The 131,224-nt window shown below is 50.5% G+C and overlaps 1 protein-coding gene across 3 annotated transcripts; it reads right to left on the bottom strand.

Moving 5' to 3' along the window:
- Positions 1-7,695: 7,695 nt before the first annotated feature.
- On the bottom strand, positions 7,696-112,473 carry IQSEC3 (IQ motif and Sec7 domain ArfGEF 3). Of its 3 annotated transcripts, none has more exons than XM_057303207.1 (15): positions 111,835-112,473; positions 102,989-103,045; positions 78,213-78,296; positions 57,243-57,522; positions 44,835-45,961; positions 42,819-42,980; positions 28,315-28,437; positions 27,692-27,858; positions 23,753-23,892; positions 22,513-22,638; positions 20,406-20,505; positions 20,068-20,229; positions 17,107-17,199; positions 14,751-14,800; positions 7,696-11,359 (listed from the first exon to the last, which is right to left on the bottom strand). In XM_057303207.1, exons 1-15 carry the CDS (start codon positions 112,389-112,391, stop codon positions 11,282-11,284), a joined length of 3,306 nt encoding a protein of 1,101 aa, XP_057159190.1. In that variant the 5' UTR covers positions 112,392-112,473; the 3' UTR covers positions 7,696-11,281. The 3 variants fall into 3 exon arrangements, with proteins under 3 accessions (XP_057159190.1, XP_026358474.1, XP_044241240.1); XM_044385305.2 differs by lacking the exon at positions 7,696-11,359 and adding an exon at positions 14,090-14,664; XM_026502689.4 differs by lacking the exon at positions 102,989-103,045 and having other exon boundaries at positions 7,696-11,376.
- Positions 112,474-131,224: the final 18,751 nt, after the last annotated feature.

Consider the following 131,224-nt stretch of genomic DNA (forward strand, 5'->3'; position numbering starts at 1 on the left):
TGGGTTATGGGTTATAACTTGGGGTCTGTTTTCATCTCATCAAGGCTGTTTAAGTTTTAAACTGGTGGCCTGATCTGGCCACCATGATTCGTTTGGCCACTGTGATATTTAAAGAACACATGTTTTCAAGGTGGACGCCTCCAGGCACTCTCCAGTTTGCTGCAGACTCCCCTGGTCCCTATTATTCACACCTGACCTTGTACACATTCTCGCGTGGATGCGTAACTGATGCCCGAGCCCAAGAACGGAGAACCCTGTGCAAGGGAGGGCACCGGGACCCTTGCTGGAGCAGGATGGGGACCCAAACGCCAATGGTCTCAGGAGTCCCGGCGCCTCTGAAGGGGGCGGTTCATGGCTTGCTCACGAACTTCCCATTCTGTAGACCCTCTGAGGCAGTTTCTTAATCCTGGGTCAGCTCGCCCTCCCACCTGGGCTCTTCCTTTGCCCAGAGAAGGGGGGTGGCTAAGTTTAATTGCAAAGCTAGACCTAAAGTGTCAGGGCACAGTAGACCCCGTGGCAGAGTGGACTCCAAAGCCAAAAAGAACGTGGCTCCGCTCTCTGAAATTTGGGATCTCTTCTGCCTCCCAACCCCACCAGTGCAACCAGAGGTGCTTCAAAATCATCCTCCCCTTTCCTTTATTTTAGGCTAAAGCATTTTTATCTGACTGGCACTCCTCCGCGCTGTGAGGCTAAGACTGTCCCTGCTCTCCCCTCCCCACCCCCAGGCTGGGCTTCCAGGGGAGCCTACCCTCCAAAGCTAGGGTTTGCTGTCCCCGGCTGCTCACTTTGGCTTCCCTGTATGTCCCCCTTACTTGGTCGGGCCTTGGCGCTGGCCTGGGCTTGGCCTCTCCCCTCCCGTCTCCGCTGAGGGTCCAGGATGCTGCCCTGTGCAGGAGCTGAGGAGGGGGCTCAGGCGTGCTCAGCCCCCTGCACCCCATCCCCCTGAGCTGGGAGAGCTCTGGGAGCTGAGAAGGGTCTTGAACTCTGCTGACACTGGAGCCTCTGACCTCTGGGGAGTGGACTTCCCATTTGCAGGCTGTGGTCTGTGTGTGTTAGGCCGGAAGGTGCCTGACCAGGGGAAACTGCTCCCCTACCTAGCCTGGCTTCCTCCTTTTACAGCTTCCCCCACCCTGTTCCATGCAGAGCCCCAGAAGAGGGTAACTGGCTCTGGTCTGGGGCCTCCAGCAGTTGTCTGGGCTCTACCTCCAATTCGCCTCCCAAATCTACCCTTCGGATGCAGGCCATCTTGTGGCAGACCCTTGACTTCCGGTTGGGTCTCTTGTCTCTGCTGTCGCTGTCAACAAGAAGCACAGCTGTGCCCTTCTGCTCCATCCCGGCGCTGCCCAGGGCCTCAGCTCAGAACGCCCACCCCCAACCGACTCGGTCATAGAGAGAGAAAGAGAGACTGAATGTAAGCTCCCCAGCCTGTCGGCCTTGTAAGCTTTTAGCTGTGGAGGGGAGGGGACAGGGTTATGGGAATGGGGTTTAGGTCAGGAGAAAGAAGCAGAATCAGGTGGCGGGGAAGTGGAGTGGGGCAAAGGGACATAGACGACAAGCCCTGGAGGAGAGCCAAATGAGGTTTTGGAGGAAGGAGCCAGGACTGGGGTTTGTGGGGAGATATAATCACAAGGCTTGAGCTCAGCTCACTGAAAGGCCAGCACCTTGTCTCAAAATACCCAGGGGCACAGAAGGAGCTCCCTGGATTAAACTTTCAGTCCACCTCCTACCTCCTTCTCCACTAGGGACCCTGGTAGCCAGCATCCAAGATAGCCCTCAGTGATCCCCCGTCCTGGCACCCACGCCCTTGGTCCACAGTGTGTGTGATGGAAGGGCGGCAAGTGACTTCTTCTGCCTTGACCTCGTGGCTCATGCCCTCTGGGGGAAGCCGGTCGCCATGCCATGTGGATCTTCAACCACCCAATAGAGAGGCCCGAGTGGATGGAACCAAGGCCTCCAGCCAAGGGCCATCGCTGACATGTCAGCACGTGAATGAGCCACCATGGAAATGGATCCTTCGGATGACGGCAGGCCTGGCTGACACTGACTGTAACCTCACAAGGGGCCCTGAGCCAGGAGGGTCCGGCCGGGTGCGCCCTGAATTTGGAGCAGTTTGTCACTCAGCAGCAGGTTACCAACATGGGCCTGTGGCTTCCCCGCATACCAGAATCCCCCTGTTTGAGGGTCAAGTGTGGCCTCTCATCAGAGGAGGCCTCGCTGGCATCCTCCTGTCTGGGCCCTTTGCCTTTCTCCCTCATCCTCACGACCTCTGGCCCTCCAAAGTCCTCCCCGGACCCTGGGCCTTGCCCTCCTGTCCCGGCTCTGTGGCAGGTGAGGCCTGCCTGCCACCTGGCCCTCACGTGTCCACTCCCCGATGGCCCCGTGTGCATGGCTTCCCTGCGGGTTAAGCTGCTCAGGAAAGGGACGCGGGCTGATCAGATCTGACAGGGAGGAAAAGCTTGTTAGCCACCCAGCGGTACAGAGAGGCCAGGAGGACAGCAGAGGGCTGCTGAGGGCCAGGTCCGGAGGTCACTTGGGGCTGAGGTGGGCTGGGGCTCTGGGCGCTGGCGTCCTGCATTCCAGCACTCGCTGTTTCCAGTGCGACCCCCAGCCTGGGCGGGTTGCTTGCTCGTGTGGTCGGAGGAGGCGAGCGCGGGTGATGCCGCAGTCGGGGAGGAGAGCTCGCTCTCTGCCGAGGCCAAGACTGAGCCCCTCACGGCCTGGTCGCTCTGCAGGGTGAACGCCCGACCCCACTGATGGAACAAGAATCCAGCCCAAACTCCTGATGTGATCCCGTTCTGAGGCTCTCTGTCCACACCGCCTCACCGACCTGCTGAGGGCAACTACAGTGGAGGCGAAGGGCCTGGTCCTGAGGCCAGGACTCCCACGGTCCACAGCAGTGGTGCAGTTAGGGACAGTGGCAAGAACCCCCCTTCCCCCCCACCCCCAGCAAAACTCAGTGCCCTCATCCCCACTCCCAGCCCACCGGAGTACGTGAGGTAGCCTGCATGCGCCCAGCCCGTCCTCAGCAAGCGCAGTTGGAATGGGCTCTGGTGATGAAAGGACAGTCCCCATGAGACAGGCTGTAAGGCTATGACTGTTCATCTGTCCCAAGGTTGCTGTTCTTCAAAAATCTAGACCTTTGACTTGGTGGTAGGACCTTTGTTTTCTGTAAGGGTGATTGAAGCATGACTTTTTGTGCAAGTTAGATTGCTCGATTATTTCTTTGGAGCAAGAGGGTCTACCTTTCTCTCCACGATGGACAATTGTATAGTCCTTTACAGTTTTAGGAAATAAACAAAAAAGGAGAAGATGTTGAGTTCTAGCGATTGGTTTTCCTGCATTGATAGAAAAGATCATATCGTTTTTCTCCTTTAATCTGTAATGTGGTGAATTATATTAATGGACTTTTTCCTAATTTTTAACCGTCTTTACTTCCTGGGACCCATCGAACTTGGTGGCGGTTTATCATACTTTCGTTATTCGCCACCAGACTCAGTGCGTTAATATTTCGCTCGGAATTGTTATATTCATGCTCAGGAGCAAGAGTGGCCCCTGGTTTCCCCTTCTTATATTGCCTTGTCGAATTTAGTTTTATTTTTAAGATGACTCTAGCCTCGTGAAAAGCAGTTTGGGAATTTTTTTTCCTTTTCCCCTCTCTGAAGGAGATTGGGGCTATCTGTTCCTTCAATGTATGGTAGGATGGTGTAGAATCATTTGGCCTGGTTTTGTGTAGTCGTTTTCTTGGAGGGAGGCGGCAGAGAGATGCTTAACCATGTTCGAATTTCTTTAATGACCATTCATCTCAAATGTCCTGTTTGTACTCGCGTGAGTTGGGTAAGGTGTTTCTCTAAGATGGCGGTCATCCTGTGACTTTCCAAACGTGGCGCTGTAAGGCGTGTAGTTTATTTACAGTGGATTTGTAGTATTCTCTCTGGATAAAAACATTCCTGCAGTACTGCTGGCTCTGTGCCCCTTGTTGCCTCAACTTACTCATGCACACCGAATCTCGGTTTCGCGATCCGTCTAATTGAAGCTTTGTCAGTTTGATTCATCACTTCTGAGAACTAACTTCCGGTTCTGTTCATCCTTTCTGTTGTGTATGTCTTCTTTTCTATTTCACTGTTGCTACTCTTGTCTTTATTATTTCCTTTCTCCTACTGCCTGTAGGATTATTCTGTTGTTCTTCTTGAGGCTTTAATTTAACTTCTTGAAGGAAACAGTCCCCTCACCTGTAAGAGGAAGTGGTTGGACTGACTAAGGTGTCTGCTTCCAGGCTGACATGTGGGGACCCCGTGCCTCCCTCTGATGGTGGACAAGGCTCCCTCAAGTCTTGGGGGTTGCGGGGGAGGCCACTTCCAAGCCCGGATGTCTTAGAAGGAGAAAGGATTGGGGGCTCTGGGGGGAGGGAAGTTGGGAATGTGGGAATAGGAGCCAGCTCCCCTGGTGGCTTCCTGCCTCCCCGCAGCTAGTTCCCACAACTTTTCCACAGCCTGCTTTGAGGTTCTTTAGGGTCATGGAAGCAGGAAACACAGAGGTGCTCAGGGCTAGCAAGTGGGGCTAGGGCGCCTGGTTCTCTAGGGAAAGGAGCCACCCAGACCTGCAGGAGGGATGGGGGCACAGGGTGAGGAAAGAGTTTCCATCCGTCCTCCTCATCTCCTGAGCCGAGTTCCCTCATCCTCCAGCCTCTTCCAGAATGGAATTTTCCCAGTAGGACCAGTTCTGACTCCAGGCTGGGACAACATAGGGCCTCTCCCTGGACGTGGCTCCTTCCTGGGAAGGGGAGAGGAGCAGAAAAGAGTTCAGCCTGCATTCCAGGCCATGGGGCTCTGGCGGAGCCCCATGTTCTGGAGGGAACACGTCCCCCACCCTGTGAAGTGTCTCTCAGGCCAGACACGCCCGGTGGTGGCCTCTGCGGGCCATGCTTTGCCCTGGGACGGAGAGCTCTCCTGAGGTCCCTCTCCCCAGGCACTCCCCATCTGTGGCCCTGGCTGCTCTCTTGTACCTCAGGGGCTCACTCCATGGGTCGGAGGAGAGAGGGAGCCAATGGCAGGTGACGAGAGCAGGTGAGGGGGCCTCCTGGGCCGGCTGTCGGCAAGGTGCCGGAGCAGCGTGGAGCCCTAAGGGAAAGCATCCCTGAGCTTCGGACTGGCAGAGCATTGGGGAGCTACGGAACAGTGAGGCATCCTTCCGAGCCGGTTTTCACAAGCCATCTGACAATAGTGGCCACAAGTGTCTGCCGCCAGGCTTCCTCCCTGGGCCGGGTCCCTCAGCCCACAGGGTCTGTGGCCTCCATCCCACATGGCTTCCTTCAGCATGGCTCAGTAAGACACCCGGGTGGGTAGCAGCTTGTTTTCATCCTGGGGCCAACGTTCGTTGACTGATGGTGACTCCCGGAAAGCAGTGGTCAATTAGCCACATCCGTCAAGGCTGGGGGAAAGAAGGCAGGCGTGCCAAGGCCCGTGGGATGAGAGAGCGACCCTACCATGGTTTTGTGTAATTCGGGCTGAGGTCAGAAAAGTTGCCAACCCCAGGGTCTTGCGGCTAATAGGCCATGGAATCCATCCCGTTATTATTTTAAATGGCAAATCTGAGTTTCCTTGGTGTGGTGTGACAGGGAGGCCATGGACAGAGGGCTCCCTTCAGGCCCACTTGGGCCCCGGGGTGGGCTTCTCTGCACCAGGAGTCAGAGCCATACAAGAGCCCTTGCTCAGGACCGTAGCCGCCAGCGCCCCCCCCCGCCGGCTGGCCCCCAGAACTGCCGAAGGCCTGCGTTCAAGCCACCTCCTTTCCCACTGAGGATGATGCCCATCGTCCGCAGTTTTCCAGAAGAAGCCTAATTTTACTACTTCCTCGGTCAGGGTGGTTCTTTAAATGCGTTTCAGTAAGATACAGTCAGACTTGTCACGTAAGGACGTTCACAGACGAGGGAACAGTCCTGTGGCAGAGTGTCTCGGTTTCTGCCTCCAAATGCCATGGTCGTTCCACTGTGAGGACGTGGTCTCTGAGCTGCTCCCCTGCCCTCGGACGTGACCTTGACCTTGTTGGAGTTGCCACCGGGCAGAGGTCTTCCTTGACTGTTGACCCCCTCCCCATCATGTCACCATTCGCTCTGTGAAAACAGCTGGTCCATGTGTGTGTTTGGGACGGCACCACTCAGTGCGAGCTCCGGGACGGCAGAAGCCTTGTCCCATTCACTGGGTGCCCCCCCGCACCCACCCCAGTGCCGGGGGCTTCATAACCTTGCTGACTGCTCCCTGAATTCTCACACCGGTGTCCTGTTCTGGCCCATTGCTCTCAGGTCCCCCTTATCGGAAACGTTCTAAATCAATGGCTGGGGAGTTTCCCCTGCTAAAGGGTCACCACCAGGGAGAGGCGCTGGCCGACGGACTCAGGGGGCTTCTGTTAGAGCACCATGGGCTCCCTCTCTCACTGGAGAAAGGGCCGTTCCTTCCAGACGACCTCAGGGGCCAGAAGGCTTGGAGGATGGCGGCGGCGCCCTGCGTTCCCACACAGCAGCAGCCCTTTTGGCCTTCGGCTCTCTCCCAGGCTTGGGCTGAGCTGGGTCCCCTCAGGGGTGCTCTCCAGGGGCCCGTCCTCAGATTCCTGGGTCAGAGAGTTCCCAGGATGGGACAGGTCATAGCTGGCCCCAGACTTCTCCTGGAATTTCCCGTTTCCTGGAAGGAGGGTGAGGTCACGTTCCTTTTCCCTTCAACTGGGGATAAAGGGCCCCAGCCTGGGGAGCTGTCTGGATTTCTGGGTGTTCAGAGTTCTGGTCACCAGGAGAGTGGGTCATCCTCTTTGCAGGTGTCCCCAAACTGGCCGCCACTTTTCTCCCACGGTGCAGTGTCTCTGAGGCCTCGGCTTTGCTAGAAGGTTCTGTCCTCTCCCCCCGCAAGCTTGTCTGTGAAGCCCCTGTCCATAGCAGTCCATGCTCGCCCAAGCCCCTTGTCTCTCTCCCCAGCCCTGATGTTATTGTTCTCTCCTGCAGCATCTGGGCACCCCTCTGCCACCCACAGAAGTCTGCCCCACCGCACCAGGTGGTTCCATGCACCTTCCTTGATGATGTTCCTTGCACTTGGGCCTGTTGCCCCTCCTCCTCAGGAAGGGGCCCCCCCCAGGCTTGTCAATCCAGACCCATGCTTAGAAGGTCAGGCTTTGGGAGCTGATGATCAAATGTGGTCAGTGGGACCCTGGGCCCCCAACTGGCCCCAGCTCTCCATGGCAGGAGGCCAAGCAGGGCAGATGGAGTCCTGACCCCTCATCTCCCCTTTCGCCGGGATGCACACTGGCAGTCATGGGGGCTTCTTCCCTCTAACGTGGCCCCAGGCTCCACGGTTAGCGGTTCTCTTACCTGGCTAAAAGGTGCGCGCGTGTGCATGTGGTGGGGGGGGGGTTAGCTCCCTGGCCCTGCGCCCCCAGCTCTGAGCCATCCGGTGACCCCCCCACACCCAAGTCTCCTTTATTTCAGAGGGGGCTTCTTCACCATGTCCCGTGGTGGCACGGGGGCACCTCATCCAGGGGTGACACCACTGCGGTCAGAGGAGAGCGGCCTGGCAGTCCCGCTGCCCCTCAAAGCCCTCAGGGCTGAGGGCCGCCCAACATCCTCTGGCTTCGGACTCGGGCCGAGCAGACGCTCGGATTCAAGGTAGGACCTCCCTCTGAGACAATGAAAGAAACAGAACAGACGCAGTTTGCTCAAGTGACATATTTCAATATAATCTCTAAAACTCTATGAATTGAACAGATAAAATACCTCTGGGCTATTTTGTTACAAAATATTTGCCATTTGGATTTGTCGCTGGGTGCAGCCACCCTGCCTTTCCCTAGAGAGGCTTCTCTCCAACGGGATGAAGGGGCAGATGCGGGGGGCAGGGGGTGCAGCAAGAAGGTCTGTACAGCAGGACACAGGGACAGATGGACAGATGGCTACCAGGGAAGCCTATTGGACACAAAGAGACATTCTGGCAGGCTGTGGGGGCACAGGTGCGGTGCGGGTCAGGGGCCCAGGGCTGATCAACAGGCATGCCTTCAGAGGCAGGCAGGCTTCCAGCACGCTCCGTGGGCGGGGGCTTGCTCCAGCTCTCGCGGGGGACTTGGCCAAAGCCGTGTGGGAAAGCTAGTCATCGTTCCCACTCCCGGTTCTGAGTAGAGGCCAGATGGAGACCATTGAGAAGAGGGCCCACGTCCCCTAAAGTAAGGCCTATGAAGCTGATCCAGTGGGCCCACCCTGCAGTCACGGGGCGTGTACCCAGGATGCTGTGTCTGGGGGCCCAGTCAGCATTCCACCACCCCCACTGCCTTGGGGAGCAGGGAGCCAAGGGCACCTCCAGCTGGGCCCTCTGGGAGGGCTGGGCCCTGACGCAGCAGCCGCCACTGGGAGGAGGATGAGGCTTGTCCCAGGTCACTGGGGATGAGGCTCTGGGGACAGGGACAGAGGTGGGTCCCAACCTTAGCCTGTTGGCTGATCAGAGGACAGCAGTTAGAGACAGTGGGAACTCTGGCTTTCCCGACAGTGAGGGGGGCCATCAGGGATTAAAAACCCCTCATAGCTCAGGCTTGGCTCCATGTGCTGCCGAGCCCAGGCTGGTGTTCCTCCTAGGCCAGGCCTCCCCATGCTGCCAGTGGGGCCCAGGGAAGCCATCCCAGTGACAGGGGGGGTAAGCCCCTACCTGGGGAAGGGACCCTGAAACGTCTGAGCGTCTGGGTCCTCAGAGAGAGGCTCCAGGCAGTGCGGGCCCTAAGACCGCTGCTGGGCCATATCTGGAAAGTCAGGGCTGCGGCGGGGCAGGGCGGGGGAGGGCAGGCTGGCGTGCCCATCAACAGGGAGGAGGGCACTTTCCAACCAGATGCACTGCATGAGCAGGTGACAGGGGCCCGGCGGTTGGGACTGTGAGCCTTCTCAGTGGCCCCTGGCACTCACAGTCCCCACCCGGTGAACACACGTCACCATCTCAGAGCTCCTGTTCCTTAGCCTCCCTGTCGCCCAGGGTAACTACCGCTCTCTTCCGGGGTGGCGGAAGAGACCCTCATTCGAGGGTCATCCAGTCCCCTCTGAGCACCCCCCACACCTGCTGTCTAGGCCTACACTTTTTAAGGATGATCCCTGCCTTGGCCAAGGGCATCAGAGGTGACCGAGTCCGCGTGCTCCATCTGTCAGCCACTCTGCTCCTAACGGCTGTGACCGAAGCCACCTGTTACAGGGAAGGCACAGGGGAGGGGCCAGGGCAACAAGGACAGGAGATCAGCTGGGCAGCCACCATGGGAGAAGGCGGCAAATTGGCCACACGTTATGGAAACCGGGCTGACAAAGACAGAGCCAGAAATAGACTCACTGGGTGACATCATATGACGTCTGGGTGACTGCACACACACATTCGAAACTAGGTCATCTGGAACCTCTGAGAGTGGGGGAGGACTCCGCGCCTCTGAGCCAGCTCCGGGCACTCCCTCTGGGGCACGGGGTAGACGTCGGGGAGAAGCAGATTCACTTTAGACCTGGCCACTATTCACTTGCATCTCTTGGCAGCCTTTGATAATGGGCTCCAAGTGGGAGGGGACCCTAACAAAGGACAACAATGAACTCTTGGCACAGGACCGGAGCGTCTGGCCTGTTTGGGACAGACACTTCCGAAAGGCCTGGGATGGGGGCAGGCCGCGGTAGTGCCCGAGGACTTGGAGGCCGGGCTGCCTGTGCTCCGTGGGGCCTCACAAAAGTGGACGCTCTGTTTCTGGTGGGCCCTGGGGAGATCAGTGAGCCCTGCTTGGCACTCCTGTGCAACTGTGAGGGTGTAGGGGCTCTTTCAGCCATGCCTACTGGAGGCAGGTCTGGCACCTTCCTGGAGGAGGCGTGGGGAGGGGGACTTAAAGGCTGACGGGCTAGTTGGGGAAGGCAGAAGGGATGCCAGTGCCTTTGGAGCACCTGCTTTTCTCACCTGCTTCTGTCTCCAAACCTCTCATGGAGGCCACGGAAGTCATTCAAGAGGGAGCCCTGACTTGGGTCCGAACCCTACCTCTGCTGGCTGTATCCGTTCCTGGGCAGACCCCCGCCGCTTCTCCCTGGGTCTGCTTCCACGTGGGCAGAACGCGGTTTGTATGTGTGTGCTGAAGTCTACATCCCGTGCACCTCGCATTGGCTGGGGAATATCTGGGGCTAGAGAACTAAGAAACTCTTTTAAAAGGTGCATTTTGTGGATATATGACCTCATGATTCCATAGCTCTGCTGACTTGATCTTGAGAGAGCTGGGAGTGGTCCCCCCTTCCCTCTTAACTTTCTCAGAACTTTCCTGAAGTCTGAGAACCCTGCACAGGCAGGGCACAGGTCCTGAGAAAGCAGGAGAAGGCCCTGGGAGGAGGGGGAGGATGTGGCCAGGACAGCCAACTTCCCTGGGGGTGGAGGACCAGCCTCCTGAGGCGGCTGGGCTCGGGGGCTGCAGCCGAGAAAGCCTCCCACCCATCGCGCTCCCTACGCAGCCTGAGGTCTGGGGCCTGACAGACTCAGGGCCAGGAAGCTGGTTAGGCCCTCAGCTCCTGCTTTCTTCAGTCCGTGGTCCTAGTGGCCAGAGTGGTAGCAGGAGGAAGAGGAGGCCTGCACGTGCCTTGCCGTGTCGGGCCCCAGGAGAGTGAGGTGCTATGTCCAGATTTGGGGCAGGGGTGCTCAGCGGCCTAAGGGAAGCATGATGGGGCGGGGCAAACCCAGGTGCCCGGGATTGGGATGCTCTTTCCAAAACGATGGTGATCAGTGACCAGCAGTGCCTCGTGCCAGGGCATGGGGAGCAGCGAGCGAGGGGGCGGTTGGGGTTGCTGGGTGCAGCTGCTCCACACCCCCCCAGCCAGCCCTCCTGGGACAGCAGCGGCGGGGTGGGGGGGGGGGCGGGGAACAGAGTCTACACCAGGCTCCTGGAGGGGAGAGCAGCAGGGGTGAGGGGTGGGGACAGAGTCTACACCAGACTCCTGGAGCCACTGGAGTAGCGGCGCCGGTGCAGCAGGGAACCGGGTGGGCAGTACTGGTGGGGGTGGTTGTAGGGGGGTGGGGGCGGGGGCAACGGAGGCTGGTGGATGACCTTGACTGGGGAGCCTGGGCCACCCAGGGGTGTGGAGCCACAGGAGTCGGAGGAGGACGAGGCGTAGCAGGAGAGGGCCTGGCTCAGCAGGGGCTCCATGCGGGCCAGGCAGGGCTTGTCCAGGACAATGACCTTGACAATCTGCTGGCACTGCACCAGGGTCCCAGGGGGTGTGGGTGGCAGCGGCGGCAGCAGCGGTGGGGGCTGCTCCCTCAAGGGGCTAGGCTGCGGGTCTGGCGGTGGCGCCGGCGCTCGCCTCTCGGCCCCCAGCCCGGGGTTGTGCTGAGACGTTTGAAGCCTGTTGTGAATTGACACCTAGTTTAGAAACAGCCAGAGAAGCATGAAATGTTACAAGACTAATTCCCAGCTGCTAGGACTGGCTACCCTGAGCCTCCCTTCCCAGCCCTTTCTCATCTCCTGTGCCCCTCGGCTGCTCCCTGCCCTCACCTTGAGCCGCTGGCCACCTCCCCACGCGCCTGGAGGAACCCTGGCTGCCGAACAGAAGTGCTGCCCTGGATGTGGCCAGGGGAGCCTTGGCTCTCAGGCCTGGCTCCTCACCTGAGAGATGGACACCTGCATCAGTGGTCCCTAGGGCTCTGCAGGGCTCTGCAGTCACATCTCACGGGGAAACCTCTCTCCACTTCCCTCTCCACTAACCTCTGAGCTTAGAAAACAGGGTAATGGTCTTCGCCCTCTCCCTGCCTTCCAGGGCTGTGGTGAGGACAAAGGGAGACCGGACACAGGGACAGTCAATCATCTTTGAGCCTCTTAAGCCCCCTCCTCCCTTTGTTAAAGGAGAAGCTTCACCGGCTCTGTCGGGTCACAAAGGCGGCCAAACCCAGAATGCCAGGGACCCCTGAAGGGACAATCTGGACCTACCCTGTCCTCCTAGATTTCCCCAAGGCTAAAACCATGAATCTGAAAGCAGCCCAGACAGCCAGGGCCAGAGCTCAGTCCCCAGCTGCCTTTCTGGGCCAGCCTGTGTCCTGGTTAAATTTGTCCCACTGTAGGAGGGGTACCCAGAAAGGACTCTAATCTTTATGCCCTCCCTCAACCCATGGAGGTCACTGTGAACCAGGCCGGCCTCCTCTTGCTAGCAGGGGGAGGTTGAGGAAATGGGAGGAAGGGAGCTAGAGCCTTTTGGGCGGTGGGGGGGGGGGTCAGTTCCTCACCCTCTAGCCCCCCAGGCTGCACGTATGACATGCCACAATCCCCTTCTAACACCTGGCCCTCTGTGGTGACTGAGACCTTTCGCTCTGAGGATGCATGCTACTGTCCGTGGATACCACCACCCAGGACCGGCTGCTCAGAGCACAGAGGGGGACATGGAGGCTGCTGGGGAGGGGTCTCGATTGCCAGGCTGAGACCAAGATGCCCAGCTGAAAACTATCTTGGAGCCCTACACTAGGGGACCCTAACCCTATTCATTGGCAGAAGGTGGGACCCCCCCCTTCTGGGCCTGTGCACTCCCCATGGGCTGCTTCCCTCTCCACAGTCCCCCAAGCCCCGGCTCTGTCTGCCCTTCAGGGTCCACAAACCCTATGTGCTCGGCACATCGAAGGCTTTCCTCTTCGCTCTCAACCTCCAGCCTTGGCAGCATTTTCTAGGCTGAGATCCACCGCCCGCCCCAAGCAAATGAAGGAGCTCCCAAGTCCCTCAGTGCCCTGCCGAGACACAGGGCAGGCAGAGGGCATAGCTGGGGCCCACCTTCCTCTTGGGGAGCCCTCTGTGGTCCCCACTCTGGCAGAAGACCTCTGCCCCCCACTGCTGCAGGGAACTGGCTCCTTTGCCCAGTTATTCCCCAGGAGAAAAGTGGCCTAGACAGTGGGGACAGGCCTTCTATGCTCCTGCTCCCCCAGATTTTATAACTAACATCTAGCTGCCTTGGTCCAGACCCACTGAATTTCCTTTTCCTCCTGCCCACCTGCACCCCTCCCCCACGCAGCCCACAGCTCTTGGCTCATCTTCACCTCTTCATCACCTCTTGCCTTCTGATCCCCCCTCCACTGTCTGCACTTCCCCCCTCTCCACCCCAGCCTGGATCCCTTGACTTAATGGTCAGTAAGTGAGAAGCAGGAAGTGACAGCAAAACATTCATTCTGACCCCCTTCTTACCTCCCTGCTAATGAAAGAACGGAGAGAGGGAGAGAAGGGGGGAAGAGAGAGAGAGAGAGAGAGAGAGAGGATGGCTCATGAGTAGCAGGTCAGAACAGCTCAGAGAAGATGGAGAAGCACCGGCCAGAGGGGCTTGGCCAGGCAGTGACAGAGACAGGGCAGAGGACGAGAGAGCTTGGGGTCCAGCTGAGACGCTGGGGGCAGCGAGGCTGCTCTCTGTGCAGGGGAGCAGAGGCTGGCAGGGCCCCGGGGCTAGCTGGGGGTGGCAGCCTTGCAGATAGCCACATGGCCCTCTGGCAGCATGGGAGGGGAGAACGGGCCAAAGACGGCTTGTGCTCGCCAGGTAGGCCGGGCTAAGGCAGAGCTGGGAGAACACACCGGAGGGCTGGGGGCTTTGTGTGTTTATCTGCAAGGCTAGAGGATGGGCAGCCGCAGGAAGATGGGGGGAAGAGGGGCAGGGGATGGAATACCCACCCTGGGGGCTTGTCAGCTGCTGGGGCGGGAAGCTCCTCCGTGTAAAGGTGCCTCCTCCAGACACAGGTGTGTGGGGGGTGGGGGCCAAGGGCAAAGAGGGGAGAAACTGGGCTCCCCTGGGGTATCCTGGTGGGCAGGCGCCTCCCTCCCTCTAAGTGGGGGCTCCTCCAGCTTGAGGGGAGCTGGGAAAGGAGGTGTCTATGTGAGAAGCTAGTCGTCCCTGGAGGCCTGCCAGAGGAGCGAGGGGGGTTCACTGGCATGGGAGGGGAGCAGTGGGGGAGGATTGGGGCCCAGTGAAGCTTATAGGGGCCACTGAATGCCCTTCCCCCAGGTGACATTTGGGGGCTTGGCAAGGACTAACTGCAGTAGCGACCTCCCCAGCCTCTCCCTATGTGGCTTGAGGGGGGCATCCCCCTCCCCCATGGACAGTCTTCAGTTATGTCGGCTCTCCTCCCAGGGAAAACCCGACGGTGACCCAACCCTGCTCTGCCTCACTGGCTCCCGCGCACAACCCTCCACCGTGGCCAGCTTTCCGAACAGACCAGCTGGTCCAGGGAGGAGCTCTTGCCTCTCAGCTGCCCCTGTCTCAGTTCTCTAACTGCCCCAAGAGGCAGTTGGGAGGGCAGGCTTTGTGCCTGAAGCAGTCCCTGGGGCTGGATTTGAGGGGGGAGTCTCTGGAGGGGTCCAGACTCCTGTGGAGGACAGACGCACCAGGGAGAAGGGGATGGCAGCTTCCCTGATAGAGCGTGTGTTGGGGGACCAGTGAGCAGTCTGCTGGGGAAGTGGGCGGGGGGCTACGGGCGGAGTCGCTATGGAGATCGTCATGGGCATCATCTGCAGGTGTCAGTCTGGGAGCTCGGCCTCGGAGGGCACACGGCTGGGGAATGGGCAGAAAGTGCTGTGGCTTAATTAGGCGCTGGAACAGTGGCGTTACCCATGCTAGCAGTAACTTTTAATTGTATCTCTTGAAATTGGTAAAATGGTGAGTCGGGCTGGGGAGGCATTGATTAATACCTGAGAAGAGAAACAACAGAGACAGTGAGAAGAAGGACAAGCAGGGGCTCGGAATCACTCACCTGGGCAACCAGGCCTCCACTTACCTCCACCGTGCTCTCCACTGGCTTCTCCCCGAGCGCAGCTTCCCTTTTGGCTTTGAATGCAAAGAGCACAGGGCTCACTCTCTACCCGGCCAAATACAAATCCCTGACTCTCCCAAACACCGCCCCCCTGCTTTGCCCCCCGATACCAAGCATCCTTGCAGTTAGCTGGTGTGGATGGAAGACTGGGTGCCATGCCACTCCTGACTGAGACGCAGCCCCCAGGGAGGTGGACCAGAAGGCGGAGCCCAGTTCTGCCCCTTGGTCGCTGTGTGACCTTGGGCATGCAGACTAGAAGATCTCTGAGGGTTTTTAAGTGAGCATTACTGAGTCTCGTTTACCCACAAAGTCACCCTCATAGGGACAGTGAAAGTTGGCTTTGAGGTGCCCTTGGTTCTTGGGTCTCAGAAACACAAGGATCCTCTGCTGTTAACCTGTCCCTTTCAGCCACAGGCCCCTTGAGGGAGGGGCCGTGTTCTTTGTGTGCTCCTATCCCTGCCACTTAGCTCAGCGGTGGGCAGTCAATGAGCGGAGGCCCGTACAGCACTCACCACAGGGCCTGACATGGGAAGCGTGGCTGATGCCAGCTGGGAGATCGCTATGGGGCATTCTGACTGGCTCCGCACAGCACCAGGGACCCCGCCGACCTCCAGGGACGGTGTGGTGGCTTTCTCGGGCTCGGTCACTCCAGGCTGCCACCCCCACCCTCAGCAGGCCTCCCAGAGGCCCTCTGCTGGAGCCCCTCTGACTGGTCACACACTGTGGGCACCTGTGTGCGTGTGCGTGTGTGTGTGCGTGTGTGCATGTGCGGGCGTGTGTGCACGTGTGTGCACTCACATGTGCACAGGTTCCCTCGCTGTGCTCATCACTCTGCTTTCTGCAGCACAAGAGGGAGCTATGCCATTGCTTGGGACCAGGGAGAACCCCACCGGGGAGGTGACTCATGGACCAGGCCCTGGAGACACGCATTCTGGCTTGACCAGGGGCTACAGCTTCCAAAAAAGGCAGGCAGGGCTGCAGAGTGGGGTGGGATGTCAACTAATTAATCACAGCTGAGGTTTGGCTCCGGAGTTTACACAGCTGTGCAAACAAGCAGCGACCCGTGTACCATGACCTTACAGAAATGAAGGGGCCAACTGAAAAATCAGGCAGGGTGGAGAATTATGAATGCATGATGACAGGTCAAACCCACACGCAGAAGATGATATCAGAGTGAGAACCTCCGTGCAGCTAAGGGAGCCCCAGGTCTTGCTTGGAAAAGGAATCGTGACTCCCAGCTGAGTGACTGAGTGCTGTGATGCCGTCTGTCCCTGCATCATGGTGTCATGGCTGTCACCGAGGGCTGGGGGCCAGCATGAAATCCACCAGAGTGTCTCGGCTCAAGCAGCTGCCTTGCTGGAACCCTGGTCTTCTAGTGCTTAGCAGGGGGCACACAGCAGGGACTCGATAAGTGTTTGTTAAATGTAAGAATAAATGGCTGAATTAATCAGTGAACTGCTCTGGGTGGTTTACTGGGAGTCTGTTGGGATGGGAGTTAATTCTCATGCCATCTCTCTCTCTCTGATTTTTATTTGGAACTGTAGGATGGGGGTGGACGGGACTCTTCCCATGCTCCCTGGGGGCGGTGGGTGGGGGTGGGGGTGGTAAGGTGAGGGCCAAGAGGTAGAAAATAGGAAGATGTCAGTGGGAGAAAGGAAGCAGGTCTGGAGAACATGGCTAAAGGTGATACAAAAATCTGAAGTTGACTTGCTTCGTCTGGAGTGAATAAGTCAATTTGAAGAAACCATTTGGGAAAGTGGGTTTGAAGGTTTATCTGGATTTTGGGGTGGGCTGACTCTGGCCTGGAGCACCTGTGGCTCATTAGGGAAAGGAACTGACTGGCAGATCAAGATTTCCAGACCCCTCTGGCCACCCTCCTTACCGGGCTCCCATCCGTAGGCAGCAGTTTTTCTCATGCTGTTTCTCTTTGCTATACCTCTCACCCCTGAGTGAACCCCAGCAGTCCCCGGGGAGCCTGGGTGTGGGGTGAGTGGGTGGGAGGCTCCCCCACTGGGACAAGGTTTGTCTGGGCTCTTGGCCTAACTCCTCCTGGGAGGACAATGACATTCCACAGGGACCCAGGGCCTTACGGCTGTGTGTAAATGGACATGTTCCTCTCTCGCCGTCCTCCTCACTCCCACTACTAAGGCCCGTGAGATTAGCCTGGAGCTCCGAGCAGAAGGAAACGACCATGGGAATGAGCACTTCCCTCACCCCAATTCCCCAGGAACCCAAGGCTGGGGGCAGAAAGTGGCCTCTGTGTGGGCCCAGGGCCATCCCAGGCCTGGGTCTGGGACTCTGGAGCAGAACCAGGGCTCACCTGTAGGCGATCCGTGCTTTGACTGCGGGTCCACCTGTGCCCCACTGGACTTGAAGGAGAGCGTCTTTGCTCCCTGCTGCTTCTCCAGCTCCCCTAGAGGGCAGAGAGGAAGCCAGCCTCAACCATGGTGAGGTGGGAGAGGAGTGAGGAGAGAGCAGGAAGGGGGGGGGCTCCCTGACACGTGCTCTAACATGTGGCCTGAGCCTGGCACCCCACTTCACGGCAAGTAAGAGACCCACTAGAACCTCAGTTTCTTCATCTGTCTGTGGGGATGCTAACAGCTGCTCCTCCGAGAAGCAGCAGAAGAGGCGAAGAAGAGGGCGGCGGAGGGCCTGTGTTTGAGTCCTGGTTCTGGGATTTCTTAGCTGTGTGGCTTTGGGCAAGTTACTTAATCTCCCCATGCCTCACCCGAGGGGACAGCAGTGCTGGCTTCTAAGTGTTGTTAAGAGGATTGCAAGAGGGAATGCACCAAAACCCTTTAGAACGAGGCCCAGCTCGTGGCAAGCGCTCAGTAAATACTGGCTTTTATGACAACATGGATGAATCACCTGGCACAGCGGACCTCGGTGACGGCTGGTGACGGCGGGTGACGGCCAGCGGGCCCACCTTGACCCGGGCAGGACAGAGCCCACCCAGCTGGCTTAGCCCCCCCAGGGAGGAGATTTCCCACCTGAGGATGTCGGTGCTGCCCAGCCCGCAAGGCCAGGGCATCCGTCTTGTCCTCAACCTTGATTCCTCTCACTAGACGGGAAGCCTGTTCCAGTCATGATTAAAGCACTCCTTCAGTGTCTCTTTTCCAGGAGACACAACTCAGGTTCCTTTTATTAAAACCGCTCTCCTGGGTCCCATTTTCTGTGTCTCTAGTCGTCTATAATCCAGGGACACTGGCCAGCAAACCTCCAAACCAGCACGATTTGTCCTGACTGCCTGAGTCACACCATCAGTCAGTACTTCACACGCTTCCTGAGCGGAGGGCTGTCCCTCCCTGGAGAGGGGCGGTCTTGGCTTTGGAGAAATTAGCATCGTAATTACAAGCAAGGGCTCCGAGGAACTTGGTGCAAATCCTGTTTTGTCACTGACTGTGTGAACTCGGACAACCTCCTTCAGCTGTTAGACTCACTTTCCTTATTTGTAAAATGAGGACAATCCTACCGCCTCATGGAAAGTTGTGGCAAGGATTAGATAATAGAAGAGGTCCGGCACGCAGCCTGGGGCTGGGCATGGAATAAATGGGAGCTCTGCTCTTTTCATTTCCCTTTTTCTACTTCCTTCCCTCCCTGCCTCCCTGGCCTGTGCTTCATCTTTTCTTAGCTGTTGCTTCCCCTTCTCTCCATCTGAAGAGTAAGAGCCAGATGTGAGCCTCTCCCCCTGCTCCCCTGCCCTCTGGACAGCAGGGGAGGACATTCACTCTTGACAGACTGATTCTGGCACTATCTACGCCTTTGTACTTTGGGAGGGATGGGTACGCTGCTCCCAGGCGGAAAGGGGGCCTCTTTCGGCAATGCTCGTGCCCGTTGGGGCACTGCGTCTCCCCAGCGCGGGGCAAAGCCGTCTGTAACATTCTGACAATGACAGAAGTGACCTTTCAGGGTATGTCCTTGAGAATGTTCAAGATCGGCCGCTAGGGTGGCATCTCTGAGCCTCTGGTCCCGCCACCGAGCTCAAGCATGCCAGCAGAGCGCAGCAGGTGGACTTACACCCCCTCCCCCCGAAGCCGTGACCGAACCCCACAGTCTGCTCTGGTGGGCTTCTCTTTTGACCGGATTGAGCTGTTTCCTTTCACTGTTCTAATCGGAAGCTCTTTTGTCAACGTCAGGGTAGAAAGCAGATGAACCCCAGAAGCAGATCTAAATGCAAGCAGCACGTGGCAGCTCACCCGCTTCTAAGATGCATGATGTTAAATACATCCCTTAACTTCCCTGAGGCTGGTCTGTAAACTGGGGACAAGCACCACCCTGCAGGATCGCTGTGAGCGCTATAGACAAACTGCCTGGCACATAGTAGGTGCTCCAGAAACGCGGATTAAAAAGCACCACCCTGTCCTCTTGGCGCCCTGCCCCGAAAGTCCCCCGGCCTTTCCTATTGCCTAATGGGTTTATATTAATTTAGAAGCACTTTTCGACTAAGTGACGGCAGACCTGAAATCTGTTTTGCTCTTTTAGTTTCTGAATCCACTGTTCTTTAATTTCGCATGAAAGGCAATCTGAAGCCACGGGGGATGCGAAAGCAGGGAAAGCTTGCGAGTGGGCACAGCTTGGGGCCATCACTGCTCTTTTCCCCAACCACAAAGTTAACTGGCAAACCACCTGCCCCTCCAAAGAGGCCCACATCGTTTCTCAATGCCTGATTCGGAACAATGAAGAATCCAGGCATTCCTTAGAGGAACCAAAAGAGGACTCCTAGATGAAGAGTAGTCAGGAAACCGGGCTGGACTCGTCAAAAAGACCACATCATAAAAAAACAAAGTGGGGGACGATTCGAGATGAAAAGAGATGAACGAAATGAAGCAGCCAGGTGTAAGGTGTGAGTCTGACGGGATCCAGGGGGAGGGGCTGAGAGGTGGGAAGAGGAGCGCTGGACGCACAGACTTGAGGTTGGCATGCCTGCTTTGGTCGGCTGGCTCAGCTGCGCTGGCCAGACACCGCGGAGTCCTCTGCTCCCAGGGGCGCAAGCACAGCCCCACAGCCTGGCTGGGTGTGCCCACAGGTGTGCGTGCTCTTGCGCGCCGCCCCCCCCCCCCTTTAATTGCGAAGAAACTCGAACAGCAGCGGCACCCACCTGGGCCGTGATGGTGCGCCGGGGCTGGAGGAGGGCTTGGGATGGCAGGAGGGGCCTCGGCTCACTCCCCACTCACTCCAGAGTGGGGCAAGGAGTCGGACTCACGCCACAAGCAGCCCCCGTTCCCTGCTGCAGGGGAGCACCCCCTCCCCGCCCCTGCCGTGCAGCACACCGCGGCCTTACACTCTATCCGGATCTGTTCCAGCTCCGTCACCTCAGCGATGGACTCCTTCAGATCCTCCACAAACTTCTGCATCTCGTCCGAGCCCAGGGCACAGAAATGCAGCACCTGCTTCTTCTCAGAGCCCGAAAGTGGGGTCACCAGGGTGATGCCGTGAGAGTAATCTGGAAAGCAGACCCCAGGCCCCCGTGGCCGTGAGCAGCAGCCGGTGAGGCTGGAGGCAGCGCAGTGGGGAGAGTGGCCGGGGCCTTGGCGGTGCTTATCCCCTCCACCATCCCTCCAGCCTGCAACGTTCACCCAAACCGCCTCGGCCACATGTCTGGGTCCGAGGGAGACTTACACTCATTCTCAAAGAGATGGAACTGCATGCCCAGCAGGCCCACCGACTTGCAGAAGGTGTATGTGGAGGAGCTCTTCTTCTTCGGGCAAAGTTTCAGAATCTGTTCAAGAGAGGGAGAGGGACACGCACTGATGGTGCACACGTGTGTGCGTGCACTAGGATGCATGAACACGCAGGGACACTGGGGAACACACAAGTACATACAAAGAAACGTGAGCACACTTGCACAGTTGTATACTTAGGATACATTCACACACATATACACGTTTATATGTACACACACATACACACATTGATATATGTGTCTGCACCCATACGCACACATGTATACACATGCAAATACATACTATATCAAAATATGGGGTTTTTTTAACTACATAAAACACCTCTGTGGCTATTCCCACCGCAATTAGAAGAAGCCAGTCCACACTTCCTGCCTCTCCCCATCTGGTCCATGCCTCACTCTGGCTTTATGCCTGAGCCCTGCTGTCCTCCTTTCTGTGGCCTGAATAGGACGAGCTCAGTCCCCCTGCAGGACCTTTGCACATGCTATCCCCCCGTCCACAACCCTCCCTGCAGCTTTTTGCATGGCTGGGATATTCTCACTACTTAGATCTCAACTCAGATGCTGCCTCCTTAGAGATCCCCTCCCTGAGCAGCCCAAGTAAAAAATAGAAACAAACCAAACCAAATCCTCCCCCATCCCAGCCCCTCCCAATCCTGACACTCACTTTCAGGCCACCTTCTTCCCAATTTGATAGTATCTTGTTTATTTGTTTTCTTAATTATTTTCTATCTGCCTCCCCAACTAAAATGGAAACTTAGCCAGGTGCTCAATACACAAATGCACCTTTTCCTAGCTGGGCCCTGGGGGCCCTGGAGGCCCTGGGGGCACTGGAGTGGGGGAGGGGGAGCAAGAGAGAGAGAGAGAGAGAGAGTGCCCTGCCCTCAGGGTACTTAACACTGCTCCAGAGGAAACCCCTCAGGGGTATAAACCAATGCCACAAAGCATAATAAGCAGAGAAAAACCAATGTGAAGGAAGAGGTGAATAAGGTAATTCTAGACCCTGGTGAGTGTTTTGAAGAAAATGAAATAGGGTAAAGAAGAGAAGGTGACTGGGCAGGCTACTTTCCGAGGTGCACAGGGAGGGCCTCTGGGAGGAGGTGATGTTTGAACTGAGACCTGGATAAAGAGAGGGAGGTGGCCGGGCAAAGTCTGGGGGAGCAGCAAGAACAAAGGTCTGAGATGGAAGGAGCCTGGACCGTGGGAGGCAGCCTGTGGGGTCAGGGTGCCCTCGCAGCCAAGCAGAGGAGCGGAGGTCAGGGATCCAGGAGGCCCCGGGTCGGCGAGTGTGGACTTCCTTTGCCTGTCATGGGAAGCGTGGCAGACACGTGGCCTGAGATGCACTCTAGAAGGGTCACTCTGCTGCTCTGTGGAAGGTGGACCTCAGAGGTGGGTCATTAGATGTGGGATAATTTTAGAGGAAGCGCAACATGACTCATGGATAGAGAGGATGTGGGATACGAGGGAAAGACAGAAACCCAGTCTTGTCCACCACTGTTTCCCCACACTTACAAAAATGCCTAGTACACAGTTGACACTCATTAAATATTGTGCAGTGGATACCTATTTCAAAGAGCAAAGAGCGAGTACCCCCCAACCCTGCCACACACTTGCTCACACAACACACGTGCACACACACACACACATGTGCACACAGTCCCCGGGCAGCGCACGCCCCACTCGGGCTCACTGTCCCTCCCTGGCTGTGGGGCGTGAAGCACACCCTATCCTCTTCCTGCCCCGGGTTTTCCGTAACGTGGGAGAGGCACATGATCTGGGATCCGGTTCATTCCCATCGTGACCGTGGAACCATAAACAAACCATTTAGTTCCTCCGAGCCTCAGCATCATAACTTATGAAGTAGAAATGATCATATCTGCAACCCCGCCCCCCCCCCCCCCCCCATGATGTGAGAGTGCCATGGAAAGAGGTAAATAACTATAGCATTCTGAAGGAGGTCTCTGAGGCCCTCGCCGCCTCTCTCCGGTCAGGGCTAAGGCTGAGCACAGCAGCAGGTGGCCCCGGCCTGGCCAGTCCACTCACCACCAGCAGGTCGTTGAAGAGGAACACCTCCCTCTGATGTGCGGCCTGTTTCTGCAGCTTGTTCACATCCGTCACCTCGAAGAGCCGGCTGCAGCAGACCAGGCGGCGGTGGGGCACCGACAGCACCTGGAGCAGGGGCATGGCAGTCGAAAAGAGCTTCCAGATTGTTCAAATATGGCTGCCGCCAACCCCTTTTCCTCCAAGAACTGGAGCCCCCCCCCCCCGCAACCACGACCCAGGCTGCGGCCTGCAGGGTGGCACCTCTGTCCCTTTCTCTCCTGCACACCCAAATGCGAGTGTGGCAGAGGGAGGGGATGGCGAGGATGCCTCGGGTCTGCTGTGTGTAGAAAAATCTACTGCAGACCAGACAGATGCTGAGACGTCGGCAAGCGGGGCACCCAGGGTGCTCAGTCAGTTATCTTCTGCCTTCGGCTCTGGTCATGATCCTGGGGTGGGTCCTGAGATCGAGTACCGCATCGGGCTCCCTGCTCCGTGGGAAGCCTGCTTCTCCCTCTCCTGCTCCCTCTGCTTGTGCTCTCTCTCTCTCACAAATAAATAAAATCTTAAAAAAAAAAAAAAAGACCTCAGCAATCAAGGCTCTGGGCAGAAAAGGGCCATCCCCGCACAGAGGAGCCCAGTGCAGAGCCCACGCTGCTTCTTGGGTCAGCAATTTAGGGAGGAGAAACTGGAAACAAATACCAGAACCCACCCTACATCCTTTATATTTATGGCACGAAGAGCCTCTGCTGACGTATGAGTAGTAAACTATAGATCATTGCCAACTTGGACCATACAGCCTGCGGCATAGGTCACAACTGAAGGGCGGCCCAATGGTTGGGACACCACAGTCTAGAAGGCTCTTTAGCCTCTTTCCTGTCTTCTATTCAGTAGGACCATCCAGGAAAGCCCAGTATCCAGCCCATCCTTAGTCTCCCCATCTGACCATCCCGATGCTTCAACCCTAGACCACTGGGCAGTCTTTCCCGACACCTCACTTCAGGCTCTCCTGCTGTGGTGGCTGGTAGCCACCAGGAAAGAGGCAAGGGGAAACAGAGCGTGTGGTGGATGGCACATAGTGAGGACTCAATCACTATGAAGTGAGCAAATAATGGAAAAGTGTTTCTGAAAGGGAAGGAGGAGAATGGGAGGAGATGTCACATGGGAGACAAAAGGAGGTGCAAGGTGGGGGCTTGGCAGCGATGGAAGAGGAAGTGAGTGCTGTTCTGTGGTGGGCACTTACTGTCTTCATGCCCACGATGGACTTCTCCACCTTGGTGACATACGTGACGTGGTCCTCATTGGACTTGAGCTCCTTTTGCTGTATCCTTTCGTAGATGCCTACCACCAGTTCCCTGGGAATGTCGGCACCATCATCCACACCTACCAGCATGGAGTGGGAAGGGGAGGCCAGGGAGGCGGGGGAAGGAGGGAGGCAGGTGTTAGAGGCCTGGAGACAGAGAAGGGAAGCCCCCACCAGACTGAGGCTCCTCAAGGGTGGCCTTGATTTTGCCCTGTCCCTGTTCCAACACCTTCAATGACTGGATTAAGGACAGACTCCTTAGCCAGGCACCAGAACTACTATAATATGGCCCCAACACACATTCGCAGCCTCATCTCCTGCTGTTCCATAATCAGAACCTCCACTCCCCCCTCCCACCTCTTTCCTCATCCCCAAATACAGCCTCCATGCTCCTGCTCAGTAACTTGCTTCTGTAGTTCTCTTGTCCTCTGTGTATTTGTCTATCCGCCCCCGCCGCCCGCTCCCTGCCCCCCCATCCCATGAGAGTCTCTTGAAAGCTGATGTTCCGTCTTGTTCTCTCTTGGATCTCCTCCCTCTTGGACCCTCTGCACCTCTCCATGAGGAAGCATGGTGCTCAATGATTAGTTGCTGAATGTATGACAAGATTCTTCCCTCACTGGGAGCGTGGCAGGAAGCGGGGTGCTGGTTAGACATTAGATGAAGAGGAGACGGACAGCCCCCTGTGGCAATGCAGGTAAGCAGAACTTACTCCCTTCTCCTACTTCATAGTCCTAACACTCTGGTAACAAAAAATACTATCAGGAAGTTGACCAACAAGGAAACAAATTTCTTTGGGAGGTAGAAAGAGAGGCAATAAAAAAATTTCTTCTTTCTACATTTTCTAAATCTTTTTTTTTTAAGTAGCTATATGCTTCTCTTATAAGAGAGAAAAATGGAAAATAAAGCAACTTTGGCAAGTGTCCTCAAAGGAGATTTCCTAACTGGTGAGAGGACATTATATCTTCTATGAGCAACTCTTTGTATCAACCCTGTTTCTTCCACATCTGATCTTGGTTGTTCAAGTCAGGCATATTAACCATGCAGCACCCCTGGGGGCCTAAAAGACATCAGGCTGGGGGCAAGAAAGAGCAGAACTGAACACACAGAGGCTGAACACACAGAGGCTCCCAGCTGAAGATGGCAGGTCACACACCTCTGGTCAAAGGGAGTTTTTTAAAGAAAGCAGACCCCTGGGGGCCTAAAAGACATCAGGCTGGGGGCAAGAAAGAGCAGGACTGAACACACAGGACTGAACACACAGAGGCTCCCAGCTGAAGAAGGCAGGTCACACACCTCTGGTCAAAGGGAGTTTTTTAAAGAAAGCAGAGAAGAAACAATGGCACCATGTGACCTGGGAAGGGGACAAATGAGCAGATGGATTGGCAAACTAGAGAGAATGGAACCTGAAGCCAGCAGAGAGGTTACAAGCCACTCAACACACCACAGAACCACCAAAGGCTCTGGAATGGGTGGCAACAGGAATCCCCGAAAGTGGACGTAACGTCGGGCTGGACACAGGAAAATAGGTTGATCATCAATCTAAAAAGCGTTTAGATCTCCCTGTCCCTTCCTCCACTCCAGCAGCAGGCTGAGGGTTAGTCCTCTGGAAGAGGTGAGCCGGGAAATCTGGGGTGGGGGACCCCAAGCCCAGCCAAAGTTGGGAGTCTGCTGAAAACTGAGGCATGGAGTTGATGTCTATGTATTAAGAGATCCTCTCAGTCCTATTGACCCAGATGATCTTAGAACGTTGGCAGCCAGACTTACACCCTCTGGGCAATAGATCGGACATTTCTCTTCTGGGCAATCAACAGACAGAAGAGAAAAATCTAAAGATGCTGTAGTAGGGATCCCTCAGTGAAACAGCTCAACTAAATCACTCTATGAGAAAGCCCACTGGTCAGCGCCTCCTGCCCATACTCACAGTTTTTAATCAGCCTTTTAGCTTACTCTTAAATATGAGAAAACAACCAAGTTTCATCATATATATATATATGGAAAGTCTATAACACAAAAGAGAAAGAAGTATGGGGAAGCAGGAAAAGGAAGCCAGAAGAAATAGAGACAAGCAGGGAGAAACTGAAATAAATAAATACCATCAGAGATGTGTAAGAAGATACCACATCTACAACATAAGACTAAAATGCTATAAAAGAGGGGAACATCTCAAGAACAAAACCTTCTTGAAAATGAAAAATATGACAGCAGAAATGAAAATCTTAAGAAACTTGCAAGACATCTTCAAGAAAATCCAACAAGAAGACAAAGATGGCAAATAGAAAGCTGTAAAAATTAGAAGATCAAACTAGGAGATCTAACATCCGAATAATAAGGGTTTCAGAAAGTACAGAGAAAACGAAGGGGGGAGATGATCAAATACAATATTTAAGAAAACTTCCCACAATCGGAAGACATGTTTCTAGACTGAAGGATCAAGTTAGTGCTAGCACAAGAGATAAAAAAAAAAAACAAACATAAAGAAACTTACCAGTTTGAAAAGATATCTGCACCCCCATGTCCACTGACCAACCATTACTTACAACAGCCAAAATGTGGAAGAAGTGAAAGATGAATAGATGAAGAAGATATGACATATATAAAAAATGGAATATTAGTCATAAAAGAAAATGAAATCTTGCCATTTACGACAGCATCGGTGGACCTAGAGGGTACTGGGCTAAGTGAAATAAGTCAGAAAGAGAAAGAAAAACACCATAAGATTTCACTTTTATGTGGACTCTAAATACAAAACAGATGAATGGACAAAACAAAAAATAGAAACAGACCCATAAATACAGAGAACAAACCGTTGGTTGCCAGAGGGGATGTGGGTTGGGGGTGGGCAAAATAGGTGAAAGGGATTAGGAGGTACAAACTTCCAGTTACAAAATAAATTAAATCATGGGGATGCAATTTACAGCATAGAAAAAAGAGTCAATAACATTGCAGTAACTTTGTATGGTGACAGATGGTAACTAGACATATCGTAGGGATCGCTTGCTGGTGTATAAAAATCACTCTGTTGTACACCCGAAACTAACAGGATGTCAGCTATACTTCAATTAAAAGAAAAGAACCAGAACGAGGTGGAGCATCATGAAAATTTAAAACACAAAGGACAAAGAGAAGAGCCGGGAAATTTTCAGAGCGAGCGAGAGAAATAATAATATGCAAAAGGTGAGGAATTGGAACAGCAGAGCACCACCACCCGTTAAAAGACGCCGTCAGAATTCTGAGTTCCCTGTTCCAATATGGAATTCTCTTCCCAGCCAAACTCCCGATCAAGAGTGAGGGTAGAAAATGCCATATTCAGATACACAGGTTCTCAGAAAGTTTGCCGCGAGGGTACCTTTCCTACGTAAGTGAACTAAGAATGAGCAAGCCATGAAATCTCGGATATAGGGAGCGAAGGGGGCCCCCAGATGATGGGGGAGGGATCCCGTCCAGACTGGAGCAGAGCTAGAGTATATCTCATGATATACTTCAAGACTCAGCTTTGGACCATGGTTATGTCTTAATAACATAAACATGGTGTCGTTCTAGCAGGGGTGGGCTGGGGAAGGTGGATGAAAGAGAGCTAATCCTTATATTCTACAATGCGAAATTGCTGTGGTCTGAATGTGTGTGTCCCCCTCCCCCAAGCATATGCTGACATCCTAACCCCCAAAACGGATGGTATGAGGAGGTGGGGCCTTTAGAACGTGTCTAAGTCATAAAGAGCAAGCAGCCTTCCCACACTGCCGTGCATGACCAGGACCAGACAGCAGCGTCCTGTGCCCTTGGCTGCCAGGGTGACATCTACGATAGCTCAGGCTCACAGAATTAACGCTGAGCAGCAGGGGCCCGAGCTGTGGCCCGGCCCCTCCTCCCTCGCCTCCTCACCTCGCAGGTTTCGGATGAAGTCCTCCAGCATCATCTTGCGGTCAGGCTTGATGTTGGGGCTGTACATGTCAGTGTTGAGGAGAATGATGGCAAAGGCGAGGATGAAGATGGTGTCGGGGTTGTGGAACTGTTGCACCACCTCGGGGTTGCACATGCAGTAGCGCTGGCTGTGGTGGGACACGGAGGGGGGTGCCGAGTGAGGCCCTCTCCCCCTCCCTAAGCTCCAGAGACCGGGGGCTGTTGGGCCCTGTATGCTGGTTCTCCGAGGGCATCGGGTCCCTAACGACGGCTGTCTGCCCTGTAGCCTGGTCCTCTTCCCCGCTGAGGGGACAGGGCAGGTGTCGCACACCCGTGGAGCCCTCACCTTGCACGGATGCACGATGAGTGAGAAGCCTTTCGTCCACTTGGATTGCCCGGCGCTGCTCCAGCTTAGTGAGCTAAAGGGCTCCTCTTCCCTTTTATTTCCTTCCCTCCTTTCCACCCAGTCCACCACCCCTGCTGCCCCACCAGGAGGACTTCTCCCCAGCCCCGGACTGCCCCCCCAGCATCTCTGGTCCCCCGTGCTTCAGGCGTGTGTTCTGAGGGCTGGGTGAGGGGAGGGGGGCTACAGAAGGGGGCCCTACCTGAAGGCCTCTATGAGCCGCTCCACCTTCTGGGCCTCCCCCTGCACGCGGATGTGAGCCTGGAACTTCCGCAGGGCCTCGTCCAGCTCCATGCTGGAGAAGTCCATCTCGTCCACTACGCAGCTGGGGGCGGGGGCAGAGGGGTCTTGAGGAGAGGTCGGCCCCTGAGTCTCCCTTAGCCCGAGGCAGCGGAGGGATAGGGCTCAAAGTGGGGGAGGGACTTGGGTCCCTGTGACCAACCAGGAGGGGACTGACTCAGGCCTCCTAGACCAAATCTTCCCTGGGGCTCTCCCTTGAATAACCCCAGAGGACCCTCCCTCACCGTCCTTCCCCTAACACAATAGCCCCATGAGGCAGACGGCCGGCTGCATCTCCACTGCACAGCTAAGAACCTGAGGCCCAGAGAGGCCGGGGGGCTGCCCGGGGCTGCACAGCCAGAAGGCGGCTGGTCTTCCACCTCCACACCCAGGTCCTTTCCTCTCAGCCTCAGAAGGTCTCAAAGTCAGACAGAGGTTTGACATAGGAATGAGAATGATACACTCTTCTGGTCTTGCTAGGAGCCTGTCCGTCTCCCTAGTTTCTCGTTCCCACTTGGGCTTCCAGGTGACTGAAACTTCCTCCGGCACCAGCCCTGGGTTCTGCCTGAGGCAGGATGGGAGAGGAGCGGGCTCACCCTAAGCTCCCTTGCACCAAGGAGCCCTGAGCCTGGAGCAGCGCCGGGCAATCAGCTTCACGTGGGAGGGGACCCGTGACGAACACGGCCGGACTCTGAGCCCAGTCCCACCGCAGCATTTTTGGTGACTTGCGCTCAAGACTCATCTTTTAGAGCCTCAGTTTCTTTCTCTGAGAAGGATCCAGAATCCTGCTCCCCAAGGGCCCTTCTACCTCTGAAATGTCACCTCTAGCCCTGGAGAGTATGCATCTCAGTGTCCCCCTGCAGTGCGTGGGGGGAGGTCAGGGTGGGGACATGTGTTCTGGTCACCCCCACGAGGCAGTGTTGTTCCTCTGGCCCTGCTCAAGGGACCCCTTTTTTTCATGGGTTCTGGGGCCAGGCCCCCCCTACCGCATGCTGCCTCACCGTCCTCGGGGGTGCCCTGTCGCTAGGGCGTGAGCCGTGGGCAGGAACCCAGGCTGGCCAAGCAGCAGACCTGAGTGGCTGAGAAGGGCAGAATCTCACATGTGCCGACAGGCTCTCCCAGCTGATTTCCCCCCTTTCTGCACCCGTGCTGTTGTCCAGTCTCCTCTCTCCTGGTCCATTTATAGCCAGCCTCACAGGGCCCACTGCGGGAGCAGCCCTCTGCCTCCACAGCCCTCTGCCTCCACAGCCCCTGCTGATGCTGCCACGGGGTCACAACCCTGGGCAGCAGAGGACTGGGCTGCCTGCCTCCCAAAAAGGCAAGGGGAGCTCCAGGCTCGAGCCCAGCGTGCAGCTCAGTGCCCAGCACACTGGGGGACTCAGGGAACATTTGCCCAGTAACCGCGTGCACGGAGGGACCAGCCCAGGACAGGACCCACTCCCTCCCCGAGGCTGGCTCCTGTGCAGGGTCCACAGGCCGGAGACTCAGAGATCCAGACACAACCCTGGCTCTGGTGTGGATGTTTAGGCGAAAGCACGGGGACACCGCCGCACAGCCGTGGTCAGGGCCTGTGGCCTGTGGGCTCTCCCTCCCCCACTCCTTTCAGGGGGAACAGGGAAGAGAGGGCATCACTGAGACTTCTAGGAAGGGGAGGCTGGGAGCCCGCCTCAGCTCGGAGGGACACGGGAGATGGCTGTCTCCCATCCGAGGCTTGGTCAAACACAGCCTTCTATCAGGCTGGTCTGCCTGGATAGTGAGTGAGACGGCAAAGCCGGGGGGTAGGGGGGTGCTGAGGCAAGAATGTGGCCCAATAATGACAACTAGTAGTAGCAGCCTCCAGGGCTAGCCTGGGGAAAGGCCGCTCTGATTTCCCAGCAGCGTGTCGCCTCCTCCCTAGGCCTTCCCCAGCTGGAAGGTAAGCCTGGGAGCAGCATCGTGGGGCCTGCATCCACGTGTCCCCTAGCCCAGTCCCGTCAGGAGTTATGAATCGTGCATGACTGGGCCAGACAGTGAGGCCAGTCGGAAGAGGTGAACCCGTGCAGTACTGCAGTGAGGGGACCACGCACTGGAGCTAGGGAGGCAGGGACAGGGAGAGGACAGAAATGGAGACAGTGAGAGACACAGAGGATAGAGTCAGGTGAGAAAGACAGAGAGGACAAGGACAGAAAGACAGAAAAGGCAAGAGAGACAGAAAAATAGAGGCAGGGAGGTGAACAGGGGAAGAGAGAAAGACCCACAAAACGGGGGAGAGACGGAGACAGAACAAGAGATAGATGGGGGAGAGACAGGGAAAGAAAGAGACAGAAAGACAAAGAGAGGAAAGAGAGGCGAGAGAGGTGGAAAAGGACAGGACATGGAGGTGGAGGAGAACGCCACAGACTGGACTGGGGTGGCCTGGGTGTGGAGCAGAAGGGCTCAACCCCGCCCCCACCTGACACGTCAAGGCCACGGGGGAGGGCGGTGGGCCCTAGCCTGGCCAAACCTGGAGGACCCCAGGCTGGCCCCTGGTGCCCCAACCAGGCATCCAGCTGCTGTCCAGAACTTGCCTCATCAGTCTGCCCATCCCACTGCTATGGGGCCCCTGTATCCCTCAGCAGTCTCGCTCCCAGAGCCTCTGTGCTGTGCCTTCTGCCCCAGTGCTCTGAGGGGGTGGGTGCCTGAGGCCCTGGGCACCATGGTGGGGGGCAGTGGAGCAGCTGGGAGAAAGTGAGATCTGCTCGGCCAAGCACAATGGCCTAGTTTCCAGGCCTTCACTCAGGTGACCTGCAGCCTGCTCACTGGCTTGCTCGGGGATGCAGCTGAAAGCTCCAGTAATGAGCCCAGAGCCTGAGACTCAGCCAGATGGAAATGCTAGCCCGCAGACTGGGGAGTGCTGAGTAGATCAGTCACAGGGCTGCGGGGGGCGGGGGGCAGGAAGGATTTTGTGGGGAGGTCGCCTGGGCTGCGGGGTGGGGAGTCTACACCCCACGTCCTCGAGGGCCCCTTGTAAGAGTTGTGATATGGCTTGGTAAAACACAGGTCCCTGAGCCCCATCCCAGATTGACCTACTAGAATATGTGGGGGCGAGGCCTGGCAATCAGCATTTTTTTGCAAGCTGTCCAGGCGATTCTTAAAACCTGAAAACCAATGGCTGAGCTGAGTGCCAGGGTCGGAGGGGGTCCAGCCCATGTGAAGGCTTCTAGAAAAACATGAATCCAGCAACTCATGGGCCATCAGGCAGCAGCTCCCGGGAGCACGCATGCCCCTATCAGGCTGTCAGGGGCTGCTTTTGCGGGGGGAGTGGTGAGGGAGGGATGGGAGGAGGTGGAGACAGATGCAGTGTCCCCTCCACACACACACACGCACACGCACGCACACACTTATTTCCCGCCTTACTCCCTGCGACTGCCACCATGGGGCATCAGTGTTTGATGGGCTGATGGTGTCCTGGGGCTCTCAGATCCAGGAGGAAGAAATCTCAATGTGTTCTGCCAAACCCCCAGATGGAAGGGAAGAAGCAGGGTTGGGTGGTGGTGGGGCATTACTGTCCCCGAGAAGACAAATGCCTTGCTCTCTGGAGAGCTGGGAACTGGCCCAGGTGACCTCTCAGGACTGCCCCCACTCTCTGAGAAGGACCCAGAAGCAGAGAGGGCCCACAGTCAGCAGGAGACCACAGCATCATTCCTGGCTGGCTTTGGAATACAGCTGGCGATGACTGCTTCCTCTCCCTCACCCCAGGGAACCACCGTGTGCCTTCCTGGGGAGGCCTGTGCCCCCCAGGGCAGCTGGCTGGGCTGAGGCTGTGTTCTCTCCTGACAAGCCTGCCCCAGCGGACCCTCACCTCAGGGGCCTCGGCCATCCTGCAATCACCCAAACCCTTGCCCTTCCACCCGGCGCGATGCTGTGTTCTCTCCCAAAGTGCCAGCTCAACATGCACCGCGACCTCCTTTCTCTCTCCTCTTCTCTCACTCTTTCCCACGGCTTCGCTTATTTCCCTGGGTCTACCAGCGCATAAAATCGCCCCCTCCCCATCCTTCTTTGCCACCGCAGAATCCTTGTGGGGAGCGGATTGTCTGACAGTTTTCCAAATCCATCCCGCCGCCTCCACCCCGGACAGCCCAGGGCTGTCTCTCCTCTTTGACCATCTTTAAGGTCAAAAACATCACACGTTTCTGGGTGGTCTTGTCTGGGGCGTAATCTCCCCGTTTTGCAGGAGGCAAAACTGAGACACAAAGGGGCTTGCCCCATGCTTCCTGCTCTTGTGAGGCCTCTTCCCCCGGAGGGGCCCTCTCCACTCCAACAGGGGTCCAATGCCAGTGGGCCTTGTGTCTTCACAAGCTGTGTCTAGGTGGCCTCACCCATCGCTGTGACTCTGAATGCCCCCTGCCATGACTCGGAAGTGTGTGTATCTCTTACTATGAATTCACCCGTTTCATTTTATTATTCATCACTGACTAGTTAATTTTCTTTTTGGTTGCTCTGTATTGTTAATAGAAGACCATGTAGCTGAGTCCAGAGGGGCAAGTGCACCATCAGCTCTGCGTTTGACTGGAAGTTGACCAGCACACTTCTGAGTTCTGGCTGTTGAATCCATCCGGGTGCTTTGGTCTGAACGGCAGTCAGAGCCGGCCTGGGCACACTCACAAGACCCCAGCTCGTGCTAGCCTCTCTTGCAGGGAGGTCAGGCTACACGCATGCCATGTCTCAGCGGGTATTTAATACTTCAACTTGTTCTAAGTATTTGACAATACCTAGTTTGAGGGATTCTTCAGCTGAAATGTCACTGACCCCAGCATCTCCTTTCCCAAACTGAAAATATACACGTTTATTTGGTATAATTTCACAAATTACCCTAGAGAGCTTGAAGCACACACATACTCATACGCAAAGACTGAGCGTTCTGGATTCTCAGCGGCTCCGGAGTCTGTTCCCTGGACCCGCCCCCCCACCCCGCCTGCCTGGCCACGCCTCCCGGCCCCGCCTACTTCTCCCTCCCGCGGCCCCTGCTCAGGCTAAGGGTCTAGGTATTTCTCGCATTTCTCCCCAGGACTGTGACTGCGATGACCTCCTACCCAGCCTCCCTGCCTCCAAGTCATGTTCCAGAACAATTCTTCTAGGACACCCATTTGGTCCTGTCACTCACTCCTCTGCTTCTATTTTTCCCAAGGCTTCCCACCTCCCTAGCCTGAAGCCCAAGTTTCTGGGCCGAGCAAGCAAGGCCGTGCTAGCCTCCCAGCTTCTCCCACCCCTTCTACATCCTGGCTCCCCCTCCTGCAGTCTGGCTCTCAAGCCTGACACTTTCGCACATGCTGTTCTTTCTTCCTGCCGCCCAACCCCAACCTCAAGGTCCCTGGTGAGTTATCCATCTCTCCAGGAGTCCTCCTGGGCTGCCACGGCCTCCCTCCCAGACACACCTCTGTCTACCGCTACAGTTGTCCCCTGTGCCATAACATTTACCTGCCTGTCTTCCCACCCGGCTCTGCGCTCCTTCCGGCAGAGGCAGTTCTGTTACTCTCTGCATGCCTGGCATGTATATGAATTCAATAACCATTTCTGGGATGAATGAATGCGTGAGTGAGAGACCAGCTGGGCGAATGAATGGGACCCGGAGCATGTGCTCAGCTAGGGAGGGAGCCCAGTGGCCTGAGCCTCTGGGAGCTCTGCCCGGTGGCTCAGGATTGCTAGGCCTGCTTTGCCGAGATCATCTGGAACTGCCCCCGAGACGGGACAGAGCTGCCTAGGAAACAGCGCCGTGGATGCCAGACCGCAGGCAGTGAGGCAGTGTGGCGTGCACAGGCTCCCCACTTCCCTCAGCCGCATGCGCAGGCGAGTGAGTGATGAGAACCCCGGCAAACTGGTGCCCATTAAACCGCTTCCAGCCGAGCGTGTCTGCACCTGCCCAGGGGTGTGCCGCTGATCCTGGAGTGAGTGAATTGGGAGAGCTGTAGCTTCTGCTGGGGCCTTCCTCCCTCTCTTTCCTGTGCAAGCTCCTCACAGGGGCTGGGGAAGCATAAGCACAGATGTTCCCTGCATCTGTATAAACAGGTACAACCCTGAATAAAATTGTTTGTTAATACTGATCTGTGCGTGGAAGCAGCTTGTGTTGCAGGGAAATGAAGCGTCGTACACGACTGTGATCAAAATGAATTTCGTCATCTCAACTTTTTTTTCTTTTACGATAGCAAGACAGCGTCTGGCAGACAAAGGAACTGACTGGAGCTGAAAATAGGTAATGATAGCAGCAGGGATTTTTAATTGGCCAGAGAGACAGCAAAGATCTGGAAGGTGAGGCTCAGAAGAGGTGCGAGGGCAGCGCCGCAGACAGCAGGGGGGGCCCCGTGCTCTAGGTGGGTACTAAGCCCAGGCTCCAGGATTAGGATGGAAAATGAAACCGCCCACTGCCACGGGATGTAGGAACCTTGGTTTTATTTCTGCAGTTCTTGGCTCATACAATTCAATTAAAAATATCCCCATCCGCCAGAGAGTTATTTTTGTTAGGCAGAACTCATAACATGCCCAACAAAGGTCAAGGCTTCTGGAAAAGTGCGACATGGCTCAGAAAATAGAGCAGAGGGAAGCTGACGCAAGAGGACCTGCCAGTGTTCCTGGTGACGACACAGGGACAAAGACAATCTCGTCTGGGAGGGCCTCGGAAGGGATGGCTGCCGGTCACACCTTGAGGACTCAGGAACCGAAAGAACTAAGTGTAAATTACCCCAAAGAATTCGAAGTCAGTGTGGATGCCTGGGGTGACTCTCCCTTCAGTGGGCCTGGCAGGATCCCCGCTTGCCAGGGGTTCTCAAACTTGAGTGTGCATCTGAAACACCTGGCTGGCTTGTGAACCCACCATTGCTGCCCCCAGAGCTCTGACTCAGTGGGTCTGGGGTGGAGTCTGAGGATTGATATCGCTAACAACTTCCCAGGTGATGCTGCTGCTGCTGTTCTGGGGACCACACTTTGAGAACCACTGTTCCAGGGTATTAAGAATGGGCAGAATGAGAAGTCAGGCCTCTGGTGTCAGACACCCTCGAGGCTGAATCTTGTTTCCATCATTGAGCCTTTCAGTTCAGGTCACCTAGACTCTCCATTCCTCACTTTTTCCACCTATAGAATGGGCCGACCCCTATACCATGTAGTGGGCAGGTGGTTCTGAGTTTTAAAACAGACGATGTATGTAAAGCTATATAACAAAGCTTCATAGATGATGGTTTTCATTATGTACCTGGAGACCAAGTCTGAGTTGACATACCTAGTGAATAAGTGAATCTGAAGTTCCTTCTAGCATAGGTATTAAGACCCTTCCCATCATCAACAGTTAACTCTGCCTGAAATTACACCTCTTGATGTTTGTCCATTAACTCTTTAAAATATCCATCTATCAGGGAGAGAGGAACTGGATGTAGGTCAGACCTCTTGAGATGTAAGAATCAGCTTCTCAGTTTCGCTTTCTTCTCCGATGAGCAGAGCAATAAAGGTGGGTCTAGGGACGGAAGAGTACCTGATTTCGTTCAGTTTGCCACTGGCCAAGGGACTAGTCATTTCTTCTCTCTAGGCCTCACTTCCTGCCTGGGTGAAATGAGAGGGCTGGACAAGCAGGCCGTGTCAGGGGTCTTCCAGCACCACATTTCACAACTGGGGTCTGATGAAAACTACAAGGCATTTGGATCACACTTCCCTTGAGATGAGGCACACAGGCAGGATGGTGTTGGGTTATGGGCTCAGGTTGTAGAACCATTCTGCCTCCCTTCAGATCTCAGCCCTTGATTAGCTCTATGACTGTGGGCAAGCTAATTACCCTCTCTGTTCCTCAGTTCCTTCATTTGGCACAGATTAATAGCACTCACCTCACAGAGCTGCTGCGAAGACGGAATGAGATTTTGCATGTATGGGTCTTGGCACAGTGCCTGTTGGCACACAGAGAACGCTTGATATATGTGAGCTGTCGCTGTTATGTCTCACAGCCTGCTCACTCACAGCTGGCCCTTCTACAAACCCCAGGGGAATGTAACTCCCAGGAAGCCCCTTCCCTAGAATCCTACTCCCTAGATATCCCACTTCAAAGCCATAGCCAAGTACCACACAGGGATTGAGAAAGTCCTCCAGAGCTAGGGCCCGAGTTATAAAGGAAAGGACTGGGTGGTAGGTCTTTGTGTGAAAGTCCAATTTATATGCTAATGTGACCAAGCCAAAGGGAGTCTCAACTCTGGACTTGTTCACCCCACACTTAAGGTCCACAGATCTCTACACACAGGAGCAAGAGGGTCTGAAACATTCATGATTCTTTATTATTAAGGAAAATCTCTTGTCTGTCAAGGTGTGTGTACGTGTGTGATGGTGGTGGGGGGGGTCAGGGGAAAGGGCACTGGAGATGCGAGGGGTCAAGGCCATAAACTTAAAGACTTCATTTTTAAAAGAGAACCCCTTCCACAGAGCTGGAACAAATAATCCTAAAATTTATGGAACCAGAAAAGACCCCGAATAGCCAAAGGAATGTTGAAAAAGAAAACCAATGCTGGGGGCATACAAAGCCGGACTTCAAGCTATATTACAAAGCTGTAATCATCAAGACAGCATGGTACTGGCACAAAAACAGACACAAGGCTCAATGGAACAGAATAGCGAGCCCAGAAATGGACCCTCAACTCTGTGGTCAACTAATCTTCGACAAAGCAGGAAAGAATACCCAATGGAAAAAAAAGTCTCTTCAACAAATAGTGTTGGAAAAATTGGACAGTCACATGCAGAAAAATGAAACTGGACCATTTCCTTACAACATACACAAAAATAGACTCAAAATGGGTGAAAGACCTCAATGTGAGATAGGAATCCATCAAAATCCTTGAGAACACAGGCAGTAATATCTGTGACCTCAGTCACAGCAACATCTTGCTAGACACGTTGCCAAAGACAAGCAAAGCAAGGGCAAAAATGAACTACTAGGATTTCATCAAGATAAAAAGCTTTGGCACAGCAAAGGAGGCAGTCAACAAAACCAAAAGACAACCGACAGAATGGAAGAAGATATTTGCAAATGACCTATCAGATAAAGAGCTAGTATCTAAAATCTATAAAGAACTTATCAAGCTCAACACCCAAAGAAAAATAATCCAATCAAGAAATGGGCAGAAGACATGAACAGACATTTCTCCAAAGAAGACATCCAAATGGCCAACAGACACATGAAAAATGCTCCACATCATCTGACATCAAGGAAATAGAAATCAAAACCACAATGAGATACCACCTCACAACGGTCAGATGGCTCACATTAACAAGTCAGGAAATGACAGATGTTGGCGAGGATGTGAAGAAAGGGGAACCCTCTTACACTTGGTGGGAATGCAAGCTGGTGCAGCCGCTCTGGAAAACTGTATGGAGCTTCCTCAAGAAGTTAAAAATAGAGCTACCCTCTGACCCAGCAATTGCACTACTAGGTATTTACCCAAAAGATACAAACATACTGATCCAAAGGGGCACCTGCACCCCAATGTTTATAGCAGCAATGTCCACAATAGCCAGACTATGGAAAGAGCTCAGATGTCCATCGACAGATGAATGGATAAAGAAAATGTGGTATAGACACACACACACACACACACACAATGGAATATTACTCAGCCATCGAAAATGAAGTCTTGTCATTTGCAATGACATGGATGGAACTAGAGGGTTTTATGATAAGCAAAACAAGTCAATCAGAGAAAAAGATTTATCATATTATTTCACTCATATGTGCAATTTAAGAAACAAAATGGAGGATCATTGAGGAAGGGAGGAAAAAATAAAACAAGATGAAATCAGAAGGGAGACAAACCATAAGACACTCTTAACTATAGGAAACAAACTGAGGGTTGCTGGAGGGGAGGTGGGTAGGAGGATGGGGTGACTGGGTGATGGGCATTAAGGAGGGCACGTAATGAAATGAGCACTGGGTGTTACATGCAACTGATGAATCACTGAACTCTACCTCTGAAACTAATAATACACTATATGTTAATTAACTGAATTTAAATAAAATAAAATTAAATTAAATTTAAAAGAAAAAAAGAAGAGACCCTCTCCTTCTATCCCACTGGCTGGTGGCCGTGTCAGGTTTTCAAAGCAGTGGAAATAAGCGCAGAGTCTATCCCTGCCTGCGCCGGGCCTCTTTCCACCCTCCTCCAGACCTAGAAGGGTCTGCGTGGGCCCCAGCCTGCTCTCTCCTTCCTGATGGAATTCCCCAGAAATAAAGTAACTGTTCTGAGGTTACACACAGCACAACGGGCAGGACATTCTCAAATAATTTCTTCCTAGCCATGAAAGGCTAATGCCTCCCAGCCTGTTGGACAGGAAATCTGTCTTCATTTCTGAATGTCCCCTAAGAAGAACAAATTTGTTACACTCTGGCCAACACATTTCCAAGGAAATGAAATAATGCAATCTGACTAAAATGTCAAACTCTTAATACTGAACAAAAAATGGAGTAGACACAGCGAGAGAAGGAACACCCAGGAAATTTTTCTGGCAACTCAACCCAAAAGGTGCCCTCCGTGCCTGTCCATGGAAACGACAGATACCCATGCCCTCCCCACGTATATGATTCTCCTCAGAAAAGATCACCCAGGCCAGAAAAGAGCCTGCTCACAGCCAGCATGGAACGTTTCCCCATCCGCCGGCCTTCAAACTGCTAAGGAGAACATTTCAGAAGGGAAATAGAGCAGAGCCAAATTTCCCAGCCATGTGAAAACTGAGAGGGAAAAGCTTCCAGCACCCAAGGATCCTAACCCCTGCTGATGCCTGGCTCCTCCAGCCAGGCCGCCACCGCCCTTCTCTCCTCAGCACCAGAGAGGATTTCCTCAGAGTGCAAGATGGTCCCCAAATGAGCTCCTCTCCCTTCCCCAGCAAGCTCCAGCAAGTTCTTGCTGTCTGGGGAGTGGACCTGATTTCATACCAGACCTGAGGTGTCTGACGGATTCCCCACTGGGGGATTAGACCCCCACAGGACGTCTAATGTCCTGTGCTTTCAAGTGAGAAAGATAATATTAGAAATAGCTAATATTTGTAAAGAACTGACTAAGCGTCAGTCACTGACGTAAGCACTTTACATGCATTTAAAAATTTTAATTTGTATGACGTGGGTACTATTGTCCCCATTTGACAAGTGAGGAAACAGGCTGGTTTCTCCTTTATAAAAACCAAACCCTTCCCAGGTAAACAGTGGAATGGACGTGGCCTTTTGAGCTCAGTATGCCTTCTGTCATTATTTGATACACCCTGATTAAATACTTTCCTTCTTGGAACGTAACTGCTATGGAATCAGGGCACTAAGGGACGAAGAGATCAGCTTCCCAGAGCACCAAAGGGCAGATTCGGGAGGCGATCCCATGGCATCTGTGGTGCTCAGAAGTAGGCCAGCAGCTGATGTGGATTCTGCTTGGCCCCTTCTCCCTTCCTTTTCTCCACAGGCCCACGGGTGGTCATGGTGGGGGTCCCGCCCCATCCCCTCCTACAGGCTTCCACCCTCTCTCCTTCCTGCCTGGCCACATCTTGAAGAGTGCTGTGGCTGGGGCCGTCTCAGTCTCCAAGGGGATGGGTGATTTATGTCCTTTTATTCAGCAAGCAGCTTTGTACAGAACGGACGCAACATGCTGAATGTCACCAGGCGGGGGCAGGGAAGCTGTGCAGAATCCCAATGAAGCCTTTTCGGCCTGGGCAAAATGGCACCAGCGACTTTGTTATTGTGTGTTTTCTCTGGTGGGCGTAAGGAAGAGGCAGCAGATGCTGGGAGGTTGCAGGATAGCTGGCTTGAGTGGCAGGGAACACCCCCCCCCCCAAGCCCCAGCGTCTGGCTCCCCTGTGAATGCCTGCTCCTTCCGTGCTCTCCATCTCCCGCTGGCACCTCTCAGGAGACAAGCCAGGCAGGCAGCAACGTGGACTTGGGTGAAGAGGGCTCGTTTCTGTGGAGCTGTTACGTGCAGAGGCTGGATGTGCCCAGGCCTCGGCGCCCAGGGCCCGCATGGCCTCAGAATAAACCACAAGGGACCGAGGCACCCACTGGGGCAGATGGGGGCTCAGCTCTGCACTCCACTCTCCTGACGTGGCAAGGCCTGCAGGAGGTTCCTTGGCCCCTTCTCTCCCTTTCCACACTCCTCCGCTCATCTCTCCCATTGACACTTGGGTCTGTAAGTCCCCCCCCCCCTGCCCGCCCCCAGCCACGAGCCCACACCTACTTCTCCCTGCCCCCATCCTGCATTCACTGGGATGCCCAGCTCAGCCCCATTCCTGATCCAGAGCAGGCAGTCCATGTTTGTGGAAGGAAGGGTGAGCTCGCTGGTCTGGAGCCGGCAGGCTGCTCTGGGATGCCCTGGTGGCATGACAAAGCATGGCTTTGACGTTCAGGGCAAACGATTCTGCACCATCCCAGGGTGCTACAAAGACCCTGAGGAATGGGTAAGATGATAGGTTCACAGGAGTTGCAGGGACCTTGGAGATCACACAGCCTGACCCTCAAACTTTCCAGGTGAGGAAACTGAGGCCCAGAGGAGGCCTCCCAGCGCAAGAGGAGCAGAGCCAGGGTTCAGGGCGGGCCCTCTCATGCACAGCACTCTCTTGCCACCACGCTGCCCCCTCATTCCTAGCCTGATCCCCACCTCGGCTGCCAGCCTGTCCCCAGCCAGCGCCCCTCCCGCAGGCTGCAGCGCTGGCCTGTCTCCAGCCCACACACTCAGTCTCCCAGGGAGATGGCAGTTAGTTTCACTGTGCTGCTCGGCGGCACGGGCACCACCGGGGCTGGCTGGAAACTGCATATTCCCCGTGCGCGCCCGGTCACTGTGGGCCTAGCAGGTCAGCATTTCAGGGCCAGGCCACACGGGGACTGCAGAGGACAGAAGAGACAGTCCTTCAGGGCCTGTGAGTGAGGCAGGCACGGCTGCTCCCAGAGCAGAGAGACAAAGCGGGGTCCCCCAGGGGCACGCGGAGCTGGGGAGAGCGAAGTGATGAGGCACGGCACCCCCACCCACCCTCCCATGGAAACGGAGGAACAGAAGGGGACAAAAGCAGATGAAAAGGCCAGAGAGACAAGCCAGATGGAGGGAAATCAGGTGAGGAAGGAGACAGAGAAAACTTATCTTTCTCCTCCTTCTATCATTTCCTCAGGGCCTCCCCTCAGGGCACCCTACCCAGCAGGGGTGGTGTTGAGGAGAAAGGGGAGCCCCAGGGAGAGGGAGAATAAAGGAGGGGGAAAGAAGCACACTTATCAGTTCACTTTCCTCTGGGAGGTACTCAGGGCATCTTAAGCACCAGTGGGGGAGGGGGTCTGATCGTCCAAAAGGGGGGAGCTGGGTTCTGTCAACTAAGGGGCATCCTGGGATTTCAAGGTCCCTCAGATGCGTCCAAGCCCCTGCTCTTCTGACTGTACTCAGTTAGACTGAGTGAATTTAGGAATGTGACAGGGATTCCAGAGGACCACTGGTCTATCGCTCATAATTCAGCCCCTCTGGTCCACAGGACAGAAGCACAGGCCCCGAGGGCAGGGACTTGTCCAAAGACACAGCACCAAGACTGCTGCATAAACAGAGGCCAGGTCTCTGCGCTACCGCTCCAGGCGCAGTGACGAACTTGCCCGGTCAGGCTGCGTGACTCCCATGCTCCCAGACCCTTGGCAGGAGCCCCCGTCCCCCTACAGCAGGCCCTTGCTACTCCAAGAGCAAGTACGACAGAGAAAGTTTCTCTCAGAACCCCAGAGAAACACTTCTGCTGACTTCCCAAGGAGAAAGTGGGGAGAGAGGCGTGGTGACCTTCAAGAAGGGGTTCTGGAGTTGACTTCCTGGGGCCTCACCCTCTCTCTGCCAGGGGAGAGGTGGCTCCAAGGCCCCAAGGAGGCCACCCTGTGCCCCGCGGCTCGAGGGTGGCGAGTGTGAAGAGGCTCTCACCTGCCCACGCCTCCACACGCACAGAGCTGAGCGCTGGCCCCTCATCTTGCCCCATCTGTTGATCTTGGTAAACGTATCTTTATGGAATCACAGTATTTTCTTGCTCTAAAAACCTCAGCCTAACTCCTTTTTTCTCATGTTTGCCTCCACCAATATGAAACTGAGCCCATGTGGGGCGCAAACCAGCCTGAGGGGGTTTGGGGGCGGGGCAGATGGCAGCAAGAGGGTGGACTGAGGGCCTGTTCACCAGGCAGAGATGGCCCCAGGAGAGACATTGTCCTCTTCTTCTCCAGGCTCACTCTCTTGCCCGAGACAGTAGCAAGGAGGGGGGGCCTTTTTGTCTCCTTTGACCATTTCTGTACCCCTGGTGGCTTCAATGGGACCCTGCCCAGAGCACGCGCAGTAAATCTCTGCAGGACTTAGGAGGGGGAAAGAGAGGCTGGTCAAGCTACAGTGATGCGCCAAGACTTCAGGGGTCCTGCTCCCTCCCCTGTGTCCTATGGGACCCTGGGCGCTGGGTGGGGAGGGGGGCACTCACTCCAGCACATCGCGGTTGAACTGCTTCTTGCTGTTGCCCAGGAACTCCCCGATCATCTGCCGGCTGAGGCCCTTGCGCTGGAGCAGGAAGTGGGCCACTCCAATGGGGGTGTCAGGGATGAAGCCTCGAGAGATCAGGAACTGGATGCCTTTGTCTGGGTTTCTAGGGGTGGGAGGCAAGGCGGGGAGAAGGAGTAGAGAGTGAGCCAAGGCTATCCATGACTTCTTTCCTTCCTTTCTTCCAGCCCATGGAACCCACAGAAGTGCCTGGAGGTTTCTGGGAAGAATGTCTCCAAAATGCCAGGATTCCTTCCACTGCAGATGGGCTCTCCATCCCAAGTTCTTCTCCCAGGAGCCTCGTCCTCCTGAGCACCCCCCACCCCAACACACACACAGGAGTGAAGACAGCATGGGGAGGGAAGGAGTTGGGAGAGGTCTGGCCAAACGGACTGAATCCCAGAGCAGGCGGAGAGGTTTCCTTCTGTCTTCCCCGAGGGCCCTGAGGCCTGCCACGAAGGCCCTTCCTCCCTGTCTGTATTCTGATGTTCATACACGGTACCCGCCCTGGAATCGGGAAGGAGGGTGAGACTGGGGAGCAGGGTGAGCTCTCCTACCACACTGTCCATACTGGACAGGATTCCTGCTCTCCACCATTTACTTTCTCAGGCTTGAGTCTCTATGTGTGGGTGTCAGTGCTGCGTCTGTAGGCAAATGTGCTCACGGTGTGGCCTGCAAATCCATGCTGTTCCCTGAACCATATCTTACTGGTTCAGGAGAAGCTAAGTACAGAAATAGAGGGCAAGCATTTAGAACCTCTTATAGCACTTTGACATTTTCAGGATAACCAAGCATGTGATTGTTTTTCTACCAATTCATTTTTATTGCATTTCACAAAAGTATCAGCCCACAACCTATTGGGTAAAAACCCAAACTGGTGCTTTGCTACAGAGAGTTTGAGAACCACTGTCCTGAGGGATCCCAGTATCTGTGTGAGTGTGCAACTTGCCTTACTTGTGTGAGCCTGCTTCTTCTAAGATGGCATGATAAGGCCATCTCTAGATGTTGTTAGGAAGTTTGCAGGTGTTTTATGTAAGGTGAGCCGCAAATGGTAGCTATTCCCCCCTGGAATATAAGCTTCTTGGGACCGGGGGTGTGCCACTCTCATCTTCGTGGTCCACCTGCCTGGCTCTCAATAAGTAACCGTTGAGTGAATAAACAAGCAGACACGTGGGTGGGAGAGATGTTCAATCTCCTGGCTCGGGGCTCTGAAGGAAGGGGTGAAAGGAGGGTGGAGACGAGATTTCCACGGGAGGGGCGTGTGTACACTGTTGGCCCCCTGCTCTCTACATTCTAGTTGTAAGGACAGCTCCGGCTGGGGCTCTGGCTGGAGACTCGCTGAACTCCAGCACGTGTTTGTCTTTCCGCTTTCGTTCTCCTGCCCTCTTTCTGCGCCACCTCTGCTTCCCCGTCTCCCCCTTTTATCCCTGTCCCTCTCCTGCCTTTCACCTGGATTCCTAATGCCAAGTCTCTTCTCTCTCCCCCACCCAGGCCCTCCCTTGCCTTTCCTCATTTTCCCCCTTGCTCTCTTTCCTTGACATCATCCCCATGAATGATGCTGTTTCCCTAACTTCGTGCCCTACCTGAATGATTTCTGCTCAATCCTCATACGACCTGTACTGTTATTTACTTAATACCACATTTTCTTTTCAATTCTCTGGCTTTTCAAGCCCTAGCTTCATCTTAAGCAGTAATAGTGGTGAAAGCATGGGCTTGATGTGTTGTTTTGTCCCCAACCCTGACCATAAATTTGTAACAATTAAAAATAAGAAGTGCATCCCTACACAGCATCTCAAGGAGCAGGTGTGGCACCTATGTCACCTGGGAGGGCCCTGGGATGATGCGGGGAAATTACCGGTCACCCTGCTACCCTGTCACTGTAGCGCCCCCTACCTCCTCCCCCGCCGCCCAATGTCTTCCCAGGACTCCGGAGCTCCAGAGCCAGGGCTCGCTCACTCACATGTTGAAAAGGTTGAGGCCGATGCGGTAGAGCCGTTTGCGCAGAGTGTCGGTGGAGAGCGTGGGCGACTTGCAGCTGGCCGGGTTCTCGCAGTGGTAGCGCGGCAGGCTCAGGATCATGGCCTGCAGGGCCTCCTTGGAGGCTGAGGCCGACACTTCTGAGCCCGACTTGGCCGACTTGGTGGACGTGCTGCTGCTGCTCGGAGGCTCCGAGTTGTCGCCAGCCTCGGCCTCGGTCCCTTTCCCCACCTCCCCTGTCTCCGACTCCGCCGTTTCCGCCTCTGCCTCCGCCCCCGCGGCCCCCTCCACCACCGCCGCCGCAGCCCCAGGCGGGTGGGCGCTCAGGGCTCCGTTGGCTCCGGCCTCTGCGCCGGTGTTTTCCGCAGGCGCGTCCCCCTGCCCCGTGGTTGTGGCCATCTCGGCCTCCTGCCCCGGGGCCTCGGCCTGGTCGGCTTTGCCCACCGCGGGCTCCGCCGGGGCCTGGGTGGTCTGCGCGCCCAGACAGTTGGCCACCGACAGAGCCGTGGCGGAGGAGACAGAGATGTTCTGGTTGGCGATCTGCACGGTGACGTCCCGGAAGGCCATCATGAGGGTACTGCTGTGGCCCTGGGGCAGGCCGGCGGCCTCGGCGGCCTCTTCCCTTGGCGCTGGGCGGGCGCTGTCGAGCTCCCGCATCTCGGCCTCCAGGCCCGGTGGCCCCGCGCCCGCGTGCAGGGCCTGGTGGAGCTGGTAAGCGCCGCTCTCCTGCAGGGAGCACATGGTCTTGAGGCTCCAGGTGCTGAGGGCGTCGTCGATGGACTTGGCCAGGGACTGCACCTGCTCGGTGAAGGAGTCCTCCAGCTCGGTGAGCGTGCCCGCGAAGGTGGGCGGCAGGGAGGGCGAGCGCACCAGCGGCAGCCCCATGAGGCCGTAGCCCTCCATGAGAGCCTTCTCGGCCGCCAGGCTCTCCGCGGTGGGCGCCCGCACTTTGCGCAGGGAGATCCGCCGCGGCAGGCGGCTCTCCAGGAGCGAGTTGCGGATCTTCTCAAAGTTCTTGCTGAGCTGGTACTGGCGGAAGGCGGTTTGGATGGTGCAAGCGGCGCGCCGGGACACGAGGTGGCCCCCGTACTTGTGTTCTAGCATTTCAATCTGCGACAAGAACAGAGGAGCAAGAACGCAGTGAGGCCTGGGGGGTCACCGGCTAAGCTTTGGCGGGGCCCAGGAAGGCACAGCGGGGGGTCCTGAGGGGCCAAAGTCTGAAACTCTAGCATGTCACGGCCTGAGGGACTACATCCTCGTCAAGACTCCTGGAGGTGTAGGATGCAGGACTAGCTTCCGGGAGTTGGCAATTTCCGGGGGCAGGGGGCAGGGGGCTGCATCGGGTAGTCGGATCAGATACTGCTGCTGCGATGGTTATGTTAAAATGTTCATATCAGAGATCTGTATGGAAGTACTTACAGGCGAAATACACGGTATCTTGAGTTTGTATTAAAATACTCCATCAAAAAAAGTGGGACTGTTAGATGAAACAATATTAACAAAAATTGTTGGAACTGGGTGGTAGTTATCTGGAAGTTTACTACACTATTCTTTTTACTTGTGTGTACATTTAAAATAAAAACAAATTAAAAATTAAACAGAAATGCTTTAAAAAATTGCTGCTGGCCCTGTTCACCTGCTTTGTTCCTTATCACTGCATTGCAGAACTTCCTGACCCTGGGATCATCATATGGGTTTTGGGGTTGGGGTTTGATCAACAACGTGTTCCTGGTACCCAGCCCAAGGGCTGGCACATAGTAGATGCTCAATAAATGTGAATTTAATAAAAAGATGGATGGAGGACAGAGGAGTGGTAAATGGATGTGTCAACAGTGGGAGTCCCTCCAGGCTACCAGGCTGCATAATTTGGGCCAGCTCTGTTCTCAACAATGGGGGCTGTACAATCAGGACAGGGCTTGGTGGGTCGGGGAGGGGCATGCTACCACATGTGGACAGTGTGAACCCCAGAAAACTTCTGACAAGGGGCTGGTGTGTCTTCAAGGCCCTTACTCATCTCCTCCCGGCTCCATCCTCCTGCTACGGTCTTTTCTCCTCCTCAGGTGGCGACGCTTTCTCTCAGTCTTTCTCCCTTATCTAAACCTTTTAGGAAAGGACCAGAGAGACTTTCCCCGTGAGATGAGAGTGACCAATAACCTTTACCCATGTTGGCTCACCAGCCATGGCAGGTGGAATGTCTGCCTCTCACGGCCTCAACGATCCCCTGGGTTTCCTCCCTGTGGGTGTCCCCCACCTCCGGACAAACAGAGGCACAGTTCTGGCCCAGGAAATCTCACAGACACAATCCCAACCGCCAGGGAGAATCCCGAGTAAAACAGGATGAACTCAGTCCTGCCTTCAGCGCTTCCATCTCACCATTCAGGGCCCCTCCCATCCCCAAACCTGGTGGCCTTATGCTGTCTGTCTTCCCCAATCCAGCTGTCCTCTCTGAAGATAGTTGGGAAACTTAATCTTATTAAGGTTTGTGTGGCCAATAAGGCGTCCTGTACCATTCCGAGCGTATCAGTTACCTACCCTGCATAACAAATTACCACAAACTTGGCCGCTTAAAACAGCACCCACTTATGTTCTCATAGCTCGGAAGTCAGTGGTCTGGGCATTGCTCCATTGGCTTCTGTGCCGGGGATCTCACTTGGAGGAAGTCAAGGTGTCAGCTGGGACCACAATCTCACACAAGGCTCAAGGTTCTCCTTCAAGCCCATTGTTGTTGGCAGAGTTCAGTTGCTTGAGATTCTAAGCCTGAGGCCCTCAGTTATAGCTGCCTGCCACATGGTGGTTCAGCCCTTTGAGGCCAACAGAAGAATGACTCTGAGGCTTCACCTTCTCTTAAAGGATTCACCTGATTAGGTCAAGCCGCCCAGGGTGGTTTTCCTTTGGATTCACTCAGGTCAACTGAGCGGTAACCTAATCACAGGAGTGATACCCTGTTATGTCCTCTAGTCCCGTGGCACTTCCCATGGAAGGGGATTATACAGGATGTGCGCACCAGGGAGCAGGAACCTCGGGCCTTCAGAATTCTGCCTCCCATAACGATTGTACAGTTGCCTACGGCGTTTTATCATGTACCCAGGATCTTCAGGGAAACATAGAAATTTCTGATATCTCAGAGGCATTTCATTGTTGCTTTAACAGGAATCACGTCAGAGGGGAGAGAGCACTATAGCTCAGCTCAGTGTCTTCAAAGAACTCTGGCAGGCTCCCTGAGGTCTGGAATGGAGACTGGCCTTGACCAGGCAGGAGAGCCCTCTAAGAGGAAATGTACAGAGTGAGGGGAGCTGACCATTTAACTGCCTCCTTCCATCAATTTCTGTCTCCCTCTGACCCTTCCTCTAGTACCAGGAGAAATGGACACCAGGTAGAAATTCATATTTCTTTCCTACCTGGCCTACTCACATTTCAAGGGAAACCCTAGGCCCAAGAGCATTCTCTTCAGGTTATGAGGTGCTATTGACAACAGAGGGAAGGTATGAAATCCCATTGCCTGCAATGTTTCCAGAACGGGAAAGATGTTCACCCCCCTGGCACAGTGTCATCCTACCTGGAGGCAGAAGGCTGGCTAAGCCTAGGAGACTTCTACCAGCCAGTGTTCCAATGTTACCCAAGCAGAGAAGAAAACCAGATTTTAAATATCTTGAATCTGTTCCCATCAAATCCTCCACTAGACTGTAAGCCCCATGAAGGCAGAGACTTCGCCACGTTCATTCCTTTATCCCCAATGCTGGGAGAGTGCCCAGCACACAGTAGGCCTTCAATGACTATTTATTGAATACATTGAAGAATTAATTGCAAAGTTATCTTTGTGGCTCTCAAAAACTTCCCTCATCCAACCTATAACTTTCTTCTCCTGGAACTGATGCATTTCGCTTGCAATTCCAAACTCTATGTGTCACTGGCCCCGTTCCGCCTGCCTACAGACACTCCCAGATCTCCCCAGGCTAAAACATAACTCCTCTCAACTTCCCTGCTCTGGAGCACCAGCCCAATCTCTTTCTTTCTATTTTCCACCAAACCTCTTGGAAGATTAGTCTATACCCTCTGCCTCCTTCCATGAACAAATGCCTAACTGCTGGTCCAACCTTGTATGACCTGACTCCCCAGGATCTGCCTCCTGCTCCCACCAGTCTTCTAAAATGATTCTCACGAAGGTCACAAGAGACCTTTAATTCTGAAACCTGATGGTCCATCTTCCACCCTCCTTCTTCCTCTTTTGCACAGCTCTTGGTATTTTTATCACCTTGAAACTGTCCTCAGCTCTCATGACCCAGTCTACCTTGTTTTGCCTGCTTCCGTACAGGTCTTTAATCCTATATTCTGACCACAAAACCCCTAAGCATGCCAGTTACAAGTCACATGTGGGCCATCTTCCACTCTGCAGACACATCTGAATTATTTTCCTATGCACTTCTGGACATTCTGTGACTTCTATGTCAGACGTCATTAGAGCAGCCTCTGGTAACTGGTAATTAACAACTAATTAAGAGGGACGCTATCTCAGGCAGAGCATTTGTGGCAACTCTACAGTTGTCCTGCAGGCTAGTGTCTTCTCACCTCTTGTGTGAGAAACTTGTCCTCTATCACAACTTCACTCTACTTTAATGGACTGATGAACAAGCCTTAGGGGACATACTCAAGCCCAGATCTGCTTCTTCCCTGCTGGTTGACCTTGGGCAAGTTTCCTAACATCTCTGACTTTGGGCTTTCTTATCTGTTAAATGAAACTAATCCTACTGACTCTGTAGCTTGTTACGAGAATCAAATGGTTTCATATAGCCCTTGGCACATAATAGGTACACAGTAAGTGGTAGCTATTTGATGACAATGATGATTATGTGAATGACTCTCAAATTTCCATTCCTAGACTTGATCCTAGACTTGCATTTCCAACAGCCCATGGATCCCTCTGTTCACCTATACAAAGCCACCATCTTTCCCCACCTCCTTAAACCAGCTCTCCGTGATGACTTTATTTGCCTACAGAGCCTTAACTGCTATGCTTTCCAGGCTGGGAAACTTGCATTTGTCCATGGGTTCTCCTTCACCCCAGCCTCTGCATTTGTCAGCCTCAAAGCCTTTATTCCATGCACCCCTACCCCTAAAACCTTTTGCATCATCATGACCAGCCTGCTGCCATGTGGGGCTGTCTTTGGCTCCCCGCTTGGACCACTCTGGCAGCCTCCCCACTGCCTCCCTGCTTCTTTCTCACACCTACCATCCACCCTACATTATCCTCATCAAGGCTCTTGAAGAGCAGATGTGAACACAGGCCTTCAGCTTCTTGAGATCACTGCCCAAAATAAGTATAAATGCTTCCTTCTGGCCTTACGACCCTGCGCAATCTGGCCTCAGCCTGCCTCCCATCTTCTACTACTACGCCAAGCCAAGCCTGTGTATATACCGGCTGGACTTCTGCTCCTCCCCCAGCCCACACTAGGCCTTCCTGCTCTGAGCATTTGCTCCGCCCTGTCCCTCAGCCTGCGATGTTCTCTCCTTTCTTCAAGACCTGTCTCCGTGAAGCCGTCTCAGTCCCCCGACCAGACGGGGAGCTCCCGCTTCAGGTGCCCGCAGAGAATGTTGTTTCTTACTTCTCTTTGACACTCAGTTCTCTCTGCTAATCTTTGTGATATTTATCTGACCCATCCTTCCTTCTCTCCACCCCACCAACCCCGACTCCAACAGGGCATAAGTTCTTCGAGGTCTCTGATCCATGCCCAGCACCCAGCGCAGAGCCTGGCAAGGAGCAACTGCTCACTGTGGTATTTGAACTCAGTTCTTGGATCTTCTCCATTTGTTCCAGTGCATTTAACACAACCATCTCCCATTCATTCCAGCCTTGTGCTTGCTACAACCCCAGCCTGCACTGTCCCCTACAGTTTCTTTCCACCCTTTGCAGCCCACCCTCAATGTTCTCTGTATTCCCACAGACTGTACCTCACAGGCAGGATGGTATTATGTCTCCACATTCCTGGTGCCCAGCATCGAGCTAGAGCCATGGCTCGGGCTTAATAAATGTTTGTGGACATGAACTAAACTGAACTCTGTCCTATGTCCCAGGGGAAATAAAAATCTAGGGTGTCTTCCGGATCTGGGCTGGGAGTCAAATGTCGCATCCTCGCCTTGCTCCCCCCCCCGCCCCCCCGCCGCTCCCACCCACCAGGGCTCGGGAACTTGGCAGGGTCCCAGTTCAGCTTTGTATACCCAGCCAGGCCTTCCCTACCACCCTAACCCTTTTTTTTCTTAACCAGGGCCAGATCAGAGAGCTAAGAAAGATGGATATGGGGGTGGCAGGTGGCCCCAGGGAGGGAGGGGTCTCTGGGCCCACTGGCCTAAGAGCAGCTCAGCTCACTTCTCTCTAAACCCCATGAATCATGGGTAATTGTAGCCTCGCCTCCTCCCAAGAGAGCAATCTCTCAGCTTCTGCCAGAAGAAGAGGTGGAGAGGAGCTCGGGGGGTCTCTGTCTATCTAATGAGCCTCTCAGTGTTAATTAGAACGTGCTCCCTCTTTTCAGGTTGCCGCGGCAGCTGAGCCTGAGGAGGGCCGCAGAGAGATGGCCGCTAAGTCAGGGTGGGGGAGGAAGAGCAACTAGCTGGGGGGGCGGGTGCAGGGGGACTGGAGTGCTGAGGAAGGAGGGAGCCAGGCTGGGGTGGGGGGTGGCTTTCACACGTGAGCAAGGATTTCCTCTGATCCAAGATTTCCCAGCTGAGAATGTTAAAGCATTACATGGAATGAGCCTGCAGAACTTGGCAAGGGAAGGCTTACATGAGGCTTAGGAGCAGACAGTCTGAGGCGGGGGCCAGGGCGGGGGGAGCGGGGAAGAGGAGCCCAGAGATGCTAAGGGTGGTCCCCAAGGAAAGCTGGCCGGCACTGGGCAGGCTGTGACCCCTGCAACTTCCCAGTGTGCCCACTTCCCTGTCCGCTGTCCAAAATATAGAAAGTGCTCGACACAGCAGGGCACTGAGGCCTGCCTAGGAGCAGGGCTGCTCTTGGGAACCTCTCCTGACTCCAGCCAGTTAGGGGTGGGGGGTACTAATGCCTCAGCTACTCCTAAGTCACAGAGACTATCTCAGGTAGAGCTGCTGCTGTGGGAGCCTGCTTTGAACCCCAGGTTGGGCTCCTTGCTGTCTCCACTGCTCCCACAGTGCCCCATGCGCCGCTTCCTTGGAATCTATCCCTTCACTGTGGTAAGGAGACTGTGGTAGACTCTGGGTAAAATCAAGGACTGTGGAGTCCCAGCCTCGGTTGCACCAGGGATGCACACCTAGGGATGTGTCCTTGGATGAGTTCCTTGACATGGCTAAGCCTCAGTCTCCTCATTCCTAAAATGGGGGTAGCAGTAGTCCCTAACTCACCAGGATAGCATGCAGATCTGAGGAGATAATGCATAGGAAATGCTTAACACCTTGTCCGGCACGGAGTTAGTGCTGTTGACTCGCTAGTACTGGTTACATGTCAGCACCCACCACTGGAATGAGCTCCCTGACGCCTGGGACTATGTCTTTTGTATTGTGGTGGCTCAGGCCTTGCACATAGCAGCTGTGTGATATTGTTCCCTGAAATGGATGCAAGTGGACAGGACTATCTCTGATGAGGGTTGCCTTCACCATCATCCTCTGTAGGCTGGCCCTCTGGTGCCGTCCAGGGCCGTGGTGGGACTTTCTATCTTCGGAGGAGGAAGGAGCCTTAGATACTCTGGTACAATCCTTCACTTCACCAAAGAGGAAACTGAGGCCAGAGAGTTGGAAACATAACTACCCCTTCTCCCCTTGAGAGGTACCCCCGGGTGAGGCTGGACCCTGAGTCTTGGGTAGGGGAGATCAGTTGTAGAAGGGGCTCTGTCCATAAAGAGAGCATGACTTCCACCCAGGACCTGATGTCAGGGGCAAGGCCTGGATGCTACTGACCACAGCTGCATGGCCCCTGGCTTGGACAGCACAGAGAGCTATGCCATTTGGACATCCAACATGAGCTCCAATGGGCTGCTCATCAGCGGTGGCAGAGAACAGGTTACGAACTCCCTCGAGAGCCTGGATGAATTTGGAAATCACTCAGGTGCCCTATGTGTCCTCGCCACACCACTTTCCTCAAGGACCTCTCCCCCCAAAAGGGACCTGCATGCTCCCTCTTTGTTTCCCTAGGTTGTAGCCCCAAAGATCACTGTGAGATGAAGTGTCAGAGCTGAGGGCAGAGAGAACAGAGGATGGGAGAAACTGGACCAGAGGACCTTCCCACTGTGTGTGTATGGGGAGAAGCCGCAGGGGCTGGGTAACAAGGATGCCCAGGGGTGGACCCATTGTTTCTTTTCTTTTCTTTTCTCTTCTTTTCTTTTCTTTTCTTTTTTCTTTTCTTTCCTTTTCTTTTCTTTCTTTCTGTCATGTGTTCCTCCAGCATGGAGCATGTCCTAGGCACCAGGGACTGTGCTGGGTGCAGGGAAGCAAAGGTGGGCAAGAGCAGCATGTCATCTAACACACAACTCTAGGGAATGCTCACTCCTCACACAGACTATGAAGGTGTTCCGTGCACAATCTGCTCAACTCTGTGGCCGCCCTGAGAAGGACATAGTCCTTGCCCTTATGAGTGGGACAGCTCTCAGGTGGTATAGAGTCAGCAGTGAGGCCCTCCTTGAAAGCACACAGCCAGGCTCAGGGATACTGAGCTGAGATGTGGAGTATGAGCAGAGATCTCCCAGGTAAAGTGTGATGGAGGGACAGGTGGGGAGTATTCCCAGCAGAGGAAATAAAATCTGTCAATGCCCAGAGACACAAAATAGCACAGAGATCTGGAGCAAGGCAAATAGGAATGGCTGGAACCCCACATGGGAGCGGGGCAGGAGATGGAGTTGTGTTTGGTGGTAGAAGCACCTGGAGAAGTCTTTGTCCTACACATGGTGAGGAGCCATGGAAGGCTTTCAGACAGCAACATACCATGATCAGATGTGCTCTCTTTCAAGAGGACTCAGCGGCAGAGTGGAGATCAGGTTGGAAGAAGCCCAGCTCTAAGTAGGGGAAACTGTGGGGCTCTGCCAGGGGTTCAGGCAAGAGATGATGGTGGCCTACCCTGGGGTGGGGACAGTAGGGTTGGCAGGAAAGGGTGGGGATTTGGGAAAGAGTGAAGATGTAGCATCAGTGGGGGTTGGGGATGGAGCAGATGTGGAGGAGAGAGGAGCCACAGAAATTGCCTAGGAGTCTGGACTGGCTGATGGAGCAAGACTGGCGGGTTGGTGGACTAGGGAGATACTGATTGTCCAAGATCCTTCCAGTCCAGTCCAGATCCAGTCCAGTTTTTGTACAGGATTTGTGCAACTGGTGGGACTGGCGGCATCAGAATACTAAATCCTAGATCTCAAAGAAACCTAGAGCAGAGTCAAGTCCTGGCCCCAGGCTTCACACAACTCTCCCTCTTCAGCTCACTTAGTATATTCCCCTTTTCATCCTTGACCATCTTCTTCATGTCAGGCACTGCCTCAGGCACTGGGGATATGATGATGAATAATAAGTCATGTGCCCTGCCTTCAAGAAGGGGTCAAGTCAACAGGGAATGAGGATATAGGGCTGAAGGGCTATGACTAGGAACAGTTGGGTGCTAGGGGATCATAGAGAAGGGGCATCCAGCACAGCCTTGGAGGGCAGGGAAAGCTGGCAGGAGGAGGGAGGAGAACCACAATTCTGTCCCAAAGTAAGAGAAGGAGTAAATAAGACCAAGTGCCAAGTGAGTACGGGAGAAGGAACGTTAGTGGTAGAGGCAGAGGGAACAGCGTGTACAAAGCCCCAAAGAAATAGGAGGCAATGGAGGCCCAGAGAAGTTAAGCACCTTGCCTGAGGTCACACAGCTCATTTGCAGAAGAGATAGGAGTTGAGCTCAGTCTCTTAAAAATATGTGCCATATTTTTAATCAGTTTTCTCTAGCCCCTCACTTTTTGCCCTCTTCCTCCCCCACTCCAGCCTATGCTTGGCCAAGAGAGATACTCAAGCCAGGGGAGTTCCCTGAGGCTGGCTTCACTCAGCATGAAGGCCCCTGTCACAACCTCTACCAACCCTCACCCTTCCCACCCCACTCCTGCTGGCCCAACATGCAGACCCGTCTATCAGAATTATGTCCACTATAAAAAGGTCCATGATACCAATCAGAAACCTGTACAACTCTCCATATGACACTGTCACTCAGAATTAAACTAATTCTCCTGCCAAAGCCAAAGCATGGGTTTCCCTCAGTTTTATTGACCAGATACTCCTTAAATTGAACAGCACCCTCTTTGGGGGGCAAGTAGGGACCATTTTTTTCTTCTTGTTACCTCACTCTCTTGTTGCTTTGCACATCATAGTTATTCAAAAATTATGCATTCGGTGAGCTTTTACTATGTCCAAGGCACTCTGCGAGATGCTGGAGGAAGGGTATAAAGATGGATAAGAGATGGTCTCTGTCCTCAAAGAGCATAGTCATGTGGAATTGAGAAGACTTCTTCTCTGGGCCAACTGACCACCCACATCACACTGTAGTGTTCCAGACGCACTGTCTGCCAGCCCCTGCCTGGGCATTCCTGGTAACACAGACACACTACCTCGCAAGCAGGGTGTTCCATATTTTTAACAGCTCTAATTGTTAATTGAGCTAAAAGCTTCCTTTCCTGTAGCTTTCATACGTTAGAACCACTATTTTTGCCTGGAATGATAGAAAATATATCTAATCCTTTTTTCACATGCCAACTCTTCCATATTTAAAACTTGTTTTCATCTACAATTTCTCCATATGACTCCAGCCAATCCTATTTTCCTTCTTAGGAGAAACTTGGAATCCTTGGGATCTTACTTCTCTCTTAAGTGAAGCCCCAAGAATCAAGGATAGGCTCCAGATGGGCCCTCACCAGGAACTCGTGTGGGGCTGCAGCCAGCTGCTCCCTTATCCAAGGGGCTTTATCTACCCTTCTGTGAAGGCTGATGGACTTACTTCTTTGGCAGCTGCTTTACTGGTTATTAACTCCTTTTGAGCTTACAATCAACTGAAGCCCTAAGGTCTTTCTCCCAGGACCAAGCCTGCCCATCTTATACTAATGCTGTGGGCTTTTCAAAGCTAAGAAAACTGTAGATGTTTTTCCCTATTTCATTTAGTCTGTTTCACTTAAATCTTTACGTCCGGTTAAGATTTTTACAAAATCTTGGATTCTATCACCAAGGTATTGGCTGTACCCTTTCAGCTTTGTGTCATCAGAAATTAGTGCCTTGTCAAAAACGGTTGAACAGAACAGGATCAAGGACAGTGCACCACTCAACTCCCCAGGAACTGGCATTGATGAAATTGGCATTGATGGGAAAATCAACGTATTTTTGAGAATTCTGTTTGAAAACAACCCACTTGGCTATACTGTCATCTAATCTACTTCCTATCTTGTCCACATATAGATCATGGGAGATTTTGTTAAATACTTTACCGACAGCTGAATGAATGTTCCACCTACAGCTGGCCTTGATGCTGAGGGAAACTGAGGTTGGTATGGCCTGACTCAATCTTAGTGACCTTTCTACTAGCTTTCCTTCCCAAGACTCACTTTGCCCATTGAGTTAAAGAATGGTTCTTTAGAGCCTACACACTGTAGAGCTAGAAGAGACCTTGGAGATGATTCAAGGTCTAATTCCCGATTTTGCTGATGAAGAAACCAGTGCCCAGAGTGCTTAACTGGCATTCCCAAAGTCAAAAGTTAACTAGAGCAAGACCAAGGATTGGATCCTATGTCTGTGGCTCCAAGTTCAATGCTCTTTCTAAACAATACCTAGTCATGATGTCTTTCTCTAAGCATATGCACATGAGTACACACACACACACACACACACACACACACACATGGGATTTGTTCCCCAACAGGAGAGCTTTGGTTAATCTTGGGAATCCTCAATCTCATTGGAGGAGACCACTGTCTTTGCACCTCATTTGAACCTATGTGTGCCTACACATGGGGCTTGCCCCTCTTGTGGGCATGTAAGTGAGGCTATCTCTTCTAAGCAGCAGGTGGAGGTAGGGGCTTCCCCAGAGAACAGTGGACCACCTGCCTCAAGGTCTGCAGGGGGTGGGGGGAGCAATTTAGGCCTCCTGCGCCTGGCAAGAGGAACAGAGCCCTGAACACACTGCCCAGGGGACTGGCATTGCTAAGGCATGACCCCTGCCGTGGAAAGGCTGGTTCCTGACAAACTGGGCTACAGGGAAGGGCAGAAGACTTAGGACTTAAGAAGACTTAAGACTTCTCTCCATTTGGGAGAACTAGTGGCAAAAGAAGGGTACCTACAGCAGAGGTGGGCCCAAGTGGGGAGATCCCTGGTACCCTGGATAGCCCCCGAAGGCAGGGCCCCTTCACCACCCTCCCCACCCCCCCTTGGAGGCCCTGGGTACCTGTTTATTCTTTAGGTCAAGGGAGAGCTCGTAATCGGAGGCGTTAGGGGCGTGGGAGCAGAGCGCCGTCGCCAGGGCAGGCTGCTGCCGGCCGGGGGAGGCTGCGTGGTGGGAGCCAGCCCTCGGGGAGGCACCCCCCGCCCCCGGCCGCTCCTCCTCCTCCTGCAGCTCCTGGGCTTGAGCCTTCGGGGCATGGGCACTGGGTCTGCCGGCTGCCACCGCCGCCGCTGCCACCACGGAGTCCTCCATGCCCCCACCGGCCTGGGCGCAGGAGCCATCACTGTGAACAGAAGGCAACGGTGCTCGGTTGGGGGAGAGCGGGACGGGGTGCATGTGGGTGCGGGGGGAGGAGAGAGACTGGGCACTCTGGCCTGGCCTTTGGGGCAATGATGGGCCTTTCTAGTGGTGGGGGCTTGTGGGGTTGCCTCCTGCCATCACTTCTAGGGAGGGGCTACCTTGGCAGGGAAGAGCTTCAGGCAAGGAGGAGAGCCTGCCTTTGAGGAGGGTAACGCCGGGCAGAGGGAAGAAGCAGTTGTACTCAGAAGCAGTGTGGTAGAGTGGGGAAGAGTAGGCTGCCCGGGTTGGAATCTGGACTCTGACGTATTAGCTGTGAACAGGCTATTTGACCTCATTCATCTATAAAATGGGCACAGTAATAGTAGCTACCTCATAGGGATGTTGGAAGGCTGGAGTTAGTTAAAGTTCTTAGAACAGAGCCTAGCTCCTGGTCCCTGCTCCATGTAAGTGTTAACGATCATCATTATCAGTCATCCAGCTCCCTGACCAGTGGCTGAGGCAGCTGGAAAGAAGCTGATTTACACTGAACCAGCTCCATATTTACACTGCCCCAGTGACTGTGGGGAAGTAGTGATGCTTACAGGCTTGGCCTGGGCATAAAGCCCCTCCAGGCTGGGTGGTCACCAACTTTTTGGGGCTGAGTCTGTGAAGAGGAGGGTGCTTGCCCTGCAGGGTCTAGGGAAGCATCTGTTCTTGGCTCCTGGCCCCTCCTCCCCTCCCACGGAGCCACCAGCAGACTGAGCCCTAGCTGCTGCCCACCTCCCTACTCTAAGAAGATACCTGCTGGCTGGAGCCCCCACACCCAGCTTGTCCTGGGGAATTAATACACTCAGGTTGTTCCCCTCCCTGGCTAGTCTCCAAGTTCTGCACCCCCCAAGGCCAAGTGCGAAGTCACCTGTCCGTGAAGCCTTTCCGAGTGAGTCCAGCTGTAACTGCTTCTCTGCAAGCACACTAAGAGCCGTGGTTGGAGAGTCCCTTCCTATTTCACAGGAGGAGACGCACTGTGGCTATAGCATGGGCTCAAGTCCAAGTTCTACCCCGATGTGGCTTCAGTTAAGCTGGTTTTTCTCTGAGCTCCACTCTGGTTGTCTCATCTGTATAGTGGAGTACGAATACCTATTTTATGAGGTGATGGTGAGGGGGAAAGGAGTCAGTAGGTGTAAGCTGTTTAGCACACTGCCTGGCACAGGGTAAGTGCTCAATAAGTGTTCATTTTTATTTCTCCATCCATCCCGCCCTAGCAGCCAGGGCCTGTATTCTATTTTTCCCTGCTCTCCACTTCATGCCGGGCAACTGGTGAGTGCTCAGTTAATACTTGAGAAGGATTAATTGCAGGGAGCACAAGGGCTACAGGGATGGCCCCTACAGAAGACAGAGGTAGATAATCAGGACTGGAAGGGACCCTGAGGTCATCTAGTCCAGCCCTCCAATCTCTCTTTTGTACAGATAAGGAGCATGGGCTCAGGAGGTGGGTGGCCCTGGTCAGAGAGCCAGGCAGCATTAGGGCTTTCTTCTCCAAAGGCTTTGCCTCCATGTAAGGTGCCCCAAGTCATGCCAGAGAAGAGACCTCTTCCTGTTGCTTCCACCCAACTTTGGAGCCTCCTGGTACTAGAATAACCACACATGGGTAAATAATTCTTTCACTCCATCTCCATCTCTCCTCCCAGCACTCTTCGGCCTCATCACCTTCATAAAGGAGAGCTCTTTGGCTAGCCCTAGCAACAAGGAGCCTCAAATTCCCTAAGGAAACCCTCCTTATGCATGTTTCTTTGCTCCATCATTTCTTGTATGGCCATTAATCAAGGTGTGTAGTTGACTGAGCTCTAGACATCTGATATGTCTTTTTCACCAATATCACTAAGAGGTTCTTTTTAAGACCTGACTTTAACTCTTGTCATAGGACTTACCTATTCTTTCCACTGGCCACACAGAAATAGCTCTTCCCTTTCCTATCACAACCTACCTCCAGGGAGCACCATTCAGTCTCATCCATCTCTTCTATAGACTATCCTTGGTACTAATGCCCAAGCCTCCTCACCCAAAGAGGTTTTCCAGACTCTTTAGAGAACTGGTGGCTACTTGGGGCTATTCGGAGTTGATGCCCCCAAATAGCAGTACTCAACTGATGGTAATGGAGGCAGGTAGATAAATACCCTGGCTTCCTCGTCCCTTGAGGAATAATCCAAGACCCATTCCACACCATCTCCCAAAGATGCCCAGCAGCCAAAGCAGTGACTTGATCATTAACGAACATGTACTGGCTTCCTTCTCTTAATCTCCCACTCCTACATTGGCACTTCTTGGAGTCACCTTGTCCCAAGTAAACTACTTGTGTTAAACCAAAACAAATGTTAAAAATAGCCTTCTTTGTGGTCCACCCTTCTAGATATAGACAGACTCCAAGGCCGCCTCCTGAACTCATTCATAGGACCTGGGAATTAGGAGACCCCTTACTGTCATCTCCAGCACATACACATGCATGCATACGTAAACACACACACACACACACACACACACACACACACACACACACACACAAACACACACAGATGCATACACAATGCTTCTAACTAGCTCTGTGGCCTTGGGTAATTTGTTCTTCCTTCTGGGTCAGTTTCCTTACTTGTCGTATGATGGGAGCTTACTTATCCCTAAGCTTAGAATTCTGGGAGCTTGGATTCCAGTGCCAAGGCCAGGCCACCAAAGCCCACCAGCCCCAAGGTTCCATGCTCTCTGGCTGGTAGAACCATCTCTGCCTTTGCCCACCTCTACACAAAGGGACTGAGACTGTGGCCCTCCTGAGTATATGATGAAAAGTATTAGGAAGTGGACCTTGTCTTTGCCTTCTCTCCTTAGACTTCTCCACAGTCTTATGTGGTACAAGGTGGCTATTGGAGACCCAGAAATGCTGTCATCAGCATGGCAAAATTAAAGTTATATAGTGGAGGGCAAAGAATATCGGCTTTGGTGTCAGAAAGACTTGGGTTAGAACCCTGGTTCTGCTACTTGCTATGTGACCATGGACAATTTACCTAACCTCTTTGTGGCTCTATTTCCACAAAACGGTCATCCTAATAATTCCTTTGCAAGGCTGCTGTGAGGAATAAATATAGCTTGCAAAGAACTTAGTATAGTACCTGGCACAGAGTAGTCCTTGAGAAGTGGTGACAGCAGTGGTGGCTGTATTCTGAGCTGGAAACCTACAGCATGGAGTCCCAAAGGAATCCCCAGAAAAACAGCATGGAGAATTCCTATGTAGAAACGGTTCTCAACATTTAGCTACCTCAACCTTCACAAAACCAAAACAGTAGGGTTTTCCAATCATATCTCATGGTCTTTCCCAGACGTCTAGACTAACTCTCATGATCTTTAGGGAGAGAAGTGAAGGAGAATTGGTTTCTCAAGGCTCCCTCCCACCTTGTTCTCCACCCACTGGAGCAACAACATAGTGAAGGGCCTTGGTCTTGGATGTCACCAAGTCATGGGATCCATGATCTCGGAATCCATACATATTTACCACCTAGGGGCAGGCCCCTTGGCTGTACCAGCCACAATATGGGGCCTGCCCTAGGCAGACATCTGTCCAATGCTCCTCGTGTGGATTTGTCTTTTAGTCACTTAGGGAGCAATGAAATAAGACCTGAGTACTTAAAACCTCTATGTGATGGCTGAGCATCAAAATAGTGTTCCCAGCCTCTGTTTCCCTCTATACCCCATCTATAAAAATGGTCCAAAGAAAGAGGTTAGAATATTCATCCTAGCTGTCATAGCTTGGAAGGACCATCTACTTCAACTTAGAGACCAACTATTTCAATCCTAGTCTCATATGGAACCGGAAGCCCAATGTTCCAGTGCCCAGAACATCACTCTTCTCAAGACAGGCTGTGACCCTTAAGTGTCCAGAGTTGGCTGGGCTGACCTTACATCATGAAGTTCTATCCCTAGTGGGTCAGATTTCAGGCAGCCTGGGATTTGGGCAGGAATCACGTGAATGGGATTCACTCTGTGACATGCATAGCTTCCTGTAAGGAGAAGGGAAGGAGAGAAGGGAGAGGGATCCTGTGATCTTTAGCTATCTTGGGCTCATTATTCAGCTGTGGAAGCAGATTCCTTGAATGGCAGCCCACTAGCCTGGAGAAACTTAGTGTCGTTGATGGCGTAAAGGAGATGCTAGTCACACAAACATTTCCTGGGTTGGGATGCCCGTTCAAGAAGGTAAAAAGAATGTGGACGGCACCAAAACAAGAGGGTTCTGCGAAGGCTTTGGTTGTGCCCACATGACATTAGGCCAATACACACACAAGGACCCAGGCCATCCACAGGGTTAATTCCACCCATGAGAATACAGGATGTGAGCATGCAAATGAAAGTCTTTGGGAAGCATGGGGGAATAAGTAATAAGTAGTTGCTCAGGGGAATACTACATGTGCCCAGGACCAGAATGACCTGTGTGTTAGAACTGAACGTCACATCAGAGAGGATCGCTCAGAAGCTGACTTGTGCTCAGAGGGATGATAGGGGCTTGCATAGCATGATGTATATATGACTCCCTTGGGGTTCCAATGACCACTCGCTCCTGTCTATCATCCCTGCTACCAGAATTGACTTCTTAAAATGTAGATACTTTAATATCAATCCTTTGCTCAAAATGCATCTGTGACTTCCCAATACTCCTGAGATAAAGTCCACTGGCGTGGACTTATGAGCACTAGTGATCTCACCCCAACCTCCCCTTCCAGCCACATTTCCACTACTCCACTCCAGGCACACTGAAACTCTCCCCAGATCTACCATGCATTCTCAGACCACCATGCCTTTCACGTGACCTCCTTCTGCCTTGCAATGCCTTCTCCTCTTCATGCTCCTACTCTTCTACCCCTCCTTTCTCTGCCTCATCAACTCTTCCAGGACTCATTCATTGCCCCTGTTAAGAGTCAGTCCCACCCTCCAATGTGCTCTAATAATTCTTGGCACTCGCCTCTATTTCAGCGATGATCGCTTTGTGTTCCAATTATTCAATGATGTGTCTCTCTCCACTAGACTACGCCACGTATACCTTTTTATCACCGGTGCTTATCACAGTGGGCTGGCTCATAAGACATGTTTAATAAATGTTAAATGAAAAGATAGATGGCTGGATGGGTAGATGGATGGGCATCATTTAATCTCTCTTACTTTCCCAAGGGCAGAGGTACTAAGGGGGGCTCAGTGATGCACCGCCCAGACCCTCCTTCAAGGAATGACTTGTTGTCCAGCTCTGGCAGTGCTGTTGGAGCCTGCCCTCTGCCATCAGCCCCATCAGTCCAATCAGGGATGGTCTCAGCTGCATGGAGCTCCTTGGCCCAAAATCACATCATTCCTGGGGCAGTCCAAATCCAGTGACTGATTAAGGTGAGGATATAAAGGTTCAGCCATTTTTACCCAATGTGGGGCAAGTTTGATAGGTCATTCTCATTTCAGAGCCCGCCTGGAATTGGCTGGGGCTTCTGTTGGACCCCCATCACTTGGACTTCTCCTTTTGCCCCATGCTGTGTTCCTGCCTTTCCTTCTATGGGTGGTGATCTCAAGTGCATCCTCTAGTAAACATTCGGCACCCTCAGCTCAGACTCTGCTTCCCAGAGAACCCAATCAGTGACAGATAACTAGTTTTCTTTCTTCTTCCTTTTTCTCCTGACAGCCAAAATTACCTGGGTCTGCCTGCCCACTGACCCGTAGAACCTTTCCCGGTTCCCAACGCATTTGAAAGAGCTCTCTTACCACAGAGTTCATGCATGCCAAATTTTACCTCCACATTCAGAGGCTTTAGAGACCCCACAGACCCAGGCTAAAAACACTATTCTGATGAGAAGACTTGGCTTATCTTCCATATGCTGAGGACTGTGCCAAGGGCTATAGGCAGCTCTGGTCATACAGAGAAAGTGTTTGGGTACCACCCGACACAGAGCTTTCAGACACTGCTTATTGTTATCCTAACACGGATGACATCCTCTTTCACAGGTAAGACAGCTGGAGTGGAGTGAGTCCCCTGGTTCTGCAATTTACTAGTTGGCTGACTTGGGCAAGATACCCAACTTTTCTGCACCTCAGTTCCCTCCAGAGAGTGAGAAAGAGAACATGAGCTCATAGGTGGGTATGCTGGCCACAACGGGAAATGCAGCCTTTCTATGAGGACAGAGTACGAAGGAGGGCATGGGATCCTGGCATTTGTGCTCACATAGCCCCTGCCAGGGAGCTGACTCGGGTCAGCTAGTGTCCTCCCTTGTGCCCAGGCAAGGCCATGTTTCCCACTGCCAGGAGCTGGAGGGACAGGAGTAACTGGTGCGCTGCGTGAGGGCTGGGAGAGGGCACTTCAGCCCACGCTGCCCTACCAGAGGCTGGCTTGGGTGGTGGCCCTTGGCAAGAAGGTGACGGAAGGAATGAGGAGGCCCCTGGAGGCCCAGCTTCTGAGGGTCTTGTTGGTGTTGAGGGTGGGGGGCCGCTGGGGGAGGCTGTTTTCCCTCCTGTGTAACAGAACAGTAATTACTAGGCGCCTTGCTAGGAGGGTTTGGAAGGCTGAAGGACTCCTCAGGCAGGAAGGAACCCCAGAAGGCCTGACCGATTGCACCACATTAGCCCAAACTCTGCCAGCCTTTCTTAAAGTGCTTCTGGGACAAAGAACCTAGGCATTTTGCAGACAAAAGCTAAGAACATGCCTCACGTATGAAGATTTTTCAGCCATTACTGAAACACTTCTTTTTCTCCCGTGTTTGAATCAGTAGGGTGGTGTAGATGGTCAGAATAAGGGCACCGAGCAAGGGAAGCCGAACGTCCTCCAGGTCCCAGGTGCCCCTGGGAAAGCTGAGGTGCGCAGAGGGCCGGGGCTGCACACAAAGTGGCCCTGCGCTCATTCTGAGGGCAGGCTAGAAAACGCTACGTGAGGTGGTGGCAAGAGCACTGGGCTGGGAGTCGAGGTCCAACCTCGTCTCTGCCCGCAACATTTGGTATCACCTTAGGCCCACCACTTCTCTCTGGACTTCTGTCTCCTCTCACGAAATGGACAGTTTGAGCAAGCTGCTTTGCCATCTGGAAGGAGGGAGAGGCTCCACTTCCCCTTCCCTCTCTGTGGGCCCCAGGCCCACACTGCACCGTCCCTGCTCAGTGGCTGGGCTCTGGCTCCTCTGCCCTCAACACCCAGGACGCAGCAGAAGCCTCCCCTGGCTTCCCTTACGACATCGATGTAAGCCAGCACCTGCCCCAGCGAGCCCATGGCTCCCTGACCTCCATTATCCAAGCTGGAAGCCAGGTCTCAGAATAGACAGCCCCGGAGCAGGGCAGCTGTGGCTTCCTGGGCTCATTCCCTTGCAGAAGCTGCCCTGACTTCATTGGCTGTGACAGATGCTTCTCCCTCCCCTCTCCCAAGGACCCTGAGAGAGTAAGTTATTCTCTCTCCTGTTGGCTCCTCGGAGACGCCAAGCTTTGGTCTCTCACAGCTGTTCCCAAAAGGTGTTGGCTGGTTTGGTTTGCCGGTAGGGATTTCCTGTCAAAGGAACCACAGTCCTTCCCTGGACTCGCACCTGCCCCATATCCAGGCCCACAACAGCACGGCACTCACTCAAGGTTGGTTGCAGGAGCCGCTCCGGCATACTGTCCCTAGACGTCCACTCTGGATTCCTCCCCTGCCCAGCTCACCCCACAGCGGAACGTCAGCACCTGGGCACGTCAGAGCCCGCAGTCCTCCAGGGAAGCCTCGTGTAGAAGTTTCCTCAGGACACCTCCCTCGTAGGCTCCCAAGCTGGCCACACTGACTAATACCATCTCATTGCCACTGGAATCCTAATAGTCTTGAGCATTTTATTTCCTCACAAATAGACATAGATCTGGAAGCAACAGCAGGCTCTAAGGACATCCTCCCCATTCCCTGTCCCTTCCCCAAGACACAGCACCCAATTTCACAAATGGCATATTTCTCTTAGCCCAAGCACGGAGAACTCGCAGTGTCCCTGAATACACTTCAGATTTCCTCACCTTTTGTGTGTGCTTGTGTTATTACCCCTAAGGGGAGAGGTTTCCCATGCCTGACATCCTCACGGTGCCCAACCCTGCAATGAAGTTCCAGAAACACTGCCTTTAAAACCGTCTCTGAGCACATGGCATATAGTCACCGCAAAGCTGGTGCAGACAGCATTTGATATTTACAGCCTAATAAAACTCTGGGTTTTATTTAATTTTTTCTTTTATTACGAGCCATTGTATATATGCAAATATGAGTAACATATATAAGGTATAAAGAAGAATATTCACTTGTACCCAGCTCGAGAAACGGCACATGAGAAGCCTCCATACCCCGCGTATTCCTCCGGCTTTCCTCAAAGGAATCTTTGTCCGGAATTTCTGTTTATCATTGCCTAGCTTTTCCTTGGGGGCAATTTCTTCCTTGCCTTTACGTAAGCAGTGGTGGCTGCTTGGCGGGAGCACCGCGTCTGCAGAACAAGCTCACGGGGGAGGCTCAGGAACATTCAAGATCCTGCGGGCTCCAAGCAGGTCAGGAAGCCCCTCCAGGGGCCATGGCCCACCACTCCATGCTGGCAGGACAGAAGCAATGGCAGGGATCTGGCCGCAATCCCAGGGATCTGGGAGCTGGGTTGTACCCATTATCTCAGCAAGGAAGACTTTCAGGAAAGAAAACGGGCTTGTTCTTTAAGGAACCCCACCGCCCCCTGGCCCTTGGTGATCTGGATGTGTCATCATCTCCGAATGGACCGTGGCGACGGTTGGGAGCCACACAGGTGATGCTAGGAGAGGTGTACTCAAGAAAGGCACCGGCCTACAAGCTGTCTGGGAGCCGGTCAGGGCTGTGAGTGCCTTTGTGTCCCTGAGAGGAGGGAGTGCCTGAGGCTGCAGGCAGCGTTGGTCAATGCAAATTTGGGGCCGCCGTGCAGCCGGTATCTGTGTGGATTCCGCGCGCCAGACTGCCTGGGTTTGAATGTGGGCTCTGCCTTGACTTGCTGTGTGGCCTTGGGCAAGTTGCTTAAGCTCCCTGGGCCCCACTATTTCTCTGTGAGAGAATTAAGGTAGGAATGTGTGTACAATGCTCGGTAAGCCCTACATAAGGAGCAACTGTCTTCTTCCTTTTTTTAGGATTTCCCACATGCTATTTTGTTCAAATAAAATAAAAGGGAAAGCATCATTCAGTTTCCTTATAATATTACAAAAGAATATGAAAAAGTAGGAAGGATGTGACTTCAGAATAAAGAACCGCCCTTGAACTCGAACTGTCATTCCCTTATGTTCTTCTGCTAGAGTTCTTGAAATGGAGAAGTATTGTTCTTTTCTGTATGGTATAATTTCTGAAGCTCTAAGTCAGAGATGATGCCAAGAGAAGCTCACCAGAGGTATAAGGGGTGGAGGCAGCAGAACATAATGAGCATGAGATTAAGAACCAGACGGACTGACCGTGGTTTAAAATCCAACCACTCACTTGACTTCTCCAAGCCCGTCTCCTCAGGTGTAAGGTGGGGGTACGGACCACACGATTCTGCTGCGAGAGTTAACAGAACAATGTCCACAAAGCCCTGGCACCTACGGGTGCTCGATCAGTGTAGGTTTCCTCCCCTAACCTGGGCGTGTCCTGCTTCCCCAGCTCTGGCTCAAGAGCAGAGAGAGAGCTCACTGTTCCTCTTGGGTCCCCCCGAGAGCCCTAGGAAGGTGACCCACACAAGCTGTGTGTGCACACAGTGCCTCCCAGAGGCTGGGCAAGAGACTGGGCCTGACTGTTTTGTATTCTCATGGCTATAAAGCCCCTTTATTCTGTCCTTCCCATCCCACCCAGATCGGCCCTGCCGCACCCAGCAGAGGGGATATTTCTTTGGTCTTGAGCCATTTCCAGGGAAAGATATTCTACCGGCTTCTCACAGGCTCGGCTTTGCCACATGTCAGGGGAAAGGTCTCTGGTGGCCAAGAGGAGCCTATAGCAGTCAGGCGTGTGCTTGCCAAAAACAGGAACATTAGGACATGAGAGATGGAAATGGCCAAATGGCCAGTAATGTGGGGCACTGCTCTGGGCACCCATCAAACTGCTATGGAACATGATTATTTACCTATTCCCCTACAGTCGCCTTCCTTATCTTTTGCTTTCCTACTTGAAGCTCTTCCTAATGTCTAGCTTCAATCTTTCTTGCTGCAGTAGAAACCACTCACAAGCGTACAGTCTCAGAACGGCCGTGCCATTTTCCACGTGCCTGTGGGCTTTGCATGTCATCTCCGAAAGGGTTTAGGATGAAGGGACGGTGCAGGGCATACTGGCTTTGTGAAGAAGCCTTGGAAATCCCAGCTTGGGGGACCACCCACCCCTCCAGGCAGGGCAGGGGTCAGTGCTGGGCCATAAACCTTTCCCCGAAAGAGTTCTAGTATTTCCTCCTCTTAGGAGGGCAGGCAGTCAAACTGTCAACTGGCAAGAATTTTCTGATAAAATGCCTCCGCTTTTAATCTCATCTTAGCCTGCACTGTGACAGCCTGGTGTTGGGTTAAATCATTTCCTCTCCTGCCCTGATGTCTAGAACAATCTCCTCCCCGGGCCCATTGGTCCTGCCGGATTGGCATTCATCTGGGCCTCTAGCTTCTTTGATGTTTTCCCCAAATTGGTCCCTTAGTTTTCAGAGTCTCTCTCTCTCTCTCTCTGTCTCAGATATTGGGCTCTTTCTAGCCAATACTCCATATGTCCCAGGCTAGGCTTGAATAGAAACATCTGAAAGACTGCCTCCTTCTCTATGCCCATCACCTGCCAGCTGGAGGGGGGGACTAGACCCTCTCTCTGGAGGGCATGGCTCAGTGACTCTGAACAATATCCGGGATAGTGTGTCCCCTCCTACTTGCCATCCCAGGGGCTCTGCCATTAGGCCCTCATCCCCTGAAGTAATCAGCCCATTGTTTCTAAACATTTCGTAGTCGTACTACAGTTTCTAGGACCCTTCTCTGGGACTCCTGGATCTTGACTGATTTCCCCTCTCTGCTCTTGAAAAATCCAGCTTTAAAATAGTTAGCATTTATCGAGGGCTTCCTATGTGCCAAGCACCTTGCCACGCATCTCCTTTAATCCCCTGAAACTCATAAGAGGTAAGTGCTATTGTTACCCCATTTTACAGATAAGTAATAGTAATTGAGGATTAGAAAGTTTTTTAGTTAGAAAGTAATTTAACTGAGGTCACAGAGCTTGTAAGTAGCCAAGTCAGGATTCGAACCTGGATTTGAGTTGCTCTGTCTGCACTCTCAACTGCTGCACACTCTACAACTTTCTTAAAGTTTTCCCGAATTCATCTTTGAGCCCAGGGTCCTAGGTAACTACCTCCCCATGTCTCTCTTCCTTTCCAGCCTAGAAGGGAATCCACAGAAATCCTCTGGTGCTCCTCTCTCTGCGCTTGGAGAAGAAAAGAGACTCTCATATTTTTAAGTTCCTTATCAATCGGTAATTATGAGTAGTATCCTGTTCACCAGTATCATTTCTCATTATGAATTCATAAATTCATACTACTGTTATCGGTCTCTTATAAATTTGTTTCTGGTGAGTTTGTTCCCCTGAAATCCGAGGGCCTCAGGGTAGCCTCATCGCTCCTCCAAACCTGCCAACCTGCAGCCTGGATTAGAAGCCAGGAACCACACCCACATGCCACCAGTCTGTGTGGGTGGTGGCGCCTGGCGTGTGGCCCAGGCAGCACGTTCGAACAGTGACAAGCAGGAAGCAGGGTTAATGTCACCGCTCGCTGCAGCCCCTCTCTTTATACAGGCTCGTCTGATCTCTGCCACCTTCTACCTTTGGAACTTGAACAAGTCACTCCTCTACCCCAAGTATTTCCTCAGCCGTGAAATGGACACAATAGTTTTGCCCCTGTGACCTTGAGCAGGTTTGTGGTGAGAATCAGATGCCTGAAAGGACGGGAAGGGGTTTTATAACTGGAACGCGCTGTAGGCCTGTTAGTTAGGGTTATGACTGAGCTCCTACCTAGGCTTCCTTCATTTTCTATCATTTCTGTCCTCGGAGTGAAGGAAAGTGCATCTGTGGCAGGAGGGAAGCAGGTATCAGGCTCTTCCCTGGGGTATCAGGCGGGAGGGCGGGCACAGCCAAGCACCAGTCTGCGCTGCCCACGATGCAGGGAGGAGGTGGGGAGGGTGGCGAGAGACCAGGGAAAAGGAGAGGAGGTGCTGTGAGAAGGCTGTAGGATTACGAGTGAGGCCAGGCTTTCCTTCTATTGAAGATTTCCTTCGGTGTTTTCACAATACGTAGAATGGAGAAAGACAAAACCCTTGCGGCGGGGCCCCCACGCTTCTCATCTCTTCTCACTTCTTACTGAGGCTCGCACTGGTTCCCATGTTGCTGCTCCCGTCTGCGTCCTGGTCCCCACCTTCTGCTTTGTAAATGCTCCCGGGGAGCTCCGTGTGTACGCCTGTGCCGCCACCCACCCCCCCACCCCCGCCAGGACGGAGCGCCTTCTTACAAAATCCCTGATGCAGGGCCTCAGGGATTAGATGGCTCCCCCCCTCATGTGGTAGCTAAGGAAACTGAGGCATAGAGAAGTCTGGGGGTGGAAAGCACCAGCTCTTCAGGACGCATGAGTTCTAGACCCTGCTCTGCACTTCACCGGCTGTGGGACCTCGGGCCTCCGGTTCCCCCTGTCCTATCTGTGTGGTAACGGGGTGGGGGGGGGGTGGAGCATCCCTGGGGGCTCTTCCAGCCCCACATCCTGTGGTTCAAAAGCAGCAGCCCCCTTCTTTTGCTCCTGCTGGCACGTCTCCCTGTTGGAGACAGCAGCGTATGCCAGTCCTCCTTCACAGACAGCTGTCTTTCCTAGTTTTTTTGTGGGTTTTTTTTGGGGGGGGGTCATTGTCACAAAAGAAATCTCTAAAAATCTCCTTTCTCAAGCCATTCCAAGGCCTCCGTCAAAGGCATTGAAGTCCTTAAGAATGTCTGATCTGATTAAATCACTCTTGCTGCAGAGTGAGATGATTTCCTCTCTTTTGGTGTGATGAAGCAGACTTGAAACACTTTCTGTCATATATCAGAAACGCTTATTGAAATTATAAATTATTTTTATGGTCATGTTATTGGTTGAAAGATAAATGAATGGGGAAAGATGACTTTTCAGAGGCGAAAACAAAACAAAACCAAAAAGCATAAGAGATAGTGAGGTTAGAAAAATCCCTAAGCCTGCAAAGAGAGGTTATTCTTTCTGGGAATGAAAAAAGAATATCCAGAAGACTCAAAACAGAAATTGCTGGTAAACGAAAAAAGAATCTGTTTCCCCAAATTGGACAAAACTCTGCATTAATGAGTACCAACTGAGCAGAGAGTTAGACATTCCTTGTGGTAGCTTTCATTTTGTTGTTCTGGGACTATTATCTTTAGTTATGTTTATTTCTTTAAATAATAAAGCCTAAAGCTCCCCCCCCCCCAAATACTACTCTCTCAGTCATTTCTCTCTTCAGCTCGGTTGCTCTGATGTGTTTACCTAGTGCTGCCTGGAGTGCTCAAACAGCCTCATTTGGAGGGTGGAGGGGCAGGAAGGAAAGGCCAGCCTTCAAGGTCCCTGAACTATAAACCAGGCTCTCTGAGAGAAGCCCCCTAGAAGCAGCCCCCTGGGGAAGTGGGAGCCAGCTGTTCACTCCCCCATCTTGCTTTTACTTCCCATGCTTGAAAACACCTCCCTTCTTTTGTCCTCTGACTCTGGTGGCAGAAACCGTCATAGATGCTTGGTTCAAATCCTGGTTCCACCCTTTACCAGGTATATGGTCCTTGGACAAGTCACTCATCATCTTCAATCCTCACTTTGTCTGTAAACCTAGGACCAATAACAGTTTATGAGCTTTCCGTGGGAATTAAATGAGATAATATCTGCCTAGCACATAGCAAGTGCTCAATGCCTCACAGCCAGTATTCTCTTTCCCTCTCTCATGCATAAGGTACGCAAAATAGAAATAGAGTGAGGAGGAATTCTCTAAACATCTCTAAACACCGTGCTGACAGAAAGTTGTCCGTCTTAACTCGCAGCTCTTTGGAAGTGGACCCAAGCTTGGCCTCCCTCACACTCCACAGCCCCAGCGCAGGCCCGTGGACAGGGAAGCTTCCTAAGTACCGTCTGGTGACAACCTAGATCTCATGGAGAGACTGGTCTTAGAGAGTGACAGGGAGGGAAAAGTACATAAGGAAACTGTCTGGACAAATGATCCACTCCAAACATGAGTTTCACATCGCAACTGAGGAAAACGCTCGGAACAGAAAGTAGAAAATCATGATAAGATAAAGCTTCCCTAATACTCTCTGGAATTGGGGGTGGGTGGTGGGGGAAGACATCCCCTACCAAGCTGTCAAAGTATTTTGACATCTCTTTTGTCTTTTGGGCCTCTGGTGGGGAAGATACGGACGGGACAAATAGCACAGACAGGTGAAGAGACAGGCCATGTGGTTCATGAGGGGACAGATTTCTCTAACTCCAGGACTGAATTCTTCTGCCATTTCCTTGTGGTTTTCCTCAGGTGAAGAGCCCAGCCAAGGTGGATTCTGCTGGAACTACCCAGAGATCCTCAGGAGACTGGTGAGCAAACCTAACCTGCTCAAAAAGCCCAAATATGAAGCAGCCCCTCCCCTGCCCCTGCTGCTCGGCACTTCCCACTGGGTTTGCTGTGTCCCGGGCCAGACTGAGGTCCTCGACAGCCAGGAATCCCACCTGGACCCCAGAGCTGGCAGATGGTCCAGGGCAGGGCATCATGGGAACTACCGCTGCACTGCATTGGGTCGCATGATCCCGACCCTTGCCAAGGCCTCTGGGAACTCACCGCTGGACCCCGAAAGAGACCAGATCTTGCCTGCTGCCCCACTGTCTTCCTGGTGTGCCGAGGCAGAAACCCCAGTGACCCCAGAGAACCCCACCCCTCCTCAGGCCTACCAGGGAAGCCCAGTCTTCTCTGTGTTTCTGCAGGGAGGAGGGGATGCAATTCCACAGCAGCCCCAGAACGAGCCCTTCCCCCTCCACCGCGGGTGGGGCAGGTTCTGGGGCAGCCTGGACCCTGGGAGGTGACAGATGGAGCCCGCACGTGATGCCGAGGCTCCCTAGCCCAGCTGTTTAGAGACTGAACTGTATCGATCGGGAATTTAATTGCTCCGTAATCGCTGAGTAAACACTGGCTGGTCCATTGATCAGGCCCCAGGCCGGCTGGGGACAGCCGAGAGGAGGGACAGAGGCGCCAGCAATGCTCACGAAGGGCTCTCCCTGAGAGCATCCTCGGAAGGAAGTCCCTTCCTCAAGGGTAGCAAGGAGTGCAGCCTCCAGCAGAGCCCACAGCCACTGGCACACACCCACTGGCTGGGCTGGGTGGCAGGTGCAGACCGGGTGCCAGGACAGGGTCGGGCACAGGCCGGGCTGCTCTGGGCAGGAGCTCTCCCGGGACGCAGTATATTAAGTGAGAAGTGCAGGCTACAAAATCTTTTTTTTTTTTTTTTTTAATGAGAGAAAATGTAAAATCCCATGCCTAGAAAAATAAGACCCTGGAAGGTTGCACCCTAATATATTGGCAGTGGTTAATTCTATATAACTGTATTCAATTATTTTCTTCTTTACATTTCTGTATTTTCCACATTTCCAACTACTAGCAGGTATAACTTATCATCAGAGTAAACAGATGTCATTTAAGATCAAAAGAAATACGTGGAAGGATTTCTCCTGTGCTCCTTAAAAAAGAAAAGAAAAAAAAAATCCTAGCAGCAGCTCAGTGAAAGAAGGTTGCATTTTGGAATTAGACCTGAGCTCACCTTCCAGCTGCAGCACTGATTAGCGAGGTCCCTCTATCAAGACACGGGACTTCTCCCAATCCCAGATTCCTTCTCTACAAATGGGAATAACAGCTATCTCACAGAACTGAGAGAAAATATGTTAGTGCAACATCCCTGGTATGTTCAAGAAATACTGTGTTCAAGAAATATTAGTGTCTCTTCCGTCCTGGAGTAAGGGTTGGGTACATGAGGAGGAAGGGCCAAACACCAGGGGCGAGTCAGTTGAGTCTGCTGGGGCCCCTTCAGATCCCACATTCCTCCCCAGGGCTGGGGGTTGTTCTGTTTCCTCCCTAGGCCTCCCCTTCCTGAGCCCCCACGCCCACCCCAACGAGCCTCGTCACATGACTCTAATGGAAGCCAATCTTCCTCAGCTTGGCCCCGTTGCCACCCACAGAGACAAATGGCCTGCCATTCTGCTGGATGCTGGGAGGTGGCTGGCCAGCTCCAGGGTCATTGTTCCACGTGTCACTGAGAGCCTGAGAGGGAGGAGAGCCACGGGATTGAAAGTAGGGCTGCAATTACTAGCCTATTCATTTCCCTAGAATAAAGCCCTTGTCATTAGCTAGCAGCAGGAGGAGGTAGGGAAGGGGGAAGAAAGAGCCTGGCACGCACTTGCTGCCCCTGGCTGGCTGCTCTGGGCTGCACCACCCCCAGCTCTCACCTGAGGGCCTCATTACCCTGGGCAGCGTGGGCGGTTTGCCTAGGGGTTTGCAGCATAGGCACCTTTCTCAGGCACTCCAGCCTCAGAGGCCTCTCCAGCCCCCCAGCTGCTCCATTGCACCCCAGTCCCTGAGGTCCACCCCTTGGCCTCCTTTCTTATGGATACCCGGCTTCCAGACTCGCTGCACTTTGGGTCTTCCCCCTTCTCCACTTCGTGGAGCATCACTGCCTGGCAGGCTCCAGGTCCCAAGAGTTTCTCCTGACCCCGTCCCCCAAAGGCTGCTCTCAAGGTGGCTGGGTGGGTTGTCCCAGCAACGCCCCTCCCCCAGGGCCCGGGCTTGGCTGCCTCTATGGAAGGGGTGAGGATTTCTCCTGGCTGCGTCTCTCCCCTGGACTGATGGTCTGCCTCAGGCCGTGCAGTGCCTGTCCTCAGCTCTGACCGATGGGCTGCAGGTGACCAGCTTACGCAGATCAGCTACCATGCAGCCCCCAGCGGATGAGGAAGGGATTCTTGCTTAGCCGACAGCTTGGGGTTCAGCGGGGAAGCGACAGACACCTCAAACTTGGAAATTGGTGGAGGGAGCCAGCTCTGAGGTCACACACTAAAGGCCCCAGTGACCCTGAGACCTGATTGATTGGTTTCAATTTCTTATTGGGGTCGCCTGTAGAGACCAGTGGACTCATCCCCAGTGAACTCAGAGGAGGCTGATTGGACTAGAGCCTGGCTGAGCCGGTGGGAAGCCAGACTGACAGGAGCTTGGCTTGTCTCAGAGCCCCGCAGCCCAGCCCAGGATCTCCCAGGGTGGCTCAGGGGGCTTTGTGACCCACCCACCCTGCGCTAGCCCTCAGCCCAGTCTCTGAGCCTGGCACATTGTCACAGAGACTTTCCCAGGGAGGTCTGGGCTACACTCTGTGGAGGTGGGACACCTGGTTAAAGGAAAGGGATAAGGGGCTGTGAAGGAGTCAGGATAGGGCTGGGAGCAGGGATGTCAGGGGCTAATGGAAGAAAACTTTCTCAGGATGGACTTCCCCCAGGAAGCCAAGAACAGACAGACTTGACTGACATATACACTGTTGGACTGCCAGAAAACATTCAGAAGACCTCCTCCCAGAGAAGCCCAGAAACTGACATCGGAGACACAGACAGACAGACAGAAATACATTCTAGGAAACTACAAACAGACAGGACAACTTGGAATAACTGGGAACAAAGGCAGACAGCAGCTGAAGGTCTGGACCAACTGGGGCAAGTCTCCTTACCCCACACAGAGGAGGGCTGTGGTGGGCAGTGCTCACAGACCCTCCGTGATCGAATGCTCTCCTACTCTCCTTCCCAGAGCACTTCCGCCCCAACCTCGGCGCCTGCCCCTCCAAAGGGAAACGAAGAGAATAGAGTCCCTACCCTCCTGCCCCAAAGCCTGGAAAAGAAGCCCATTCCCTTGGCGCCCCGGCCCCCATGAGAGGGGAGCCTCCCTCTCTCCCACATGGCATGCCAGCTCCTCCCATCCCTTCTCACCAGAATCCAGAGCCGCAGGGTGGACCCAGCAGGCAGAAGAGTGTGGGCACGTGAAGGAATGGGAAGGATGAGAGTGAGAGGATGAGCATGGAAAACCCTAGGGAGGATTTCCGTTGCTGGTGCCCCCTGGCCCCCAGGACTGAGCCTGAGGCCATCTTGGGATCCATTCTCACCCATGCCTGGTGCTTGGGTTGTGGTCATTAACCATTCCCTGAATTGAGCTGGATTGATGGGGTGGGAGGCAGACTCGAGCTGCCCTCTCTTCCCCCTGCCCTGCCAAGGAGGATATGTGGAAGAAGACTCTGCTGTGTCTGAACGCTGATAGCTCATGGGGAGGGGCCAGGGCCCTCGGTCTCCTTCCTCGCAGATCACCCCGATGACACTCTGCTCTCTCTCCTCTTTCTTTTCTTCTCCCCCATCTCATGCTCCCGTTTCTTTCTCCTTCCAGTCAGTTTCCAGGTGAGCCATTATCCATTTGGGGCATCACAGTGCCCCACGAGTTGGGGAGTTCCTCCAGAATCCAAATGGCTTTCCTCATGCTTCTGTCCCCAGCACAGAACTTGGCCCCCAGGCCACCCAGGGCGCTGGCACAGTGCTTGGTCCTTCCCTTTGCCTTCCATCCTCCAACCTGGTCAGCCTCAGGGACCAACCGTGCCTCCCTCAGCCCTGGATCAGGGTTTGGGCCTAACTCCTCTAGTTACCTTCTTAGAGTCCTGCCTCCTCCCTGACCTTGACTTCCCTTTAAGGAAAAACGAGTTGGTAACGCCTTCCAGGGTAGTACCGCCTTCCAGGGGTGGTTTTATGTGGTTAGCTCTCCTTCTGATTACCAGCTAGTTACTTTCCAAGGAACAAAGGCGGAAAGAAAGATCGTGGAATCACTAAGTCTTAAGCCTGGAAATGCTGGGCAGTAGAAGTCACAGGCCCTCAGGGCGAGTCTGGATACTGGTGCTTTCTGGCTGTGTCATTGCTGGAGAGGCCCTTGAGTGCTCCGAACCTCCCTCTGCTCTCTCAGAAGACAGGGGTAAGAAAACCTGCTGGTCTAACCTCACCGAGCAGCTGAGAAACTCAAGGAGATGTTATGTCCACGTTACTTTCTAGATAGACCACCCTCTTGATTATACAGACGGGGAAACTGAGGCCAAGGGGAACTAAGCAATTTACTCAAATGAGTCCCAACAACAGGAGACTTTAGATGGGGCAAATTTCAGGCTAGAATCTGAGTATCTTGACTCCCAGTGAAGTCAGAAACGAGTAAAGAAAAGAAAATTTGCAGAACTGACAGAAAAATTGGTGGAAAGAGAACAAGGCGTAACGAGGGACCCGGGCTGACAGCGCAGGGATCAAGGTGGGCGAGAGGAGAGGAATCTGGTGTCAGGGAGGAAGTGGAAGGCTGGAGGGACAGATGAAGGTGGAAGAAGGCAGACGACAGCATGAGGAGGAGGGATGGCAAAACAGGAGCCAAGTGGACAGAGGGACAGTGAGTTCAGCTGCTCAGATCGGCTCGTTCCCCTACTCTCGCTGATGAAGTAACTGGCACGGGACAGAAGTATTTGCCTACACTTATATTTCAGGAAAGACTTCAGCTTAAGAAACCCAAAGAAAGAATAAAGGTGTCAGTCCTGAGATGTAACATGTCCACAGCAAACAGCCGGGAGCTGACGCGTGGAGAAGAGGGGTCAGAGCGTGGGAAGCTGGCCACACCGAGAGCCTTACAGTGCTCAGGCGTCCACATAGCACTTGGTGACCCACTGCTCTTCCTCCCAGGCAGGCTTTGCAAATGTGATGACGATGACGCACATAAACTTAGATGAATGAGGATGATGTACTCCCCGGTAAAATGAAAAACGCATAGTATATTTAAAAGCTAAACAGATTTTTTTTATGACTTCATAGTCATATTTCCCACTGAAGGCTACTATATTGTTGACAATATTGGAAAGACCCCAAATATATGCTGTAAAACCTGTATTTTCTGTCTCATTAGATGGACATGCTGTGCCTGTGCCAATCAAAAAAAATATATATGTATGTATATAGTTAATTTTATTACGCTAAGAGGTCATCAGTGACTATTAAATGATCTGATGTTTCCCTAGTAAAAAAAATTAATTTTTAAAAATTAATAAAAGAAAGAGGGACCATGACTAACCCACAATAAGATGAAGAAAGCCGGGGACAGTGACACTGACTCTGGACCCAACAACACTCCCCCTTCCTTCCCAGGTCAACAGCTATCTCAGTGACATTTCAAAATCCTGAAAATTAAACTCAGTCATCTTGGCTTCTTTATGGAAGGAGAAAGAAAGAAAAGTGTCAATCTTCGCTGCAATAGAAAGGATGGGCATTACCATTGGTTGAGCCCCTCCTGAGTGCCAGACAACCTATATGATTTTATATATATATAGGCATAATCCAATTAATTTCCCTTGACGTTTAAAAAGATGACATTTTTTTGTAGGCCGTCTGGGGGAAGGAACCTAAGTTTGGAGTTTAAACAATAGGGTATAATGACCTCAAGAGTTGGGATTGGCTCATCTGGGGTCCAGAGGAAGGAAAGAGAAATAGAAGCAGGAGGCAGGAGGTAAAAACAGACAAACAAGAACCCAGGACTCAGAGGAAGAGGCGCTGTGTGGTGTGCTTTGCTCCAAGGGGAAGGACGGTGGGGGTGGGGAAGGGAGGACGGCCACCAATTCATTCCCACCTTTGGGAGGCCAAGTCGGAGCAGGCGGGCTTCTGCTCGGCGTCAGCGGCTGGGCAGCAGAACTGGTGTAGCACAGTCTCATTCCTGAGGACAGAGCAGAGGGAGAAGATCAGAGGAGGCCTCAACAGGCTGGGCCCAGCCGGCACCAAGGCATCCCTGCCCTGAGAACCCTTGCCCCTGCTAGCAGCCCCCAATCTCCCACCAGCTAACTCTTCCTCCTTCTGAGCCTCCAGCCCCGCAGTAAGCTCCTCTGCATAGGATGCACCATCAATTCGGCTCTTTTATCATTATAGTTCTTTATAACCCTGTTCCCCACTTCGGTCCAGCAAGGCTGAACTAGGTCTATTCATCTATCATGCACAGAGCTGTATGCAGTGAACATGTTTAAGATGATCGTATGCAAATATACAAAGCACTCATACAGAGATTTTAGTGTTGCCAGCTGAAAATCCAAGGCACGGGGCTTGATGAGGGATTTGTTTGATGCAAATGAAAAAGCCAACCCAGAGATGGAGATAAAGGTTCCAGTGCCAAGTCTACAGCTAGCCAGCTGTGTGATACCTCGTTCACCTTTCCTGGGTCTCAATTTATTTGCTAATGAAATAAGGGAGTTGAACTAGAGAAGTGGTCTTCAACCCTAGCTGCTGATTAGAATCACTAGGAGACTCTTTGAACCATCAATGCCGGGGCCCTAATCCCCAGGGGCTGATTCACTTGCTCTGGCCCTGGTCAGGGGCACCAGGACTTTTTATAAGCTCCCAGGTGATTCGAACAATAGCCAGAATTGAGAGCCATTAGACTAGATGATTTCCAAGGTGCCTTCCATCTCCAAAACTCTGTGATTTTAGTATCTACTTTGAGCCACTTTGGGATTTAATACTAAAAATACTTTTGGATAAAGTTATGCTGGCATGTCTTCTCTCCCTTAGCAAGAGTTTCACCATCGTGGAGTCAGAGAATGTCAGACCTAGAGGGACCCCCAAAGATTGCCTGAAAGGGATTTTTAAACTCCCTTTAGCCTCAAAACACTTTGTCCAAACCCAATCTTTCCTGGGAGCCCATTTGGTAAACAAACAAAGTGGAATAGCTCTATGGGCGGAAAGTGGGAGGTCTATGCCACCTCCTGACCTGCTAGACCCAATTTTGGTAGCCACCTCCCAGGTGTCTCTTGGGGGCCCCGCGATTACAAGAGTATAGATTAAAAACTGCTGAGTTCGGCTCTTCTCATGGAAGAAAATAATATTGGAGTCTACCTTAATTTGACAAAAATAATTCCAGAAAGTTTTCATGTGTCAGTGGGGAAAAAGTAGAACAAGGGAAAATTTACAAGGGAACTCAGGAACACAGCTTACGTGTTGGGGAGACTTTTTAAAACGAAACAGGAAATTGAAAAGACATTAAGAGAAAGAACTATATCTGACTACATAAAATGAAAACATCTTGTGTGGGAAAAGATACTGTAGTAAGTCAGACGACAAATAATCGAATGGAAAAATATATTTGTAATACATATAACAGAAGGCAAGTGCGTATCCTACATTGAGATGCCACAAATTCAAAATGCAAAGACAGACCCAGTAGAAAAAATTGACAAAGGATATGAAATCCGGTTGACAGAAGAGGAAATCCAAAGAGCTAACGAGTAAATGCAGAGATGCTCTACCTTACTAGTGAATACGACAGTGCACGTGGGAGGAACACAGAGATACCATTTTCCAACCATCATACTGGCAGATATTAGAAAGACAAACAATTACAGGGGCTGGTGAGAATGTGGGCAGAGAAGTGCCCTAATCTACTGCCTGTGTGGTTGTAAATTGTAACAGCTGTTTTTGGAAATCAAAAAGAACACAGGTTTTCTGACCTAGAAATCCCACCTCTGGAATTTTATACCTTAGAAATGCAAGTAACCTGTTCATAAAGGTATTTGTACAAAATGTGGTGGGGGAGACAAAACAGCTGGAAATAACCCAAGTCCCCATCAATCAGGGGCTGGTTGAATACATTGGGATAGCTGTATCCATCCCATGGAGTTACACGCTGTATCTCTATATGGAATTATGCGTGATATCTCTTGGCCGGGGTGGATTGCCACAACGTACGGCTAAATGAGAAAAGCAAGCTGCAGAGAAATGTACATAGTTTTGTAAAACAAACAATGACTCCTCTCCCCCAAATGCATATTCTCTACAGTATACTGTATTTCTATATGAGTGCATATATAACTAAGTGGTTCACATTGGCTACCTCAGCAAGAAGAGAGCAGGACAAAGGAGGCAAAAATAACGGAAAGGAAAAGATATGCTTGGTGTAATGTTAGCTGAAAATGTTCAATATAAATTCCTACTTATGGTATTACTGTAAATACACTAAAATTGAATATGTACCTGAACACAAGGACTAGAAAGTGTCAGGAACCAACACAAATATTAATGTCATTTCGGGGTGGATCATGGGCAAGTTTTATCTTGGATTTTTGTTGATTTAATTAATTATTGATTGTGGATTATATATAATCTATAGATTATAGAATAATAATGAATGCAACTAATATAGTTTGTAAAAGGGCAGTAAGAAAAATAATTGAACCTGACCCCTCATTTCACACATGAGAAAACTGGACCCAGAGTGGGAAGTAATTTGTCTACAGTAGCTCCCTGACCTCAGTCTTTCAGCTCCCCTCACCTCCCTTACTCCAGCCCTGGGGTTCCCAGGGCAAATCAGAGCCTTTAGAGAATTGTCTGGCTCCCAAATGTCCCATTATAGCCCCTAGGACTGCCCAGCCTGAGGAGAATGGGAAAGAGGAAAGAGGAGGCAGGGAGGAACCAGAAGGGCTCAGAGCCCAAACCACAGTCAAACCGGGTGTGCAGGTAACAGAGAACCTACCCTCCAGTTCCTGCCGCCAGATGTCCCTGTGCCCGTGGGCAGGTCCAGAATCCCCAAACAAGCCCCCCGAGATCCTAGGCAGAGAGGCAGAGCTCGTTCACCACCCATGGCACTGGCATTTCAGGAAGGAGAGCTCACTCGGATACAAGCTGGGTGCGTGGGGGCTCTGTTCTGACCCTGCCTCTGTTTCTCAGAGGCACCCTCCCGGACCTGGGAGCTGCTTCTCTGGCCAGACACTCAGGCAGGCTCCAGACAGTCCTCCCAGTTCCCCAGATTCAGCAGCACTGGCACGTGCAATGGGCAATGCAATCCTAGATGTTCCCCAGTCCTTCTGTACCTTGGGTTTGGGAGGGCAGTGCTATTAGCTTGCAGTCTCTTTTGGGGTTCCTGCTGATGAGGTCCCTCAGGACAGTCCAGCTGAGAGGGGAAGCTTGCCTTTAGCCCTTCTCCTATTTCTCCTCTATCCACTTCCTGCCCCATGGACCTCCTCAGCCTGGGCCAGGGTGTCCCCATTAGAACCTCCCTTCTTGCCTTCTCTTGGGGCTTAGTTCATGCTGAATTGTAAGTCCTGTTCTGCCCACCTCTGACCATCCTGACTACCTCCCCTGCCTAAGGTCATGGTCCAAGTCCCCACAGTCTTAGCTAAAGTTGGCTGAACATTACTTTTATACTCCCAGACTTCCTTCCTTCCACCCCAAAGGAGAACCCAAACAAAGGGATCCAAAGAACTCATTCCCATTAAAACTAAAATTGGAGGTGTGATTAAAAGAGCACTTCACCTCTGTGGCATTTGTCCCCCAAAGCCATAACCCCAGTTCAATCGTGTGAGAAACACACCAGACACACCCAAATTGAGGACATTCTACAAAACATCTGACCAGTACTCCTCAAAACTGTCAAGGTCCTGAAAAACAAAAAGAGACAGAAACTGTCACAGACCAGAGAAAACTAAGAAAACATGACAAATTGTCACGTGGTACCCTGGATGGGATCCTAGAGCAGAAAGAGGATAGTAGTGGAAAAACTAGTAAAATACAAATAAGGACTAGTTTAAGAGATAGATGATAGATAGATAGATAGATAGATAGATAGATAGATAGATAGATGATAGATAGATAGAGGAAGATAATAAAATTGAGGCAGCAAAATACGAATAATTATATTTTAGTACTTTATATTTACTATGTGGCACTGTTCTAACACTTTCCATGTATTAACCTATTAATTCTCACAAAACACCATCGAGCAAAACTTCCTCATCACTCTACACATGAGAAAACTGAGGCATAGTGAGTTTGTGGACCACTGATGAAATATCATGCATTCAACATATGCCTCACCCCTTATGACAACTCTTTATAGTATGTGTCATCATCCTCTCTTTTACAAATGAGAAAACCAAGACTCAGAGCAGGTAAATGACTTGCCCATGGTCACACAGCCAGTTAGTAAGAGAGCCTACACCCCAGGCAGGCTAGTTTCAAGGGTCATGCCCAATACTCTACTTCATAAGGTTTTTGGCCAATGGGCATTCATGTGTCCAGCCATCAATCCCTGAACTGAGAGTCCCCAGGGCTTGGTACATTGTTGGTGCTCAATGCATGTGTGTGCAAAGAAATATCACATGCAGTCCTTGCCTCAGGGAGCCCGCCAGCTAAGAGAACATCCAAACTGGCAGAAGATAAGTTCCTGTTTGATTGAAGCTGGAAAAGGAAGCCATAATGAGAATGTGGGCAAAAGACTTGTTCTTCCCTGTCCAAGTCAAAGCCTTGTCCTGACACTGCCTTTGAACTGCTTCTTGAATCCTTACCCCACAGGTCATGGCCCTTTGTCTCTCTCTGCTTCCTTCTCTTCCAACTTTTCCTGCGAGGACTGCCACCACAGCAGATGGACCACTGGGCACCAGAGGCTGTGAAGGGGAGTGGGAGCCAGGGAAGGACAAGTCGGTGTCCCTGGGGTGGCACCAACCCAAGGCTGTTGCCAGTATGTCCCATCACAGCTAGTCCAGGTGTGAGGTGGGGGTGTGGGCACACCTGGCCTCTGTCCACAGAACCCAGAATAGGGCTTTCTTCCCTCAGGACACCTGACGTGAGGCTTTGCCCACACCCCACTCCACACAAGGTTTTGGGGTAAATGCCAGGGTTGTCAGCTCTCCAGAGATGGGCCACACCCTTGTGTAAGTTCATTCCAGTCCCTTGCCTCTTGAAGCCTCGGTTTTCTCACCATTTAAACTGGAACAGTAGCAATGCCTGCACCTGCAGGGCTTTTAGGGAAGCAAATACAACTTTGAATGTTTGCACACCTCATGAATGTAAAGACTTGCCTTCATGAACATTTATTCATTCACTTATCTGATCTAGCCCTTTCATTTCATCAGCTCAGATGACAGAAAGAAAGGAAGAATTTTTCTTCCACCAGTGATGCTTCCTGCGTCCCTGAAGTCAACCAGTATTGCATTTTGTGAGCAGCATGAGGCAGAAAATGTCCCCAGATACAGAAATAACCACCTGCTCTCAGAACCTGCTTCTGGAGGCTCCGCACTGGACATGCTCAGCTCCTTATACCCGATTCATCATACCAGGGCAGATGGTGACTCGCAACATTTCTGCATTCCCATTTCATTGTGGTGGAAACTGGGAGCTAGTGTAGAGTGAGATGGGGTTCCAGCAGGTTGAGCAAATCCCTAGGACGCTGGATGATTAGAGCATGTAGGACCCAGACTTTGTCTCCCATTTCTACTAGAGAAGTAAAGAAAGGAAAAAGGCCTGCCCTCATACACCTGAGTGCCATTGTTGCACTTTGGGGTGAGGGGGACCCTTTAAGTTGCATTAGGAATATGAGCCAGGCCTTGGAATCAAACAGTCCCCAACACACTCTGGAGCATGAGCCTGGGAGGGACTTTCTTAGAGCCACCATGTCACACAAATCCAGAGGCACTCCTCACATCTCAGTCTGTGGGGTCTACAGCCCAGGGCTGTAGCCCTAGGAGTTCTGGAGATGAAGAGACCCAAGGAATAGCAATGGAAGGGGTCTGTCTGGAAAAGGAACATGACCCATTCTCAGTATTTGGCTCCTGGAATTCCAAATGAGGGAAGACTGTTGTATCCAGGCCAAAAGCTTATTTCTTGTATTTTTAATTCCATGGCCCATTACTTTAGGCAGAATTCCTTCCTGGTTTTAGCAATCCAAAAGTGCCCCCAAGCTGATGAGTATTGGTGGGGTAGCTGGCTGTGGGTGGATGTGGCAATATGGGGCCATCCAGACCCAGAACGAGGATTTTGATGTGTGTCTTATCCCTGGTTATGCCATGAGGCTGGGCTCGGAAGGAGCTTGGAGGACTCAGGAATGAAAGGTGCAGAGTGAGGAACAGCTGGCTTAAGGAACTTCAGGACATCACCCAAGCAAGACAGGGTCTTCACAGAAGGCAGCATAGACCTGAAGGAAGAGGGGAGCCTTGGGTTTGGCTAGAAAAGGACCCTGTTCTTGGAAGAACTAGGAAGGAAGCTGGGGTGAGAGTGGTGGTGCTATCAGGGGAGAACAGAGACCAAAGGGCCAGGGCCTGGGAGGGGAAGGAAATGGCAAATGCTGGCAAGAGCTAATTAAAGCTTTAGCCAGGGCCAGGCCCTCGAAATTCTGGGAGGCTGTGTGCCTATAACTTCCCACATCTATATTCAGTTTGAGACTCAGTATTCCACTGCATGGCCATAAAAATAGTTGAGTAGTTTGGAGGAACTGATGGTGTATTTAGCACCACAGTAAGTGAGGCTGGCAGAGGGATGAAAAAGGGGAACTCCCAGCCAGAGAATCAAAGAGGTAAGACCAGGATCCCAGAGGGGCAACTTTGAATGAAGAACCCCCTCCTCTTCTTCCAAGGTGAAGACAGCAGATTTAACCACCAGCCCTTGGAAGGAAACAACCAGGAACTTCTCTAAAGGAGCTGCCTTCAGCTCCAGGAAAAGGGAGAAATCATAAAATCATTTCCTGTCACCTTCCTGACCCCCACCCCTCCTGGGACCACCATCACTAAGGCTGGCAGAGCCTGAAGACCAGGCTTTTTTTTTTTTTTCACTTTCTCTTAATTTTCTCACCTCCTCCAGGAAGACTTCTCTATCTAAACATGGTAAATAGGAGGAAAATGTCACTCTTTTTCTCAGAGGTCACTCCTATTCCTGGGGGGTGGGAGAGGCTAAATAGCCAAAACAACTTTGAAAAACAAGAATGAGTTGTAGGTCTTACACTATGTGCTTTCAAGACTTAAAATAAAGCTACCAAAATTAGGACAATTTGGTGCTGGCAGAAGGATGGACATACAGATGACTGAACCAAGAGGCTAGAAATACTCAAACATGTATTAATTCTTATAAATTAATTCATGGTAAAAGTACCAAAGTAATTCAATGGGGAATGACAAATTTTTTAACAGATGGTGCTGAAACAATGGAATATCCATATGCAAAAATAAAATGGACTTCATACTTTGGGCCATATTTATATATCAATTAATACAAAATGGAACATAGACCCAAATTAGCAGATACAATTCTAAAACTTCTAAAAAAAATGTAGGAGAAAATGTGTGACTTGGAGGATGCAGAGATTTCTCAGCTAGAACACAAAAAGCACAGACCATAGAAAAAAAATAGTAAATTAGCCTTCATCAAAATAAATATTCTCTTTGAAAGACACTGTTTAAAAAATGAATAATCCTTACAACAATAATAAAAAGACAAACAACTTTATGGAAAAATATACAAAAGACTTGAAACAGATACTTCACCAAAGAAAATATACTAATGACATGATTAGTTATTAAGGAAATACACATTGAAACCACAATGAGATACCATTACACACCTACTATAATTAGTAAAATTTACAAGTCTGACAATACCAAGTGTTGAAAAGGGTGTGGAGCACCTGCAACCCTTACACACACTTTTCCACTTCTGGTGGAAATGTAAAATGATGCAAAAATTTGGAAAGCAATCTGGCAGTTTCTTACAAAGTGAAACGTACACTTATCACATGCCCCTGTAATTGCATTCCTAGGTATTTATCCAAGATAAATAGAAACATAGATTGACAAAAAACTATTCAGAGGAACAAATGTTCACAGCAGTAAAACAAAAACAACAAAAAAACCCACAGGGACTTCTACACATATACATTCAATCAATCTTCAACAAGGGTGCCAAGAATGCACAATGGGGAAAGGATAGTCTCTTCAACAAATGGTGTTGAGAAAAGTGGATATCCACATGCAAAACAATGAATTTGGACCTACAGCTTACAGTACATAAAAGCAGTTCAAAATGAATGATAGACTCAACATAAGACCTGAAACTATGAAACTCCTAGAAGAGGGGCGCCTGGGTGGCTCAGTTGTTGGGCATCTGCCTTCGGCTCAGGGCGTGATCCCGGCGTTCTGGGATTGAGCCCCACATCAGGCTCCTCCGCTGGGAGCCTGCTTCTTCCTCTCCCACTCCCCCTGCTTGTGTTCCCTCTCTCGCTGTCTGTCTGTCCAATAAATAAATAAAATCTTTAAAAAAAAAAAACTCCTAGAAGAAAAAAACACAGGGGGAAGTCTTCGTAACATTGGTCTTGGCAATGATTTCATGGATATGACACCAAAACCACAGGCAATGAAAAAAAAAATAGACAAGGGGGACTACATTAAACCAGAAAGCTTCTACAGAGCAAAGGAAACAGCAGAGTGAAAAGGCAACGTACAAAATGGGAGAAATTATTTGCAAACCATAATATCAGATAAGCAATTAATTTCCAAAATCTATAACTATATATCCTATAACTCAAGAGCAAAAAAACTAATAACTTGATTAAAAATGAGCTAAAGACTTGAATAAAACATTCCTCCAAAGAAGACATACAAAGGGCCAACAGGTAAATGAAAAGATGCTCAATGTCACTCATCATCAGGGAAATACAAATCAAAGCCACAATGAGATATCACCTGTTACGATGGCTATTGTCAAAACATATGTATGTGACGAGTGTTGAGGAGGATGTGGAGAAATTGGAGTCTTTGTACACTGTTGGTGGGGATGCAAAATGTTGCTATGGGAAATAGTATGGAAGTTTCTCAAAAAATTAAAAATAGAACTACCATATGATCCAGAAATCCTACTTCTGGTTATTCATCCAAAAGAACTGAAATCAGGAACTTGAAGAGATATTGGCACCCCAATATTCAGTGTAACACTAGTCACAGAAGCCAAGATTCATAAATGACCTAAATGTCCATCAGTGGATAAGTGGATAAAGAAAACGTGGTATATACATACAATGGAATACTATTCAGACTTTTAAAAGAAGGAAATCTTGTGATACGTAACCACACTGACGAACCTTGAAGACATTACATTAAGTAAAATAATAAGTAAAATGGGAGGACAAATACTGCATGATCCCACTTACATGAGGTATCTAAAATAGACAAACTCATAAAATCAGAAAGTAGAATGGTGGTTACCAGGGGTTGGGGAAGTGGTGCGGGGCGGTGGGGTTGGAATGGGAAATTGCTAATCAATGGGCACAAAAGTTGTTTGTTTGTTTAAGATTTGATTTATTTATTTGACAGAGAGAGACACAGCCACGGAGAGAGGGAACACAAGCAGGGGGAGTGGGAGAGGAAGAAGCAGGCTCTCAGCGGAGCAGGGAGCCCGATACGGGGCTTGATCCCAGGACCCTGGGATCAGGCCCTGGGCCGAAGGCAGATGCTTAATGACTGAGCCACCCAGGCACCCCTAATGGGCACAAAGTTTTGATTATGCATGATGAATAAGTTCTAGAGATCTGCTGTATAACTTCGTGCCTATAGTTATCAAGCCTATGTTATACACTTAAAAACTGAAGAGGGTAGATCTCATGTTACATGTTCTTACTGCAACAAAATAAAATACGGTAAAGTTAAACACCATGTTTTGGTTTGAATATTCATTTCTTGAGTTGTGTGACTAAAATGAGTGGTTCCCACTTTGTAAGCATCTGCACCCTGGCCAGAGGCGTAGGAGTGGGATGGAGCTGGCCCAGAGTTGCTACAAGGAGGGCCCAATACGTATGCTCACCAAGCATAGTCTGTAAATTTAGTAAACGATATATCCTGCACACATATGGTCCATGTGTTCTAAATGTATGTAGAGACAGTTATTATCAATAAAATAAAGATTTCACGTAAAAAAAAAAAAAACTAGCAACAACCTAAATGTCCATGAACTGCTAAATGGATAAACCAATTCTGGTATATCTATACAATGGAGTACTACTCAGCAATAAAAAGGAACAAGCTTAGGCATACATGCACCAACATGGATGAATTTCATACTAAGTGAAGGAAGCTAGATGCAAAAGTCTACACACTGTGTGATTCCATTTGTATGACTTCCTAGAAAAGGCAAAACTATAGTGACATCTGATCAGTCTCAGTGATATGGGAGGCGAGAGTTTGAACTGCAAAAGGGAACAAGGGGTCCTCTGTGGTGATGGAAATGTACTATAGCTTGATTGAGATCATGGTTACAGAACTGTAGAGATTTGTCTAAACTCATACACTTAAAATGGGTGAATTTCGTTGTATGTAATTGTACCTTAATATGGCTGATTTTTTAAAGACCAAAGCCTTTTTCACCCTCTTCTCACTTCTTGATACTTCATCAAGAGGCTTTAGAATAATTTTTTTTCTAACTTCCCTGTTCCCATTGGCCCCAGATCACCTAATTATTAGCCCCCCTCCAAGCAGCAGCTAAAAACACTGGATTTTTCCTTCCCTTCAACCACTAGATTGGATTTCTCAGAGACCAGATGGCTCATGACTGAGCCAAAGGAGTCCAGGGGGCCAGAAAATAGGACAATGAGAAAATTGGGGGTGGGGACGGTTGAATGGGGGAAATTTTGGAGTGGGGCTTGGGGCCAAGAGCCCCTGAGAAGTGCAGTGGTAGGAGTCCTGAGCTGAAGATGGAGACCCAGCTCCCCCTCCACTACCCTCGACCCTCAGGAAAGTCATGTCATGGTAAATGAGGTTCTTATTTTTATGTTTATGTCACTGAATTGTAGAGATTCAATAAGACTTTGAATGTGAAAACTGCCTTGGGAGAAACATAATAAACCCTGCCCAGATGCAAAATCTTATAATGACTATTATTGATGTTATCAGTCCTTGCCACCAGGGCCCTCAGCAACCACAGCACTATTGCAAGCAGAGACCTACCAGGGTGCCATCTTGACAACCTCTTCCCCAGGCCCCCATCCCCTCCTCCAGGTGTGGGGGCAGTGGAAGAAGGGGTAGATTTTTCTTTGCTCATTGGTGCAATCTGCCACTGCAGTCTTCCGTGGGAAGCTTTGGAAAGATCTTAATAAGGCAAGTGCTTACAGATGTTCCAGCAGCCAGGGGCAGAGAAAGAAGTGGCTTGTACTTACTTACATGCAGATTTCGCAAGTTTTCCACTCAATTCAAACTAGAAACTGTGGACCCCATCTCCTTTCACGTTTTCTTAAAAAGGCATCCGGACATTCTCTTCCTAACAGAAAGGGTCATCTCTCCTCCTTACTCCCCTCCACAGAGCTCAGAAGTCCATAACACTCCATAACTGCTTGTTCATTTACTTTTTGAGCACTTATTGCCTGCTAGGAACTTGATGTGCAATCATCATAAAACAAGAGACTGGAGATGTAGATATTATTATTCCCATTTTACAGATGAGCAGAGAAATTTGGTAACATGGTCAAAGTCACAGTGCTGGAAGAGGTTGAAGGAGGACTTGAACCCAGGCCCGGTCACAGCCTCCAAGTTATCTTACTGCTGTAGAAGAGGCTGAGCTCTACAGTTGCCCAAATGGGAGGCCTGGGTGCAAATGCTAGAGAGGCATCTAGTTGTGTGGTTTGGGGAAAGTCACTTGAGCTCTCTGAGCCTGTTCCCTTGTCTGTGAAATGCACAAAGTCACTGCACTGTTTTGTGTCGTCAGAGGTAACTGGCGTGAAAGCTCTCTGTAGACGAAGCAGGCCGCGGCGGGGTGCTAGTCGTTACTGCTATGGCCTCCTGACCACAGCCCCGCCTCCCAGCCTGTCCCCCAGATGTCCCACCACAGTGCCCTTCTGAAAACCTGATTTCGTGTCATGGATGCGGCAGGCACAAGGGAAAGACCTTGGCTTGGAATCAGGTTGACTTGGGTGTTCATAGCACCTTTGCCATTTACTAGCTTTGTGACTTCGGGGAAGTGTCTGAACCACTCTGAACATCTTCCCTTATCACTCAAATGGGCATGATAATAGTAGGCCCTCGTTGGAGAGCCGAAAGAATTCAATGAGGAAATATACTGGAGGAATTTAGCCCGCAGCCCATGGTAGTATATAATAAATGGTAGGCACTCCATCCTTGAATTAGTAGTTGCATATCCCATTCAAATGGCAAACACCGTGTTCTATGTGTCCCTGTATCCCTACGCACAGCACGGGGCCTGCCATCGCTGACCTGTTCGTTGTTTGCTAAAGTGAGGGCAGAGTCTGCCTGGGTCTGATATCTCCCTTTTATGTTGCTGTTCAGTTATACAATTCAACGTTATCAACTATAGTGACCATGTTTCCATTAGACCCTCAGGTCTCCTTCATCTTGTAGCTGAAAGCATGTGCCCTTTTGCAAAACGCTCCCTGTTTTCCCCCAGCCCTTGGCAGCCACCTTGCTTCTCTGAGTTTGACTCTGTGTGTGTGTGTGTTTAAGATTCCATGTGTAAGGGATATCATGCAGTATTTGTCCTTCTCTGTCTGGCTTACTTCACTCAGCATAATGCCCTCAGGTTCCATCATAAATGGAGGATTCCCTGCTTTCTCATGGCTGAATAGTATTCCCATGGATACATACACCACACTTTCCCTCTTCATTCATTTGTTGGTGGACACTCAGGTCATTTCCATGCCTTGCCAACTATAAACGATGCTGCAGTGAACATGGGGTGTGGTTATTTCTTTCAGATTCTGTTTCATTTCCTTCAAATACCCAGAAGTGGGATTGCTGGATCATATGGTGGTTCTATCTCTAACATTTTCTTAAAAGACTTTATTTATTTATTTGAGAGAGAGAAAGAGAGAGCGTGCACACACAGCGGGGGGTGGGGGTGGCAGAGGGAGAAGCAGACTCCCCGCTGAACAAGGAGCCCCGACGAGGGACTCAATCCCAGGACTCTGGGATCATGACCTGAGCCAAAATCAAGAGTCAGATGCTTCACCGACGGAGCCACCCAGGTGTCCCTGCTCATTTTTAAACCAGATGTTTGTTTTTTCGCTATTGAGTTGTAGGAGTTCCTTATGTATTTTGGATATTAAGCCCTCACCAGACATATGACTGGCAAGTATTTTCTCCCATTCTCTGGGCTGCCTTTTCACTCTGTTGATGGTTTCCTTTGCTGAGCAGAAGCTTTTTTGTCTGATGTGATCCCACTTGTTTGTTTTTGCGTGTGTTGCCTAGTGCGTTCCTTATCACATTTACCACGGTGGTGGGCACACGCCGCTGCTGCCCCTTCCTTTCATTACAGCCCTTCACAGTTTATACAGCGTTTCCTTACACGTCGTTTAACCTTTGTACAACCTTGGGAGTCAGATGCAGTCATGCCCCTTTGCAGACAAGGAACAGAGATGTGACCTGGTTTCCCTGAGGCCACACAGCTGGTAAGGGGCAGAAGCAGCACTGACCCAAGGTCCTCTGGTCCTAGGAGTGCACGTGCATGGAGCAGTGAGCTTGCCACATGCTCTCGGGAGGAATTCCATCGAGGCCCCTTAAACCACAGGAGGTAGCGTGGTTCCATAGACAGCAAGCAGGCTTGAGGTTTGGGAAGACTTGCGTGCAGGCCCTACCTTTTCACGGGGATGGCTGGGGGATCTTGGGCAGATTATCTGACCTTCTGCAGCCTCAGATTTCTCAGCTGTGAGGGGGGAGGGTCATAAAGGAAACCACCTCATAGAGTTACTGTGAAGATCAAACAAAATAACCCATGTCAGGACGCCTGCATGGCTCAGTGGGTTAAGTGTCTGCATTCGGCTCAAGTCATGATCCCGGGGTCTTGGGATCGAGTCCCGCATCAGGCTCCTTGCTCAGCGGGGAGCCTGCTTCTCCCTCTGCCTGCTGCTTCCCCTGCTTGTACGCTCCGTCTCTCTCTGACAAATAAATAAATAAAATCTTAAAAAAAAATAACCTACATCATGTTAGTGTAACACTTAGCACGTAGCAGGGGCAAAACCAATAGGCACCCCCACAGGGACCATGAACCGACACAGCGTTTTCAGGGCATGGAAAGTCCAGAATCCAAAGCTGATTTTGCCACTTTCTAGTTAACAGCTTGGCCTGCCTGAGCTTCAGTTTCCTTGCTTGTAAAATAGGATACTAATGGCCTCTACCTCAAGGGTTATCATAAGGACTCAAGGAACCAATATCTCTAAAGTGCTGGGAGCTGTGCCTGGCCCGGTTAGTCTGCCCCTGCTGCTCCCAGACCCAGAGTTCCTCTCACCTGGCCCTGGAGTTACATGCTCCAAAGCCTTGCAGTAACGCTGTGGGGACGGCACAGCCCCTCCCCTCTCTGAATTATACCATTAGGAAATAGAGTGAAGTGGGGGGAAACCTCAGCCAGAGATCCCAGGCTGCTTCAATCTCCAGTCTCCAGATTCTGCCCATCCTCCAGAGCCCAGCCCCGAAGTGTGTCCCCTGACAACCCTTCCCGCATCGTTCTCATGCCTGCCCTCCAGCTCTGCTGGCCTCAGCCCCTGCCCCTGCCTGGGCTGGACCTGCTTTCCTCTAGATTCCCGCACCAGCCTCTGTCAGTTTTCTCCACGCTGTATTCCAGTGCTTGCATACAGGCTGCGGCTCCCTACCCTAGAGTGAGCTCTGCGGGGCAGAGCAGCGCTGGTGACCAGTTCGCCTCTGCATCCAGGACAGAATGCAGCCCGGCTCGTGGCATATAGTAGATACCATTTGTTGACTCAATGCATGAATTAAGTCCTTATTACTGAGGGCGCTGGAGAAAAATGGGGAATTAAGCCTGCACATTTGTGAAATGCGTGCATTCATGGAAACAAAAGCCGAAGTACCTGCCTCAGAGACCTGCCCACCTCTATTATCGTATGTGCAGGAGTTCAAAGCCCTTTCCAGACATTGCCTCATCTTACCTTATTTTTTTTAAAGATTTTATTTATTTGAGAGCAAGCGAGAGCGAACGAGCATGAGTGGGGGGAGCAGAGGCAAAGGGAGAGGCAGAGGGAGAGGGAGAAGCAGACTCCCCACTGAGCAGGGAGCCTGACGTGGGGGCTTGATCCCAGGACCCCCAGGATCATGCTCTCGGGAGGAAGCATGCCCTTTGCCCTGAGGCAAAGGCAGACACTTAACCCACTAAGCCACCCAGGTGCCCCTCATTTAAACCCTCATTTTACAGATGAGCAGTCTCAGACAGACAAGATATTTGCTTAGTATCACATAGCCTTGGCATCAACTTGGCAGTCTTGGGGAAGCTTAACTCAGACTAGGAAACTGAGTCTGTAACTTGAGTGTGCCAGGAGGCCCCAACCCCTCCCCACTCCCCACTCCCCGCCCCAGCCCAGCCCCAGAGCTGTCAGGGCTTCCTCTTAGTGTCCGAGCTTCCTGCTGCCCTCTCTCCTTCCTGCCCAGCAGGGTGGCCCTGCCCGAACCCCACAACCCATTCACTGGCCTATCTTGAAGGCTACTTGTTTGAAGTCCAGCTGCCTTTGTAGGGAGCCAGGAAAGGTCCCGGTGCCAGGCTGGGTGGCTTGGCGGGAATCACAAAGCTGGGCGCTCAGCTGCATCTTGCCAGCTTCCCTCACAAGAGATCTCTATTACCTGGCAGACAGGTGCCTGGCTACTGGGCAAAGCCAGCTTGAGAGGACCGATCAAGGCCATCCAGCCCACGCCAGCCTCGGAGGCTGCTTCTCACCACGTCCGGCCTCAAACCAGAGAAGCACGCCCACACAGTGTTACTCACCCACCCTTAGTCAATTGTGGGCATGCACTGTTTTTCCAGGAATGGTGAAGGCAGCTCCTGGTCGATAATAATGACTGCATTTGTCAGTGTTTCTGATTTACAAAACAGTTTTGAATGCCCTATGAATGATCCCAGTGGATAACGGTAGTAAAAGTAATAATATTATATAATTATAATAACAATTAATGTTAATATTAATGCCGTGTACCTGATGAGGACATTAAGGCTAAGGGAGGTTTGATGACGTCTTGAGAATCCACAGCTAAGACTCTAGCCCCCTGCCACCCTCCACAACCCCACGGCAGGTACGTGCAGGAGACGGCCTCCCGGCTGTGAATGGAAGAGCCTCGGTCCTGTCCTCTACAGCAGTCAGACTTGGAGGTAGGCAGAAGCACAAAACCTCAGGCTGTCTCCAATCCCACACTTCAACCACCTCCTAGCCAGCCGCTCTGCTCATGTGCCCCAACCCAATTCACATGCCCACAGCAACACCCATGCTACACACTACCCCTCGGTGTGCTTATAGACACTTGCTCGGGAGTGCAAAGATTCATACACGTAAATACACACGCATTCCCCTCATTGCACACACACCCAGGGGCACACACTCCTTAACACGCACACCTCATTCCGTGAACACACCCAGAGCTCTCATAAAAATGCACATGGGTCCTAAGTATACTCCAAGTCTCACACTCAGTAGACACTCCCCAAACCTATGCACACGCGGATACATGAACGCACACACACTCACCCTGGGATATGCAGATACACGTATACGCATATATATACAACCCTCCGTGTGCAGCCATGTGCACACACACACAGAACTGAGACCAAGGTTGTTGTACCCCCTACATGAGCCCTCCTGACCATGTGGGCCCCGGAAGGATATGCTGTTCCATGGGGACCTACAAATCATCCATCTGTGGCTACATGTGGGTTGGCATTCTGCCAGTCCTCTAGCCTAGTCCTGCATGGCGTGACCGAGATGAATGGGCCAAAGGCCAGGTTCAGAGCTGCAGCAACATGAACAACTGTCATATGGGCACGGTGCCACCAACCTTTTTGTCCCTGAACACTGAGCCAAGTTCCCGATCGGGCTTTGCCAAGGGGAGGCACTTCCCACACTGCAGAGGACTCCCCTTGAATGCGGAAAGCTATGTCAGGGTATAAGAGGCTGAAGCTTGCACGGGGATCTTGAAGACACCACTTTACTGTGTGTCCTTGGGTGGGCCACCTCAGCCTCTCTGAGCCTCAGTCACCACATTTGTGAACGAGGGATAATAATACCTTCTCAGCAGGAGTGTGTCAATAGAAAGACGGTAGATGTACGTAAATGCCTAGCACACAGCAGGAATGCGTACACACTCCTGAAAGGAAGACGGAATGAAGGAGGGAACAGCAGATGATTGTGAATGGTACTCTAGGGCTCTCTCTGCTGAACTACTCTCCCTCTTCTGCCCTTTGAACCTCCGACTCTGTTTTCCGCACTAGTGCATCACATCACTGCCCTGCTTAAAGTTCCACCCCATGACTTCCCATTAGCCTCCCACCCCACGAACTCCTCTGCAAGGCCCATCTTCCTCTCCAACCCCAACTCCCCCACTCCCTTGCCTTCTGGCCAGCCTTCCCTTCTTCTATTCTTTGAATGCATCCATTTCTTCCAGCCCCAGGACCTTTGCACAGAATGTTTTCCCTTCGGGTCTTCATGTGGCTCTATCCCTAGCTTTATTTAATCTCTCTGCTTAAATGTCACCTCCTAGGTGAGGTGTTGCCTACCAAAACCACCCTCCCCCCATCATCCCCTTACTTTCCCTTTGAGCCCTTGTGCATTTATATGCACATACGGTCATTTTCTTGTTAATATCTGTCTTCTCTTGAATGTGAGCTCCATGATGGCAGAGTCTCTGTCTGGCTGTGAATCGCCAGCACCTACGGCAGAGCCTGACACGCAGTAGGTGTTCAACAACCACCTGCTAAATGAACATACAGATATGACTTCAGCCTTTGAGGAGCCTAAACAAATTTTCCATCCCTAAATAACAAAAATGTGCTCAGCTCCCTTCTCTTCACATTCCTTTTTCCTGTACGGCATAGCTCATTATATTTTAATTTTTTCCCAGCTCCCAGCTAGTCTAATTATTCACAGCACTCACGTGAATGTTTGTGTATGTGTGTTGATAAATGAGTGAGCTTGGGCCGATCTATTCTAATGGTTCTTAAGCAGGGAACTGCCTCCTGAGCCCTTCATTTAAAATACCCTTGGCTGCCGCCCCCTCCACTAACCCCCTAGTGAACGACAGTCTCCAGGGCAGAGTTAGGGGCAAGTGCGTTCTGAAAAACTTCCCTTTGCCGCCCGGATGCGTGTTACCACATCATCTGCGGGAGGGCAATGGAGAGTAGAGGGGAAGGCACTGACTGCCAGAATCACCCTGCTGGGGCTTGAATCCACGTGGGCACCTCACGTCTCCTAACCTCATCATGCCTCACCCCCCCAACTGGTGCGGGTATCAGGACATAGATTGAGATAAGCTTGTAAAGCCCTTAACATAGCACCTCACCGTAGTAAACGCATGATAAAATATTTGCTTTCATTAAATTATTATGACTTTCCTCTAGGTAGTGATGCAGCCTTCCTCAGTCTCCCTACAGGGCTTAGTTCAGGGCCATTCTGTGGCAGAGGGTCAGCAAGTGGAGTCTCCCGTCGCTAATGGAAACAAACGTGCTCTTTCTCCCACCTTCCAGAGCGATCTTCTGTCTTGAACCCACTTCGCCCTCCAGTTATCAACCCATCCCTTTACTCTTCCTTATAGGGAAATTCATCAAAGGGATTTCTGCACTCACTGTCTGCAGTTCCTCTCCTCTTCTTCCTTAAACTTCTGATTAGGGAAATTTCAAACATATATCTTACTAATCTTCCACCCCAATATTTTTTGCTGGGGTATTTTAAAGCATACCCCAGAAATAATATCATTTTAGTTGGAATGTATCTCTAACAGGTAAGAAATTTAAAAAGATATAATAACAGGATCATTATTACACCTAACTAAATTAACAACAATTCTCCAATATCAGTGCTCAAATTTCCCTGATTGCCTTAAAAATGTCTTTATACAGTTGCTTGGTCTGAATTAGGACCTACTCAAGGTCCACACATCACATTTGGTTGATTTGTCTCTTTTCCCTTCTCTCTTATACCCACACTAATCAAGCTTCTGCCCCTATGGCGTTACCGGAGCTATGCTTTTCAAGGTCACTGATGACCTCAATGTTGCTAAGGCTGATGGGCAGTTCTCACTCCTCGCCTTACTCCAGGGCTCGTCTCTATGTTCCCACCCTCCTGGTTGAAACCCCTCTTTGCTAGGACACCGCATGCTTCTCCAGCTTTTCTTTTGACACCAGCGAGCACCAAGGCTCCACCCCTGGTCCTCTTCAGTCTTCCTTTCTTGCTCCTTGGCAATGTCACCCAGTAAGGCTTTCAAAGCCTCCCCAGATTTCTATCTCCAGTCCATCCCAAATGCCTACCAATCTCTCCACTTGAGTGTCTAACAAGCTTCCCATAACAAGTACCACAAACTTAACATGTCTGAAACCCCACCTGAAATCTCCCCCCAACCCAGACCTTCCCCATCTCAACTTCCAATAACTTTGACCCAAACTCTTGGACTCACGCTCAATTCCTCTTTCTCTCACGTGACACATTAATCCCTCACAAGGCCCTGTTGGTCTGACCACTCACCGCCACCTTCACTGCTACTACCCCAGGTTCTCGCCAGGACTTGGCAGCAATGTCCTGCCCTCTCTCCTTGCTTCTAGCTTTCTTCCTCTTCAGGCCATTCTCAACAGACACTCAACCCAGCAGCCAAGTTTCCTTTTAACCCAATTTTTCTTTTTCTTTTTTTAAGATTTTATTTACTTATGTGAGAGTGAGCACGTAAGCAGGGGGAGGGGCAGAGGGAGAGGGAGAAGCAGACTCCCCACTGAGCAGGGAGCCTGACGACATGGGGCTCGATCCCAGGATCCTGGGACCAAAGGCAGACACTCAACTGACTGAGCCATCCAGGTGTCCCTTAACCCAGTTTGTCTTGAGGTAAAAGCCAAACTCATCACAATGGACGTGTCAAGACCCTATCAGTGTGTCTCAACAAGGAACACTGGTATTTGGGGCGGGAACATTCTTCACTGTGGGAGCTGTCCTGTGCACTAGTGACTGTTTGGTGTAGCCCTTGCCCCCAAAGTTGGGGGAGCAATACCTCCCCCTCAACGCTGCCAGCCATTGTGACAACTAGCATATCCCCACACATTTCCTTTTTTTTTTTTTTTAAAGATTTTATTTATTTATTTGACAGAGAGAGAGACAGCCAGCGAGAGAGGGAACACAAGCAGGGGAAGTGGGAGAGCAAGAAGCAGGCTCACAGCGGAGGAGCCTGACGTGGGGCTCGATTCCAGGTCTCCGAGATCACGCCCTGAGCCGAAGGCAGACGCTTAAGGACTGCGCCACCCAGGCGCCCCTCCCCACACATTTCCAAACACAGCCTGGTGGATCCCAGCTTGAGCATCTCTTACAAGATTTGCTGCACCCCTGCACGCCCCCACCTTTGTTACCCCCCACCGACATTTCTGCTTTTGCCTCAGACTATTCTCCCTGCATTCCCTTGGCTCCTGTCTTACTTCAACAACCAGACAGGTTCCCTCGCTGCCAGGGCTTTGCCTCCCCCAGCAGCGCTCCTTCCCTAGACGGCAGAGAACCCCCCCCCCACCTCAAGGTCTTTGCACAGGTTTTACCTTCTCAGGCCTTCCCGGGGCCCCCTGTTTGAAACTGTGAGCCCCTTTACTCCCAGGTCCCCTTCTCTGTTTTGTTTTTCTCCACAACATTCACCCCATCAGATGTACTATGTGTTTGCATTCTTAATCTTGCTGATTTTTTGCCTGTAAACTTCATGAAGGGAGTTGAGGATTTTTTGTTCACTACTGTACCTCAGTGCCTGGAACAGTAGTAACCAGCACACGGTAGATGACCAAATATTTGTTAGGTGAAAGAGTACACATGCCATGACTATATACTTATGTAGAGAAAAACAAGCACCTTTAAACCAAGGAATAAAGAATTGATTTCATTCTTAGCCAGGACTGGAGTATGCCCGGCCTGAGGTGGGAAGTAGGGGGAGAGGTGAGGAGAAGCTCAGTTTCTTCCTCAGATCAGTTCAGGAAGACTTCCTGAAGGTGGTGGGGTTTTGGGACTCATCTTGGGCTCATGGGAAGGAGACTATAACACCCCGGCAGGTCCCCCAAACTTGATGGCTGTAGGCAACAAAGGGAGCCAAGCTAAAAGAGAGGCGAAGACCCTTCAAGTAAGGAGGGGAAGACCCTTCAGGTAAGGAGGTCAATTTCTACTGCAATTGACCAGTGTCTGGAGGAGACTACAGCAGCACAGCTCAGAAGCTGGAGGGCCAAGCTCAAATGGAACTCCCAGGTAATGTCTGCCTACCCACTCACCCCTCAGAAAAACACACCCCAAATGATTACACAGAGGCAGGCTACCCAGAGCTTGCCTCCCAAACTCTCAGCAGACAAGAAGAAGGAAGCTAGATCTCAGCCAATGGCATACTCTACAGCTATTAAAAAGAATGAGGCAGCTCTTTTTATACTGCATATGGAAGGATCACCAAGATAGATTATTGGGGAAAAAAGCAAAGTTCAGAACAGCATATAGTTTACTGCCATTTGTGTAAAAGAAAACACACACACATAAAAACACAAATATATACGTATACTTATGTATGTGTATGTATGTGTGGGGGGGTGTGAGTGTGTGTATTTGCTTGAATGTACATAGAATAACCCTGGGAGGACGCATGAGAAGTTGCTAACTTTTCTGGGGGGTGGTTTCTGGAGGATGGCAATAGGGATGAGTGCGTTGGAAACGGGTAGGGAGACACATTTCACTACCAACTCCTGCATCTTTTAATTTTGTGATATGGCAATGCATTATTTATTTGGAAAGAGTAATTTAAATTTTAAAAAGAACACAAATAGATTAACAAAATGAAAACCAACAGGGCCAGGTTAAACGTTCAGCATTTTGGTGTTAAAACCTGCACAAGTACAGGCGGCCAGAAGGCTGAGGACAGAATCCTTCAGGAGCTCTCACTGACCTTGTTCCACAGGTCCCATCTGTGGTCCCGGGGCTGAGAAAGCTAGTGGGTTCCTACATGCTGTCCAAAGATAGGCAGAATCCAGAACCTGCCTGGCTGGAACACAGTGAGGGAGGGGCTCCCTGAGCCCAGGCTGGTCTGGCCACACCTCCTGGGCCTAAGGACTCCTTCCTGGCTCCTGCGTTTTAGAAAGCAGTGAGGAGTTGGCCACACAGAGAGACCCACAAAGCCACAAGGAACAGGAAGTGGTAGGCTTAAGTGTGTTCTTCCGAAAGAAAACAAAAAAAGACAGGGGTGGGGGGAGTTGTGGATCGTGGACAAGAATGCCAGGGAAAGGAGAGATGACGGTCTTCAAATATTTGAGGGATTGTCAACAAGAAGTCGTTCTGTTCTGAGCTCTCTGGAAGACACGGGGATAAGGAAGAGAGCTCTCTACCTTCGAAAAACACTTTCTGGCCCCAAAGGTCCCAAAAGAACAACAACTACTATACTTTTCCTCACTGTGTGCAGGCACTTGCCTTGCCTGGCGCTTTATTGGCATGACCTCTTAATTTCACAGCAATCCTATGAGGTTAGGACTATTGCCCAGCCCCATTTTACAGATAAGAAAACCACGACTGTCACTGCTGAGTATCGCGGGGAGCACATGACCGAGTCAGGATTCAAACCTAGTGCCACATTCTCAACTATTATGCTTCATCATAGGTTGGGCCAGAATTCTAAGAATGTGATTCTATTAAATACAATATAAACCATGGGAAAGCTGGGATACAGCCCACGTGTCTGGTGCCAGGGAGGCTAGGGGAGGTGGACGCTGTGTAGAGGTTGGACCTAGGTGTCACCATCCTGATCCCTGAAGTCGCCCATTCTTTCTTCTCCCCTTCTTCTCCCAGGTGGATGCCCACCCACCAGCCTGGGCTGGGGCCTACGGAGGCCTGGGAAAGGATCCGCGGCCTTGGGGCGGGGGGGGGGGGGGGGGGGGGGGGAAGCAGTCGTGGTCTGGAACCGGGGGACCCAGGAGGCCCGCGGGGGGCGGCGGCAGCAGCGGCCCGGTGGTGACGCAGCACGGAGGCCCCCCACCTCTCCACTCGCCTCCCGGGAAGGCGCGGGCGGCGGCGGCGGCGCCGGGGGCGCTCCCCGACGCTGTGGGCGGGTGGCGGTGCGCACGCCGGGCTGAGTCGGAGGGGGCCGCTGGGCGGGAGGGGGCCGCGGGGAACGACCATACTCGAGAGACTGGCCGGGGCGCAGGACGAAGTGAGAAGGGAGAGGGGCGGGCTGCCCAGCGGAGGCTGGCAGCGGGAGCGCGGCGAGCTCCCCGGAAAGCGGGCGGAGGGGGGTGGGGGCGCGGCGGGCGCGGCCGAGCCCCAGCACACAGGTGCCAAGGCTGCGCCTCCGGAGCGGGTGACTCAGCAGCTGCGCGCGGGGCGGGGGCGGGCTGGGGGCGAGGGGCGCGTGCGCGCGGGAGGTGGGGTGGGGGGCGCGGCTTCCCCCGGTCGGGGTGCCCGCCCCGGCGGGGGAGCTTGGCGCTCGGCGCTGGGCTGGCGCGGCGCGGAGGCCGGAGGTTCCATCCTGCTGTCAGCAGCTCGCCAAGCCGCCCACGCAGCCGAGAGCCCGGCTGCGCGCGCCCTCCCCACGGAGAAGCCCCCGGGGAAGCGGCCAGGGGAGGAAGGGCTTTCCCCAGGCTTTCCGAGCGAGTTCGGGGCCAGGGGTTCCTGGTTCCTGAGCTCTCCCTTCCAGCTTGCTCCCGGGTTTCGCGCAAAGTCCGGAGGGAACCCGGTGGAAATTCCCGAGGTAGTTAGAGCTGGAAGCCCCTGCAGAATTCACCTCGTTCCTCCCCTACCTGCAGGGCGGCGCCACCCTATACTGAAGGGGTCTCTCTCTCTCTCTTTTTTTTTTTGAAAGGGAGCGTGAATTGAGCGTCTCCCTTTGTCCCCCATCCTGACCTCCCTTCCTAAGGCTCTTACCATTTGGAAGTCACTTTTCACGTCTAAGCTAGGTCCTTCCTGCTTCAGCAACCCCTTAACAGCTTTGCTTTTCGTGGACTTGGTGAGTCTAGGGGAGACGAAGAGCTGCGCAGAGTGATTGTCCCCATTGGACAGAGGAGAAATCGAGACCCAGAGAAGGAGAGGAGTTTGCACCAAGCTTACACTTGCGGTCTGTGAGGATGGCACAGCCATAAGCACTGAGGGGCCTGGCTTCTGGGTCAGGGTCCTGCCTACTTCTGGAATTCCCTTCGGCCTTCCATGACTGGCTCTTAGGAGTTAAGTAGCCCCAAGAATGTCAAAGATGGCAAATGAGCCCATTGGGAAGCATCCAGGACATCTCTGTAAAGACCAGACTGTGCCGGGAAACACTGAAACTAGACACAAGCAAGAGATTCCCAACTGCTTTGTAGAGTTTTTGTTGCTGTTGCTGTTTTAAAATAATCATTGTGTTGAACTCATGTGTTGAATGAAAATTGTGGTGCATTGGAATCATCTGTCAAGGAAGAGATTGTGGAATTCCCTTGCCTCTCTGCCTGGGACGGGGAGTGCTCTCCTCTTTGGAGGCAGGGAGACAGCTGGTTTGACCTGCCAGCTCCAGAGCCCCAAGAGGTCATGTGGTGCCAGGCCCTGGCCAAAGCTAGGTCAGATGGGTTCAGGGAAAACCACGACGCAGCTTTCCCTGCCTCACACCTCTGCTGGGTACCTGAACTTCCAAACACAATACCGCAATAGAGAGCCTCCGATCCCTGACCCACCTTCCAGGGGGCCTTCCTCCCAGGAGCTGGCAGCCTCCATCCTGGCCCCGTGCGCACCTGCAACAGAGTGAGGGGGGAAGCAATATAGACTCACCCCATTTTACAGAGGGGAAGACCCAGAAGGAACTGGCTAACCAAGAGAGATGAAACAAATCATTGCCAAGAAAGGAGATAGAACCCAGAGTCCTGACCGTGTGACCAGACCAGGGTGTCACGGGGAAGCAGGAGGAAGGCCTACGCTGAGTTGCGCCATGAGGCCCACACATCTTTTTATGGTGTGCAGTGCAATCCATCTCCTCCAGCCCTAGTAACACTCACCCCTGCACAATTGTCCCCGCAAACACACCCACAACTTGCACATGCCCGCTCACCCTCCCTTCAGTGTCCTGACATTCCCTGAACAGAGCCGACACTGCCTGGTCAAGAAACAGGAGTAAAGAGGACTGGAGCCTGACACTGGTCCCTGTTTTATCCGCCAGGCCAGAATCCAGCTGTCTCTTTTCTCTTTCCACCTGGAGACATGGCCACAGTTTGGGCTTCCTTTCCCTCCCATCATCAGAGACCTTTTGCCTATTCCTAGTTCAAGCTTCCAGCAAGGCCATGGGCCTGGGGTGGGGATACTGAGATGAAACACTCACAGGGCTTTCTCATGCTTAATTCTTCACACGGCTCCCCAGGCTGAGGACTGGACTGGTCTGGGGTCAGAGGCTGGCGGCAGATGGAGGGGAGGCCTTTCCATGCTCATGGATAGGTTTGGGTGGGACCTATTAGCTGGGAGGAGCACTCATGTGCTCCTTACCCCCCAGCTGGCCTTTGGAGCTGAGCCTCTGATCCAGCTTCTTTCATGTGCTCAGCTGCAGAGCCTGGGCTGTTGGGCCTAACTAAGCACAGCCTACTTCCCCAGTAGGGCTTCCCTCCAGCTGAGACCTTCCTCAGCCTGAGCACCATACCCGTCCCTCCCTCCACTCAACGATTGCTGAGCCGGCCTGGGACCTGCATACTAGGAGTAAATGCAAGCAGTATTTATCAAGCACCTACTAGATGTTGAGTTAGCCCCTCATCCCCCATTCTCTCCCAGCCCATGTGACCCCAACCTCTACCACCTGTTAACCCTCTTGCCCACATCTTCCCACCTGACAGCAAACCCCAATAGAGTTGTGTGAACTTTTGCCAACTAGAAAATTATTTTAAGATCCTAGAAAGGTTCAAAAGAGATTACCAAGTGTCAGGATGCTCCTTAAATTCCTGCCTAAGGATTTTTACCCATGAAGCTCCTTGGGCAAGTATCCCTTCAAAGCCAAGATAATCGCTTTTCCAAGGCAAGCCAATCTGGGAGTGCCCTGGGTCCCCCCACCATTCTGCTTGCCAGGTCCAGGCAAGGCAATTCCAATTTCTGCAAAATACAGCCGAGATAAAAATCATTTAGGCTTTCAGCAGCCTGCCCTGTGAGCCCTTCAACTCCGTCTGAGCCTCCTGCTCTGTGCCTTAGTCAGCCAGTGCTGCTATGGCACCCTCCTCCCTTACCAAATCCTCTCTCGGACACTGCTCAAATCAGAACCCTTCCATGCTGAAGTGGAAAGGCTGACAGAGCTAAGCGTGTTGTTTTTCTCCTGTCCTGGGAGAATTTGCATTTTAACAAGGGGGATAACCTTGAAGTATTGGAAGGAATCTCTAATTGGGGAATTGCGGGCACAGGCAAGATATTCCAGAAGGCAGAGACCTCCCTGGGTCCCCTGAATTCCCGTAACTAGCTGTAGATCTGGCCCCGTACACCCACGGAACAGTCCTGACCGGTTCCAGTGGCCCTTCACTGGGTAATGTCAAGAGCACCACCACATGAAGAGTTCCAGGACTCGCTCTGCCGCTAACTAGTCTGGAAGCACGAGTCACTTCTCTCTCCAGCCATAGTTTCCTCATTTACCACAATGAGAAGTTTGGACCAAAGGACCTTTTCATAACTTTTCAGCTCTGATATTTGCTTGACTCCCCAGTGGGGCTGGAGGACCCTGGTCGAGCTCCGAAAGCCCTCCAGGCCCTGCAGCTGTGGCCTGGAGGGACTGGCCTAGTGCCAGTACAGAGCGCGGGCAGGGACTTGGACGGGCCCGCATGGCCTCTGTCCACAGTAGCCTGCCTGCCTACTGGGGACAAAAGGTACCACTCAGCACATGCACCCGTCCTGCAGAGTTACATAACCGTCCCAGATGGGATATTCCAGACAAAGAGCAACCACAGAGCAGCCCATGCCTCCACTGCACCCAGTGCCACACATGGCAGCCTTTGCCTATGGTGGCCTCACAGCCACAACCACCTGGGAGGGAACGTCGGAAGCCCACTATCTTTTCTTTTCTGCTTTTTTTTTTTTCTTTCCCCTAGACAGTATTTCATCTAAGAAAGTCTTAGGAGAAGAAACTCTTATCTCTAGGCTTGACCAGAGAAAGTAGAGTCCTCCCCTAACCTCCTGCCTTTCCCCTCAACCCACCACCCCAAATCCCACAACACGTCAGGCTCTCCTTTTCTCAGGCAATCCCTGCTGGGTTTTTGGTGGGGTTTTGTTTTTTTTTTTTTTTTCAACTTTGCAAAGAGCAGGGCTACACTGTCAAAATTCCCAGGATGGAAGAATTTAGACAAATGAATATAGCTTTTATTCCAGGGACGTGGGAAACATTCTCCTGGCCCAGACTCCATTGCCCTCGCCCTTTACCTTTATCCTCGACAAGTTCATATAGTAGATGAGACTGTGGTTTCCCCATTTGGAAAATGGGTGAGGTCATTCTTATCACCATGGGACATCTGGTGATAACTCAGATCTCTGTGATGTCCTTAGGAGAAGTGCAAATAATCTTAAAATGCAACAGAAGACATTTAAGTTGAGCTTAAGGAAGCACTTCCAAACTATAAAGTTGTGAGACCCCATCACAGACCACGAAGGGACGGTGGATTTGTCCTGCCTGGCTGCATTTCAAGGTAAGGTCCACATTCACGTATCTGAAATAGCTTGGGTGCACATTATCCAAAGGTAGAGGGGTAGATGAGAAAAGGGCACACATAGAAAGCTGGCTTGAAAGCATGGGAGGAATCCTGAACTTGGTTTCTAGTCTTTCACCGTGGTCTGACCGGGGATGAGCCCTGGCCCTGGGTTCTTTATCTGTAGAAATACTACAATGTCTTGAGCACTTACTATGTATCCAGAACTGTACTAAAAAAAATGATACCGTTTAATTTTTAGACTTTATAACAACCCTTCAAAATATATATTATTTTTCATTTTATAAATGAAAAAAAACCCAGAGGCTTAAAGAAGGTATATAATGACAAAAGGTCTCACAGCTGGTAGGTGATACAGCAGGACTCATACCCAGGGATGCCTGACATCAAAGCCCATGTTCTTAACCACCTTGATCTTGAAAATTTTGTGATTCTGTGGTTCCTTAAGTTCCCTTCAACCTGAAAAATCTAATTTCTCCCTCATTCTACTCCTCATTCTTTTTGTTTGTTAATGCCCTCTCTCCTTGAAATGGAGATGACCACCACTTTCCTCCCTGGAAACAAGAAACTCTTTGCAGCCTGGGTGAGAACCTGCACTTTGTGCTTTTCCAGAAGCAGAGGAGGTAGGTGCTGCAGTGGCCCAAGCCTTGGAAATCCTGCCAGATGGCCTTGCATTTGGGGATCTGCCAGGTGCAATGAGAGTGTCCCCGGGACCTCTTACTAAGAAACCCCACACCATCCTGCTCTTTAGTTAGTGTCCAGGGCCGGAGTATGTTTAGGCCCTAGTGAAAAATGGTGAGGCTCCCCAACAAGGTCAGTCTGTCTAAAAATCTTTACACGGGATTTAAATTCAGGATCCAAGGCTCTTTCCAGACCACAGGTCCAGCTGTTGGTCCCAGCTCTCCCCTCTTTTTCCATATCACCCTCGCTTTCATTGGCTCTCCACCCAGAACTGACCCCATCTGCCTTTTCTCATAAGTGACCTTTGAAACTCAGGCTGCACAGATATTTGCTGAATCAGCAGAACCAACTGCTGCTCTTCTTTCTGGGTTTCAGGCCAACAGGAAAATGTTCCAGGATACTCTCGTGGGGCCCTTATGGCGCTAACTACATGGGCCTGGGAAAGGCTTGGGAGTGAGGAAGGAGGGAGCGAATGGAGCAAGGCACAGGGAGCTGGTGGGAAGGACGGAGGCCATTGGGTTTTCCCAGAGGCGGGGGCAACTTGTTTCTCTTGAACTGTGTTCTTTTTGGATGAAAGGGAGGTAGGAATAGTGGTCTGGGCTCTTGGAGGAGCAGGGAACAGAACATCTTTATAAGTGCCCCCTTTGGGCCAGCTTCTAGGTGAGCGAAAAGATGCACACTGCCTCCTCTCAGTGAGTCTTCATTCTGGCCCCATTTTCCAGCTTACCAGCTAGAATTCCTCTCCTTGCTGGGGGTAGAGGAGGAAAAGGAGGAGAGGCGGTTTGATGAGCCCTGGACTTCATTTTGTATCCTCAGCAAGCAGGCCTTCCAGCCGCAGGAGACGAGGGCCCTGAGTGTCGAGGCTCTTCTTACTCTTTTGATAGTGCTTAGCCTGGTGGGAAGTGATTAGGGCTCAGGGTACTGTACTGTCAAAGGATGGGGTGATATGCACATGCAGTCCAGGTATCTCCATGAATTGAATCTTTGGGGCTCCATCCTCCTTCCAGCTATCCTTGGCTCTTACTGTTCCTGACATAAACCCTTGACTCAACCAAGAAAACCTGTCTCTGGGCTCTCAATATGCTCCCCCTTTTCACCTTTAGAGGGTAGCTCTAGGCAGCAGTAATCTGCTTACACTTGTTTAGATATTTCTAGATATATGCCTCAGGTATGTTGCACAAGGACTCTTTGCTTCTTTCCTGTTTTTCGACTGACTGACAGACCTTCACACTCTCTTAATAGCTCTCAGACTGGGCCACACAGGAGTTGCCATCTCCAGGCGGACAACCCTGACGCAGTAGGAACAGAGCCACCTGCTCCAATCAGCATTTTGGACAACAGGGTAAAGAGCACATCTAATGATTGTCTAACTATCCTTCAGCCTCCAGTCAGTATGACACTGTGGAGCTCAAAAATGACCCAAGATGTATTTTATGCTTAAAGGACAGAAGTAGAGAAGAGGAGACTCCTCTGAGCAGCTTAAATGGAACCAAAGGATAGATAGAAGGAAGTAAATATGGGAGAGAAAGATTTTGAGGGGAGGGAAGAAAGGGGAAAGAGAGAAGGAAGGACAAAGAGAAAAAGGAAGGTAGTGAGGAAGAGAAAGTAGAAGAGGAAGACAAGGGGCGAAGGAAGAGAGGGGAGGACAGGAGCTACTGAGCCATTCAGACTTCATGGCTACTTGGAGGTGGGGTTTTGGGGTAGGAGCTGAATTTGAATTATAATTCAAGAATCTTACCCAGCCTTCAGTAATCCTCTGCCTAGGGGTTGGGGAACATGGGCAAGCCCTGGGCTCTACACGCGTGGCTGGCTGGGTGGGCAAACGTGTTCAGACAGAGAAGCTGTGGTCATGCTGAAGCCAGTAGCCTCCGATAGGGTCATGTGATTCCATGGCAAGAAGTAGACTCTGCCAGATCAGGCTGAGGCTCTGACTCCAGCCAGGAAAGGGATAATCAATTCTGTAGATGCTGTGAGCCTTGATTGAAAAAATAAAGAGGAGGAAGCTAGATCGCTGCTTTCATTAAGAGGCAAAAGCAGTGGGGGCTGGAGCTTAGCAAGAGCCAGGAAACATGCAGAGAAAGAATGTTAACCCCTCCAGCATCTTTCTTCCATGATATCTCTGCACTCACCCACTCTTTCGTCGTCACTTCCTTGGCCTGACCTCCAAGGCTACCACCTTCCTATCTCCCTCAGATGAAGAAGGGAGAGAGACCAGGCTGCTTATTAATGCAGATCTGATGACAATTAAATGATCCATTATTTCCTGGTCCCAGGTTCCCCGGGGCTCCTGCGTCTCCTAGATTTGGGCAGGAAGAGGAGTTCTGGGGATAAGAGAAAAACTGAATGGGAAGATAATGTATCTAACACAGTGCCTGGCCCCATGTAACCCTCACCCAACCCTCAGCAACCTCACCAGGGCCGCATTTTTACTATAATGAGGCCAGAGAAGGGCAAGTAAAAAATGAGAGAAGATTTCAGTAAAATTATGATCCAGAGACTTCATCTGCCATATCTTCTTCCTACTTCAGCACGCCCAGGAGAGAACTGATTCAGCAGGGAGCTCCCCGGGAGAAACACCAGGGAGAGGGCTGCTGGCTCTGCTCTTCTCCTCACCTCACCCTATCCATAAAGATCTCTCTCTGCCTGCTGGCTGCATCTAGCCCTGCACCACTGAGAGGTATGGGCAGAGGAGGATAGCCATACAAAATGGGGGTCATGGGTAGAGAGCAGGGTGGGGCCAAACGTAATCAGCAACAGTGATTCATTACTAAGGTTCTGTGGGGGAAACAGGTTGAAGTTCAGCAGAACAGTGGGGAGAAATGGGTGGCACAAGAGGCACAGCAGGCAGCCAGCCAAGATGTCCATGATTTCACATCCAAGGGGAGAGAGAGTTGCAGGGAGGAGGTAAGGCGCTCTCTCTGTCTCTTGGTATCCAGGCTCAGGGAGCAAGGGGAAAAGCTGGAGGATCTGGAGGAAGGAAGGAGCTACTTGGGGTATTAACCTTTTAGTGCCTGGCATAACTTCCTAACTGAAAGATTTTTAACAACTTCCACTCTCCACCATTCTAATTATTTCTTATTTTTGTTCTGCTCCTATGGGAAGCAAAAGCAGGACAAAGGAGAAGGAAAGATGAAGACACTATGGTTTGTCTCTGGTTTTGACTCGGGAGGCTGGATAGGAACCCAGGTAATTCCGAAATCCATGGTTTCCCAGCAAGAGCACTTGGGCAGGAGGGTTTGGGCTCTTTAAGCTACTTTGGGGGCCACAACAAAGTCCTTTTCCAAGAAAAAATTATCTTTCCTCAACCCTTTTTGCTCACAGTTCCCTGAAGAAATGAAAAGAAAGTGGGGAATACCAAGGGAGATACCAAAGTGCATGAGGAGAGGAATCAGGTGAAGAACCATAATTACCAGGAAGCTGTGGCTGCCAAGGAAAAACAAATGAAAGAATTCTTCTCCCCTATTTAGGGAAAAAAGCCACATAATACCTTGGAAGAACGTTGTCTTTTGTTGAATCATGGGCACTGAGGGAAAACTGGCTTTCTGCTTTTTATGCCAGATAAGGAAAGAAAACTGAAACTGAAGGAAGGGCAAATGGGCCATTGAGGGAGCTGGGGAAGAAAGCCACATCTTCGTGGGGCTTGAATCAATTGCTATAGGTCTGCCAAGTCAGATCATCATGGATCTTCACCCCTAAGAGCCATGGTTCTGGTCAAATCTACCCTCTATGAGCTAACATATCCTGACCCAACTTCCTTAACTACATAGATATGAAGACAAAATGAGTTTTTTAAGGAATACATCAAATCTTCACAAGTATCTGCAGACCTGAAACATGCTGAGACTGGATGAGGTGAAATTCTTGGCTCTCTGGCCTCCTCCCCCACCCAGCTCCTTCTTAAGCATCACCATTGTCAGGGTCAGGTGCTGACTAGGTACTGATTTCCCCCTGAGCTGTTCTTCCATGCAGTTCTCTCATCACCTGTATAGTCAGAGGAAGGAAGCGGATATGTCACAACCTGCCCAATACAGAGGAGAGAATATTCCAGTCCTCTTTCATTTCTTCTTCCCATGTCCATAGTTCATAGACATTGAAATTAAAGAAAGAGCTTGAAGTCCTAGAGTCCCTCGCTGGGACTAATGAGTATATTTCTCTCAGGACCCAACATGAGATTCATAAGATCACCAAATAATCAAGTGGAAACAAGATTTGCAGTCACCAACCATAATAGAGAGAGATTTAAACATCCAAATACCAACAACTCTGTTTGCCAACTATTTCTCTCATCATTGTTCCCTTTCCACAATTGCCAACCATCCTGCACAGAAATCCTCTTTGAGTCAGAGGAAAAGAGCTATAGCCAGATTGAGTCCTCATGCTATAATTGAGTCCTCCAGTGGCTTGGTAGGTTGTGTCTTTGCACCCCTTTAGTTCTGTGGGGATTCAGAAGAAAGATGCCCACTCAGGTCAGAGCAGAGTAAGCTTCCCCAAAGAGCCACTCCTGGCTTTGATCCCACTGCATCAGTTAAAGAGCCAGACTCGTTCCTCTGGGAAATGCTTTCTCCCACCCTTTATCTTCCTCTGTCCCCAGCACTTCTGCCTTCTCACATCATTCCTGCTTTTCAGCCTTATGCCTTGCCTCCTAAATTTTCTCAGACCTCAATTCTACTCTTCGTAGACCTTAGCCCTTTTAAAGCTCTTAGCATGCATCTTTGCCAAGCCTCTGTCTTTTTCATATCTCACTCTCCATTCAAATAATTTTACTCCCCAAACTCCCTTCCAAATTTTTGCTAACTTAAAAAAATTCAACTGTTCTTTTTTTCTTCAGTGTAATCTTCACCACAACTTCCTCCCAATTTTGTCCCCTTTAAAATCTGCCAGTTTCTGATATCCCCAGTCACTTAAAACCCATTTCTTTCCTCCTTTGCCCCCTGTAAGGGTCTGGATTCTCTCTTTTGCTCCAACATCCCCTAAACCCTCTCAAACACTGATAACAATACCTCTTTTCCCCCAAATCTCCTTGACACACTTCTACCTTCAAGCAGCTTCTCATCTCTTCACTTCAGGTTACCCTAGTCCCTCAGACTCTTAGGGGCACCCCATTTCCCCCTTATCTCCTCCTTATATCCATATACTTCCCTTTCTTTCACTACAATCACCCTCCCTTCTTCCCCACTCACTCGGGTCTCCGGCTCAGGACGCCCTTGCCGAGGGCGGCGGGGGATTTGTGCTGAAGGAGGGTTCCAGCGGCAGTGCAACAACTCGGGGGACGCTCCTTCTCCTTGTCGGCGACAGCCCCGGGCGCCACTGGGTGCTGGTGGGGCGACTGGGGTGCGTGAGCCCTGCTGCTGGGGCCCGGCTGGGGCTGCACCAGGAGCTGTCCGTGGTGCTGAAGCTGTGGCTGCTCCGGCGCAGGCTGTGGTGCAGCGGGCGAGATCTGTCCGTGGTTCTGGAGCGATTCCTGGGCCCCGGCAGCGGCGGCGGCGGCAGCGGTGGCCGGGGTGGCAGGCAGCGGGGCTGGCGACGGAGGGACGAGCCCGGGCGGAGGCTGGGCTTGCAGCAGCTGCTGGTGCTCCCACAGGCTGCGGTTCTCGGCGCTTAGCTCGTCCAGCCGCCGCTCCAGCTCGTCGATGCGCTGGCGCTGGGTGTGGATGAGGCTCTGCTGGTTCTGCACGATGGCCGTGAGCTCCTTGAGGTAGAGCACGGCACGCACCGGGTTCTCCAGCAGGCTCTCCATGCCGCCCGCCGCCGCCTGCGCCCTGCCTGCGCCTTGGCGGGCGGCGGGGAGCGCGAGGGCGCGCAGGAGCCGAGCAGCCCCAGCGATCCGCTCGCCTCCCTCTCCAGAGGGCCCAGCCTCCCTCCCCGCCGCCGGCGCCGCGTCACGGCCACACAGACATTCACACACGCACCGAGGGGCGGGACCGCGGCGCCAGGGTCCACCCACCCACCCTCCCACCTCCGGGCTTCGTGAGGAGTCTCGGCTTCCTGCAGGGCTGACAGGAGAGAAAGGAGACGAGCGAGGGAGTGGGTAGGAGAGCAGGATAAACGAAGGGGACTGGAGATAGATAAATCTGGAGAGAAAAAGAAAGCGGGTGAGGTGGACTTAGCTGTACTGGAAGAGTGCGGTGGGACGGGTAGGAGAAGAGAAGCAGATAAGGAAAGAGGAAAAGAAGAGGAAGAGGCTGGGAAAAGGAGAGAGGGAAGGGGAGAGAGAGAGAGAGAGAGAGAGAGAGAGAGAGAGAGAGAGGGAAAGAAGGTGGCAAAGCAGAGAGAATTTTATTTAAAACAAGGAAGTCATGGGTCACAAATTCTTTTTCCTATGTCCAGCCATCCCAGAGGTTACGGATCATCTTAAAGACCTTCTGGGGAGAGGCCACACTTGCCTCTTTTCTACTCAACAATCTATTCTGCTGGGGAATTCCCTGGGATACAAGGATCATGGAATTATAAGGGACCCTAGAGAACATCTAGTCCTTCTTTATTCAGCCAAGAAGAAACTTAGGGTGGGAAGTCTGTTTATGCTGGGTTTCCTCAGGACAGTTTTGGCCACTCTAATACAAACATTAACTAAATAAACTAGGTCCTGTGTGTCATGGTTCATGCTTCCAGAAACTTCTGAAGAGATCGTTCTGTTTGAAAAACATTTATGCAGTGCCTTCTCCTACAAATACTGGGCCAGGTGGTGGTACAATCAAGATGACTAAGATGGCATCTTTGGCTTCTTGAAGCTTACAATTAAGTAGGTGAAACAGGTGGTAAATATTTAATGTTGATATATGGTGGTGCTTTTATGTTATAAGATAGAAATATGCCCAGAGTGCTACAGGAGCCCAACAGCTTCAGGATCTGGGAAGGCTTCTTGGAGAAAGTAACACTTGAAATGGAAAAGATTTTCCTGAAAGGAGGAACAGCATGAACAAAAGAGATATGAATCAGCATGGACTGAATCATTCATTAATTACTACAACAAAGATACCTATAACACCCACTAATTGCTACGTAATGTACAGGAACTATGCAGGCTATACCTAGCATAGATAATAAGTTATGGTTTCCATAGTCAAGGAGATTATAATCTAGTACAATAGATATGGTGTGCACCTAAATTACTAAAATACAAATAAAAATTTCTGTTAGAGCTCTTCAAGCCAAGTTTCATAAGAGTTCAGGGGAGGGAGAGGTTGTGTTTGACTATGGTTATCTGATCAGGAGGAGGTGTTATTCAAGCTAGGCTATGAAAGAGAGGAATTTCAACAGGTAGACAGAACAGGGGAGCAGAAGATGAAGAAGATATGTCAGACAGCAGGAAAAGACTAAGGAATGGAAATAGAGCACTTTAGTTTAATCTAATTGGACAGAAAAATGACCCTTTCCTCTGGGCTATGAGTGCTCTTAACATACCTGTTGTTCTACTGTTCTGTTCTCCATACAGATTGTTGTTTCCCCAGGGTAAGCATATCTGTGGATACCATGTGTCCAGTGAGCTGGGCCAGCTAAGCCCATCTGGTGCCAGACTTGAATGACCTTATGGGAAAGGATATGTGCTCTGCAAATACATTGGTTTCTCTGCACCTGCAGTGTGTTTTTGTTTTGCTTTTCACCATTTATTTTCCTAGGAAACTTCCTTCTATAAAGAATGAGTGAAAGAACTTATCCATAGCTGAGCCAACAGTTGGGAGAACAGAGCACTGGGGAGGCCTCCTTTGGTACTGATCAGTATTCCAAATAAAGAATGGAAGTTGGGGGATGGAACGAGGGCACTTTTCTTTTGAATTTTCTTTGCTCACCTAGTCAATTTGTTTTCCATGAGTTGGGTGCCCATAGAGACAATACTCTTTTTACAAGTAAAACAGCCTGCAGCATAATTATCCATAGGGCTTGTTTGAAATGCAGATTTCTGGGCCCCATGTTAGTCCTATTGTGTTGGAATCACTAGGAATGGGGCCCAAGTGCGTTCATTTTTTGGCTTTTTTTCTCCTTTTATTTAAAGAAATCAACTTTATTGAGTTACAACTTCCATGTAATAATATGCATCCACTTTGAATGCATGGTTTAATGAGTTTTGGCAAATACATACACCCATGTAATAAAAATTTCCATCACTGTAAAAAGTAACCTCATGCTCCTTTGCAGTCAATTGCTCTTATCCTCAGCCCCCATCCACGATTGATCTGCTTTTTGTCAAGATAAATTAGTTTTGCCTGTTCTAGAATTTCTTGTAGATGGCAATCATAAAATGTATACTCTTTTGTGTATATTTTTTGATCAGCATAATGCTTTTGAGGTTCATCTATTCTGTTATGATATCAATAGTGTGTTCCTTTTTATTTCTGAGTAGTCTTGCATAGTATGGAAAAAACTATAATTTACCTATTCACCTGAAAATGGAAATTTTGGTTGTTTCCAGGTATTGGTTATTTTGAATTAAAGCTGCTGTGGACAAGCTTAATCGACAAGTCTTTGTGTGGACATATGTTTCCGTATGTTTTATTGGGAGGAAAAATCTGGAATTGGAATTGCTGAGTCATATACTAAATATATATTTAATGTAATAAGAAACCCCCAAGTTGTTTTCCAAAGTGGTTGTACTATTTTTTATTTTCACCAGCAGTGTATGAGAGGTTCAGGTGTTTTACATCCTCATTAACACTTGGTATTTTTAGCCTTTTTAAATTTTATCACTTTGAGTGAGTAGTAGTATATTAATATGACTTTAATAAATTTTTTTTTGTTGTCTAACGTTGTTGAGCATCTTCTCATGTGCTATTGACCACTTATCTGTTTTCTCTGCCTGCTCTTTCTATTGAATTGTTTCTCTTATCTATTGAGTTGTAAGAGTTCTTTATATATTCTGGAAAGCAGTCTTGGTCAGATGCATATATTACAAATATTTTCTCTAGTCAGTGGGTTCCTTGTTCATTTTCTTAACATTGTCTTTTGAAGAGCAAAGGTCTTTATTTTGATAAAGAAAAACATCACTTTTTTCTTTTTATGGCTCATGCTTTTTGTGTCTTATTAAAAACTCTTTGCCTATCTCAAAGCCAAAAACATGTTCTCCTGTGTTTTCTTCTAGAAGTTTTATCATTTTTGCTTTTATGTTTAGGTCTGTGACCTATTTTAGGTTAATTTTTGTATTTGGTATGAAGAGTCAAAGTTCATTTTTTGCTTCAGTGTTTGACAGAATTCATCACTGAAATTATTCCAACCTGGAAGTTTCTTTGTGAGAAGATTTTTAACTACAAATGGGGCTTTTCGACCATTCTATTTCTTTGTGTATCCATTTGGTAATTTGTGTCTCTGGTAGACAGAATGACCATCCAAAGATGTTTATGTCCTATTTCCCAAAACCTGTGAATGTGTTTCCCTATGTGGCAAAAGCAACTTGAAATATGTGATTAAGTTGAGGATTTTGAAGTAGAAAGATTATCCTGGATTATCTGGATGGGTCCAATGTAATCACAAGAGTCTTTGTAATGGGGATGTGAGAGTGTCAGAAAGGAAATGTGACAACAGAAGCAGAGGTCAGAATGAGGCAATTGCTATCTGGGCAGCAAAATTCAGAAAATGCAGGTGGCATATAGAAACTAGAAAGGGGAGGGAAACAGATACTCCTCCAGATTCTCCAGAGGGAATGCAGTCCCACCAATACCTTGATTTTAGCCAGGTGAAATGCGTTTTGGACTTCTAGCTTCTGGAACTGTAAGATAATGACTTGTGTTTCTTCAAGTCACTATGTTTGTCATAATTTAACAGCAACAATAGGAAATGAATACAAAGTGTCTTTCAAGAATGTGTCAGTTTCATCTGAGTTGTCATACTTGTTGGCATGAAGTTGTTTATGATATGTTCCTATTAGCCTTTTAATGTCTGTATGCTGTGTAGTGATGTCTCCTCTTTCATTCCTGATATTGGTAATTTGGGTATTTTTGTTTTTATTTATTTATTTTTAAAGATTTTATTTATTTATTTGTCAGAGAGAGAGAGGACACACGAGAGCGAACAAGCAGGGGGAATGGCAGGCAGAGGGACAAACAGGCTTCCCACTGAGCAGGGAGCTCAATGTGGGGCTCAATCCCAGGACCTTGGATCATGACCCAAGCCAAAGGCAGACATTTAACCAACTAAGCCACCCAGGAGTCCTGGTAATTTGGGTATTTTTAAAAATCAGTCTGGCTTTAGATATTTATCTATTTTTATATTTTCATATAACTAGTTTTTGATGTCATTGATTTTTCTCTATTATTTGTCCATTTTTTATTTCATTGATTTGCTCTCTTATCTTTCTTTTTTCTACCTACTTTTGTTTCCATTTGCTTTTTTTTTTCCATTTGCTTTTTTTAAACTAGCTTCTTAAGATAGAAGCTTCTAAGCTCAACTATTGACTTTAAACCTTTCTTCTTTTTTAGTATAAGTACTTAAAGCTCTGAAGTTCCCACCTAATTTTTCATCCTAATTGCATCCTAATTTTTTCATATTTATTCAGTGCAAAATATTTTTAAATTTCTCTTGAATCTCCAAATCTTTCTATTATTGATTTCTAAGTTAATTCTTTTGTGGTCAGAGAATATATCCATATGAGTTCAAGCTTAAAATTTATTGAAATTTTTGGAACTTTTATACAGTCTAATTTATGGTCTATTTTGATGAATGTTCTATGTGCAATTGTCTGATAACCACTCCAGCTTTCTCATTATTAATGTTTGCTTATGTGGTAGGCAGAACAATGGCTCCCAAAAACATCTACATACTGTCCCAGTAAACTGTGATTATATTACCCTACATGGCAAAAGAGACTTTGCAGATGCCATTAAAATTAAGGACCTTGAGACTGGGGAGATGGTCCTGGATTTTGTCCTCAGCATACCTGTGCCCAATCTAACCACACGATTCCTTAAAAGCAGAGAACCATTTGTGGTTGTGGTCACAGGGAGGTGTGACTACAAATGAATGGTCAGGGTAAGTGTGATATGAGAAGGACTAGACATGCTTTGCTTGCTTTGAAGATGGAGGAAGGGACCATGAGCCAAGGAGTGTGAGTGGTCTCTAGAAGATAGAAAAAGCAAGGTAACCGATTCCCCCCTAGAGCTTTCAGAAAGGAATGCAGCCTTGCTGACACCTTGATTGTAGCTTAGTGAGACCCATGTTAAATTTCTAACTTACAAAACTGTAAGATAATAAATTTGAATGGCTTAAGCCATTACATTTGTGATAATCTGTTATGGCAGCCACAGAAAACCAATACAGCATTTACATTTTTCCCCCATTCTTTTCCTTTTAATCTATGTATGTCTTTAAATTTAAAGAATTTTTTTTCCTATAGATAACATTTAGTTGGATCTGGCTTTTTAAAAATCTAGCTTGAGGGGCGCCCGGGTGGTTCAGTTGGTTAAGCATCCAACTCTTGATTTCGACTCAGGTCATGATCTCAGGGTTGTGAGGGCATGGAGCCTGCTTAAGATTCCCTCTCAACCCCTCCCTCTGTCCCTCCCCCCCACCCAAAAAAAATCCAGCCTGAAATTCTGTCTTTTAATTGGAGTGATTAGATCACTTACATTTAATTTAATTTATTTATCAATATGTTTGGATTTAAATCTGCCATCTTGCTATTTTGTTATTTGTTTCATTTGTTCTCTGTTCTTTTTCACCTTCTTTTGCCTTCTTTTAGCTTGAATATTTTCTGGTAGTATTCCATTTTACCTCCACTAGTGGCTTATTGACACCACCTGTTCATTTGTTTATTTAGTGATTGCTTTGGTTTTACATTATTTGTTGTTAAATTCTCATTGTCTATGTCCAAATATTGTATTTCACATATAATGTAAAAACATTACAACAGTTTATTTCCATTCCTCCCATCCTCTGTGCTATTATTGCCATAGATTTACTTCTATATTTACTGTAAATTTCACAACACATCATTATCATTTTTGCCTTAAAAAGTCAATTATCTTTTTAAAATTTTTCAAATTTTAATATATTTTTATGTATAAATAAACACACACACACACACACACACACACACACACACCCCATTTTGGCCACTTGCATTTCTATATAGATCCAGGTTTCCATTTGGTATCATTATCCTTCCACCTGAAGAATTTTCTTTAACATTTCTTATAGTCAGATCTGTTGGTAACACATTCTGTCAGGTTTCTTCCTTTTGTCTGACAAAGTATTTATGTCCCTTCAATTGTTTTTTTTTTTTTTAAGATTTTATTTATTTATTTGAGAGAGAGAACACAAGCAGGGGGAGAGGCAGAGGAAGACGGAGAAGTAGGCTTCCCACTGAGCAGAGAGCCTGACGCAGGGCTTGATCCCCAGTCCCCGGAATCATGACCTGAGCCAAAGTCATATGCTTAACTGACTGAGCCATCCAGGTGCCCCTGTGTCTCCTCAATTGTTAAAATTTTCCTTTTCGTGGATAGAGAACTTTTTACTTTGATTTTTTTTCAGCACTCAAGGATATTGTTCCAGGGTCTTGTGGCTTGTATTTTCTGGCAAGAACTCTGTGATCAATATTATCACTGTTGTAATCCAAAATGAGGAGAAAAATAATCAATAGAAACAAGATATGAAATGAGAGGTGAAATTAGCAGATGCAGATTTTAAAACAGTGGTCATAAAAATGTGTGAGGATATAAAGAAATACAAGAACACAATGAGGGGAGAAATGGGAAATATAAAAAGCTAAATGGAACTTCTAGAGGTAAAAATATAATATCTGAAATGAAAGTTTTACTGGGTGGGAGTAACAGCATATATACACTGCAGAATTAAAAATCAGTAAACTTAGAGATATAGCAACAGAAACTATCTAACCTGATTAATATTGATCCACAGGTTTGTTTTTTTTTTTAGTCTTTTTTCTCTCTGTGCTTCAGTTTAGATAATTTCACTTCTAGAAATTCCATTTAGCTCCTGTTTGTATATTCCATTTCTTACCTCATTATGTTTATGTTTTCTCCTAGTTTGGGGCCTTACTTTCCTGCTTCTTCACATGTCTAGTAATTTTTTCATTCTATGCTAGACAATTTGAATGTGACTCCGTTGAGTGCTGTATTTTGTTTTACCTTAAACAGTGTTGGACTGTGTTTTTGCAGGTAGTTAAGTTACTTGTGAATTCACTTGATCCTTTCAAGATTTGTTTTAAGCTTTTTGTAGGGCAAGTCTAGAGTAGTTACTACTCTTGTCTAATTTATCCTTACTACTCTGGTGTGATCATTCTGTCATCTGACTGAATGTCATCAAGATCTTTGCAGTCTGACTGGTCAGAACTCTAATCTTTTCCAGCCTGTGTGAGCCCTGAACTTATTCACCTTAAACCTCCATAGTCATTATTTACTCAGTCATGTAGAATTTCACTCTCTCTCTCTATAAATATGGCTTAGTGTTCAGCAACAGACTCAAGGAAGGCTATCTGCAGATTCCTGGAGCTCTTTCTTTATATAACTCCCTCTTCTCTGGTACTCTGCCCTGTAAATTCCAGCCACCTCAGCCTCCTCCAATATCTGTGTCCTCAACTCAGAGAGACCATCATGTTCTGTTTTGGCTCCTTCTCCCTGCCCTGCAATCTTGAAGGTTTCTCTAGGCAGTGAGCCAAGGTGATTGTAGGGCTCACCTAGTTTGTTTTCCTTGTCTCAAGAATCATAATCCTGTGCTGATAGTTTTCTAATTCTGGAAATTGTTTCTTATTGTATTATTTTTTAAAGATTTTATTTATTTATTCACACAGAGAGAGCACAATTAGGGGGAGTGGGAGGCAGAGGGAGGGGGAGATGCAGGCTCCCCACCGAGCAGGGAGCCTGAATCAGGGCTCAATCCCAGGACCCTGGAATCATGACCCAAGCTGAAGGCAGATGTTTAACTGACTGAGCCACCCAGGCAGCTCTGGAAATTTGTTTTTAAATATATGTTTATATTGGAATATAACAATTTTCTAGTTGTTGATAGTAGGAGGGCAAGCACAGTCCAAATTTTTGGCTTCTGGCCTTAAAAAATTGGCCAGAAGACAAAAAACTACATTTTTAATAGGCATCCAAGGTGATTCTGATGTATTCTAAATGTGGAGAACTCCTGGCTAGAGGGAAATAAAAGTAATGCCTTACTTTTGTGTGGCACTTCCCAGTTTGCAAGACCTCTTCATATGCAATATCATTTAATCCTCACATCCACTTTCTAAGGAAAGCAGGGATGGGATTATGATTCCCCTCCTAGGACACAAAATTTGAGTCCCAGGGATGTTGTGACTCCACAACATGGTTAATAGGAGAGCTGGAGCTGGAACTCCAGTCTTTAGACCCTAATGCACAGACTCCTCTCCCATACGTTGTGAGAACTGAGGAGCCCTGGAAGAGACAAGTCTAAGAGTGAGCTTGGTATTACCCTTCCCTGAACTATGCCATTTGTTTGATCCCCAGTGCTCAGGTTGTTCTTTCTCTGCCACCGTATTCTAGCCTGTCTTCCAGCATTAGGTCCCATCACCTCCAATAAATGTTAGGTTCCAGCCAAATTGGACTATTTACTCCTCCCCAAATCCAACAATACTCTTCTGTCTTTCTTATACTTTCTACTCTGGCTAAAGTGGCTTTCTCACCCTGAGTCCCTGAATGTCCAAATCCCATCCCACCCTCAGTAAAAATGCCACTTATGCCATGAGTATCTTCCACTTGTTCTTCTTTCTTTAGATTCTCAAAGCACCTTATCTATGTGTCTCTCCCTGGTATTCACTACTCTCTTTGTTTTTATAGTTATCTGTATAGGTGTTTTCTCCTCCTAGACTGCAATCCTCTGAAGGTCAAGAGTTAGTGCCCCACTGAAACTAATAATACACCAAATGTTAATTGATTGAATTTAAATTAAATAATTTTTTTTAAAAAGTTAGTGTCTTATAAATCTGGGTACCCACCCCACGACCCTATCTGCACTAATCCCAGAGCCGTGGGCACAATGGATGTCCAAATAATATGTGTTTAATGAAAGAAGTGTAGTTGTGGGGAGAGAGGATAATGAGCAATTATGCTTAGTTGAAGGGAAGAATTCAGCCATAGAAAATGGCACTTTGCCTCTTCGGGCCTCAGATGTCTCTCTTTCAAAATGACACGGTGGCACCTTGGTTGAATTTTGTGTGTGTGTATGTGTGTGTACTTTTCTACATGTATATATCATCAACAGTAAAATGTTTAAAAACAGATTGTAGAACAAAGTCATTTCTACATTTCCTCTTAACTATGACATATACATTTGTAGAGTCATAATTTTAAGGCAATTTTATGGAAGTGGAAGGGATATTAATGATGCCTTTGATGACCAACGTCTAGCTGCAGGAAGAGCAAGTCTTTTGGTTTTTCTGGTCCAGGGTATGAATTCGGTACCTCTCTTCTTCCCCACCTATCTGACAAGAACAGAGGGTGCTGCCACCACTGTGCACAAGCTGCATCACCCCGGTGAGAAATCCTCTCCTGTCAGCACAGGAGGCCCACATATTTCACACCTCTTTCTGACTGGACAGTTCTCCAGAAAGCCAGGTGGGGCTGCGGGGGCGGGGAAGCAGCAGTATTGCTCCTGTCCAGATTTGATGGATTCTAAACAACTGGACAGGGCATTCAGGATCATTTCATCCAGCTCTCTGCCTTTGGGGAGAACAGCAACTAAATCCCACAGACAACAAGAAGTTCTCCTGGCTCACACATATTTCTTATGTATACTGTCGCCAGGACTAGAAATACATCAGGCTATCAGTCTATAGGGAAGTAAACCAAATATGGCCTCTCCTTTGCCTTTTTGTTGCCTTATTGTTGTATGATAATAGTGATGATAATCCTAGCCAGCATTTGTATTTTGCTTTGTGCTTTTAAATATCTCTGGACTTAGGTTTCCTCAACTATAAATTGGAGATAATAACCGAATCCATATCACAGGTTATTTTAAGGATAAATATGTGATTGCACATCACATGTATTCATTTTACTTGATTCTCAGTGAGTGTTAAGCAAGACATGCATGTTTTTCAGATGTGGCAAATGAGGCTCAGAGACGGTGGATAGCTTTCTTGAAGATATACAGCCACTCAAGCCAGAACCAGGACTGGAAGCCAAGTCTCCTATTCTAGGCCCCACCCCTTTTCCTTTGCACCGCATATTAGGGCATAAAACATGGAGAGGATACTTTGGAGGAATGTTAATCGGCAACGACCTTGTACTTGTATATGTGATTAAATGAGATAAAGCATGCAAAGCACTTAGAACAATGTCTGGCACAGAGCGCACGTCCAGTAAAAATCAGCTTTATTACTGAGTGGTTAATGCTATATTACGTATAAAGTACTTTCACAGATACACGATCTTATTTAGTCCTCACAAAATGCCCATGGAGTATTTTTATTAACCCCATTTTACAGGAAAGGGAACAGGGGCACAAAGAAATAATGACTTGCAGGGTGCCTGGGTGGCTCAGTCGGTTGAAAGCCTAACTCTTGATTTTGGTTCAGGTCGGATCTCAGGGTCGTGAGATTGAATCCTGCATCAGGTTCTGTGCTGGGCATGGATCTTGCTAATGATTCTTCTTTCTTTCTGCCCCCCCTCCAAATAGTGACTTTCCCAAGGCTAGTAAATATCAGAGCCAGAAATCCCGCCGACATCAGCTGCTCTGGGGTTTTTCAGCCAGAGCGTCCCTTAAATGCAACCTGGGAGGTAACTTTTTCCACATGTCACATCTCAGTTGAGGGGATGCAATTCATAGTATGGGCCTCAGAAGGAGTCTGTGAGGTCTTCTTGCTATCAGCTTTTGGGTTAGGGAAGCCCTATTCATCCTTAATTGCCCACTTGGAATATGCCAGTCCTGCCAGCTCTGAGACATTCTGAAGGCATCTCGAGCTTTCTGGCTTGAACAGACCCCCTGAAACCCCCTCTTCCAAGATACCATTTTCTTGGGGCTTCTCTGGGTTTAGGGATGGGACAGAGTCATGGAAAAGAACATGAGTTCTGGAAAAGGCAGATGTGGGTTTGAACCCTCATTCTGCCCCTTCCTACCTATGTGACCTTGGGGAAGTTATCTAACAGGTCTGAATCTCTATGCAATGGGTATTGCAGGATTGTTGTAATAGCACAATATCTGGCATAGAGTACATGCTTAATAATTTTTAGCATTTAGTAGGAGTGGTAAAGACTTTCCTGGAGTTGGAAGACTGAGTCATGGTACATGGATGAGTCACTTACTCTCTCTCAGCTTCCCGCCATCATCTGTGAAATGGGTCAGTGTTGGTATCCCCTGAGCTCACGTCCATGAATGTTTTATATGAACTGGAAAGTGTTAACAAATTGTTTGGGCAGTAAACCCAGATCCAAACAGAATCTGTGGGCCCAGCTGAAGGTAGGAACACCCCTCTCTCATTGTTCCTCATCTCTAGCCCCCATTAAATGGTCTGTCCGGAATTGGGAGAAGGTCGTAGCCTCCATGACAAGCACACTGAGACAATCCAGAAAGACCTGTAGTGAGAAGGGTATAGAAAGAATTTCCCCCCTTCTTTGACACTCTGTGTCACTGAGAATACCTGAGAAAGATTCCAGCTGGAGCTGCAAGTCTAGAACCCTGGTTACTGGTTCTAATCTGTTCTCTCTGCTCCTGACAAGCTACTGAGCTGGGGTCAAAGCCTCTCCTTCTCTGGACCACAGAGTCCCACAGTGGAGTGAGGGGGTGGAGGTGAAATCACTGGATCTAGGAGAAAGGACCCAGGAACTCACCTACTCTAGGACACCCTAATAGCCAAATGCAAGCACCCCCACCACATCTTTCTTGGTCAGCAGGCTCTGCCCAAATTTTCCCACAACAAATCCCTACACCACAAGACGGTTATCTAATTTTAGGATGACCAAATAGTTAGGAAGATATATCTGATATTGAGCTGTGATCTGCCTTCCTCTCTCTTTCTTCCATTGGTCTGAGTTCAGACTTCTGAAGTCTCATTATCCAAGTCAATCCCTAAACGCCCTCCAGCTCTGTTTTCCCTGGAGGAGGGTGGGAGATGAGAAAGAGGGAAGGAGGGGGGAGACCAGATCCAAACTGCCTGAGCTTTCTTACATAGCATCTGTCTGCATACAAGCTGTGGGTGTCACATTTGACAAATTGTTTTAAAATATTCTGTTTCTGATTGCTGCCAACTCTTCATCACCCCCAACCCACAGAAACTGCTCTAAGAATGACCCAGGAAGTGGGAAGCAGTCACAGCACCCCACCCCCTGGGGTTTCTCCAGTTTGAATGGTGATATTCTGTAGTTTTCAATTTTTTATTATTTTTTTATAATTTTTTCAGCAGAATCCTTTTTATCATATAAACTCTTACACAGAACTCAGACGGTTGGTTGGATGGATGGATGGATGGATGGATGGATAGGTGGATGGATAGGCAGGTAGTTAGATAAAATGGGAAGAGTGTGGCTAAGTAGGTGTATTCTAGAGCCAGGGTTCAAATCCCTGCTCTGTCATTTACTAGCTGTGTGTCCCTGAGCAAGACATTTAACTTAGCTCCTCAGTTTCCTTATCTGAAAATGGGTAAAATCCATCATATAGGAATATTGTGATGACTAAATGAGTTAATGCACACAAAGCACTTAACACCTGGGGCAGTGAGTGCTCTGTGTCTGCCATTATTATTACTGTTGTCGTTCTTATCATTATTATTATTATTACCACTGACTGAAGTTGGGGAGACTCTCTCTTCCTCTAACCAGTGAAATTTTTGAGACATTGGAGGTTCTGGGAACACTGCTTGAAGACGACTTATCTAGTTCATTTTCTCATTTGACAGAGGAAAAAATCCAGCCCAGGAAGGAAACATCACTTGCCTAAGGTCACGCAATGGAGTATGTAGAGTAAAGCCAGATCTTGAACTGAGGCCGTCTAACTCGGCCTTTGCAATTCTCAGATATCTTTCTGCACATGCCAAACTGTGGACCGGAGGCCAAGGCCAGAGACAAGGAATCTGAGCATCCCCCCAGCAGCCTGTGGGTCTGACCTTGGCTGAGGTGCTCTGCTTCCCATCCCCTGCAGGATGGGTCCCAGAGATCCTCTGCTAATGAAGTAGCACCTTCAGCTCTTGGAGCCAGGGTGGAGGCTGAAAGGCAGGGAGGAGGTGGATGAAGGCAGTGAGCTGTGAAGCTTAATTCACGCTTAGGCCATGTCTTAAGAGCGCAGGCTACAAGATGTTACATGCTGTCAGTGCAAAGTGCAGTGATTAATTGACAGGCGAGTCTCGTCAGACTTTCCCTGCCCCTTCACTCCCTTCTTTCTTACTCCACTTGAATATTAGAGGAAGTGTCTCTCCCTAGGACAGGAGATTCCAGGCAGTAGTGCCCATCTGAAGTTTATGTTGAATCTCCAAGGTGATAGAAGGGGGAGGTTTTTATTTTTCTTTAATTTATTTTTTTGAAGATTTTTATTCATTTATTTGTGAGAGAGAGAGAGAACACAAACAGGGGGAGCAGCAGGCAGAGGGAGAAGCAGGCTGAGCAAAGAGCCTGATGTAGTATTCGATTCCAGAACGCTGGGATCGTGACCTGAGCCGAAGGCAGACGCTTAAGTGACTGAGCCACCCAGGTGTCCCAAAGAGGGAGGTTTTTAGTTTTCATCAAAACCAAATGAACTATCTCTTGTATCAAGTGACAACTCTTCCTTCACTCATGCAATGCGTATTTATCGAGCACTACGAATGTTCGCGAGGGTCACCTTCATGAGTGTGCGACCTGTGCTGCCAGGCAGGGGCCTGTGCTCGGGAGAGCCTTGCACTTGGTTTAATGCTCCACTGTCACCATCTTCAAATCATTAATAATTTTAACTTGAAATTTGTGTTTTCTAACTGAAGTCCAGTGGGACAAGGAAGCGTGCACATAGAGGAGATCGATGTCATGCGAGTATCTGCCATTCCTGGACACCTGCTCCCATGCAGTCTTTTTAATGACCTGGGGGCACAGAATTCTGGTGGACCCACGCTATGGAGGGAGCACAAGGAAGGGGTGGCAGGTCTATGACTAATGAGCAGGGACACCCAAAGACCTGAGAGGCCACACTTTCCATCCACACCAGAACTTACCCTGTACACAAAAAGAAGGCAATGACATTCGAGGACACAGAAATGACCAAGGGAGCCTGTCACGTCCTTTCCAACTGTTGTCACACCCTTATACTAACCAATACTTGAGCTGAAAATGGTGACACAGAAGGAGGGGGAGACACAGAGTGACCTACAGCTCTTCTTCCTTTCAGTCCTGCCTTACTCATCTGTAACCCAAAGGCACAGCATGTGGGTAGAAGGTGTGTGTGTCAAGAAGGGAAATAAAAACATGTGAGTTTGCTTTGTGTGGCATTTCCACTGTAATACATACACATGTACAAGCTATGAAATGTGAACTGTGTGATGTTAGTGATTTCACATGTGAGTTAAATGCTCACATTTCCATTTAAAATTTGCATCATATAATATAAAAATAAATGGTGAGCGACTGGGTGGCTCAGTCGGTTAACCGTCTGCCTTTGGCTCAGGTCATGATCCCAGGGTCTTGGGATCGAGCCCCACATCAGGGTCCCTGCTCAGCGGGGAGTCTGCTTCTCCCTCTCCCTCTGCTCCTCCCCGCTGCCTGTGTGCTCTCTCTCTCTCTCATCCTCTCTCTCTATCTCAAATAAGTAAGTAAAATCTTAATAAAATAAAATAAAATATAAAATAAAATAAACTCTGCAGCCATGCAAAAGGCTAGAATAGGCACTTTACAGAACAGATTATCCAGACAGCCAGTAAGCACATAAAACATGCTCAATGTCATCAGTCATTAAAGAAATGCAAAATGAAGACCACAATGAGATACCATTTCACTGCAATGGTTAAAATTTTAAGAGGCCAAAAAAAACAAAATGCCGACCAGGATGTAGAACGACCAGAACTCTGGTAGACATGTAGAATTGTACAACCATTTTGGAAAACAGCAAGGCCGTTTCTTCGAAAGTTAAACATATACTTAACCATACAACCCAGCAATTGCACTCCTCACTATTTAGCTTGTGTTTTCTAACTGAAGTCCAGTGGGACAAGGAAGCATGCACTTGGGAAGAGAAATAAAGGAAGAGAAATAAAACATTTGTCCTCACAAAGACTTGAAAAATAACGTTCATGGCAGTTTTATTCATAACAACCCCAAATGGAAACAACTCAAATGTGCATCAATTGTTGAATGGATGAACAAGCGGGTCTATATCCATACAATGGAATACTGCTTTTTAACAAAAAGACACAAACTACAGGTACACGTAACAATGTGGATGAACCTCAAAAATATGAAGCTTAGTGAAAGAAGTCAGCTATAACAGAATGCACATGTATAATTCAACCTGACATTCTAGAACAGGTAGAATTAATCTTCAGTGATGGACACAACATCAGTGGTGTGGACGGTGGGGGCAGGGGTGGATTGACTGCAAAGGAGTGGGAGGGCACAGATTTGGGGGCTGATGGAAGTGTTCTATATCTTGATTGTGGTGGTGGTTACTTGACCACACGCATGTGTCAGAACACAGAACTATACACTGAAAATGGGAGAATTGTACTTATGTAAATTATACCTTAGTAAAAATGTTTTTAAATTGAAGCCATGAGTGGCGATAAGGTTCACTAACTGAAGAGGATAGAGAGAAGAGAAGAGAACCAGGGGCCGTTGATCTTACCAACGGCTAAGAGGTGTGGTTATCCCCATCTTACATGTGAGTAAACGGGGCTCAGTGAAGTGACTTTCCCGAGATCACACAGCTACTAGGTTGTAAAACTGAGGCCGGAAGCCAGAACTGTGTGGTATGCAGGCACATGTTCTTTTCCGTCTGCCCCATCCAGAGGCCTGGGCCCGAGGCTGAGCATAATGACAAAGCAAGGAGTAGGACCCCAACTCCTATTCTTTGAGGAAGACAGGCAGCAGCCTGAGGGCTGGGCCTGGGTCTGAAAACCATGTATTGTTCTTTGTGGAGAAGAATAGAGAAGAGTGTATACTTAGAATGGAGGGCATGGGGATCACCGTGAGGATGGCCTTCTGCCATACTCTCTCCACCAGTCCTCACTGTGCCCAGTGGAAGCCCTAGCAAGATGACAAGCCAGGGTTGGGGGTTCTGCCTGGGCCCACTGGCCACCCAGGGACCCACGGTGAGATCCACTCCGGGGGAGAAATCGTCCCCTGCCCTGATTCTCCAGGGATCTCCACATTGTCACAGACAGCACTTCACACTTTCCACCTGCAGAAGCATTTGCTGAGGACAACTACATTCAAAGCTCTTCCTGGGGCTCATTGATCAGTCCCAGCTCTGGTGATGAATGAGTTTTCTCTAGGCTGTGACCACAGCTGCATGATGGCTCACTCTGCCTCTCTTCCCATGCCATCTCACCACTCCCCACACTGCCACAAGAGGGGTTTCACCGGACCAAGGAAGCTGTGTCACTACCTTCTTCAAAAGATCTTCACCGGTCTCTCATTGCCTCGGCACTGCTCCAAAATTCAGACAGTAGTGGATCATGAGATCAAGGTGATGGTCATTTAAAAATATGAAATCAAATAGAAAAGAAAGTAGAGTGTACCCTGTATGCTGAGGTTAGATATTACCTCTTGAAGTGTCTGCTTCAGTTAGGTCTATACATGCACGTGTGGATTTACGTACTGACCAGAGATATAACATGGATTTCTTGCTGTGTACCACAATCAAAAAGGTTTAAAGGCCTAAAAATCTTGCTACAATGGGACAGCAATGACCTTTCTTGCCTCTCACTAAATGCACACATCCCCACATCCTACATCCCAGCCAGAGCAGGATATTCCTCCAAACACCATCCCTCTTCATGCTTACAAAGCTTGACTCAAATCCTTTCCTCCACCTTTGTCTTTCCCTCACCCCTTTGCCTGTTGTGATTTTGTTTGACAACACACCTCTGAAAACTCTCAACTTTCTCCCCAATCAGAGCTCATCACATATTCCTTTTTTTTCCAATAGCACGTTTTCCTACACCTCTCTTTAGCATTTTTCATTCTGCTTGAATAAATGTTAAGACAAATGTCAATTTCTCCCAGTTGCCTTGAGTTTTGAGCACATATGTAATCCATCTTTGTTTTCCTCTGCAACTAACACAGTGCCTGGCACTTTGGAATCGCTAGGGAAATGCTTATTTGATTGATCTGAATCCTCAAAAAACCCAGCGAGGTGGGTATTATTATTTCCATTTTGCACATAAGGAAAGTGGGACTCAGAGAAGTTAGGTGACTTGCCCAAAGTCACACAGCTACGTTAGGAGAGGAGCAGTGGAACAGAACAGGTCGATCGGTTTTCTCATACTGCATTCCCAAACTCTGGCTATACCTGGTCCCTGGAGTGTGGACCCCAGGCCAGATGCCTCAGTCACTGACCTGGTCGGAGAGAAGTCTGAGCAAAGTACTCCCCATGCACAGGAATTACTTCAGTCCATGCACGCACTCACCACAGAGTTGGTGGAAATTCCCGTAGACCACCACCAGCTCTCAGGTGTGGGGTGGAGAGTGCTGCCCCCCAGAGGTTGGGCTGGAGGAGGCCAAGAAAGTCAGGAAGAGGGGCTTCGGAAAGAGCAGGACCAAGGCAGAGATGATCCAGAAGGCACTGAGGAACCAGACACGCGAAGATTAAGAAAAGAGGAAACAAGAGAGAAGGAGGGACGGAGCCGAGGAGAAAGTTAGGCACAAGGAAGAAGGAAGGGGAGAGAAGGAAGTGCACAGGAAGACCAACAGAAAAAGGCCTGTGGAGCCCCCTGTGGTTTCCCCAGTTTCCTGTGTCTGGCCCGCTCCCAGAGGGCCCTGTCCTCTGTGCACCAGGGCTTCTTGCCTTTCTGTGTGTCCACCAGGGGCCTCCAGCATCTGGCAAATGGCAGCTCCCTCATCTTCTCTGTCTGGTCAGAAAGTGACCTGCCTTCAGCTCAGTGGGTAACATCAGCTTCTCCTCCAGGTAGACAAAGCTTGCCTGGGATATGTGGCACTTCAGTGGCAGAGCTGGATTTGAACCCACGGCTGCTGCCTCCCACTCCAGGGGGTGACGGCTCCTAGAGAAGCTTTTGTAGTAAGCCACTTCTCCAACTGTGGACTGCGAGTCCAGAGAGCTCCTTTCTGGTTCCTAGATCCAGAATGAAATAAATGAGTGACCTTGGTCAACTTGACTGACTTCTCTGGATCTGGATGTCCTCAGGTGTCTAAGGGATCAGATGAGAAGCAGATCCATCACCGCTGACCACTTACTAGGTGTTAATTCCTTTACATGCCTCACATAATTTGATGTATATAGTTGTTGCTATTTTATAAACTGTATGGATAGACCCACAGCCAACTCCGACTTGCAGGATCGGATTTTCTATAATAAGTATGTCCAGGAAAAGTAACTTAGAAGTTAGACTCAACAGAAATCTACCAGCCAGAAAATGTCCTCCAGCCTTACAGGCTCTTCCTCCTCATTATCCTAACCATCCCCAACATCCACGGATCCCCATGGTTCATTTATTTTCTCTGCTGGTACTTAAAGAGCACGTCCCAT

The sequence above is a fragment of the Ursus arctos genome, unplaced genomic scaffold (genome assembly GCF_023065955.2).
Source record: "Ursus arctos isolate Adak ecotype North America unplaced genomic scaffold, UrsArc2.0 scaffold_26, whole genome shotgun sequence".
NCBI lineage: Eukaryota > Metazoa > Chordata > Mammalia > Carnivora > Ursidae > Ursus > Ursus arctos.

Excerpts from the sequence above, each read along its gene's own strand:
- IQSEC3 (XM_026502689.4), bottom strand. The coding sequence starts at position 112,391 with ATGGAGAGCCTGCTGGAGAACCCGGTGCGTGCCGTGCTCTACCTCAAG. Across the intron at positions 78,297-111,834 it reads GTCCTGAGCCGGAGACCCGA|GAATGAGACTGTGCTACACC; the intron begins GTGAGTGGGGAA and ends CTCTGTCCTCAG. Across the intron at positions 22,639-23,752 it reads CCATCGTGGGCATGAAGACA|GTGCTGTCGGTGCCCCACCG; the intron begins GTAAGTGCCCAC and ends CCCCTGCTCCAG.